We start from the raw sequence: 144179 nt of genomic DNA, 5'->3' as shown, positions 1-144179 counted from the left end.
TATAGTGATCATGAACAGGCACTTTCCCTGCCAAAAGACAATCCCATTTCAAATGAAATGGAAATCAATCACAAAAGACTTAGAATTACCAATACAGTGATATCTGATTAATTTATGTCTAAGATGTTTGTTCTTAAGTAGTTTTTGTTTTCCAAGTGTATTTTATATAGTAAATTCTCCCCAAACTACTTTAGTTATACTAACTCTACAGAAGATGGAATATCTGTTAAATACCATTACACACTGATATTTTTACCAGTGCGGGGAATAGCGGCCAGGGCACTGTGCGTGCTGGACAAGTACACTGAGCGACACCCCAGTCTCTTACACTAATCCTTCCATCCATTTCCTGCCTGGTGGCTCATGGGTATAATCCTACCTACTTAGAAGTAGAGGTCAGACAGAGTAGGTTGAGGATCCAGGTTCAAAACCCAGCCTGAGCAGACAAATCCTTGAGACTCTCATCTCCAATTAACCAGAAAAAAAGCCACAACTAGAGGCATGACTCAAGTGGTAGACCAGCTGTGAGCAAAGGAAGAGTGCAAAACCCCAGTTCAAAACCTAGTACTACTGGCATACATGTATGTGGCGTATCATATGCACACATGTGATACACGTACAAACACACTTAGGGTCACAATAGATGACCTCTGGTCACTTATAATGGAGCTTTTTGACCCACTAACTCCAAAGCAGTCTGAGACAAAGGACACAGGGCAAACCAAAGTAACAGGGACACTCACAAAACAGTAAATGGGAAATAAACTTTACAACTTGGGGAGGGTGGAGTGGGAGAAAAATGAGGGAGGGGAAAACAGTGTTAGACAAGAAATGTACTCATTTCCTTGCATATATAGCTGTAACCCCTCTGTGCATCACCTTGACAATAAAATTAAATTTAAAAATAGATACAAAAGACACTTGCCATCCACATACATTAATAAAAAGGTAGTATGGCAGTATCACAATTAAAACTTTACAAAAATAAAACAAATGTCCATTTGTGTTCAGGTTATTGTGTAACCCCAGGCACAAGATTTGACAATTTTAAGGGCTGGGAGTTTGGCCTAGTGGTAGAGTGCTTTGCCTAGCATGCACGAAGACCCGGGTTTGATTCCTAGGTACCACATACACAGAAAAAAGCCGGAACTGGTGCAGAGGCTCAAGCCTCAAGAAAGTCTAAGGACAGGGCTCAGGCCCTGAGCTCAAGCACAGGACTGGCAAAAAAAAAAAAAAATTTGACAATTTTACTCTAGGCAATAAGATCAGATTAAATGAGAAATTTAAGAAGAATAACATACAGAAATAACTTTTCTTATGAATATTAACACAAGTATACTTTCTTGTGTGCTAGCTCTGGGGGATGAACTCAGGACCTGGACGTTATCTCTGCTTTTTCACTCAAGGCTAGCACTCTGCCTATTGAGCCACAGCTCCAGTTCTGGCATTTTTGGTGGTTAATTGGAGATAGAGTCTCAAAGACTTTCTTGTGCAGGCTGGCTTTGAATTGTAATCCTCAGATCTAAGCCTCCTGATTAGGATTACAGGCAGAGGCCCAACTACAATTATATTTATATATATAAATATAAATATAAAATAAACAATGCATACTGATTTTAGCAATCTATTTGCAAGTATGTTTTCTAGGTTTTCCATCCATTACATGATAACCACATCTAGCATATGAATGCTTTAACTTCCAAATGATCATAATTTTTCCAATCCTATAAAAGTCCACTTTTGACGTTAGCTTTTGCCAAAAATTTAAGTATTTTTTTGCGATTATATACCTTTGTAAAATAAAATGCAAAATAGCACTTTAAAAACTAAAGTCAGCATAGTGGAACATACCTGTAACCCCAGCACTTCAGTGGCTAAAACAGGAGGCTGTGGAGTTCAAGACCAGCCTGAAGTACATGCATAGTGGGATCCTATCTTGCAAAATCCAAAGTCTAGTTCAACGGAAGCACACTTATCTAGAATGTATAAAGCCCTGTGGTCTTTTCTCTTTTTAGTGATGAGAACTAGCTATAAATCAATGCATTCTCAGAAATACTATGTCATTATTAGACTCATCACCCTATATTAATACAATCTCTGAATTTCTATGAAAAGTGTCTAGATCTAGCACATTATAGAAATCCATTGAGGCTTAAAATATTTTAAAATTCTTCAATTTTACATCAATAAATTGCTTTTCAGTAAGTTAAAACCTGCAAAAACATCAGGCCATTAATTAGCCAAGGGGAAGTGAGGCTCTGCTGCTTTGGACAACTGACTCCAAATCCTCTCTCTATACAAGACCTTCAGTTTGTCACCTACTTCCTAGGAAATTGACCAAATCATTCCTTATAAGGCTATGCTCTAATCCAAGGATTTAAAGCCAAAAGTGTCATTATGAAAGTTCACTCATTTATCTTTATCAGAAACTAAGCTATTCTAGCCATGAAGGGTCTGCTGTTAAATATCCAAATGCTCTCAACTATTTATTTATTTTTCATATATTTTTATTGTAATTAATAGAAGGTGCATTACTTCACATACATTGATACCCTTTCTCATGTCATGGTCCCCATTTCCCTCCATATTGTTTCCTCCCCTTCCCTATTCAATTTCAAATAACCAATCAAGCATACATACAATATATCAGATAACAAGGTGAAATACTGTCAAAAGAGATGAGAGATAACACAGTACATTAAGGACAACAATCACTCTATATGGCTTTTGTTTCTCTATCCTGGAGGTCCTTTCATTTAGCATCATACTATCTGGCCTTAGGTAGCTAGATTTTGTTCTATTGTAAATCTCTGCTAGGAGAGCCCAGGGTTTCTACTGATTATGACAAATGAGGGAAACCATTGAGCCTATGTTTCTTTGAGTCTGGCTTACTTCACTTAATATGATTTTTTCTAAGTCTTTCCATTTCTTTACAAATGGGGTGATGTTGTTCTTTCTGACAGCAGCATAGAATTCCATTGTGTATAAATACCACATCTTGTTGATCCACTCATCAACTGGCTCTCAAGTATTTAACTGATGACTTTTTAAGCACTCTTCCCAATTCTGCAACTTCAAATATTTTAGAGGCCTGCCTGCTGAAGACATGATTCAAATGATACAGCATCTACCAACATGAGGCCCTAAGTCCAAACAGCAGTACTGTATCATCAAAATAAAATAAGCATACCTTTAACCTCAGCTATTTAGAAGATGTTTAAGGAAGATGTTTAAGGAATTTGAGGACAGTCTAGATAACATAACAATAATTCCATCACAGAGAAGGAGGGAGGGGGAGAAGAAGAGGGGGAGGGAGAGTGGAAGAGGGATGGAGGAAGGGGAAGGGAGAGAGAGGGAAAGGGGGAGAGGGGGGAGAGGGGGCAGAGAGAGAAAGACTATTGCTTTCCTTTGTCTTTAACTTAAAGCCAAATTTGCTCATGCACCACAGTATATACCATTTATACTAAGGGTCTGTGCAAACAAACCACAATCTACAGGCCAAACCTGTCTCATCACCAGTTGTATAGATTGCCTCAGTGACTATTTGCTTGAGTTTTGATCATTCACCTGTTCATTATAGTATTATGGCTGCTTTTGAGCTGCAATGTCAAACCTGTGCTGTTTCCAGAAACCACCTGTATGAAAGGCTAAAATATGTATTCTTAGCTTTTATAGTTTGATCCATAAAGGAATACAAGAACAGTAATTCCTTGTGGATGTCCTGTGGGACATAGGCATTTTCTTGAGCATTTCTGCCATTTCAAAAGAATTATAAATCTTAGAAATGTATTGTTTGAACATACTTTCATCTTTTTTTAAAAAAAGTTCCTTTCTCAATGATTTAACAGCTTCATCATGACTGTAAACTCAATGCACTACCGTGAAAGAGGTCCTAAAAAAATTGTCTATCTTTTTAAAACACAACTAAAATAAAGACATCAGTGAAATTACTTTGCTTCAGGAACCACAGGAAGTCAAAGCTAGCAGTGGCCACTTAAAGCTAACTAGAGATATGCTCTAATTACTGGCTCTTTCAGGAACTGTGTTACATGCATAATCCCAAGGGCTCTTTCAATTAGAAAAGTTGCAAGCCTTGGGGCTGGGGTATGAATTAGTGGTAGAGCACTTGCCTAGTGTTTCTGAGGTCCTTGATTTGAATCCTATCACTGGAAAGATAGATAAACTTTGGCGTTATAATGACTATCCACTTAGCTAATGACGCTATCATTCTATGAGTCTTTGGCTCAAATTTCAGCATAATCAGGAACAGGTGCACCAAAGGAATTTCCTCCATACATACGAAAAAAATGATTACATAAAAGTAAAATACTCAAAGTGAAAAGGGGCAAAGCAGTATAGTCAGATCTAGTCTACATATAAATCTAAAACATTTTAGAGGACAGAAACTCAGTCTTAAATGTCCAGAAAAATCAACACTCCCTCCTAAAAGGCCATCTGAAATTATTTGGTAAGTGCCTGGAGTAAAAAGTAAAATTTGATCAAACTGGGCAACACAAAGCTAAATTTATTATCTGGTGAAATTTCTGTTAGAGCTCCCAAGACAGCTACCTGGATAGAACCCCAAAAGCTCACCCAGCCTTCCAGTCCGTTAGTCCTTCCGCCAGACACCCTCAATTTGTTACTACTGTCCCTGATCTATAAACACCTTCATTTCCCTGAAGCCTCTGTAGGGCTGGTGCGGAGCCATCTATGTTCCTTCCAAATCATATCACCCAAACAGAGTCGGGTAAAGGATTCTGGATGCTTGGGCTTCAGCAGCCACAAAATAAATAAATAAATACCAACCAACGGAAGCCCAAATAGTTCAAAACGGAATGGATGCGCTTTCCAGAAAGAGAAATTGGCAAAAAAAAATAATAAGTTAATTATTATTAATAATAATGACGATGACCCCAACGCATGAGAAAAAGTGAAACGGCCCCTTTCAAGGCCTTTCCTCCACAGGTGTGTGTGGGAAGCCAGGTGGACGCGGGTTCCGGGGACAGCCGCCGCCGCCGCCGCCGCCACCGCGACCGACGCGCGCCCGGGCAGGGGAGGGCGGGCCGCGGAGGGCGGGGAGGGGAGGGCGGGCAGGGCGGGCCGCGGAGGGCGGGGAGGGGAGGGCGGGCAGGGCCGGCCGCGGAGGCGCGGGCGCCGGCGCTCACTCGGGCGACGGCCACGCCGCGCAGGAGCTCTCGTCTGTGGGGTCTCGGGCGGGAAACGGCGGGACAAATGACGTGAGAACCGAGAAGCTGAGAGAACGAGCGACGCGAGGGAGCGGGGCGGCATGCGAGGGAAACAGCCTGGCCTCTACTTTTTCCCTTTCTTCGTCCTGCAGTCACTCACCAAGAAACTCACACTGAGAAGATGGGGAAAGGAAAAGGACATGGGACGAAGTGTCCAGAAGCCACCGGCGCCGCCTCGGTAGACTGAGCCCAGCAACCCCGGATCTCACCCCGGCCCGCCCCCTAAAACCCCACTCCACGGCTTCTGCGCCTGCGCCGACCTGCGCGCCCACTGCTCCACAGCCGCGCCCCGAGCACGTGACTCTCCCTAGCTCCGCCCCCAAGCCTGGAGGCTCCTCTTTTTCCCAGTCGTCCTCCAGGCTCCGGGAGCCGCCGCGGGGGTCCCACCGCTCGCTCCGCCCCTTCTCGGCATTTGGGGCATGCGCACTGGAGTCATAGTGTGTGACGCCTGCCCGCCAACCCACCGCGCGGCTGATTGTGGTCCGATGGTTTTGTTGTTTTGTTTTTTTTTTTCCGTTCTCCCCAAATGCACAGAAAAAGCAAAATAGGTTCGGGGACATTGTTTCCTTCTCGGTTGTTTTTTTTTTTCCCCACAAAAGCACAAGGGGCAGAAAAGGATATTGCCAAAAGAAAAATAAGAGAGAGAGAGAAACCTGGTTTAGCTCGGCTGGCTCCCCCTGCCCCGTTGCCTAGTAACCGTTTCCATAGCAACCGCGCGGTCAACAAGCCATCCGGGAAGGAATTCGCGGTGTGTTTCCTTCGCTGGCGAGGACTGATCCGCGGGAGAGAGTGGTGGTCGTGGGAGGGGGGGGTGGCAGAGCCAGGTGGGGGGAGCTGGTATCGTCCGAGGAGCCGAGGGCAGCGGGGCTGAGTCCAGTAGCTGACCATGGACCGTCCACGGTGCCCTTCCGAGAGCATTTATAACCTCATCCCCAGCAAGATGGGGGAGCCGCCCCCGCCGCCTAGGTACGTGGGCCCAGCCACGCCGAGACCCGGCTGGGGAACGGGGATCCCGCTCAGCGCAGGAGTCTCAAAAACCGAAGGAAAATACGTTTTTTTTTTTGGTCTCAACCCATGGGCTTGGACAGCTTCTTTAGAGAAGAGATGCGTAAACCTAGGTGATTTAGCCATTCGGGGCGTGGTCCGCGTGAGCTTCTAAGAGGCACCAGTGTGTCTGTGGCCGATTCGTTTTTAAGGGCTCGTTCAGACCCAACGACTGAATGAAAAGGAGACTGGTTGTAATGGAGTTAAAATGTTCACCTAGATTTTATAGGACATTCAGTATTCCCAGAATATTAGGTAACCACAAAGTAAGGTATCTTGTGTAGGGGGTACTTAGAATTATTTAAATCTTACAGGGAAAACAGAATGTAAACGACTAGATAAAAATCTCTTTCCTCCAAGGACTCCAAAGGTTTCTTTTTAACTTTTCCTTATGTAGGTCAAAACTATTTTCAAAGATCACTGGGCTAAAAGGCTCTACACCTAGTTGTTTTGGAGGTCTTGAGTAAATTTTCATTTTGTTTTGGGATATGGAAAAGAAATTTAATGGAACAGATAATGCCTAAGGTTTCTATCAAATCTATGGACCAGTTATTTTTATTAATAGTTAAATGAGTAATAAAAATAACAATGGGAAACTCCTTCCATTTTAAGTCTAAATGACTATCTCATTTTTACCAAAGTAATATCTATGTTATAGTTCCATTAGCTTTTCATTACCTAGTAGATATTGGAATGGGAAATGTAAATAACTGCGACCCAATTGCACAATTATGATTGTTCAAATTCTTTATCGCTAAGTTGTTTGGGCTTGTGGTCCAGAATTCCTGTATACCAGGCAAACAATGTTACACTGGTATTTTCAAGTGCATGCTGAATTTAAAGTTGAGATAATCACATAGGTAAATTAAAAAGCTTTATGTGTACTTTTTTCAAAAAGTATTATAAGAATGATCTTTTCCATTCTGCATGTACAAACCCAGTTCCTACTGTGTGTATAATACTGCATGAGTTGCTTAATATTGCATAAAGTTACACGAGTACTTTGTTTTTATTCTGAATTAAGTAGAAAAGAAAATAGAAAAATGACAGGATATGAGGGGACAGAAAGCTTTACAAAGAAGCTTTTTTGGTCAGAGTGATGTCAGTTTAGCCTAGCAGCACAATAGTGAGAGTTTTCCACAAGATCTGCATGAAAACAGAGAGACCAGGGCTGAGAGAGAGACAGAGATTTAACCAGTTCTCTCTCACCACTGTCTCACCATAGTAACACAAACTTATCCTGATGCAATCTTCTCATTAACAGAATGAATTAATCATAAGCAAGAAACATTTGTTTAAGTTACAAGAACATTTTATATCACCGAACTACAAACTCAGTTTCGAAGAAGTTCACCAGAGCTTTGCAGCACTAGTAAGATCTTGACCACTGACAGTACTGAGATTGATGCTCCATGCCCCAGAGTTTACAGTCTTCTTGTTGAACTGCTGCAATGTAGACATCAAAATGTTGATTAGCCACAAAGAAATATATTATTCAAAATTCTAATGAGGTACTCACATATTAAATGAGAACGTTGCTACCACTGAGCTCATCCACAACACAATTTTTTACTAAATCTATCACCCTTCTGTTGATGGTTGTCATTAGTATCTGCAATCATTTCTTTTTCCTTTATTGTTTAAGACAGTATTGCAAATATAGTTTAATAGCCCATGAAACTATAATCTGCCTTGTTCTAATATTCACCTCAATACTTTTATCTAAGTTGCCTAAGATTTCATTTGCATTTTGTTAGTAATGTCCCAGTGTTGTCCCACATTGAAATTCTTGCATGGATTACAAGGATCTCAGGTTCTAAGGTTGCTCTTTCCTAGCCTCTCATTATATTGCTGTTTCTTCTTTGTTACTTTCAACTCATCATTAATTTATGGAGATAGCTTTGAATTATGAATCGTTTCTACACTCTATTAATCCTTCTTTTCAACTTTGTGTCATTTGCAAATGTAATTTGCATTTATATCTCCATCTATCATTGAACAAGGCAAGTACTTTGCACTTCAGTGGGCTACTAGGCACCTCTCAAGGCTGACAATACGTTTTGTGTCTTTAATTATCCGCATAAATGTATTAATCATCTCATATTTCTCTGCCTCATCTGCAAGGATTTAATAAGAGGCTTTACTAGCATAGGATACAATGGTTTTTTTTCCTAAAATATTGTCTCAATTTGTGAATCTAATCTTATTTTTTTAAATTGATATTCATTTGTTATGATCTGAAACTTCAAATAGGCTATATAGTCATTGCTCTTCCATAAACTTAATTAAGCCCCTTTCTATAACTCTTGTAGGCACTGACATCAGGAATAATAACATAGCATTTCTGAACTTTTGGAAAATGCCTTAAGCTCTATTAGTTTGTTTTAAATGTCTTTCTGTTTTTCATTGTAATTAATTATAGCATGTAGTCAGAATTTTACTTGGGTGTGTGCTTCATGTTCTTTCTAGACAACTTTGCATTTATTTTCTGTCTAAACTATTATTTCTGTAGACTGAATTTTTTTAACATTTCCTTGTGTAAAGTGTGAACTGTGTTGGGCCATCTATGTTAACTCATAAAGTCTTAGATGACCTAGTCATCTGAGGTTCTTGCCTTTTTTACTTTGCTGACTAGTTATGAGCAAGAATTCAGTTACTGAAAGCAGAAACTTCTTGTGTCGGGCGCGGGCTTGGTGGCTCACACCTGTAATCCTAGCTATTCAGGAGGCTGAGATCTGAGGATCAAGGTTCAAAGCCATCCTGGGCACAAAAGGACCTGAGACTCTTATCTCCAATTAACCACTAGAAAAAGGGGAAGTAGGGCTTGGCTGGAGGATAGGTCTGTAGCCTTGAGCTGAAGAGCTCAGGGACAGTGCCCAGGCCCAGTTCAAGCCACATGACCCACAAAAAAAAAAAGAAAGAAAGAAAGAAAGAGAGAGAGAAAGAAAGAGAGAAAGAAAGAGAGAAAGAAAGAAAGAGAGAAAGCAAGCAAGCAAGCAAGCAGAAACTTCTTCATAAACTTCTATTCAGAGAAAATCAAGAATAGTCCCAAATCTGTATTTTATGCTAAAATTATCACTTCTGAAATATATTGTCCCAGAGACAGGTTTTATGACATGTGTTAGAAGCTATGGTTTTTCATTTCTTGTATTACTCTTAGTCAAGTACTCTTTTCATGAGTATCACACACACACACACATTTACACAAACTTTGACTTAGACTGTACAGTTTATACAGAAGACTCAAACTCCTAACATGTAGTTTCACAACTGACCCTGTGTAATTAACTAATAGAACGACTTGAGTCATGCAGAAGATTTGAAGGTCAGGAAAAGATTCATTGGAAAGGATATTTCAAAAAGCCAATTTTCACTTTCAGAGGTATGGACAAAGAAGGGGAAGGTAACTACTGTGTGTCTCTCAGCGAGGAATACTGTATCTGGCTTAATATGTGTTCATTTAAGCAAAGAAGCCTCTCTTTAATTTCAGTAGACAACCCAACATGTAGTAAGAGGGATTACCTCACCAATCTGTCAAATCATATGTATTTTAAAAGGGTGAAAGAAGAACATATGCCAACATTATTCCTTGTACTTCATTGCCAGGAAAATTTGTAGATAAGTGAACATTTTTAGAAGGCTGTTCAATTGCAGAACAAGGTTTTATATCTTAGACAAACAATATGGCATACTGGGATATGTGAGGTTATTTTTAGGAAGCCAGGAAGAATGTCAGTCTATGTGGATATTATATTGATTGTTTGACCATGACTGTAACGTTCAGAAAGTCTGTGACTTCTAGGGTACAAGTAAATTAAACAAAGAGTTTTATGAATATTCAGTAATAATTATAAAAAATTACTAATATTACTCATTTCAACATGTTGGCACATTTACAATGTGCCAAATACACTTTTAGGCTTATTGAAGATGATAGTTATGTCAGAAAGTTATAAAATTCGAGAAAGTTATTTATGAAAGTCATTCCAGAGTAAATTATTTCTAGTGCACATGTATTAATAGGTAGAAAAATCAATAAAACATAGATCCCTAACCAGGTGCCAGTGGCTCATTCCTATAATTCTAGCTACTCAGGAAGCTGAGATTTGAGGATCGTGGTTTGAAGGCAGCACAGGCAGGGAAGTCTGAGAGACTCTTATCTCCAATAAGCTAAAAAAAATAAAAGCCAGAAGTAGCTTAAGTGGGAGAGTGCTAGCTGTGAGCAAAAAAGCTCAGGGACAGCACCCAGGCCCTGAGTTCACATTGCATGACTAGCACAACAAAATATATATGTGTGTGTATGCATGCACGCACGCGCGCGCGAGTGTGTGTGTGTGTGTGTGTATAAAGCCCTTACAAACATTCCTAATCAGTTTGCTCTACTTGCTATTTTAAATTGCTCTATCAAAAAGCAGCAGAATAAAACTTTCAAATGTATTCAGATCATTGACCAAGCTAGACCATGCTTTCTTTGTCCTATGAAACAAATGATAAGATATGTCTATCTATCTATCTATCTATCTATCTATCTATCTATCTATCTATCTATCTATATCTATATCTATGTATGGAGAGAGAGAGAGAGAGAGAGAGAGAGAGAGAGAGAGAGAGAGAGAGAGAGAGAGAGAGAGAGAGAAATAGACTGTATCCTCTAACCACTAGGAAAAAATAAAAACTAGAATCAAGATAGGCACTGGTCACTGGCTGAGAGTTTGGCCTAGTGGTAAGATGTTTGCCTAGCATGTACCAAGACTCAGGTTCAATTCCTAGGTACCACATACATAGACAAAGCCAGAAGTGGTGCTGAGGCTCAAGTGGTAGAGCTCTAACCTTGAGAAAGCCTAAGAACAGTGCTCAGGCCCTGAATCTAAGCCCCAGAAATGGCAAAAAAAAAAAAAAAAAAAAGCGCTGGTGGCTCATACCTGTAATCCTAACTACTTAGGAGACTGAGATTTGGAGATTCCAAATATATGAAAACTAAGGAAACATAACTAAATCTACTCTCTAAGTTAAAGAAGACATAAACATGCAAATATAAAAGGTATTAGGACTGAAGGAAACTGAAACACAGAAGGAGATCAAAATTTGTGGGATGCAGCTAATGCCATGATTAGAGGGAATATTACAGCTTTCAGCACTCATATTTCAAAAGTATAAAGATTTAGAATTAAGTATCTGTGGTTTGACCTTAAGACATTTCTTATAAAAGAAAGCAAATTAAACCCCAACAAAGGAGAACAACTAATAAATATCACTAAGAAAGATATTTGAAATGGAAAATGTGTGATCCATAGAGAAAAATCAATGAAAGCTGTTTTTTTAAATAAAAACCAGAAAAATATATAAACTAGCAACATGGGGGAGACATGGAGGGAAACAGGAAGGGAACACAAATGACTAATATCAGAGATGAGCGAGATCATAACTCATGCTTCTGATGTTCAGAGACAATAAGGAAACACGATGCCCACATTTGCTCTGGCATTTCCTCCATGGCTCATGGCATCCATCTAGAATTTATAAGCCTGACAGGGCTTATATCATTTTGCTTTGTGGTTATTCATTCTTCTCCATATGAATATATATGGATGTGTGTATATCTATTAATGTATTGCATGATATTTAGTTATTTATTTCACTTTGTATATGTATGTATATATCTATATATGACTATTGTTAAACTAAATATTTTACATAGTATTTTATTTTATTTTAAACTGTACATATTTGCACTAGAAATGTAAAGGTGACAACTTTTTAAATTTAATTTCAGGTACAAATCAGTTTTTCAGGAAAATATGAAAGATGACATGAAGAATATTAAAGGTACAATGAAAACTATGGGACCAGCAAAACTTGATGTGCCTTCACCAAGCAATTTCCTAAGGAAACATTCAAGTGACAAACCTCTACCACCTAGTAGGTTGATTGCTGCTGCTGCTGCAATGTTGCTGCTGCTCCTCCTCCTCTTCCTCCTCATCGTCGTCGTCGTCTTTTTCTCCTTCTCCTCTGTCTCCTTTCTTCCACTTCTTCCTTTTCCTACTCCTCCTTCTTTTAATGTCGATTCTGGGGCTTGAACTAGGAGCCTGGGTGCGGTCCCTGGGCTTTTTTGATCAAGGCTAGTGCTCCACCATTTGAGCCACAGCCTCACTTCCCACATTTTGTGGGTAGTTTATTAGAGATTAAAGTCTCAGAGATTTCTCTGCCCTGGCTGGCTTCAAACCTTGATCCTCAGATCTCAGCTTCCTGAGTAGCTAGCACTCAGCTGCTTACCTCATATGAAACTGGCATGACTAGAAGACAATGCAAGTAGAGAAGATAGAAAAAGAGAGGAAATTGATAACCTCTCCTGCTAGACTTTTTGTGGCAGTATTAGGGCTTGAACTTGACCTCATGCTCTGCCTTGGCCTTTCTCTCCACAGCTGGCACTCTGCCCCTTGACATGTACCTCCTTTCTGTCTTTATGTTGATTAGCTGGAGATAAGAGTCTACCCAATTTGTTTAACTGGGCTGGCTTTGCATCAGGATCCTTAGATCTTACCCTCCTGAGTAGCTAGGATTGGAGGCATCAGCCACTTCCATAGAGTCTTCATTTTTAAGTATGACTAAAGTATGATTTATTTACTTGGTGATTTTAAAGAAATTTTCCCTTGAAGAAGGAATTATTGATAGCATTAATAGTATTCAAAAAAGTAAAATACTAAAAAGTGTTTTAGTGTTCTTAGATAAACAACCAGGAGAGGTGAACATTTTATAATTGTATTTTTGTAAGAAACGATTCCCATAATATGCAGTAAAAGTCTATTGAACTAGCACATAGTTTAGGATGTTTGACCCTCTTAGAGTTTTTTTTGCTGTTTTCAGCAAATTAATGTATTCCTGATACTTTTTTATTTCATTTTGATTATATTTTTCTTTTCAAGTTAGTGTTCTAAGATATGATTATAAAAAGCTGAACATATGTAATGAATCCATCTCAATAAATATAGGGATAAGTATAAACTTTTGCCTTAACTATTTACATATATTACTAATACAACACAAATATCTTGATATTACCAGTAGTCCTGAACAGCATTGTTTATTAATGAAAACAATGTTACATTTAACAGAAAAGAAGTTTAATTTTACTGCATCAAGGAAGCCTGCTGTGCCCTTGAGAACTGATCACCCAGTCATGGGAATACAAAGTGGAAAGAACTTTATAAACACAAATGCAGCGGATGTCATAGTGGGCGTGGCTAAAAAGCCTAAACCAATGTATGTGGACCGAAGAACTGGAGACAAGCATGACCTAGAAACCTCAGGCCTACTTCCAAAGTACATCAAAAAAAAGGTAGCCTGCATTCACAAGTGACCTGAGATTCTAGGAGTTTAGATATAGTGTTCTCAGTTACTGTCTATATTATCATAAATATGCTCTCACTGGACAAAGGATCTACTACAGTCTGTGTGTGGCCCAAATCTAATACAATGCAATGCCAATGTGCAATATTGCGGCGTTCAGTAAATGGACATTATCATTGTTTCCCTCAATTTCAATTATTATTACATTTAATAATAATAACCATCCTCCAAGAGGTACTAATTTTTTGGTGAGGCGAAAATGGCACCAGATGGCTGGGATTAACAAAACCCCAAAGCATTGCTTGTCACTAGGCCAAATAGAAGAGAAATATGGCAAGTCATTCATCAGTTCTTAAGACTTCCAGAAGTGATTCTTCCATTCACATGGGCAAATCAAGTCACCTCGCTGCATCTTCTTCAAGGGGAACAAGAAAGCATTGTTCCTTCAAGTGCCCAGAGTATTTGTGAATAATTTCTATGATCAGAAACAACCTCAGAGTCCCAAGTCCCATTTCCTCTTCAAATTGACATGTTTGGTGTCATTTAAGGGTATGTATATATATATATACATATACATATATGTATATATATATATCCTTAAACACATTTATCTTCTTTTGTTTAACAAGACTAATTAAAATCAGAGATATTCAAAAGATCTCAAGGTAAAAGCTGAAACACATAAACTATAGAAAAGTAAAGCTACATCTTAGGAGTAGAGTAGGGGCCTGATTAGGAGCCAAGCACATTGAGACATTCTCGAGAAAACAAATGACCACAGTAATGATTCCATTTTTGAAGACCAAAATCAACTCCTCTTTACTAGAGGTGAGAGAATTCCAGACTTTTATTAATATTCACTGTTTTGAACAAAGTATAGAGGTCTGTAAACTTTTCACCAGTCTTTAGTTGCTATGTACATATATGTAAGAGTATAATCAGAATATTTTTTGTGGAATATCCTTTCAGGACTATGGCATTACACCTGAATATATATCTAAACGAAATGAGGATGTAAAGAAAGCCCAAGAAGAATATGATAATTATATCCAGGAGAACCTTAGGAAGGCAGCTATGAAAAGACTATCAGATGAAGAAAGGGAGGCAGTTCTTCAGGTAAGCACTCGGTGACTTATAGGTAATTCTCTGGAACACCTGCGAAAGAAATTTCTTTCCAATTTACCATCACCTCTGAAAGCCAGTATGTAGACTGAAACCAGCAATCACTTTGAGCTATGGTGAAAGTATGCAGTCAAGCTGACATTTGGGGAAGAACAGAAAAACTAAAAGTAGGAATTTATCAAAGAATATTTTATTTCCAACTTGGTGACTTTCTGCTGTAAAGAAATCTACATTTCAATGTAATAAGTAAACTATTTTTTGTTTTCATGTACCTGAGTTTATTTTTAAAAATAATACTCATAAACTAGATATTTTTCACTAGATGGAGCTCTAGAATAATTGAAGCCAGCTCCAACCTATCTTTTCCTATAATACAACTATCTGAGTTAATAAATAACCAGGTATAAGTTTTTTACATATGTTTTATTTAAGTAAAGGAAATGCAATGACATATTTGCATTTGATTGTTAATGTGAATTTTTTAAATCTGGTGCATTTGACAGGAGCAGACATTAAAAGTAGTAATTTACATATCAGTAATGACCTTTGGTTTGTTACTTCTAATTTGTTTTCTCTTAGTTTTGGGAAGCACATGCCTTTGCGGAGTCAGAATTCATACTTAAGTGATACTGGAGAAATAGAACAAAGTAGGAAAACTTCCCTCAAAAGGAATAGGCTCATCTTTCCTTGTCTTTATGGCAAAACGGATAAACAGCCTTCGCCTCCTCTGACCACTCCAGCATGATTTGATGAAACAACACTAAATCCTCCATTGAATGCTCTGCTAGTCAAGGAGTATAGCTGCCTGGGTCACAAAGCCCTATTATGAACAAGCTTTGAGCCTCCTTCCCTCCCTGGTTAAAAGTTGCATAGCATTCTGTGGCAATATGTCAGCATGCCCTCAGTAAACCAGAGTTGCACTATACTTACAAGGGGTCATCTAATCTAGTGAGTCTGAATATCTCATTTTATAGGTAAGGGTATAAAGCACAGATACACTGTGCTTTCATTCATCCATTTGCAGAACTGCTGCTATTTTCCAGCCGTTGTACTCATGGGGAGCAGGGAATAGTGCAATGTGCAAAACAAATGCAGTCATTATTGTCAGTGTGCTTTATTTACACTTGCCTTTGGTCACTATATTGTCAAGTCAGTGAATAGGGACTAAAATTCACATTACCAATTCGCAGCTAGTGTCTTCCCCACTACCTCATGCCTATGGTCAGAGGAAGAAAGGAAAGGAAGGTGCGTGTATGTCAGGGCTCCAGCAGGAATTAGATGGAGCATTCAACTAGGGTTGTGAAGAGAATTCCTGAAGGAAATGTTTACCAAAGTGTAACAGGGGCAAGGGATCCAATAAGGAACCCTGAGTCACCCTAGGACTACGGACAAAGGAGAGATCCACGCCCACCTTGACCAAGGACAGCAAATACTGTTATCTGAGCCTAATGAGAGCAGGAGCCTTAGAGATGCCATTTATCTGTCCTCATAGCCACAAGTAAATGCATTGAGAAGTAGTACCCAAGTAGTGCTGAGAGAGAGGATGCGGGAACACACCAGCCTTGTCCTCCTGCCCCTCAGAAGCTAGGGGCACGTGACACAGAGGAATAGCCCTCAGTCTCAACACAGAGATGTTTGGAGGTACCATGGGCTGAAAGGTAGCATGAAACTGGAGGCGCTTGTCATGAGAGGCCTACTTCTCCCTACTTGTATTTTTCCCTCAAAACTAACAATATTAATTCATCATTAAAATACACCAGAAAGAGAGAGAGAGAGAGAGAGAGAGAGAATATTAGTTATGTTTAATTTCCTTCCTAAAGTCATTGACTTTGATCCAAACATTACTGTGCACTGTTCTCTAAAAAAGAAATCTAAAGGAAAAGAGTCTAACTGCTGTGACCACAAATATGGAAATATCACCCAAGGAGCTATGAAAAACCTTTGATATTAGAAAGTGTCTAAATATATACATTTCCTCTCTGCTGTAGGCACCACGGTGGAGCTCTGTGGATGCATAGTTCACATTTCCTAATGGAGAAAGAGAATTCTTTTGAGGTCTCTCCTGTGGAACACAGCTCACATGCTATTAAAAGCTATTCTGACTGTCTCCCCCTTTTAAAAACTTCAACCTGGAGATTTTATCCTTCTGTCTTTCCCCCTTTCCAGATCTGTGATTCAATCTCCTTGAACAAGCGCATATTCTATACAGTGCATCCTGTCCTATGATGACTTTTGTATGGGAGGAAATCAACAGAATTTTATTGTCCCCAAGAATTTTCTACAGCTCTGAATTTGTGCCTATTTGAGGGCCTATTGTGGAGGCAATATTGTATAAGACACTTATAATCTTTTATGCCTGAAGTTGTGACCATTGTTTTCAAGGCCTATGTTTCCCTGGAAGTCTTTTAAATTGCACTTCCTCTTGCTTTGGGGTAAATAAAATGTGGACTCACAGTGAATACTAAAAAGTGTGAATTCATAAAATGTTGTTGTATGTATTCAATTAGGAGTTTATGACCATTCTGTGAGTGAAACACGGTGATTAAAAAAATGTGACTAGATGGAATTAACCTTTATAGCTCCTGAGAGATCCCTAATTTTGAGTTTGTTGATTCCTGAGACTATAAACCATTAACTACATTATTGAATTAACATGTGTTACATTTCATGGCAGTGCATTCATTTCTAGAATGCATGAACAGGAAATGCAGATCCCTTGACAGTATAGAGGACAACTGGTTCTCCTAATATATCGAAAGGATACATAAAAGATTTTCTTCTATATATGTATCTTGTGATCTTGTCCAAAGGAGAGAAAGAAAAAGGCACAGGGATGGAATACTCTCTCCTGGGAACATTTTATTTGTCTAATTAGGAAAGAAAGCTTTCCCTTGCAGACTTCTCCTTAGGTCCTAGATAGACAGGGTCAAATGTCTATCTGGCATCAATGCCTGGTTCCTGACTCAATCCCTGGGGTTGGGGTCATGCCATCTCCTTGACAGGAAAGGTTCTCCATGGGAAGTAGGCAATAGCTAGGGCTGGCTGTGGGCACTTTTTGGTGGCACTGCAGCAAGAATAATTGATGTTGGGTTTGAACATATCCCCAGGAAAGGCCAACTCTGCCAATACTTCACACAGAAAATATGCCAATCATCTGCTTGATTGATCTCCCTACAGCTCTCTCCCTATTAAAATGGCTTTTCAATCTTAAAAAAAAAAAGATTTTCTTCTGTAAATCTGAATTTGGGGACTTTTTACAATCCCATTATATCAAACATAAGGAAAAAATCTTTCAATATAAGCCAGCATGAACCCTTCTGATGTGATTTCTCTGTTGGAGAATAGTAAAGAAGCAAATTCTAAAAAAAAAACAGTACAGGGTCCGGGAGTTTGGCCTAGTGGTTAAAGTGCTTGCCTAGCATGCATGAAGACTTGGGTTTGATTCCTCCATACCACATACATAGAAAAAAGCCAGAAATGGTGCTGAGGCTCAAGTGGTAGAGCTCTAGCCTTGAGAAAGTCCAAGGACAGTGCTCAGGCCCTGAGCTCAAGCCTAGGACTGTCAAAAAACAAAAAAACAGTACAACTTTCATAGGAAATAGTTTTCTGTTCAATATGTCTTCTTTTGTGGGAGTATCAATGCTCAAGTTGTTTGATTCTACCAAAGCATTTGTTATGAACTCAGTTCTATAACACTCCTAACTCTCCATATGTATATTAGATGATAAAAACAATTACAGGGACATTAAAAACAGAGTAAATAAACTCCCTGTGGGACCAAGCAGACAATCAAGGACAGGATTTAACCTCTGTACAGTTTTTTCTGTTACTGTAGCCAAGTCATTGATAAACATATATATTATCTTAAAAGCTATCTTCTTTTTTTCATATATTTTTGTTGTAATTAATTAGAAGGGTTACATGATATTTGCCAGATAGATGGTGCATTAATTCCCATACATTGATACCCTTTCACATGTCTTGGTCCCCATTTCCCTCCCCCACACCCCTACCCCTCATCTTGTTTTCCCCCATTCCCTATCCAATTTCAATTAATCAAATATAAATATATCCGATATATCAGGTAACAAAGTGAGATACTGTAACAATATGAGATAACCAAGGGACAACAAAAGAGATGAGAGATAACATAGTACCTTAAGAACAACAATCATTCATTATATGGCTTTTGTTTCTATAACCTAGAGATCCTTTCATTTAGCGTCCTACTATATGGCCTTTTGTATCAAGGTTTTGATCTATTGCAAATCTCTGCTAGGAGAGCCCAAGGTTTCTACTGATTATGACAAATGAGGGAAACCATTGAGCCTAAGTTCCTTTGAGTCTGGCTTACTTCACTTAATATGATCTTTTCTAAGTCTTTCCATTTCCTAACAAATGGGGCAATGTCATTCTTTCTGACAGCAGCATAGAATTCCATTGTGTACAAATACCACATCTTGTTGATCCACTCATCAACTGAGGGACATCTGGGTTGGTTCCATATCTTTGCTATGGTAAATAGTGCTGCAATGAACATCGTTGTGCTAGTGGATTTAGTATGCCCTTGTTTCTGGACAATTGGGTAAACGCCTAATAGTGGAATTGCTGGGTCATAGGGGAGTTCTATGTTTAGTCTTTTGAGGAACTGCCATACTGCTTTCCATAGTGGTTGAATGAGTTTGCACTCCCACCAACAGTATAGTAGTGATCCCTCCTGGCCACATCCCCTCCAGCATCTGTTATTATTCGTTTTCCTGATCCTGGCCATTCTAACTGGAGTGAGGTGGAATCTTAGAGTTGTTTTGATTTGCATTTCTTTTATGGCCAGAGATGTGGAGCATTTCTTCATGTGTCTATAGGCCATTTTTGTTTCTTCTTCAGAGAAGACTCTCTTTAAGTCTTTGGCCAATCTTTTAATGGGATGGTTGTTACTTTAGAGATTAGTTTTGGATTGATTCAATTTTTTGAGCTGTTGATATATTTTAGATATGAGGCCTTTGTCTGTTGTATGGTTGATGAAGATCTTCTCCCACTCTGTAGGCTTCCTAATTAGTTTACTAGCTATGTCCTTTGCCATACAAAAGCTCTGCAGTTTAATGCAGCCCCACTTATCCAGCCTTTCTCTGATTTGTTGTCATTCTTGGTCCTTATTAAGAAAGTTTCGACCTGTGCCAAGGAGGCCTAGTGTATCTCCTATTCCTTCTTGTAAAGTTTTCAGGGTGTTGGCTTTTACCTCCAGGTCTTTGATCCATTTGGAGTTAATTCTAGTACAGGGTGACAAAGAAGGATCCAACTTTAGTTTTCTGCAGGTGCTTAACCAGTTCTGCCAGCAGCACTTATTGAAGAGGCTATCTTTCTTCCATTCTATTTTTTTGGTTCCCTTGTCAAAGATTAGCTGGCCATAGGTCTGTGGGTCAATATCTGGGTCTTCAGTTCTATTCCATTGGTCTTCAGGCCTGTTCTTGTGCCAGTACCAAGCTGGTTTGATAATTTTAGCCCTGTAATAGAGTCTAAAGTTTGGAATTGAAATTCCTCCAGCGCTGTTCTTTCTGCTAAGAAGTGTTTTTGCTATACGGGGTCTTTTATTATTCCATATGAAATTTTGGATTGCCTCTTCTATTTCTTTAAAGAATGACATTGGGATATTGATGGGTATTGCGTTGAATTTGTAGATAGCCCTTGGCAAGATTGTCATTTTCACGATGTTGATTCTTCCAATCCAGGAACATGGGAGGTTTTTCCATTTCCTCAGTTCTGCTTTAATTTCCTTTTTCAAGGTTTTAAAGTTTTCATCAAAAAGGTCCTTTACATTCTTACTTAAGTTAATTCCTAGGTACTTTATTTTCTTTGAGGTTGTTGCAAAAGGAGTTGCTTTCCTGATTGTTTCCTCATTTTTCTCACTGTTGGCGTAGAGGAAGGCAGTTGATTTTTGAGGGTTAATTTTATACCCTGCTACCCTTCCAAAGTTTTGAATCAGCTCAAGGAGCTTGGGAGTAGAGTCTATAGGATTCTTTAAATACAGGATCATGTCATCTGCAAAGAGGGAAAGTTTTACTTCCTCTTTCCCTATTTGGATCCCCTTTATGCTTGCTTCTTGCCTTATTGCACTGGCTAGGAATTCTAATATTATGTTAAGGAGGAGTGGAGAGAGTGGACATCCTTGTCTCGTTCCTGATTTTAGAGGGAATGGCTTTAGCTTTTCGCCATTAAGTATAATACTAGCTGTGGGTTTGTCATACACAGCCTTTATTATATTGAGGAATGTTCCATGGATTCCTAGTTTCTCCAGAGCTTTTAACATAAAGGGGTGTTGGATCTTGTCAAATGCCTCTTCTGCATCTATTGAGACAATCATGTGATTTTAGTCCCTGCTCCTGTTGATGTGTTGAATTATATTAATTGATTTTCGTATGTTGAACCAGCTTTGCCTCCCTATGATGAAACCTGTTTGATCATAGTGTGTAATTTTTTGATGAGTTGTTGTAGACTTAAGAGCTATCTTCTACAGCAGTCTGTATGTACATTTTGTTGGGATTTACCATTTCTTTTGCTGTATGCAATTTATCATATCTTTTATTTCCTTGACCATTCACAGGGGCTGAAAAAGAATTGGGAAGAGGTGCACAGAGAGTTCCAGTCGCTATCAGTGTTCATCGACTCCATACCGAAGAAGACGCGTAAGCAGAAGCTGGAGGAAGAGATGAGACAGCTGGAACATGACATCAGCATCCTGGAGAAGCACAAAATCATATACATTGCCAACAAGTAGCAGGCCATCCTCATTGGAGCAGTGTGATATATGGAAACGCATGCATTATGAAAAAGCAAAAGTTTTTTCAAAAGAGGAAAATACCAGGAAGAGAATAAAAATAGTCCTGATCAAATGCTTAGAGAGCATTTGAATCCTTTGGAGGCTACTTAAAGACAATTAAAAAAATTAACTGAGAAACAATGTATACTGCAGGTGATCAACAAGCACCTAATATAAAGTAAATGCTTCCAGAGAAATACCCTAATATGTAATTCTCAATTATATTGTAGCTAAAATAAAACATTTTGCACCTAAAAGGAATGATTGGTTGATTAACTTTTTCAAGAGAAATTTTACTTTACTCTGTTTACTATATGCTTTTACTTCACTTGTGTGCCCCCCATAAAAAGAAAGCACTGAATATCTACAACTATATTCTAAACAAGTATCAATATGTGTCCTTATTAACATGTACTTGTTTTCCATGACCATTAATTTCTGGGCCCCCAGAAATGAAGTCAACACTCAGGATTCAAGTTTCTACTCCACTGGCTGATACAAAGAGCAAAGCTTTAAAAATTGTAAAATACCCTCACCTGAAAATAGGAGCAGATGCTTTCTGGCCTCTCTGAAGTCCACTAATGAAAATGTTACACTCTCAGGTAGTCTATAACATTTGTAGTTGTTCTCAACTACAAATGGTGTCAGTACCTAACACACATGTGAAGAAAGATGAAACTTTCTTGCAACTCTTGATGAACATCTTTTATTCTTTATTTACCTTAGGCAGAAATAAAGAACAGCATATGATAAATACAAAGGGTGACAGATGATAAATCCTTATTTGTCCAGGATGGTCGGTTACTACTTAGGGTTCACTAACAGCTGTGATAATAAACCCCAAATGTATTATTAAATAGCCATAATAGAAAGTCAGTTCTTGATCATATAACAGTGCTGTGCTGTAAACAAGTCAGTGGAGCAAGAACTCTTTCCATACTGTCTCTCAAGGACCCACACAAGTGAGTAGGTTCTGTCTGAGAGTTGGGAAGTATCTTCTACATTAAGTCCTATAAATACCACAACTTTTATAGTTCATTCAACAAATTAACTTCAAATTGCAGTTGCCCAAATATTTCTGTTCAAGTGGAGGCATTTAGTTTCAAAGAGTCATGAAGAAATTCAGTTCCCTTTTGTCCGATGGTTTTTCCTGGGATAGCCATGTCCTTCTGCCAGTGTTTAAGATAAGAAACTCAAGCCTAATACTTTACTTTGGAAGTGATTGCTATATACGCTCATTTTTAAGTAATTCAAAAATCAGAAGCAAATTAACCCAGCCTTATGGTTGTTATTTGTAGTTATAAGTGGGAGTAGCCTTAAATGTTAAAATGATAACTTGGTGGTTCTAACAGATGGATTTTTCTCTCACATTCTGTAACCATTCACTAAAAAAAATTCAGACCTTTCTATTTGACTCACATATATTGGGCTAGATGGACTTTGTTGCCTTTGTCTTGTACAGTCTTCCTAGGGAAATTTCTGATCCATTGCTTCTGGGAAGAACTGCCTAATAAATCCCAACCTTGAGTATCTTCACTTAAGTATCTCCTCATCCATACTCACATTCCTAGGACATCCTATCAGCCCAAGGTGTTGGCCAGTGACTGATCAGACTTTCTGTCTTGTGATCATTAAGAGAAACAACCAGCCAGGCACCAGTGACTTAGGCCTAAATGTTAAACCCAGGTCCAGCCATAGAATAGCATGCTTAGAAGCCAACTTTGGGCAGAGAAAGCTGTGCAACTTCAATCTCCAGAATAACCAGCAAAAAGTAAGTCTGGAGGCATGGATCAAATGTATCAGCCATGAGCAAACTAGCTGACATGCTCATAATACTGGGCTACTAGAAGACTCTTAGGTCTACACAAATACATAAAACCCCTTTGTTTTCTCTTCCCCTGCCAATCTGCTTGCCAAGAATCAGCTCATCACATTCTTTGATTTTCCAAAATCTCCCTTCTTGTTATAGCATTGATCACTATTATATTGGATATATCCCATGAAACTGCAGCCTTCTGGGAAAAAAAGGATTGCATGCCTTTCCATCTGCACTCCTTAGAGCCTACAAAATAACTTATATAGAGAAAATTCCATAAATTCTTCAAAAAAGTATCAAAATGTATTTCACTGATACACTGGCATTACTCTCATGAGTTAAATCAGATTTTGAGTATAGAGACCTCTCCTAAGTAAATCACCTTGACACCACACCAAACACATGGGTTATGATCAAGTCAAGAAGACACCGTTTCATGTAGTGCTGAGGAATTCAGCAACTGAATTTCAGCAGATTTGTGTCCGCATATTAGCTGAGTCCTTCAGTGTTCTGTGAAAGCCTTCTTAGGCTGAGACTAAATGAAATAATACATGTATAGCTGCATGGTCTATAGCATGTAGAAAAACAACAAACATTCTGCTAAGATTTCTTTCAGTTCTATAGTTCTTTTCTGTCCAGTTCCACATAAGCCAATTAATATACTGCTAATAGAAATTTCCCAAGACAGTAGACATGGAAGAACTGATTGAATTCCTAGCCTGATTAATCGCCTAGATGGCACACATAGATGAGCTCAACCATATTTGGTGATTTCTGTCTTTAATAACTGTTCAAAATTTGGCAGTACTTTTAAAGTTACACATGTTCTGAAAAGAAAGTAACACAGTAGTTATATCAAAGAAGCACCAAATAGTTAGCTCTTTAGTGTTGTCTCCGCTGAAGCCTCTTGAGTGATGGATGTATCAGTGAGTTCATGGACCCGTCATCGATTCTGGGCCTCCTCACTCACTTCTTCTGAGATCCTTCTCAGAGGAAATGCGCATGAATTAAAATGTATTTGAACTTGAGCTGTCACCTGAGGATCAATCTTTAAATTAAAAAGCATCGTTCGCTTAATAAATCCTCCTGATCAATACATTCCTTTCTACTTGTCAAGTTAGAAGACAAATTACAATCAAAAGATCATGTTGATTAGAACACAGTCTAAAACAAAAAGAAATTTGGTTTCTAATAACTCTCTGCTACTATAGCTTACTCCTTGCCATTCAACAAATAGTGATTATGTCTAGTTGCTAGGCACATAGTCAGCAAAACAATAACATTGGAAAGATATAAATAATCACAATGTTATGTGTACGTTTCACCTAAGTGAACTTAGTGTTAGGAAGTGACTATTAAGTGTTTCAGGTCCCCCTTCCACCAATGGAGTTTATTAACACAAAGTGAAGTGTTCCATTGCTTTTAAGCAAGCAAATGAAAACCAGAGGGACTCAGCAGCTGTCTATTTTCCTTTCTATCCTCTGGCTTTTTGGAGGCCAACACAGAGGACAAACCGTAATCTTATGCAATTCCCACCCATGAGCTGTTCTGTTCTGGACTAGGACAAGTTTCTTTTATCTTTATTGGCTTTGAGGAGACAGTCCATTTTTTTTCCTGGATAAGCTTGATGGTTCTACACAGCCAGAAGGCTTGGGATTTTGGCCCAGAGCAGCCTGGAGGCCACATGTGGTTTAATCTGGACAAACGCTTTGAAACAAATTCCCTGGCTTTTCTTCAGAATTATTGACAGGCAGCTGCCACCCACATTGTAAGATGATGTCCAACACTGGCTATAACGCTGGAGCCTTATGGGTAAAGACTGGTATCTTTTAGAATTCAGATCTCACCTTACTGCACCACTAAACTGCTATTGGTCTTTCGAACTGAACCCAAAGTTTTAAAATCTGCTTTGACACACCTTTTAGGAAATTAAAATACAGTAGTAAATCCTGAATGACATGGTTTCTTAAATATATTTTATAATCATAAAAAAGTGCTGAGTTTCTAAGTATTCCAAATTCCTATTTTATTATTAACCAAACAAGTTAATGACAATTGGCCTTTATATTTTCTTTTTTCAAAAGTTGAAAAAAAAAAGGTGGGGGGGAGAAGTTCCCAGAAACTAACATTGTAAGTCAGGTGCATTAACGTCGTCAAAATGATCTTCTTTGCAAAAAGGCAAAGTTATAAATTGCCTGATGTCTACCACCATCTTTTCTTCCTCTTTTCTTTCCTCTCTCTCTCATCTCTCTCTCTCTTTTTCTTCCCTCTATCTACTTTTCTTTCTTGTTCTGCTGAGCACTGGTGGCTTACATCTGTAAGCCTAGCTACTCAGGAGATTGAGATCTGAGGATCACAGTTTAAAGCCAGTCCAGGAAAGACAGTGTGTGAGCTGTTATCTCTACCCACTGAAAAGGCCAGAAATGGAACTATGGTTCAAGTGGTATAATACTACCTTTGAGCACACAAAAAAACCCCTTAGGAGCAGTGTTCAAGTGCCCAAGCTCTGAGTTCAAGCCCCAGGAGTTACACAGACACACAGACAGCATCATACACAGAGTGAAACAAAAAAATCCATACTTTATATATAAGTAGAATTACATTACATAAATTTTCCTCTTCATGTGCACATGGAGGTTCATTTTCTTACAACAGATTTTTTAGTTACTGTTCAATTAGTATTGGATTATTTTTTGCCAGTCCTGGGATTTGAACTCAGGGTCTGAGCACTGTCCTTGGGGCTTTTTCAAGGCTAGCACTCTACCACTTGAGCCACAGGACCCCTTTCAGTTTTTTTCTATGTATGTGGTAACGAGGAATCAAGCCCAGGTCTTCATGCATGATAAACAGGCACTCTACCACTAGGCCAAACTCCCAGTTCCCTGGAGTATATTTAAAATCGGTTCAGATGCATCATACTCGTGTATTGACGTGTTGAATTGAAATCCCTTTGTATAGCTATTTCAAGATAAATAAATTGAAATAAGATAAAAATCAATCAGAATTCAAATCTATCACTTTATTCATTTTTTAAAATACAAAAGAAGTTCTAAAAGTATTCTAGTTACTAAACTAGCACCTTGGGGGACTCTATGGAGTTTGATTTCTTCCAGACCTCTATCCTATGTCCTGTAGCTGCTTTTCTATTCCATATTTTAAGACTATATTTTTATATTCATTTTTAATGTTTGTACATTTTTAGATTCAAAGTATCTCCATAATTCTCTTAATATACTTCTTGGAAAATAAATCCCTCTAACCAACTGCCACAAAGTTTTATTATCCCTTCGGATTTTTTATTTAATGATTACCAAGATTTTTTCTGACTGAAGACAATCCATACATGCAGTCTTTTATGGCATAGAATAAGGCTAAAGTTACCTTGAGATACATTTACATTAACAATGGGCTCATCTGTAGCACTGTTCTACTTGGAATTGTCAGAGTCCACATTTTACCATATTCTCTAATTATCAGGCGTGTCATTGGTACGAGTTGTCACATTTATAGGATTTTATTCCAAGCATCTAATTCTTCTACATTCTGATGGACATTTAATGGCGCCTCCCAGAACAACCACTTCCTTCAACCTATATCAAACTTCACTCTCAGCTTGGTGTATCTGCAAGAACCTTTCAAGAATGAATATTATTTTGCCAGACATTCCAAATGCTGTAATAGCATCACAATTACAAGGTATCCCAACTGAAGACATATTTAAATACAAGAAGCCTGCATCTTAAGAGGAATGGAATATGATCCCAAATCATTTTTTTTTTGCCAGTCCTGGGCTTGAGCTCAGGGCCTGAGCACTGTCATTGGACTTTCTCAAGGCTAGCGCTCTACCACTTGAGCCTTAGCACCATTTCCGGCTTTTTTCTATATATGTGGTACAGAGGAATCGAACCCGGGTCTTCGTGCATGCTAGGCAAGCACTCCCAGCCCTCACTTTATTTTTTTGAGTCTGGCTTACATAAGCTGCTCGTTGTGGAAGCCTTCCATAGTTAAATCCCATTTGGCATTTCATCCTGCTCACAGATCACTAATATGTACCTCTGAAGCAGTGTGCTAAAATTTTCTCTTCTTGTCAGAATAAGTCTTGTGAGAATCGTCTGATATTCCTCAGTAAAGTTGTTTGGGTAGTTTTGTTGTTTTATTTTGTATCTGAGAGCAGCCATGTTGTCTTCCTGGGATGGTAGAGTTGAATGGGAAAGGAGTGAGTATCAGATTGCATTTCTGGTGGTTTGTTTAATAAACAATGCTGGAAGCATTTCCCCTCTCTCCTCCTCATAGAAAGCCTTTCTGTTTAAGATAGTGTCCGGGTATATAATTAGCTAGATTTGATTTCCAACACTCATTGAATTTGTGTAGCTGCGATTTTTGTGTGGAAATTTATTACAGTGATCCTTTGATTTAATGGGGAAAAGTTTCGTTCCTATGGCAACTGTTTTAGAACAGTGCATACTTACTATATTTCTAAAATATGCAGGCCATCCTTACGGGAATACACATCATCTTGAAAGGATTTTCCTTCTTTCAATAAACATTGGGTTCCCCCCACCCTTGTCACCTGATTTCAGAATCAAATAAAACTTTCTTTGTAAGAAATGCTAAGGAAGAGCTGGAGGAAATGAGAAGCATGAGTGGGCAGGCCTTTTGCTGCTGTCATGGGAGAGCAACTACTCAGTCCTCAAGTGGTTTCTGAGAACATATGCCCAGTCCCACCATAGCTGTATTTCTCCCAGACTCTTTGTATTTTCCATGCATCATTATGTTTGCTGTGTTTTGCAGTGTTGCTATGCAAAATGATATAAAAGAGTGGATTTTTTTCCTAAGGCAATCAAGCTGAGCAGATGCAAGTTTAGGATGATGCAAATTTTTCTTAGAACAGTTTTAGAATTCCTTGGGGAATAGAACAAGAACATTCATAATAAGAAAGAATAAAGGTCAGAATGTCATTCCACATGATAAATGTTAGCTCCATGCTAAAATTTGGAACTACTGATAGCACTTCAGTAGTAGTTTTGAAAAGTGCATTTATTTGTATTCTTGCAAACAAAGGGTCCTCTCCAAACATCTTTTCAAACTCATCCATCTCTGTGAATTTTTTTCTTTTAAAAGTATATAGTCTACTATATTGTAAAGCAAAAAACAAATGCTCCAAAATTGCACATTACAGGATTAGAAAAGTTAGAATCATAGCCTCCTTTGTTAGTTTTTATTTCCTTTTTATTTCTGTTTGAAAATGCTAAACACAGAGGGGTTATAGTTACATAAGTCGAATAAAAAGTACATTTTCTTTTGGACAGTGTCGCTCACCCCTTCCCTCACTCTTTCCCAGTTTTCCCCTCCCATCTCCTCCTTCCTCAATTGTATAGTTAATTTTCAACATAGTATCCAACAAGTACCATTGCTGCATTTGTTTACCCTTTGTCCCTCCATTCTGTGCTTCCCCTTACAATTCTAAAAAGACTTTTATATGAATTTCTCTTTTGTGCTTGCTTATGGGAAGAGATGTGTATGTCTCTTGAATTACGAATTCTGTAGTTTCATGACAGATAGGTAGAAGAGGAGTTATGAAACATATTCACTGTATCTTAAGCATGTAACCGTCAACCTCAGTAAACATGACTCAGTCTATAAAATAGTGAGGTGAGTATCTCTAAAGAAGTAGCATGGATTTACTTAAGGATTGGAACATCTGTCTTGCTACTTATGAAGAAACCAAATGCAAGGGTTGGGAAAGGAGAAAAGAGCAAGTGGTCATTTGTTATTGAACTTCTATGCTATCAAAGGCACTGAATGAGAAATGGGAGAGTTGGGGAATTCATAGGTTGCCAAATATCTGTCTGCCTTGGTCACCTGGTTACAGTGCCTGAAATCCCACCATAATGCCTTACCCAGCATGATAGAAAATGACATAACAGCCGTGGGCTTCAACTGAAGGAGTCAAAAGCAAACAAAGGAGTAGGGGCCATGTAGGGAATTGAGCAGAGCTGTGAAGATGATGCCACAATATTGACTGAGGTCGTTGTAGGCTTGGTGCCACGGTGGCTCTTAGATAATAATAAGTATCAAAAGTCAAGTGGCAGTGGTTCACATCAGGAATTCTAGTTACTGGGATCTGAGGATCATGGTTCAAAGCCAAGTTGGGCTGGAAAGTACATGAGATTCTTAATTCCAATTAACTATCAAGCTATGGCTCAAACGATAGAGCGCCAACTTTGAGCAAAAAAGCTAGAAGACAGTGCCAAAGCCCTGAGTTCAAGCCCCAATCTCAGCATCAAAAGGAAAGAAAAGGCAGGCAGGCAGGCAGGCAGGAAGGAAGGAAGGATCATAGAGCACTTTGATTTTTAATGTCTGAGGGGCAACAGTTTCAATGAGGTGGAGGCTGGCTAAGGGCAAAAAGAAGACTTCCTGTTTCCTAAGTTTGTCATGTTGGTTCCAAAAGACATCCGATTTGTGTCTTCTTAGACCTCACAAGCAGGAATCTCACAGAATAGCCAGGTGTATGCCTTGATTGCCTTGTTTTAGACCTGGAAATTGATTAGTATAAGAGAGCAAAGAAAAACTGACGAAAGAATTCCCCCCTCTGAGCCTAAGAAACCCTGCACCCTGTATCAAAAATCTGATTTACAAAGAGGCTTAAAATTTTTACCAGGGAATAACATTTTTCATTCTTCTCAGTGTCCCAGGAAAAGCCAGACCTACCAGAAGCCTCCTCTATGGGAATTTGTCTGAATATTTTTTAAAAATTATAGTTGCTTTATTTTTTTTATGTCTTTAGGCTATAGCCAGTCTTGGGTGTGTTGAGTCATAATTATTTGGACAGCTTATATTATGTATGTGTATGTTGTATGTTGTATAAGCATCTCTATATGTGTGTATGATATACACGTATGATGTGTGTGATACATATCATGTGTATATATGTCACGTCTAACCAAATAAAGGCATAAAAGAGAGTTAGGACCATGATGAGACTGCTAAGAAATCTGGTGTAAAATTTGTTCAAGGCTCTCAATATAGACTTAGGCAAAGAAAGATGCAATGAAAACTCCTGGAGCTTAATGAAAGAAAGACAATGAGTGATCTTTCGTGCCCAGAGTCCATGGTGAGTGCTTAGCTCATCTGGGGAGAGAGTCTCATTTGTAAGAGACAAAGCTTTTCATCATTTCTAGGCACGCCATCTATTAAAGGCGGACCAGGTGGTACCAGCTGCACATGATGAAAGAAATCACACGGTTTCATTATGTAAAGTAATGACAGAAGAATGGGCAGGCAGTCCAGACCAGCTGGATCCATCATACACACACACACACACACACACACACACACACACAAACACACACACACACACACAGCGAGGGGGGGGGAGACTGAGAGAGACGGAGAGACAGGGAGAGGGAGAGAGAGAGAGGAGAGAGAGAGAGAGATCCAGAAGCTTTTGGTTTGTCAAAGCAGAAATTGAAACTGGTATCCATGGGATCTGGAATCTTCTTGGCCTATGATGATAATCACGGAAAACACTGAATCTTAGCATATACTAACAGTTTAACTGATTGTTAAATTAGGTTTAAAATTTTTTTTTTACCAAGGGGTTGGTGGCTCATATCTGTAATCCTAGTTACTCAGGAGGCTGAGATCTGAGGATGACAGTTAAAATCCAGCCTAGGCAGGAGAGTTTGTGAAATTCATATCTCCGATTAACCACAAAAAGCTGAAAATGGAGCTATAGTGAGCTATATCCTTGAGCACAAAAGCTTAGGGACAGTTACCCAGGACTTGAATTCGAACATAACACACACACACACACACACACACACACACACACACACACACACACACACACACAACTTCTCAAAGCCATAAACAACCAACGAAGTGAAAGAAGATATTGTCACATTTTTCATATCTCCAACAGTAATAATAGCAAATACGTACAACAGCACTTGGCTGCATTAGGTGAGAAGTGCAGCTACTCAGCTACAATAATGCTCATATTCCCCATACGAAACCTGTGGCATCAGGATGAATATCATCCTATTTTACTAGCAGGGAAACTGAGGCATGGGGAAGTTAGGAAATTGTTCAAGATTTTACCAGTAGTGATTGGCTATAAAAGTATTGATGGAGGGGGGTGCCAGGAGCGTGAACTAGTGATAGAGTGCTTGCCTAGCATTCACTAAGCCCTGGATTTGATTCCTCAGGACCACATACACAGAAAATTTGGAAGTGGTTCTGTGGCTCAAGAGGTAGAGCGTTGTCCTTGAGAAGGCCCAAGGACAGTGCCCAAGTCCTGAGTTCAAGGCCCAAGACTTGCAAAAAAGATTCCAGGATAACCAGGCTGGCTTAGCTTTACAATATTTGCTCATCATCACATGTACAACTCTTAAAAAAATAAGCTGACTTTAGGATTCTGTGTTAAGCCTCATGAATTTCAAATGATATTACATTGAACAGTGTTAAGTAGGTGATTCAGTTTCCCAACTCACATTCCTCATGAAATTGAAAAAATATTAAATATCTGAAGACTATTAACATGAAGAACTACAAATCCCTAGTTTCAAGCCTAAGATAATTTTTTTTAATGTTTGAGCCCATATTTCTAAAGAGTATAAGACTTGAGGTATGGTTCAAGCTATTGAGTGTCAGCTATGATTTTAAAATCTGTAATTTAAAAAGAGTGTAGGGCTCTGAATTCAAGACCTGGTACCAATATAGGGGTATGGAAAAGAAGCATAAATCCCAAATACTAGCTTTTTTCTTGGATATAAACTGTTTTTAGTTTTATTTCTCTATATTTAAATCATAATATATTTTCTTTATGCATTTGTAGTCTAGCAAGCATGAAAGAAAGAAAATCCCTCTCAACAAACTCTTCTTCTATTATTACATATCTAAGAGGCCTCTTGACCTATTGTCTATAATTCTGATGGCCGTGTATTAAAATGTTTTCCTTCACCACCTAAACATAGGTTAGGAAATGAGGCCAGTTTAAGAACTGTTCATGTAGAAAGTAGTTTTTAACTAGGGATGGTTTTGCTTTCCCCTACCCTTAGGGACTTTCTGAAGACATCATTTTTGATTGCTACAACTGGAAATACTTTGAGCCTCTAATAGTTAAAAGTCAGTGATTTTGCTGTAGTCTATGATGTATAAGACACTTTCACAACTCAGGATCACACAGTTCCAAATGTCCATGTCACTAAAATGGAAAAACCCTGGTCCAAAATCAGGCAAGATGTATGAGTGTTTACATGGCCCACATCCCAAGGCAAAGCTTCTAAGCAATCAGCTTAGAGCAAAACAGCACAGTTGGGGTTGTACATGGCTTTTGACTATAGACAGAGAGGACTTCTACATTCTCCTCTAACCTTTAGACACGCACAAATTGTGCTGTCTAAAGGAGAGTGTTGCTTTGATCTTTGGACATTTTCTTTAGTTCTCTCTGCAAAAAGAGAAAACTGGCTTTGGGGGTTTTAGGTTTTATCTATTATTTTGCATCTTTTTTTTCAAGATTCATTTTTATATTTCAGTTTTCCTTTTTATTTCTTTTACAAGAAGGAAAAGAAGATATAGAAGGAAATTTGGGGGGAAAAACTTGCAAAAAAAGTCTGAAGTTTATAAATATAAGAAAAATCAGTGGAAACTTAGATTTCAGTGTTTCCAAATGAACATGAAAGGGTTTCAGAAATAGCTAAACAGTAACTTCAGAAACAATTATCAATACTTTTCTTTTTCTTTTGAGGAGGGGAGAGGGGAGGGATCTTATACTTGTGCTTGAAGTCAGAATCTGGGCACTTTCCCTTAGATTTTTATCCAAGACTAGCACACTACCACTTGAGTCACAGCTCCACTCCTGGCTTTTTGCTCATTAATTGTCTCATAATATTCTCTTAGATTTGTCTGCCTAGGGTATCTCTGAACTAAGACCATCAGATCTTAGCTTTCTGATTACTTGGGATATAGATATCAACCAGTGGCACCTGGCTTCTTGTTGTTGTCATTGTTTAAATCATTTATTTTATTCTATTTGTGCAGAAGCTTGAGCCCAGGATCTCTGGCATACCAAACATGTACTCTGTACCATAGAGCTGTATCCAAACTAGTTTTAAGATTTAATGGGAAAATGTTGAAAAAGAATGCAGAAAGTTCACAGGTAATGCCAGAAAAAAAACAACAAAATAATACTTATCTAAAAGGTAACAATCAGCTGGAGGTACAGCTCAGTGATGGAGCACTTGTCTCATCAAGGACTTGGGGTGATTCCTTGTACATCCACTATGGGGAGGAGTATGTTGAGTTGGATAGAAAGGTGAAAAGGTAACAGTGCACCTGGTTCAGAGCTGACGTGAACAATCTTTGAGGCAGTCTGTTTGTATCACTTAAGCTTTGGCAAAATCCCCAGACCCACAGAGAAGACTTGAGTCAGCCCTCTCTCATGCCTTTCCTTTCTGGAAAAGGTGACCAGGGTTTCTATTCTGTGGCTGACTGTGCTGAATATGCTGGGAAATCTGAGAAGGAAAAGCCAACGGCCTTCATCTTGGAGGTAGGAAGAAATTATGTCGTGGTTAAACATCTGGACTTGACTATGTAAAGAAAGATTTTTGTTTTCATTTCCTGTTCCTTTGAATCACCTTTGTGTTCAAAGTTTCTCACGTTATATGACTCAAGATTGTTTACTGTTTGTGAATTTGGTATGAACCACAGAGAAACTTAAGGATCTTTTTCAAAGCCAAGAGGCAAAGTAAGATAATGATAAGGCTGATCTGAATTTGGGGTTCAAGAGGATCCCAATCGTTTGATTGAACTAAGAAACAATGGTGTGAAAAAGCAGGAAAGCTACTTCAGCCCAAAGGCTGAATTTAAGGCAAGTTTGTACCAAGCAACCTTTCAATACACAGAACCTTTCCCCAACCCTACCTCTAGAGACACTGTAAAAGATTTTCAACTTAGAATTTTAAATTTGATCAATTTATACATTTTTCTCAGACACAAACTATAAACATGGCAACTAACTGTGGATTTTGAAGCTTGTTTGAAGTCGATCCATTCATTTTGTACTTAGTTTCAGTTGCTATTTGTTACTCCAAACATTATAAGCTTCAATAAAACAATCTTTTTTTTCTTGGACTCAGGGTCTGAGCACTGTCTGGGGGCTTTCTCAAGGTTAGTGGTCTACCACTTGAGCCACAGCACCACTTCCAGCTTCTTCTGTGTATATGGAACCAAGGAATCAAACTCAAGGCTTCGTGTATGCTGGGTAAGCACTCTACCACTAGGCCATTCTCCCAGCCCTAAAGCAATTATTTTAAAAGTAGGCCTTAAATCAGAATCTACCTAATAACTAGAGGTTTTCTTGTAAATTACTCTTGATTTACATATTTGCACACACACAAACTATGCTATAATAATTGTTTTACCAAAGATAAGCTGATAATACAACAAATACACATAACTTCATGGAAAATGTTAACTTATTTATATAAAGAAGCAGCATTTATAGATTTTAAGTTTATTTATCTAAAAAAAAAACTGGAAGTGGCACTGTGGCTCAAGTGAGAAAGCACTAGCATTGAGCTGAAGAGCTCAGGGATAGCACTTAAGCCCTAAGCTCAAGCCCTAAGCTCAAGCCCTAAGCTCAAGCCCCACATCCGACAAAAAGTCGAGGGGGGGAGGTATTTGTCACTAAAAGCAAATAAAGAAATATTTTTTTAAAAAACTATCTGATCTGTTTTATTAATTTAAAAATTCCATCTGACTAGGGTTTTCATTTAATTCCATTGATATTGCCAATTCCATAGGTAATTCTGAGATAGTTCACACTTTGGCATTTAGAATACATTATTTTAAATATGGCTCATGATAACTTTAGGAAGTAAGTAATGGGCATTCTCTTCACTGAATAGATTCAGAAAATAAAGCAAAGAAGTGAAGAGATGGTAGGTGGTAGAGTTTGGTTTTAAAGCTGTCTTTGTGATTTAGAGCCAAAAGCCTGATTCGGAGCCCATAAAATTGTCATTAGTCTGGGTATAGGTTATGGACTTCAATGTTAAAGCCATATTGCCTTAAATTAGTCTACAGAGAATTAATCACAAGTTCAAATTGAGTTTCTTATTAGTTCCCATTACTAAGCTTTTATGTATGTTCACTAATACTTTTCCTTTAAAATTCAAAGTGTTATAACAATAATATATAATTCATTCTTCATTTAAAAATCTATAAGATTTGCTACACTTTTCGTTGAGTTCAACAAAATATAAATTTAGCATGAAGAGCAGTAAAATATGTATAATTTCAAACTTAGAAATTCCATTTCTAGAGGACCTTCTCTACAAAATTAGTTTAAATGCATATAAATGGTTTATTACAAACATTCACTTATATAGATTTATAAAAATCAAAATTTATGAGTAATACCAATGTTCTGGAAATGATTAAACAAATGATCATGTTCCTACTTCAAGTAATGGTTATAGTTTTTTATAACATGGAAAAACACTTGTGTTGCATGTTTATTATATTTGGAGGGTGATGTGGAGATACGTCTAAAACCATTTATTAAGCCTCAAATCTAGTCACAAGTGTGTAGGATAAACTTTCCAAAATAACAAAAGTGAAAGGACATACTTAATGAAAGATTGGTATTTCACATTTTCACATGTAAGCTCAAGGGATTTTTTTTTTTTGTCATTGGGCTTCAACCCCGGGCCTGGGCTCTATCCCCATCATTCTATCACTTTGAGCTACAGCAGTTTTGGGGGTGGTTAATCGGAAAAAATCATAATCCTCAGACCTCAGCCTCCTGAGTAGCTAGGATTACAGGTCTGAACCACCTGCACCTGGTGGGGAATTATTTTCTTCCCAAAGAATAGAGATTATTTGTATTGCTGATCCTGCTCCCTTACTTTTTTTCTTTTATTCCTTGGCAAAAAATATATCACATTTATAATCAGCAAAGACAAGAACACACCAATCTCAAAGATATGCTTAGTTAAGATATTAGGTCAGCCAGGTATTTGTGGCTCATGACTATTCAGCAGGCTGAGATCTGAGGATCACAGTTCAAAGACAGCCCAGATAGGAAAGTCCATGAGACTTTTTTTTTTGGTTGGTCACGGGACTTGAACTCTGGGCCTGGGTGTTGTTCCTGAGCTCTTCAGCTCAAGGCTACCTCCTGACCCCTTGAGCCACAGCAACACTTCTAGTTTTCTGGTGGTTAATTGGTGATAAGAGTATCATGGACTTTAGAGTAGTACCCAGGCTGGCTTTGAACCTTGATCCTCAGATCTCAGCCTCCTGAATAGCTAGAATTACAGGCGTGAGCCAACTAAGTGAGCAACCTTGCCCGGCTCCAGGAGACTTTTATCTCCAATTAACAACCAAAAGCTGGAAATGGCACTGCTGCTCCAAGTGGTAGAACACTAGCCTTGAGCAGAAAAGCTCAGGGACAGTGCCAGGCCCTGAGTTCTAGCTCCAAGACTGGAACATATAAGAGAGGTAAGTTTTAGGAGTGCTTTTTTTGTTTGTTTTTTGTTTTGGATTTTTGTTTTGTTACCAGATTTAGGATATTAATAAGGGAGGGGTAGTTCTGTGTCACTATCTTGAAATAAAGAACGGTGCATATTTCAGAGTTACTTACTACCAAAGACAACAATTAGGCTCTTTTCAGCTCTACAATCAGTGAGTAGCATTGGTCCCATGAAGCAGTGATTGCCAGTTCAAGTAATACTTTAATGGTTTCCCTTAATATGTTAGATGGGTTATCAAACAGTCTATAAAGACCACATAATCCTAGGTTCATGAAGCACTGCATCATGAGTTTGTTTGTTTTGTTTTGTTTTTAACAATTGCTCCATCTAAATCTAGAGTCCGGAAGAACCAAACACAGGATCAAGTGAGCTTGATGGGAGATTGTGGAGACCAGCTATGAGAGAAAGATGGGAGGGCATTGACATCATAGACGACTGGACAGCTAAAGATTGGTCCAAAGGTTAATCTTCCACTTGTTCTTACCCTGGGCTTGAAATAGGTAGGATAGATCACCCGGGCCCTTTCAGATCATTTCACTGTTCTTACAAAAATAGTGAGGACCACATTGTTACGATCCAGAGGAATGGCTCTTTCTTCACTTCAGGAACTGCCTATGGGGTGAGTGTAGAACTTCAGTGTATCTGTACAGGTGGCAAGATTAACAATTCTGATCATTTAATTTTTAAAAAATTCTAAAATTGTATCTACCATGTAGTATTTTAAAATGTTATAACATTTGGGCCGTGAGTTTGGCCTAGTGGTAGAGTGCTTGCCTAGCATGCATGAAGTTTGATTCCTCGGTACCACATACATAGAAAAAGCTGGAAGTGGTGCTGTGGCTTAAGTGGTAGAGCTCTAGGCTTGAGAAAGCCCAAGGACAGTGCTCAGGCCCTGAGTTCAAGCTCCCAGACTGGCAAAAAGAAAAGTTATAACCTTTATTTTTTAATCATTAAATCTCTGATTTTTAACATGACACTCATTTTTCCTAGAGTCAAATGTACATGTAATGTTTCAGCTCTATGTATTTTGTTCATGTTCATATATATATATAATGAAAATTCTACTCCCCCCCTCAAAAAAAAAAAAGAGTCTCACAGACTCACAGAATTTCCTTTGCAGGCTAGCTTTGAACTGTGATCTCAGCTTCCTGAGCGCAAAGATTACAGGTGTGAGCCCAGGGTGCCTGGCTTCATTTTTTATTTTTACAGTTGTAACAGAATGGGTAAAAGAGCAAATCTGTCCATCTGTCAGTTGAGGTTGGAATACCACAAATCCCACAGGTACCAATGAAGGAATAGTGGATTCAGAGAAATACAAAGAATGAGTTAGCTCTTGCAAACCACAGGATTATCACTGTGGTTGCTGCCATGGAAAGGAGTGGACTGCATATAACTGACAGTAGTTTGGAAAGAGTCAAGAGCCTGACATGCCAGTCTTCTTGTGTGTCTTACTAAACCACATGCCAGCTGTGCTTCCTGGTTCATTCACCAGATTATTCTACACATCACTGGACTACCACTGAGTTAGAGAAAGGAAACTATCCCAATGGAGGCTTCTGTTTGTCTTGCTCCATAGAAAGCTGACTTTGTTTATATAATGGGTGGTGAGACAGCTGAAGACAGAATGAAGGTGCAAGGTAGGTGAAAATAAGCTCTTTCTCACCTAAAACAATACAAAGATTCAAGTCACCTCAAAGGATTGCCCAAGCTGTAAAGCCAGGGTTTTTTTCAGAGGCTGCAAAAGACCAACTATATGGCCATTTAATTTACATATCCATTTAAGTTACCTGCTCTATAAGGTGATGGTGATTCATGCCTATAACCCTAGCTACTCAGGAGACTAAGATGTGAAGATCGGGGTTCCAAGCCAGCCTGGACAGGAAGGTCACCAAAAAGCTGGAAGTGGAACTGAGACTCAAATGGTAAAGCACTAACTGGGCAAAATAGTCAGAGACAGAGTCCAGGCTGAGATCAAGCACTAGGTAGGAATAGCACCACACACACACACACACACACACACACACACACACACACACACACACACACACACTTGCTAAAAATGTTTCCATGGTCAAAAAAATTTGAAAGCATTTTTATTTTGTAAGTCTTCTTGGCATAATAAGGATTCTTCAAGTTCTATAATAGTCTGTTAAACTTACCCTTCTTTCATTGCTTCTCAAGCCTAGTTAATCACAACATTTTTTTCAAATGCAAAGACAAATCTGGCAAAATACACTCTGATAAGTGTTGTTTTAGGTAGATCAATGTTCTGTCTCAGTTCCAGTCTCATCTACTCTCAAGCCACCATTCCCCAACCTCTTTCCCGAATTCCTCCACTAGAACTCTAAACAGTCTGTCATCTGGACCTACCTAGCACAGTGAGTAATATGTATCAAACTGGATCTGAAGCCATATCTATACAGAGTAAATGGTTAGTTCCCGTGCTATAAAGTCCTTCATTTTCTTAAGATACCAGTTAAAGTTGTTGTCTACTTAATGAAGCTTCCATGTTTTCTGTGTGGATTGGGAGGTTTTGTTTTCAGTTTGTGTCTTGAAGTTGGAAACTTAGCTGTGGCTGAGGTACCAATTAATTTTGCATAAACTGCCATAGCATCTTGAGATGCTAATCTGTTCATTCCTAACCTCTCAGTGCTAAGCTAGGGTCATGTATGTAACTACTGCTTCCAGCTCTTCAGATTTATTTAGTGTTTAGTCCTTGGTTCCTGCAGCTGTGTCCTTTCAGTGACTGCTTTATGGTAGCCAAGAGAGTTAAGGATGGTTGCCAGGACTCTGGGATCTGGAAGAACACATGAACACATTATTCTTTTTCTCTAAAACTATCCAATTCCTGTTCCGGTCAGATGGGGAGGTAGTGGGAGGATATTATGAAGCTGCCCAACACTTTCTGTTAATGGTATTGTTCACTCTGATATTACAGGCTTCTTTCTATCCATGTGGACCTTCATTGGAAAGTCAATTACTAATGAAAGTGTAATAATGCAAAACCTGATTCTGAGGGCAGCTCCTGGCTTTATTTGTACGAACTACTGGGGATCCATTCTTTTCATTACTCCAAGACTACACATTGGGTCCAGACTGCTTCAAACAAGAGGCCAGGAAAGACAAGTTACTATGTGAATTGAATACTAATGAATCTTTTGCTTGAGGTGGTTTTTGCTACAATTATTTGCAGCTATGGTTCTTCACATAGAGAGAGGAAAATTACTTTAACTGTAGCAAAATTCTTACTTAACCTGAATATTTGGAGAAAAAATACTTTCACCACTTTTATGTTTGTACTTTTAACATTTACAAAGCATTCTGTGCTGCACTACAGAAAAGCAAAATATCATCGTCATTGTTACTGGCCTTTGTCCATGGTGGATTTTATCCAGATTCCAACCAGTAACTCTCTGAATGACAATTAGAGTCACTAAGTTTCAGATGTTTATGTATTTCAACACAATTCCCAGGCTAAAAGTTTTTTTTTAATTTATTTTCATGTTTTAGGATTCAGAAGAAATTAAATGTCCCTCTGTATTTCCATTTCAGTGTCTTGGAATAACTAGCTAGAAACAATGAGGTAGGTAGATTGAACTGCTTCTTTATTAAGATTTATATTGAAAAGGCCAAAGTGTCACCAAAATATCTCTTCCAAAATTCTCCAGCCTGGTGGAGTATTCAGCTCACCCTAAATATTTGTTTCTTCACCATGGTACTGGCCCAAGATAATTTCAGAACTTAAAAATGCAGAAAACTTACAACCAAAAAGTGATAAAGAAGGCTGGGTGGCTGTGGCTCATGCCTGTAATCCTAGCTATTCAGTGGCTCATATTGTAATCCTAGCTATTCAGAAGGCTGAGGATCATGGTTCAAAGTCAGTTGGAACAGGAAAGTCTGTGAGACAATGATCTCTAATTAACCAGCACCAAAAGTAGAGCTGTGGCTAATTTAATACAGCACTATCAAACAAAAAAAAAATCCCAGGTACAATGCCCTGGTCCCAAGTTCAAGTTCAAGGATTGGCACCCCCCCACAAAAAAAAAGTTATAAAGAGAAAATGCCAGACAATGAAGGTATATTCCTTAGTTATTTACTTTTCAAATGTGCTTAGCTTTATTCTTAGAGTTCCTCCAAAGAGTTATTAGAACCTGGGCAGCCTGATTCTTACCTTCTAATATAAAATTTCAGTTTTAATAATTTTCTTAGTTTTGTATTCAATCTTTGATCAGTCTTATTTGTCCCTAGATGGTTAGGTGTCCCTTATTTGCCATCTTATATTAGTTTTAAAAAGCAATTCTCTATTATTGAGATGATTTTTACCAACATTTGGTCATGCGTTTTCCACAGCGTCTCTGATTATTAACCTTATGGTTTTATAGCATTTTTACAAAGGATTTTATTATAGCCTTCCTATGTTAATCTCTTTATCAAATATAAAAGAGAAGAAAAGGTGTGTCTCCTTTACGAGTGAGAAAATTGAAGACTTTTATGTTGTTTTAGCTGGCTTAGATTCATTGCTTAAAGTTATATGGGTTGTTACCAGAAAAATTAGACACCTAATCCAAAGTTAATGCACTGGAGATATATATATATATATATATAGCACATATATTTGAGATTTTAAAAATTCAGGATGTTATTACCTCATGCCTGTAATACTAATATCTCTACTTTGGAGAGAAAGAGACATTGTAGACTGTGATTTGTGGAAAAACACTGATAAGATCCTCCATCTCAACAAAAAAAAAAGTCAAGCATGGTTGTAGACTTCTGTGGTTCCACTTAAGGGGAGGCAAAGGCAGAAAAAAAAGTAGTGGAGGCCAGTTCTGAGCAAAAACATTAGACCATTCTACAAAATAACTAAAGGAAGAAAGGGCTGGGGATGTGGCTCAGTGGTAGTGCTTGCCAAGCAAGTACCAAAGCCCAGAGTTTAAACTGCAGATTCCATAAAAAAAATTGTCTGTAAATCCTCATAAAGCCTAGACAGATGAGTAGTTATTCTTCAATGCAGATCTTTGCAAATACTAATTGTGTACTTCATTGTTGCTGTTCGAAGTGTTGACGTATAATCAGAGAACAAAATATCATATAGGAAATGGTAAATAACATCAATTCAGTTTCCAAAAACTACTTGTGCATCCTTCTTTGTGTTTATAGGATGTCCTGAAAGGCCTACACTGGCCGTTCTTGAAGGTCCTGTCATCTCTCATGCAAGTTACATATTTCATTGTGCACCTATTGGGTTTTTGTTTAAACTAATGGTGTTTTCAAGAGGGGAGGAAAATTTGACTTACTATTTCCCTTGTATCTTCACAGTTGTTTAGTTAAGGCCAGATTTGTTTTATTATTATTATTCCTAAAGTTGCAATACTACAGTTACATTGTGTGTGCAAGGGCTAGGGATTGAACTCAAGGCCTAGAACATGGAAAACATATGTTTATCACTGAGCTATCCCCCACCCCCATCATAAAGTGCCATATCAGGCCCATGTACTCACATAGGGCCTACTAGGGAGGTTTGACATTGAAGCAGTTAGACCTTCAGTGTACCCTAGAATGTAGCTTGTGAACCAGCCACAGCATAACCTCTGGGTCCCCTGAGAAGTGCAAAATCCTAAGTCTCCCACTGACCTTCTGCGCCATAAACTGTGGTGCAAACTGTGTGTGTGTGGAGGGGGGGAGAAGCTGCTCCATACCATCCCATTAATTCTCAAGTGTGACTGTTCCCATTGTAAGAGCACTTTTCATTTTGGAGAAATTTTAATAAAATAGTGTGACTATTTCCTGGGCCTGGTCTTTATGAAATAGGCAAACTATTTTAAAAAATGGCTCAAACATAAGGCCCTCCAACAACGACTGCAAGACAGTTTGTGCATTGGACACATTACTCATTCTTGTACCAGCCAGCAAGGACTGGGGTCCATGTCAGGTATCCTGGTACCCTCTTCTTCCACCTGTCCTGGCGTTTAGAAGAGGCACCAACAGCCAAGGCTGACCTAGGTGCCACATCTGGATAACTTAGTATTTTTTCAAACCTAGGCCAGCATGACTGATTGATCCCTCTGTCCAGGCACAATCAGCAGTCTTCTTGCCGGAGTACCAGAAACTGGACACTTAAAACCGAACTGTGCCACTTGATTTCAGTTGAAAAGTAGAGAATCAACCTTTTTTTTCCCTTTTTCTTTTCTTTTCAGTGCTGGGGGTGGACTCTAGGCAGGTGGTCTGCCATTGAGCTCCTTCCTCAGGCCATGAGTCTTTTAAGAGGCAGCAGGGTCAAGGTGTCCGAGGCCGGGATAATGGGTACAGATGCAGGCAAAGCAGGACACTGTAGGAAAGGACATTGGATTAGGAGTCTGGGACTGGGACTGGAAGCTGGATTTAAACAACAGATGCATTCTAATCGGTGGCGAGCGATTGCTGACCCAATGAACATCTGACCATATGGTGTTGTTTGGTTTGGTTTGGTTTTTTTTTTTTTTCAGAGGCCATGAAGCCCTGTGTCCCCTTCTTTAGATGCAGCAGCAAGGAAAGGCCTAGAGAGCACAAGAGCATCACTTCGGATGTGACCCAAGGTTAAAGCACTCAATCTATCAATCAGTCAAGAAACGCTCTTAACATAGCTTGAGGACGAGGAATAATCGAGCCCATCCAAACTGGCAAGGAGCAGTCAAAGAGATGGCCAGCCTCGCAGCCAGCACGGGGACCAGGGCATCGAGAATGGTGGCTTTCCGTGGGCAGCGCGAGCCTCGGGGCCAACCGCTTTTCCCGGGCGCCAGCCGGGCGCGTGGAGCCGGCGGCGGGGCTCCGGGGTTCGCAGGCGGCCGCCAAGGACGCGCCCCGGGCCTGCGCTCGGGCGGAGCGCGCGGCCCCGCAGCTGCGACGCGCCTGGCCGCCGCCGCGCGCTCGGGCGCCCCCCGGGGCCCTGCGGCCCGCGCGGGGCGGGGGGTGGGGACGAGGGCGGGGGCCGCGGGCTTTCCCGCCCGCTGGCCCGGGGGGCGGGGCGGCCGGGGCGGCGTTCCCACGTCCCATCCCCCGCCCCACCACCGCAGCCCTCCCGCGCGCGACTTTCCTTCCCGCGTTCCCCGGGAGATCCATGGCCCGGAGCAGCGGCGGCGAGGCGCCAGATTACGGGCGAGGCGTCGTGGTAAATGCAAACTGCTGATTTCGGGGCCCAGTCGGGCGCTCCCCTTCCCCACCCCGCTCCTGGGCGCCCTCCTCCTTGATGCCATGCCTGGCCTGCGTGCCTTTCGGGTGAGAGCTGACCAGTTGCTTTGTTCTTGGAGCTGGAAGGGATCGCTGGTATCCGCAAGCCCAGTACACCTCCACCCTACCTCCCCCCGACCCCCGTGCCATCCGACGACTGGCGAGGGTTCCCTGGGTCCCCCCTCCCCACCCGCGGGTCTACGAAGACCCCCCCCCGCGCTGTCCCCCTATTTGTGCTGCTTTCTGAATTCCTTCAGGGCCGGGCTCCAAGTTTTGTTTAACCAAAAAGATCCTGAGAGTTCTTGAGGGCAGCTAGGCCACGAAGCAGTGCCAGTGGAGGGAGCTGGAGCTCGGGAGCTCGGGAGCTCGGGAGCCCAGGCCCAGGGCTCTCTGCCCAAGCCCTGGGACAAGCCAGCCGCCTAGAACTGACCTAAGCCTCCTCTATAAAGGGAGATGATTTGGAGAGGATGTGTGTGAAATATCCACGTGTACCGGGGTGAGTGGGGGTGGGGGAGGGAGAATGGGACACACCCTGAAAAAAAATGCCTCAGGTGGCAGCCATCTCTCAGCGACCTGGATGGACCTAGTCAGACCCTGTGGTAATCCAGATGTGTCAGGCATCTGTCCTGTGAGAAGGTGGAGAGGGCTGGAGGTGGAGCTCACTTGCGGTTCAGATTCTCTTTCCAGAGCTCTATGTGTAATTCACAGATAATCTGTTTATGACTGAATTAGAAGGAGTAGGTTGGAGAAGGAACACCTCCTATTCAAACAGAACTATTCAGGTTGAAATGTGTGACTTGATTCTTAATTCAACATCAGGATCTTTCCTTCTTAAAAGAGCACATTTTGTTTGTTCATTCCACTCACATATGCCCTGCTGGGTTCCTAATGGGTGTATAGCCCCCCTCACAGCAGGGAACAAGTCACAGGCCAGTCTTGGTGAGATCTGTCTTCTAGAGGAGACATGAGAGCCCACCAACACTGGAAATAACCCACATAGGATGGAAATAGTCTTACATTTATGCCATTTTTCTCCAATAAAACTTGTGATTGTTGGAATGACTTCATAAACAGGCAAATCTAGGTTTTGTGAGTATTCAAGGTGCTAATGGAAGGAAATTCATGACTCATAGGAAAGCGAAGGAAAGGAAAGTTGGAGAAGAGAATTCTGGAAATGTACAGAGCCTTGTAGGGAGGGGTGTGAAAAACCAAGGGGAAGTTGTAGCTCCTATAAAAATATGGGTGGGTGGGGAACAGGTAGGAGCCAGCCCTGTGTACTGTGCTGTTTATTAATCCTCATGAATGCTGAGGGACCAAGAAAATGTGTAAATCACACATTTACATGACTATACTAGTCATGTGTGACAAATAGAAAAAGTCTGATTCATTTAAGAGAAGGGTGGAATAGTCAGGTTTTAAATGGCTCTCACCCGCTTTCCATTGAATGGAATAGGTAGGGCTTATTAACAATGAATGGTATCATATCTGTTTGTCAAATGATAGATATAAACCCTAAGTTTAGAAATTTCTCTCCAAGTTGGTTATCATTTGATCACCAGTTGAGAAAATCATCAGCTTCTTGGTTGTTACCCTTTGGTTATTTCTCAAGAAGAGAGACAAGATCATCTTTCCCCTCCTAGATTGTTTTTTTAGAGACAGGTTATTATTTTTGTTTTTCTGTTTGGTTCGATCAAAAGAGCTATAGTTTAGTGCCTGTGCTTGTTTGGAATAAGAAGAAAAAAATGACTGTTGTTTCTGTCATGGTTGTCTCTGCTTAGCCTGTGTCCATCTTCACTCTCATGGGAATGGAGTAGAAGAATTGGATGTGGGGAGAGATCAGGGTGGGGTCTGTTGAAAGCACAACTTCGCTTGGCCACAACGTCTTTTACCTTCTGAGTGCAGAACCTACTTAAGAAGAAGGTATTACGCAGCCTCCTTCATTCCTCACGTAGTAGAACCTAGGGCCCTGCTTCTAAACTGCTTGCTCAGTCATTCTAAATATGTGGTTAAGGAGTCTGGGTTGATGTTCCTGTCTGGGTTTCTTTGAATCAGGACTGAAAGATGGGACTGCCCTTTTCTTTACAGATAGAGGGATGAACATGAGCCTGAAAAACAGTGACATGGGTCTGCAGAGCTGACTGAGTAGGGCCAAGTGAGGCCATGGGTATAAAACTCAAATGCTATATAGTGTTTCCAAAATGTGTTCCTCCCTGAGGGCCAAACTACAAAAAGTAGTCTAAGCAAATGAGTGTGTGTGTGTGTGTGTGTGTGTGTGTGTGTGTGTGTGTGTTACGTTGTGTAATGACTTGGAAAAGAAGGTTCTCCATGAGAACCTTTATTCTCAAATGAGAATAAAAGAACATGAACTGGTTCTGAGATTTGAATGTTGAATAAAGTGACAGTTACTATGCCTCCTCCATGACTTGGTGATGTTTTGCTTCTTTGAACAGAGAAACCATTGAGCTGAATAAACTTAGAGACCATATTATCCACGATACTGAAACTATTTAAAGATTTCTTGTGATGAAAAACACCCCAACAAAACAGAGAAACATTATAATCTAAGGTTCAGAGCAATGGTCATTCCTCTAGGTTTACACTCATTCACAACAGGATTTTCAGGCAACATTACAAAGCATAAAGTATAAAGCAAGAGCTCTTCACCCCTAATTGTCATTTACTCCAATGGTGAAAATACTATTTCAAGTTAATTGGAAATAATGGCCAATTGGGATCACAGAACAGTTACAGATAAATGTATTTTTTCCACTTTTAAAATTACAGCTGGAGACAGAAAGACTGTGGTGAGCTTTGAGATCTTTCTTTAAATAAAGTAGAACTTGATTGATTGATTGCCAGTCCTGGGGTTTGAACTCAGGGCCTGAGCACTATCCTTGGCTTTCTCAAGACTGGAGCTCTACCACTTGAGCCACAGTACCCCACTTCTGGCTTTTTCAATTCCTCTGTATGTAGTATTGAGAAATTGAACCTGGGTCTTTGTACATGCTAGGAAAGCACTCTACCACTAGAGTAGAGTCAAACTCTCCACCCTAGAATATAATTTATATAATCATTTATTTAACTCACATGTGATTGATGTTTAATATATCTTGATGGCTAATACCATTTGTATAGGAGAGGTACTTGTATGAGTCTTATATTTATTATCTATATGATTTAGTCCTCACAGTTCGCCATAGGAGGCAAGCCCTGATTCCATTCTGTTGATGAACAAATTGAGACTGAAAGGTATTAGTAAACATGAGATCCTGTGCCAAAAAAACAAAACAAAACAAACAAACAAAAAAACTGCCTTAAATGTGTCGCATATTTCTGTGGTGCTGTTGACCATTGATGTTGATTTTTGGCCTTCTTTTCTTTTTCATTTTTTTGGGCATCATCTGTTAAGCATTTGCTTTATGCTAATTAATATACTACCTGCCCTTTAAGTAAGGCTCTTATTTGAAGGACAATGAAACCGAGTCTCAGAGAAGGTGATTTCTCTAACTCCTGTCAACAACAATCAGAGCCACACTCTTGGACTTGGAATCTTTGAGACTCAAGGCTAACCAAGGGCAGTGGGAGATTTCCTGGGGAGGAATTAATTCCACTGGTGACACCGGTGGCAGGGCTTTCAGAGGTGAGCAGAGTGTGTGGTCCCGAAAGGGAGCCAGAGAGTGCTTGAGTAATCTCTTTCACTACTCCACCACCACCACACCCTGGGGCCCAGTGCTCATCAGAGCTTTTGGCTAGACTTCCATGTGGCCTGCCAGAGGATCTCCTGGAAGATGGTGGCCTTTTTGGCGCAGCTGTCCCCATAGGCTCTGACAGCCATTGGGGTGTTAGAGGTGGCAGCAAGCCCAGGGAATTCTTAGGGTGAGAGCCAGGGTCACTCTCAAGTTCAGCCGTCAGTTCCTAGCAATAGTTTGCTGGAAGAAGCAGAGAAAACGTAATACTTGTCAAATATGTAGATGGCCTATACTTTGGACTGTTGGTCTCCCAGCAGCTATGAATCCACAGAGTCTTGAACTCTGGTGGGTTTTTTTGGTTGTTGTTTTTTTTGGGGTTTTGTTGTCACGAGAAACAACAAAGCTGAGCCTGGAGTTTTAATAGTTGGTAGTCTGTGAAATAAATTAAACTGTCATTCACTGGATATTTTTGTGGACATGTTCTAGGTCAGTGTTGTAAACACCGGAGATTGAAGAATATAGTCTCTTCCAGAAGGAGCTAATATCCCCGCAAGACAAAAATGGACAAAAAAGAAAGAACACATAGGAGCTAATATCCCAGGGAGACAAAACAGAAAGAACGTGTACATGTGCGTGCACACACACACACACACACACACACACACACACACACTATCCTGGAGATGTATCAGAGAAGTGGACAGTTGGAGTTGAATAGGAAGCTTTGAAACAACTTGAGTGGTACTGGGGTTTGAACTGCAGCTGCTCTACCACTTGAGCCACACCTGCAACCCTAACACTGTCTTTTCTCCAGGTCTAGTAAACCTTTACCTCACAGGGTTCTTCGTAGGTGGAGAGAATATGATTCAATGCAACATTTCGGTCAGACTTAGGCATATTCTCTGTGTCTAATATTAATGTGTTGTTCAAATGACATACTTCAGTTATTAATTACATTTTAAAAACAAATTCCAAGCAGGGCACCTAGTGGCTCATGCCTATAATCCTAGCTACTCAGAAAGCTGCAATCTGAGAAGTGAGGTTTGAAAACAGCCAAAGGAGGAAAGTCCCTGAGATTCTATTTTATTTTTTTTTAATTGTAATTAGTAAAGGAGTTACATGATATTTGCCAGATAGAAGGTGCATTAATTCACATACATTGATACCCTTTCAAATGTCTTAGTACCCATTTCCCTCCCCCCCCACGCCCCCCCGAGATTCTATTTTAAAAAATAAAGTTTTCCAATGAAAAATATCATTCACAGAAATAATTTGATTTACAGATTCTGGACAACTGGCCAGGATATGACTTGAATTTATTCACATACCCACAGCACTATTATGGAGATCTGGACTCTGTGCTCATACCTCATGGCATCATTGTGGACAGGTGAGTGTTATTTCCTGTGTTAGTCTTGGTGCGGAACTGGCTTGATCCTCTCTTGTGGAAATCTCACAGTATACTTGAGAACCCTCTTCTCAACCTCCTTTTAATTGTGGTAGAAAGAACTTTTATAGAATAGCAAATTTAGTCTGCAGTGTCTACGCTTTAAGTGGATTGTATACTGACCATTTGCTCAGCTTACATAAATAAACTATTTGAAAGTAATAGCCTCAAAATAATAATGTCCTATACAAATAAAGATTGGGGCCAGGAAAGCATTGCTTTTCACCTAAAACTTTTGTTCTCATGCTTATCACAGACTCCTAAATTAATGGGGAAGAGGCTAGAGGTGACTTTTATTGTCACAGGACACACCTTGAAAGTTCAGACATTCCTGTAACTTACATTTCTCTTGGATCAAGTAATATGTCTCAGGTTAGCTGCTCTATATAAGATTGTATTTCCTGGCCGGTGGCAATGTTTTGAGAAAAATAACATTTGTAGTTTAAAAGTATTTGCAGAGAACTATTTGTAGCATGCTATTTCTAGTGCTTCCCTGCCTGTTCACTGTCCACAGACATTCTCTGGTTTCTTTCTAGACAACTGGCTTCTCAAAGACATTGTCTATCCTGTTTTAAGCCCCTCCCTCTCATGTCACTTCAATTTACTCCAGGTTTTTAGAAGGCCACAAACATGAGGATTTACAGGTTAATGGCCCTTTAGCAAAACTGCAGTAATGCAAGACTGTTTATACACTCCTGAATTCTGGACAAAGGTTGAATACTGAAGCTTCCACATTTATATGGAAAACAAGTTTCTTGGTGTTTACAACACACTTTCTTCCATCCTAGAGGTTTGTCATTCCCAGAATTTAGCATGAGAAAGACTATGGGGAGTGAGAATCTGGGTTGCTATAGTACTTCTATCTCTATTTTATTTTAATTTATTATAGTCTTTTGAGTTAAAATTAAACTTTATGAACTAAGTCTTCTGAGAAAAGAAAGTTCAAAACACACTGAATACTCATTCTTTCCAGGATATTATCTTTTTCATGAGTCACTGTCAAGAAGCAAAAAGAGTTGTCATTCCTTCCTCCATATTTTTAGATTTTTCCATTGTTTATGACTTGCAAGTTGCTTGTTCGTTCAATTTATAGAATATTATTAAAATAAGTCAAGTCGTTCTTTGGTCTAGCTTTAGGTAGATTTTCCATGAAATGCAAGTCTGACCTTCAGAGGGAAAGAGAAAGTCTATGATTGAGTGAACAGGTGATTCTCAATTTTTTCATTGTTAAACCTAGAAATTAGTGATTAAAAATGGATATTATCCTATTTCAGATACAGAATTTCTGGAAAATAAAAAAGAGGGAGAATATACTGGAGTTGAATAATTAAACCAACATTATTGGTGCAGAGAGAAGTTTTATGTTCACTGCTTCTTTCTCAAGAGAGTTTTCTTAACACCTATTTTGAGAGGCCCTTAGTTTAAATAAATTCTTGCTTCTAACTTGAATATTGTGGTTTCAGTTCATTAACAGGATGACCTAAAATTTAATTGAGTCCAGGGTAGATTGACTACAGGCCTCTTCTCTGTACAGAATTGCCCTGTAAACTTGTTCATAGCACATAATCCTAACGTTTATGTCTGAAAATCTTCCATCAGTGGCTGGGGTGGAGGCTGGGAACACCAATCCTCACTTTTAAAACAAACATTAAGCCATCTCTATAGACTACAAAATTCACCTATTATGGCCAAGTGACTCAGTAATTCTCGTAAGTCTGTATGCTTGGACAAATCATCATTTCCACTCTACAAAAAAAAAAAATATGTTCGTAGTCAACCGTATTCCCACCACCACCACCAGACTGTTGCAAACCTGTCTCTTTTCCTGTGCAATTATTTTTCTGGATGTCTCATTAAAATAAAATCATAGAGTATTCTAGTGAGTGATTCACCAGTTGAATGGACATTTGGATCTCTTATTTTGACTGTTGTGAATAAGGCTTCTGTGAACATATTAGTCTTTATGTGGACATATATTGTGCTGGGATTGGAGCTTGAACTCAGGGCCTGAGACTTTTGGCTCAAGGAGAGCAGACTACCACTTAAAACCACATCTCCACTTTTGGCTTTTTGGTTAATTGTAAATAAGAGTCTCACAGACTTTGTTTCTCCTGCTGGCTTTAAATAGTGATTCTCCGATCTCACCTTACAGGACCTGTAATCCACTGGCATTGGCTTTTTATTTTTCTTGAATGGGTTTCGTGGAGTAAAAATCAGTTTAAGAAATGACAGATTATTTCCTAAGCCATCTACATTCAGCCCTATGATCCATACAGCTTTTTCACATACTTGCCAATATTTTATATCGTGTGTACATTGGGTTATACCCATTTTAGTGGGTATATACTTGTCATTATGGTTTTAATTGGCATTTTCTGAATCAGTGTGCTATTAGCTATTCATATCTTGTTGGAGAAATGTTTATTCAAGTCATTTGTTAATTTTTAATTTGATTGTTTTCTTATTGTAAGTTTTAAAAATATGTATTTGGGCTACAAGTTCCTTTATCATATGTATGATTCACAAATATTTTTTCTCAGTCTGTGACTTGTTTTTTTTCCTTTTTCCTATTGGTATGTGTTGAGAGGAATGTGTTTTCTGTCTTTAGATGAAGTATTTTATGCTTGACAATTACACCCAGTTTTGTTGTTGCTCAGTAAATACTAACCTGTCTGACTGTTGGATCTGACAATGAGTGGTGAAGGAATGTTGAGGTCTTCAAATCATTTGTGAATTTGTCTATTTCTCCTGGCAGGTACAGCAGGCTAAACACATTTTACTGTAAGCACATATACATTATGTTAAATTTCCTTCTTTCCTTCCTTCCCTTTTTCTTTTTTTCATTTCTCTCTTCTGATTTCTTTCTCTTTCCCTGTTCATTTGTTTCTCTTCTTTTCCCTTTTTCCTCTGTTTCTCTGTGTCTGTCTCTGTCTCTCTGTCTCTCTGCCTGCCTGCCTGCCTACCTGCCTCCCTCCCTCCCTCCCTCCCTCCCTCCCTCTCTCCCTCCCTCCCTCCCTCCCTTCCTTCCTTCCTTCCTTCCTTCCTTCCTTCCTTCCTTCCTTCCACTCTCTCTCCCTCCCTCCCTCCCTCCCTCCCTCCCTCCCTCCCTCCTTCCCTCCCTCCCTTCCTCTCTCCCTCCCTCCTCCCTCCTTACCCCCCCTCTCTCTTCCTCCCTCCCTCCCTCCCTCTCTCCTTGTGCCTGGTACTGGGGCTTGAACTATTTTACTCAAGGCCGCTGCTCTGCTTCAGCCTTTTTGCTGGTTAATTAATAGAAGATAAGACTCTCCTGGGCTTTTCTGCCCAGGCTGTCTTCAAATGCAGGTCCTCAGATCTCAGCCTCCTGAGTAGTGATTGTTACAGGTGTGAGTTATCAGTGCCTGGTCCTATGTTACGTTTACTCACGGGGCTGACCTCTTTACTATTGTTCTGCTTCTCTTTATCCCTGAAATTCCCCTTGCTCTAAAGTCTTACTTTTTATTAGCATCAGCATGGCATGGCCTTCTCTGTTCCTTTACTTTTAATTGATCTGTGTCTTTACGTTAAAGTGGGTTTCTTGTAAGTAACATGTAATTGAGCTTGTGACACTCTGCCTTTTAATTGATGTACTGATACCATTTTCATTTGAAATGATTATTGATGTAATCATTTAAAACCTTCATTTTGATAACTGTTTGCTATTCATTGCTATTATTGTCTTTCTTTCTTCTGTTGTTTTCCACTCTGTGAATTTGTTTCCCCACTGCTGCCTAAGTTTTATATTTTTCTATTCTTATGTTTAAGCCCTACTGACTAGGGTTTATTTTCATATTTGAATAGTTTAAGCTTGACTAGAAGACTTTTGAGGCAGTAAAGCTTCCATTCTCTGGTGGATGGATATGTTTGTAGTCTTAAGCATATTCAGATTTCCATGCAGTGTTTTCCAAGTCTTTTCCGGCTTTTATTTTTCCATGGTCTCTTTTTTTCCTCCTCTGTTCATACATGCTGTCTCCAGCTTCCAACGATGTGTGGGTGGCTTGTACATGTTCTAATCTCTGTTTTATACATGTATAGCCTCCGGTCAGCTTGAGATATATGCAGAAATTATTGTGGATCCCTGCTCTATGACTCTCTAACCCCTCAGAGCTTTCTATCAAATCCCAACTGGTTCTCCAGTTCATTGTTAAAATGAGACTGCGCTTTATATTCATGGAGGCAGGTTTCTAAGATGGCCAGATTAGTGTACCAGGTGCCTAGTCAAGTGAGTCCTCCTTGGCAGTACTGTTGAACAACAGAGCTGAGGCATGGTGGGGAAAATGGACAAAAGTGCCATAGACGTGTACAGTTTCCACTCAGTACTCTTTGTGTCTACGATTAAATGCTTCTGTTTGTCGTATGCCTTTGGCTGATTTCTAGAGTGCTGAGATGGATGTTTTGGACAGTTCTGTCCAGTGATTTCTTTTTGCTTTTTTTGTGGAGACGATGTGTTGATTCCCTGTTTCCATCATAAAAGAAACAAATATATCTCTTAAAAGCACATGGCAGATATTCTAATGTATGTATTTTATTATCATATTTTGAGAAATGTTGCCTAAAACTATTATTAACATTCTGTATGTATATGTGTATATGGAGGATCTAGCTCCAATTAACCAGCAAGAAACTGAACTGGAAACACATTTCAAGTGGTAGAGTACCAGCTGGGAGAAAAAATGCGGAATGATAGTGTGAGACTTGAATTTAAGCATGCATGCGCAGGTGTGTGTGTGCACGCACATACACACACACACACTATAGAGTCAATCATGTGTGTTATATATTATGTTATTATCGCAGTACCTAGCTGTGCCTCAGTGAAGTTAAGATGGCATTTGATGATATACTCATTTTATGGCAGAGAAAAAGGAAATAGGAAGTAAAAGTACATCTGTGTTCCCTGGACTTTCTTAATGCTGATCGTGCTCATTTGTGAAACTGGTTAATTGAAGATAAGAGTCTCACAAACTTTTCTGCCTAGACTAGATTTGAATCCCAATCCTTGGATCTCAGCCTTCTGAGTAACTAGGTACCACTGACACCTAGCAACATTTTAATTTTTATGGCATATAGGAACAAACGTGTTAAACATGCTCTGTGTGTCAGCCTTCACAGCGCTTTTCCTGTAACACACCTTGTGTTTTTATTATAGGAACCAAAATACTCAGGAATAGCTGTGTTTCAGCAGGGCGCCAGTAATCCTAGCTACTCAGCTGGCTGAGATTTGAGGATCATGGTTCACAGCCACCCTGGCCATGAAAGTCCATAAGACTCTTATCTCCATTTAATCATCAGAAAACTGCAAGTGGTGCTGTGACTCAAGTGGTAGAGTGTTAGCCTTGGGCTGGAGAGCTCAGGGACAGCACCCAGGCCCAGAGTTCAAGCCCCACAACTGACAAAACAAAAGGGGGGCAGGGGAGAGAAATAGTTGTGTTTTAGTCTAATTCTTACCCCTTACTTCTTTCAGAATCGAGCGGCTGGCCAAGGATATAATGAAGGACATTGGGAACTGTGACATCATGGTCTTGTGCGTGCTTAAAGGGGGCTACAAGTTCTGTGCTGACCTCGTGGAGCACCTCAAGAACATCAGCCGGAATTCCGATCGATTTGTCTCTATGAAGGTCGATTTCATCCGACTAAAAAGTTACAAGGTAAGTTATTTCATGTTCATTTTTAATGCCTGGTATTTAGAATTCACATTGTGCCAGAATATAAGAACGAATAAATGAACATGCAGAGATGAATTTTTAAAAATTGAAGTGAAAGGGGCCAAGAGTATGTCTTAGTGGTAAGAGTGTTTACCTAGCATTCACAAAGACCTGGGTTCTATTCCTCAGTACCACATACATAGGAAAAAAAAAAGTCGAAAGCAGCTCAAATGGTGGACTCTAGCTTTGAGAAAGCCCAAGCACAGTGCTCTGGCCCTGAGCTTAAGCACCAGGACTGACAATCAATCAATAAAGTTCTAATTTATTTAAAGGCCAGTTTGAACTCAGGGCAGGGCACTGTCCCTGAGCATTTTTGCTCAAGGGATCTCCCTTAAGATAAGAATCTCATGGACTTTCCTGGACTTTCCTGGCTGGTTTTGAACTATGATCCTTAGATCCCAGCCTCCTCAGTAGCTAGATTATAGGCATGAACCACTGGCATCTGGCTCCCTCAGCATCTTGAATATCTATAGTCTCCTAGCGACAACCACTCTTGATATTCTTATTAAGTTGTATCTTCCATTTTTGCTTCAACTTCAATAATTACAGAGCTATTAATTGTTTTTAGTTCAAAAGGCCAATTTATTGCTTCCTTGATTTTCTTACTGTTTTCAGTTCCATTAATTTTCTCACTGTTTCCAATTTCATTAACTTATGCTTTTATCTTAATTATTTCCTTCCTTCTTTTTGTTTGAGGTTAATTTGATTTTGTTTCACTGGTTAGAAGTTTAGTTCATAGGTTTCAGACTTGTTTTTAATATAAACATGTAATGATGTAAATTTTCCTTTGGCTATATCCCACATACTTTGATATGTTATTTTTACTTTCGTTAGTTAAATCTATTTTATAATTTTTCTTATGACTTCCTCATTTTCCCATTGGTTCTTTCATGTTGTTTTGTTTTCAAATATTTGGGGGTTTTCCAGAAATTTCTTGTTATTTTTAGTTTAACTCTATTGCAGAAATTATATTTTTGAATATAAAAATGTTTTGACATTATGTCTATAGCCCTGAATAAAGATGGTCTTTCTGAAACTAACAGCATTGTATCCATGCCAAATTAAATCATGGAGCTCCGACTCACTTCCTAATCTGTCCAGTGTGTATTTCTTTCAACAGTCTGTTACTGAGGCTTTCACCTAGAGGCATGCATTCCAGCACAACTGTTGCTCTGAGCCATGCCTCCAGCCCAGCATTTTTAGAGGTTATTTTGGAGTTAGAGTCTTAAGTTCTTATCTTCTGAGGGTGGCTTTGCACTTTGACCCTTTAGATCTCAGCCTCGTCAGTATTTAGGACTACAAACACAAGCCACTGACACTTCTCTAGGCACGTATTTTCACATTGCCATGTTTTCCTTGGGAGAAGGATGTGGGGGGTTCCGAGTAATCCATGTTACAGCTTCTCCACAGTCATTTGGCCCTCACATATTGTACACCTGAGCTTTTGTCTTGTACCTTAGGACTCAGAAGACTCAAAAATGATCATCTTCCCTCTTTCCCTCTCTTCTCATCTTGTCTATCACTAAGGCAACACAAATCATCTGACTACCTCATGTGAAAGACTACCTGTTCCCTGAAGCGAATTTGGTCTCCAAATTAAATATGGTCAGCCTTGTATGGTAATTGTATCTTCATTGTCTGGGGTATGATGTAAACAGCTTTCCACCCACAACACAGACCAATAAAATAATGAATACAAACCTATCAAATAAGGGGAACAGGATTGGCTCATGTTCTGAGGGCACTTGGCACTCCCTCATACTTCCAAACCTATTCACAGGGTGTAGACATCTTGAAAAAACCTCAGAGGACACAGTGGTCATTGAAATATCCTATGTATTCCTTCAGAAGTTCCCAAGAGAGAGGACTGAGTGAGTGTGCACTTGGATGCTGTTGGAAAGCCTGGTGTCATTTTATTCCTTCCTGTCCTATAGCCCCAGTGAAAGCTCAGAAACACAGTGTGTAAGATTGGATGATGGGGTAAAGATTCAATGCTACCTATTGCCTTCCTTCTCCTCTGGAGCCCAAGGAATAAAAGTCCTGTCAGGAATAAAAGGATGATGTGATTCTTTGAAAATTCGTTTGTGAGGATAAAGAGATGAAAGTTTATTTTACTGAAGGACCAAGACTTTCCTGGGCCCAGTCTTTGGCATCTATGTCATTTCTACAATGATTCTCCCAGATCGGTCTCAGTTGCCAGTTGCCCTCCAGTTTATAGGACAGTTCCACAGGGCTCTGGGCTGTTTGGCTTATCTTTTTTATGGTATTGAACTTTCCACACAGTATGAAATGAATTTGCATGAATACTATCCACATAGAAAAAGATTGCCTTAGATAGTACTACTGCAAGGCTTGGCTGGGTCATACAATTATATAAGGTCAGCTACTCCACAGGCCAACGCTAGGAAGATCTCAGGCCCAAGGTAGTGCCAGGCAAAGCCTTGAGGCCCTATCTGAAGAATAACTCAAGCAAAACAGACTGTGGCACAAGCAGGAGATGAGCACATCAACTTCTCTAAAGGGTTGATTACGTTTTAGGTTCATGTATACCATTTGTTATCGACCTTATGTAATAATTTACTTAAACTCTGAAAGTTACCCAAAAGAGAAAATAGCTCATGGATGACACCCTGTATGTACACATGTGCTTGGGCCTCATAGCTTGTCTTTTAATAACATTTGTCAAGGTAGTCAAGGTTTTATTTTGTTTCACAAAGACTCAAATATTGATTGTCTCTCAAAAGTTTACTCACTTTAGGATTTAACTTTTCAGCAATACTAATGCAAACATACATTACATCTCATAAGTTCTTATTTACATGCTACCACTAATTTGTAAAGGATTTACTTTTTTTTCCCCCAACACACATGCCTTTCTAGATCCAGAGTATTTGAATGTGACAGTTTTATGCAGTACTTCAGATAGCTTTAAAAGTCTCCTGTTAGCCTGACGCTGGTAGTTCATGCCTCTAATCCTAGCCAGAAGCAGAGCTTTGGCTCAAGTGGTAGAGCCTTGAGTACAAAATCTAAGTGACAGCGCTCAGACACTGATTTTAAACCCCAGGACCTGCATTGAAAAATAAATAACTAGGGGCTGGTAGAGTCTGTGATCTAGTGGTATAGTGCTTTCCTAGCATACACATAGCCCTGGGTTTGATTCCTTCATACCACACACACAGTAAAAACTGGAAGTGGTGCTGTGGCTCAAGTGATAGAGTGCTAGCCTTGAGAAAGCCCAAGGACAGTGTCCAGGCCCTGAGTTCAAGCCCCAGGACTGGCAATTAATCAATTAATGAATAATTGATTAATTGAAAATAAAGCCTGGGCTAGCTTTGAACCACGATCCTCAGATCTCAGCTCCCACAGTAGTTAGGAATACAAGTGTGAGCCACTTGCTGGATTTATTTCACATGAAATGAAATTTATCATCAAAAGCTTTTTGAATACATCTTAAACTCGTAAGAGGCCTTGGAGGGGCAGAGATGAATAACATGAGCATGAGATGTGTGTGAGTGTACCCTTTCACCTCCCCAGAGCAAAGGGACAAAGGAAGCATGTCAGGCTCTGATTTCAATGCTTGTATAGATGTGGATAATAAAGACTTGGACCCCAATAAAACTATAGAAACTTAATGATATCCTCAAGGATGCCTACAGTGAAAAATCCACCTTTTAGTGATGGGAGACCCTGGGAAAGCTTCCTTATCTTTGTTGACAGAGGCTGGAATACGTTAGAAAATATTTCCTAGGTAATATTTAAAGACAAGTCTGTTTCACGTGTGCCTTTGGAGTTTTCATTTCCATGTGTACAATTGTGTGTAGTTGTGTGCGTGACGGCCTGTGTGGTCCAGGGTGTGCCATTTTGAGACTTGAATATTAAAACTCTTGACCTCAGAATATGGCACTTCCCCCCTCCTCATGTCTCCCTAAGTTTCTGTAGAAACAAGTTTAAAATCTCTCTGCAGACACATTGCAACGTAGGCACAATCCCTATGACTATTCCTCATTTAACCTGAATTTACAAACAAATTTCAAATGAGGCATGGAAGCATTCCACCACTGGCAAGACCAACTGAAGTGAAATCACTGAGACATGTAAATAAATGATATGAACTAGAATATAAAATTATAGCCGACTTTTGAAAGGCAAGAACAGAAATCAGAAGAGTATTGTAGCTAAAGGAAATAATCGTTAATCTAGATTTTCATGCCCAGCTAATCTTTAACTCTCTTGTGAATGTCAGATAAAGATTCTCAAAGGTGTTTTTTAGATGTAGTCTAAAAGAATTTCCCAGTGACAGGCATTGGCTGAAAACATACTCTATAAAGGATGGATTTTCGCAAGCTGGAAATTGAATATAAAAGGATAAATAGAAGCGAAGAAATTAATAAGCAAGGAGTTAAATCAGAAAAGTTGTGATGGATTAAAATAATAATGAAATAATAATGAAATATTGGCTGACAAATTTTCATGGTAGAGCAAACAAAGTGGAATTAAAATACCGGTTCAGACTCCATTGTTTATAGGAGGGGCTGGTCAGAGGGAAAATATTTTCCCATTATCTGTATTATTTAGAAGGAACATTGACATGATATTGATGTACAGACTTAAAGTATGTCTGTTAAAAAGTTAAGGATAGAGCCAGGTATCAGTGGCTGAAGCCTATATCCTAGCCATATAGGAGGCTAAGATTTGAGGATCATGGTTTGAAGCCAGCCTGGGCAGGAAAGTCTGTGAGACTCTTATCTCTAATTAACCACCAGAAAATCCAGAGGTAGAGCTGTGACTCAAATAGCCTTGAGTGAAAAGGCTGAGATGGAACCCAGGCCCTGAGTTCAATCCCCAATACCAGCATACACACACACACACACACACACACACACACACGGAGAATAAAGAAAAAAAAGTGTTCCCCAATGTTTTTCACTACATAGTAGATTTCACTAAATCTAAGACAATATATAGGCTGTAAATTAATTATGGCAGCATGGAAATGGATCCTGATTTGGGAGATATTGAAATGTAAAAAACTGCAAATGGAATTGATAATAATTATTCTTCCCCTCACCCTTTTTAAAGCAATAGCACTGGCAAGTATCTGAACAGCTGAAATATAAGAGAAAATAATCTTGGGCTCTGTATAATGGATCCAATATGCATTCCAATGGTGGCTCTTCTTTAAAGCTTGTTTTGGTTTCTTTTAATCTTCTTTTCTAAAACTATTTTTCACATCCTTAAAAATTTTTGGCAGATTTCAAAGGAAGAGTTGTTTACAAAAGAATAAATCTGGAATTGGTCTGAGTAATTTGAATCAATCCACCTATACCCTTAAAATGAATCAAAAGTTTTTGTGCAAATGGCAACTCCTTTGTACAACTATTTAAAGACGATACATTTTTAAGAGAGGATTTGTGTAAACCAGAGCATGATTTCTGAGTGAATTTTGCTAGGGGCCCTGAGACAGTGTACACTGAAACAAACAATTACCTTTAAATTATATTTGCTTCTGGCTTTCAATGTGTGTAAATGAAGAAACTTGGCAAGAAGCAAATATCTAGCTTAGCCTAAAGAGATCATCTAGCATTGCTCTAGGCAGTTTCTTTTGACATTGCTGTTAAGTAAAAGGTTGTATGTGTGTTAAAGCAAAATCAAAGTCCATTTGTATAATAGGGATAATATCAACATTTTAAGTTTTTGCTCCTTATACACATGCAAATTTATATTCAATTTGGTTTCTATAAATATTTTTTTTTGCCAGTCCTGGGCTTGAGCTCAGGGCCTGAGCACTGTCCTTGGACTTTCTCAAGGCTAGAGCTCTACCACTTGAGCCTCAGCACCACTTCCGGCTTTTTTCTATGTATGTGGTACCGAGGAATCGAACCCGGGTCTTCGTGCATGCTAGGCAAGTACTTTAACCACTAGGCCAAACTCCCGGCCCCTTCTATAAATATTTTTATAGTTGCACATTTTTACATTCAAACTTAGTGTCTATAGAGATACTAAGGAAAGGGTTTGTCTTTCCTTATGAAAAGCAAACATTGACAAGATAACTAAGAGAATACTGTAGAAATAGTTATTATATAGGCATTTACAGTTTTGAAAATTACATTTGGAGATGGAAAGTATATCCCAAATCATTTACACACACACACACACACACACACACACACACACACAACACACACACACACACATACACAGACATGACAACTCTCTTTAGTCTTATATTATGGTCTTTGTGGTAAAATACAGTTTGAACTAATGTCTTTATTCTCTTTTTATATTCCAACATGAGTTGCCATTTAGGTACCAATTCCAACCTGTTTTAAAATGCTTAGCTTTATAAACTTCAAAGGACAATAACTATTTGCCTATTTGTTAAGCTGATATTTATATGAAAGAAAGTTTTGAAAATAGCCCTTATGTTTGTTTTCTGCCTGGTGTTTTCCTCATAGAGAACAGAAATGGAAGTTTAAAAGACATTGACATTGGAGAGAAGCATGACATAAAAACAGGATGCCTGTCTATGAGCAGGCAAACTGCCCTGCAGCCCAACCACTGATATGTGTGACAGACAGGATGGCCTCAGGGAGAGGTCAGGCAGCCTCTTGAGTCAGCGATGCCTGTGCTAAAAATGCTCATCTCACACTGCAGAGGGAAGTGTCCAGGGTATGTGCTTCACAGAAGCCTGGAACTACTGCTTCCTCTCCAGCCTTAGTGAGCCCTGCTAAAGGCCTAGGATGGGCCTCAGTGCCCTTGACCTGTGTGTGTTCTTTGTATTTTGATGAGACAATTAGAAGACAGACATAAGCTTCCTTGTTATTATTCCAGAAAGCATACACTTCCAAAGCATATACAAGGTCCTGGATTTTATCCTCAACAACACACACACACACATTTTAAAGAAACACGTAAGGCATATAAAAATGCATATGTTTTCTCTCTTCCTCATATTAAGATTATTTCTTCACATCAAAAAGATTTTATTTGGCTTTATGGTATTGGGATGTTGGGGATTGAACTTAGGGACCCATGCATAGTAGGCAAGGTTATTGTTTCAAGTCACTGGGGGTTGAACAAACAGCTTTTTCACTAAGCAAATGCTCTACTACCTGAGCCACACCCCTAAGTCCTTTGCCTTTAGTGGGAAAGGAAAGGTAAGGAAAGGAAAGGAAAGGAATGAGGGAGAGAGGAAAGAAGGAAAGAAAAGTGTCAAATAGTAGAAAATACTCTGGAGAAAAATAAAACTGGGTGGAGACAAGGCGGGATGGAGGGAAATGGGGCATAGTCAAGGCAGGTAGCCTCATTACAGGACCATTAAAAGCAGAGCCTTGAAATAGACAAGGGAGCAAACCTTCTGGATGGGAGCTGGTTCTGGGAAGGAGTAGTAAATGTAATGCCTTTAGGTGGGAATGTGCTTGGCGTCCTGGAAACAAAGCAAAAACAGACAGAAAAAAAAATTGGAGAACTTAATTGGAGATGACTCAGAAGTAATGGGAGTTGAAAGTTGAAATATTATCGTCTGGCTGGCCATTGTATCCACTTTGCCTTTTGTTCCAAGTAAGCGGGAAGATTTTGTTGGGCTTTGAGCAGAGTGGCTTCATCTAACTTAATTTATTTTACTAACTTATTTTTTGAAATGTACTCCAGGTTGGCTTAAAACTCAAGATCATCCTGCCTCGCCCTTATGTAAGCAGAGGCTACAGGTATCCACTACTATGACTGGCTGATATATACTTTAAAGAGTAATTGTCTATTTTAATAAGAATAGAACAAAGAGTCAAACATTGGGAAAGATACAGAAAATGGAAGTCTGGGAAAGTGAATCAGGAGTTTGGGTTTGGAACCATCGTTTCTCTTAGACATCCAACTTGAATAGGAAGCAGAACATGACAGTCATAAGTTTTATGGAAGCAGTTAAAGGTGATATTAGTAGGGCTGAGAATATGGCCTAGTGGTAGAGTGCTTGCCTAGCATGCATGAAGCCCTGAGTTCAATTCCTCCATACAACATACACAGAAAAAGCTGGAAGTGATGCTGTGGGTCAAGTGGCAGAGTGCTAGCCTTGAGCAAAGTGCAACAGTGCCCAGGCCCTGTGTTTAAGCCCCAGGACTGGCAAAAAGAAAGAAAGAGAAAGAAAGAAAGAGAGAGAGAAGGACAGAAAGAGAAAGAAAGAGAGAGAGAGAGAGAAAGAAGGGAGGGAGGGAAGAAGGAAGGAAGGAAGGAAGGAAGGAAGGAAGGAAGGAAGGAAGAAGGAAGGAAGGAAGGAAAGAACGATAGATGTTAGTAGTTTAAAAGTGATTGATGTCTACAAGGGCTTCCATCATGTTAAGGAATGGGTCAGCCAGGACCTGAGCCAGGAGCATCTGAATGTTTATACCTGGGAGAGCAGGATGAAAGTAGAGGAGACTGTTCAGGCATCCAGGAGTCTGGGGAGAAGCAGCTGGGGAAATGGTCCTGGGAGCCAGCTGATCCTGCTCAGCTGGTGGACTGAGCATGCAGACTGAAAACTGACCACCAGATCTAGAAAAATGAAACTGGGTGGATTGATATGGACTCAGCAAACCATGATGGATCAGCAAGAGCAGCTGATCTAGACAGCCAGTGTCAGGAATTAGAGCAAAACATTGGAAATGACTCCTTACCTAGAAGATACGTGCAGTTCTAATGGTGCCTGGAGCAATGATGGAAGCCCAGTGTGGGAAAGGGTCATTGAAAGGAAAATAGCACGGTAGGTTTTTTTTTAAATCACTTAAGTAAAGCCCTTTGAAGTTTTTTTTCACTTAGAAACGTATCTCCAAAAGCTAGATGACCCATTTCCCTGTCCAAATGTCAGAAGTCTTTGAAAAAAACAAGTGTGACTTCAGCAGCATGGAAGCCAGAGGCATAAACCTTAAAATCAAGGTGCAACTGGCATAGTTCAATGCTAAATACTCATTTTTGATGCCAAGATACTGAATATTTTTGGATCTTAACATTCCTATTGATAAAATACCACTAATTATGAGAGGGTGTGTGTGTGTGTGTGTGTGTGTGTTGGTACTGGGGTTTAACTCAAGACCTGGAGCTCTTGCTTGGCTTTTTTCCCCCTGGTGCTCTGCCATTTGAACCATGTCTCCAGCCTAGATTTTTTGCTGGTTATTTTGGAGATGAAGTGTCATGAACATTCCTGCCTGAGCTGGCTTCGAATCTTGATCCTCACATCTCAGGTAGACATGAGTAGGATTATAGGCATGAGCCACCATCACCCAACACGAGAGGATTTTCTATGAGCAATGGATGACATGGAAGGGCTCTAGTTCTATATCCTCTAAACATGTGGTCAAGAAGCAGCTCTTCTCCTTCACTACTTTTGTGGTTATTGTTATGATTGTGTTTATCATTTTATACTTAGACCTGAGGTTGAACTACTTGCTTTGGTACAGCAAAGTTGAAGCTTCTGGTGGCATGATTCTGATTGGAGAAGGTATTGGCTGGAGCTGCAGGTTTAACTAAATTATTTTAGATCTTTCTTCTGGCCTGGACCTTGTAAGCGGCAAATCAGACCTTAATGCCATATCTGGTCGATATACTCCAAAATAAATTTCACTGGCTTCTTTTAAACTCTGAAGTGTAAATGAGATTGTAGCATGTGGAAAGTTAAGATAACACTGCATCCCTGGGAAGCTGAGAGCAGAACTCACCTTGCCACCCAAGAATGTTGGCAGGCCAAGAAGAATGTATTGAGCGGCATTCAGTGGCCCCTGGCTCACCTTCAGTCTATGTTTTCATTTTTACTCTTCTGTGTTTTTCCTGTAGAATTCTATGTCTGCATGGGCGTTGGTTCCCACTGGTTCACAAAATAGAACAGAGATAAAAATTTTTTTAAATGTTTGAGACCACATTATGACTTTTTTTTTGTATTTTCACAGTAACTCAGACCAAATTGAAATATTTCTAGTAGAGACAGTTACATTCCATACTATTGAATAAACTATTTAGAAATTTCTCAGATGGGTTCTATAGCCTAGCAAAATGTTTTCTTGTGGTTTTCATTAACTTTATTTTCTTATTTAGATACATGGTTTGAGTCCTGTTCCTATGACTTTTTTTCTTCTGTTTTGAAACTTTATAGCCTTAGAGCACTCCAGCCAAGGAGTGAGGATTTTGGGTTTTAGTTTTTGTATTAAAGTTCATGATCATCCATAGTTTCAACATTAAGAAAAATTCAACAAAATGGACATTTCCCAGAAACCAGGTCATTTCTCCAAAGAAAATACAAAATATGGCTAGTCCCTGGATTTAAAAATCTCCTACCTCTGTTTTAAAATCACCATGGGAATCCTATTTTTTTTCCACATCAGCTTCAAGAAAGATTTTTGAACCCATGCTACTTTGTGTTTCCTGACCTTCAGCATTCTCACATTGAGTCCCAGTTCCTATGTAGTGATAAATACATTTTAAGTCCTGCTCTCAAGGCATTGCCTATTTGACTATTTAATCTGAATGAAAATACATTCTTAACAAGGGCATGTAAACCGCTTAGGCTTTTGACTTGAAAGGGTCATTTTTGGTCAGTCCTGGCAGAAGGAAAATTACTGAGCACACAGATAAGAAGTCTTATGCCTGACTTCATTCTAACCTCTCTTTGTTGTCAGGATCACAGTGGAATTGTACTTAAACAATTCTCCGGGTGTAAAGAATTGTCAGCTTGGACTTAAAATAGGATGTAATGTTTGAGCCACAGTTATGAACATGTCAATGACAGCACTCAACAGAAACTTTCTTATAATTAAAGATGCATAATGAACCATCGCATAATCCTACTAAACATGCAAACAATTATCTAAGAGTCAAGCTAAGCAGAACAGAAAGAACACAAAGATGGCTTGAGTCAAAAAGGGGAGGCAAAATACAAGCTTCTATCTGTTTTAGCAGTTACTCTTCTATTATGTCTGGAAATCTAGAAAGTCCTGGTTAAAGTTAACGTTTTTCTTCATAAGGTGGCTTGGATTTCAGAGGGGTTTTTTGGTTGTTGTTTTTTTTTTTTTTTGTTTTTTGTTGTTGTTTTTTTTTTTGGGGGGGGGTTGCCGTCATGGGGCTAGAACTCTGGGCCTGGGCACTGTCCCTGAGATCTTCAGCTCAAGGCTACCACCCTACCCTAGAGCCACAGTGCCACTTCTGGTTTTCTAGTGATTACATGGAGATAAGAGTCTCGCGGTCTTTAGTGAACCTCGATTCTCAAATCACAGCCTCCTGAGTAGCTAGGATTACAAGCACCACTGGGTCCAGCTCAGGATTAGAGCTTTTTGATGCTACATTTAGCATCCTTTATATTTTATTCAGTGAAATAGTTGCATTATAATGTATTGACAAATATGATTTCAAAGCATTATAAGTGGAATTTTTATAGTCTTTTGTAATCATCAGTAGTTTCTAAAAGGAAGAGTGACATGATCTTATTTAGGACTTCAAAGCATCACTCAGGATTTGTTTACAAAAGAATGAAGGTGAAAGGTGAAATCAGGGAGACCAGGTAAGAGGTTGCTGCAGTATGATTTGGGTGAGAGCTGAAGGGTCAGAGAGCAAGCTGTAGAGGTGCTGAACAGAATCAGAAGGGATCCATTATAAGATGGTGTCTGGAGGACTGGGTAGGACATGAGAGAAAATGATAAATGCCAAGGATAACTTCAAAGTTCAGGGCAGAGGAATACACTGGCAGAAATTCTTGAGAAGAATATATCTGATATAATCATGTATTTAGATGTAAGACATTCTTACAACTCATTAATAAGAACACAAATTAGGGCCGGGAGTTTGGTCTAGTGGTTAAAGTGCTAGCCTAGCATGCATGAAGACCCGGGTTTGATTCCTTGGTACCACATACATAGAAAAAAAGCTGGAAGAGGTGCTGAGGCTCAAGTGTAGAGCTCTAGCCTTGAGAAAGTCTAAGGACAGTGCTTAGGCCCTGAGCCCAAGCCCAAGACTGGCAAAAAAAAAAAAGAACACAAAATATCTAACTTTTTTAAAAGTGTGTTTGAATACATAACTGAATCAAAAATGTATATAAATGACAAGAACAAGGACCCATTCTCAATACCATGGAGAAAAGCAAATGAAAAGTCATAAGCAGACACTATTTCACACCCACTGGGATACCTATAATCAAGATGTCATGTAGTAACAATTGCTGGTATAGAAGTGAAGTTAGAACTTCTTGTACTAATGGTAAGAATGAAAGATGGTCTAGCCACATTAAAAAAAAAACTCACCATCAGTTTCATCCAAAGTAAACTTATACTTATGTAACCTACGATCCAACACCTAAGTATTTATCCAAGTGAAATATAAAGACATTTTTACACCAAGGCTGACACACTGATGTTCATAGGAACTTTATTCATAATAATGTAGACTAGAAGTATTGCAAACATTCACTGACCAGTTAAACAAAGGATAGCACATTCATAAATCAGAACACCGCAGCCATAAAAAAAAAAAAGAGAGAGATGAACTGGGGCCGGGAGTTGAGTGGTAGAGTGCTTGCCTAGCATGCACGAAGACCCAGGTTCGATTCCTCGGTACCACATACATAGAAAAAAGCCAGAATTGGTGCTGAGGCTCAAGTGGTAGAGCTCTAGCCTTGAGAAAGTCCAAGGACAGGGCTCAGGCCCTGAGTTCAAGCCCGGGACTGGCAAAAAAAAAAAAAAAAGAGAGAGAGAGATGAACAAAATGAAGGAATGATACCAGCCAGAAGAAAAGGTGAGTGAATCAAAATCAGATTACTCCCCTCCAGTCATATTCCTCACTGCTTCTACCTCATATTATTCTCAATTTTAGTTGATTTCATAGATAACATTGATGAGTGTTTACTGAGATATACTATGCTTTCATGTACATTGTCTTAATTTTCCAGTAGCCTTTTAAGATGTGACTCATTATCACCATTATACACATTTTTAAGCTGAGTACCTGTGGCTCATGCCTGTAATTCTAGGTACCCCAAGAGGCTGAGGATGAGGATTGGGGTTCAAAACCAGCCCAGGGAGGAAAAGTCTGTGAGACTCTTGCCACCAATTAACTACCAAAAAGCTGGACATGTGGCTGTTGCTTATGTATTAGAACACTAGTCTTGAGCAAAAATGCTCAGCTATAATGCTCAGGCCCTGAATTCAAGCACCCCCCACACACATATGCACACATGCACACACGCACACAGACATACACACCAGCTAGGGAGATCAATTCCCCTCTTAACATCCGAGGTAACTGAAGCTCAGAAGGGTTGGATGCCTTGTTCAAAGTTGATCATCCTGTGATAAGAAATGTTGTGTGGTTAATTAATTGTTAATTAATTGCTGTTACCCCAGCAAGACCTCTTCTGTATCTTTCATAGTAGCTATAATCAGAGTTAGTAGGAAAAGCAACACTGGTCCCCTATTTTCACATCTAATATCAATTACCAGGCCAGAGGGAAAGGAAGACTCAGATCAAATACTGTCCAGTAGATACAGAAAGTTCTAGTGCTCAGACCTCAACTCTAGACACTTTGGTTGTATGATGATACATTTCTTGCCTGAGATTGTGGACAACAGATTGTATAAAGAAATTACTTTGCATAAAAAGATGATCTTGAATTATATCATAGTTCTCCTCTGGGTTCTTTACAAAAGACAGAGGGTAGATTTGATCAAATACAATCCCATAAAAATGTATTGAGGGTCTTCTGTACTACAAGAACGTGGGATAACACTGTATTTGGGGGCTTTTCTGCAAATTTAGCAATACTCAGTGAAACTTTGTTATAAAAGCCTCCATTCAATATTCATTTCAAATGTCTTGGATCATGTCCTAGAAAGCCAGTGTTGCCTTCAAATAAAATTTTCCCACATTTAATGTTCCAAATACTTGATTGCTAGAATACTTTATAAAGAAACTGTACTGAAAATCAAACTGTTAGGACAAAGGTCATGACATTTTGCTGCTCAGCTCCAGAATGAAATAGTCTTTTATTCTCCATTCTCTGTTTATACTGGGTTAGAATACTTTGCTTTGAAATGATTTGGGTTATAGTTCTAAAATTAAAAAAAGGACATAAAGAAATCAAAAGACAACAATCACTCTAAATATTTTTTTAATTGTTAGACATTGCATTTGAAAGAATACAACTTCTTCACTGGTTATTGGTGAAGTCTCCCAAGATATTTAAAACTCAAGTGGAAGGAAATAACTAAAACTGAATCTGTTGAATTTCAATAGAAATGGAACTGGCCTTGAAGTGATTTAAGACTTGTTTTCTTTTATTCTGGAGAAATTTTAATTCATGCAGCTCAGTAGGTCTCACTCTCCATATCCTAAGTGATTTTTCCATTTTTATACTAATCTAGCTATATTACCCATTTTCTGTAATGTGTTAGTATAAAATTTATATTCAGGGGGCCGGGAGTTTGGCCTAGTGGTTAAAGTGCTTGCCTAGCATGCATGAAGACCCGGGTTTGATTCCTCGGTACCACATACATAGAAAAAAGCTGGAAGTGGTGCTGAGGCTCAAGTGGTAGAGCTCTAGCCTGGAGAAAGTCCAAGGACAGTGCTTAGGCCCTGAGCTCAAGCCCAGGATTGGCAAAAAAAAAAATTATATTCAGGGAAACAAAACATAGGCTTCTTTATATTCTAAGTGGATATAATAATTATCTGGCTCAATTTCAAGCATATAAAGATGAACTAGCGGCAAAACCAGGAGAATAGCCAAGACCTTCTGACATCTCCATCTTGACTCATGTGGCCCTAGGCCTTTTAGAGCCAAAGCCTGTGACACTCAGGGCAGCAAGCAGCTCACAGGCTTCAAGCCAGCAATCAGTACACCTGAGGAAAACCTCTTCCACATGGGCTTTTGACTACAGTTGCTCCCACAGAATGAGGTCTTGTAAAAATCACCTTCTTATTTCCTTGATAAATACAGAATGTTCTATTTAATTGGTCCCTTAGGAGAAATGCCAAGGATACACAACTAACAATTAAGAATAGCATTTTTATGTTCCTTCTGTGTGGTCTATGTATCAAGGGAACATATTTTCTTTATTCCATATGGTAAGATTCTTTCATGCATACAAGTCATTTGTTTTAGGTATTAACATATCTTTTTGGTTGTGAGGGTTTTTTTTTTGCCAGTCCTGGGGCTTGAACTCAGGGCCTGGGCTCTCTTCTTGAGCCTGTCTGTGCTCAAACCTAGCGCTATACCACTTGAGCTATAGTGCCACTTCTGGCCTTTTCTGTGTATGTAGTTCTGAGGAATCAAACCAAGGGCTTCATACGTGCTAGGCAAGCACTCTACCACTGAGCCACACTCACAGCCAGCAGGTAACATAATTTGTACCTGAGAAAGTGTGTGTGTGTGTGTGTGTGTGTGTGTGTGTGTGTGTTATGCATATTATGCATGCCTTCAAATGTTAGCACGCTTCAGTAATTCTTAATACTTCTTTGTATCCACAATACATATTCTCCTAATATGACTAGACTTGGTTTTCCTAGGCATTTGAGGCTACTTGGTAGTAATGGTGTAAAAGAAACTGTAATGCCACAGAGAGGAAGCATGTGAACAGATGTGAATCCTGAGCATCACAGAAGAGGTCATATGGTATGGCTGTCCATGTAGCCAGAGGAGATGGAAGTCAGAGCTGAGAAAGTGACCTACAACATCTGTAGATTCAGGAGGTAGTCTAGATCTAGGATGGAGGGAGCACTTCATGCCTAAGATATGACAAGGAAGAGAGATACCTGCTGTGTTTGGGAGAACTGGCTATGACCCTCTGGATTCAGAAGATGAGAAGCTACGGAGGGTTTAAGTATTGTGTTGCAGTATTAAGTATTGTGTGTTAAAGTCATTCTGAGAGTACTTGGATCTTTGGAAATAGGAAAATCTAGGGCCAAAGGTAGCCACTGGTAGTCCATACCTATAATCCTAACTACATGGGAAAGTGAGACCTGGAGGACCAAGATTCAAAGTAATCCCTGGCAAGAAAGTCAGTGAGACATCCATAAGATTCCATTTTCAATTGACCTGTTAGAAAAATGTCAGACTCAAGACGTGGCTCAAATGGTAGAGCACCACCTTGAGCAAAACAGTTAAGCAAGAATAGGATGCCCTAACTTCAAGCTCCAATACTAGTATGCACATGTGCGTGCACACAAACACACACACACATGCACATACATACACATACACACATATGAATTTACTTAGAACATGAACATGATCCAACCTGATTTTTTCCACAACAGTCTCGTTACCTTCTTATTCCCAGCATGGAGAAGAACGTGTGTGACTAACCAACTCCATCTTTTATGATCTTCTGAAGATCAACAGCTATTTATTGACAATAAATGAGTGGTCAACCAAATCAACAATGATATCAGCATGCTTGCTCTTGCCCATAAGGCCTGATTCTTATTAATTTGTCACTATGTCCTGAGAGAACAGAGCTGGGTGATATATGAAGGAAAATGTGAAGTCATCCTCCACTGGAGCCCATAGGAAGACTCTCCTTTCCTTACACAGATAGTCTGCATTGGGTTGGGATTTATGAGATAGAGATTCAGGATAGGGTTTTGATGCGACCTAGCAAATCAAAAGCCTGGACAGTGCTTGCCTGCCTCTCCCACTTGTAAAAGGTAAGAAGTGGACAGTTAGTTGCTGTTCCAGTCCTGCTCCAAGATTCCAGCAACATAGACCTTTTCAGGATGCTCAGCTATAGTTAACGGCACCAGTGGGAACAGATCAAAATGAACGGGGTTGGGGGGGCACAGAACAGTGAACAGCTGGCATCAGTCCACAGCTCTGGGAATTGGCCAATCAGACCAGGCAGGGATTAATGCCTAACTCCAATGTGAATTGTTGCTTTCCAAAAGAGCAATTTAAAGATTAAGGAGGAGAAAATCCTGGGCAATCGTGTCTCTCTGCCATGTAGCTAAACTGGCAGCTTTGATGAGTAATCCATCCATTGCTCTGAGCCATCAGCTTTCTTCTCTCACCAAGTGGGAGTTAGGGAGGGCTGCAACAGAGTTTTGGTTGCCAATAGCAACACCAGCTGTGCAAGGACACAGCCCTCTGTTCTACTCACCACCTCTGTGGATGAATGTGCAAGAGGCACAGAGAAATTCTTGATGAATGTCCCAGGCCTTGGCTCTTGTGCATGGGCATCTCTGTCAAGTGACCTTGTTGAAGACCATCTGAGGAGGTGGGTATATGTTCAGGAAGAGAAATGTCCTGGAAATACAAAGGAGTCCCACATAACAACTAGATAATCTACATGCGGCTGGAACAGTGTTCCAGGGGTGTCTTTTACAACTTGAGAAAAATTACAGAAGAAGCTTTGCTGTTTAGAAAGCGGGGAAAAATGGTTAGTACAGTGAAGTTTCGATGGTGATCATTTTCTCAAAACCATTTTCTATCTGTAACGTCTGTGTTTTGTTGCATGGTTATATATCCATGCCCTCGTGGGTACTCTTATGTAGTGGGAAGGGTGGCAGGAGGGAAGAGGGGGCATTTACTGGGGCTTAGACTCAGGGCCTCATGCCCTTCCTTAGATTTATTTTTGTTCAAGGCTGGCACTGTATCGATAAGATCCATCTCCAAAATAACCAGCAAAAAGTGGGGCTGGAGATGTGGTTCCAGTGACAGAGTTCCAGCCTCACAAGCAAACTGAGCAAGTGTGAGGCCCTGAGTTCAAATCCAAGTACTTCCAACAACCAAACGAACTAAAAACCAAGAGTACTTTAAATGCCAGGTCTGGCCTCTAAAAAGTGGCGTATCACTGTTACCCAACTACTCAGAAGGTAGGGGAAGGAGGATCATGGACTGAGGTTGGACTAGACAAAGTTAGCAAGACTCTATCTGAAAAGTGATTGAAAGCAAAAGGACTAAGGATGTGACACTCAAGTGCTAGAGTGAGCCTGGGGTCCTGAGTTCAATTCCCAGTACCAAAAGAAAATAGAGCACTTTACTGTATCATTTGTTTCTTAAATTTTTATTGTTAAATAGTTGTACTGCTTTGTTGTCATTCAACAAAGCAGTTTATGAATACAATGTCTTGGTCAATGCCATCCATCTCAACAACAGTATCACTTTAACAGCATATCAATCCCACATTATACTTATAATCACTAGACATTTACATTGCTTTAAAGTCTTGCATTGTAGATAGTATTGTGATAAATGTTCTTGCTCATTAAATGTTGGCATGTATCTGATTATTTCATTAGGCTTGCTTCTAAATCAAGTGCACTTACATTCCAATACATGTTCACCAGATTTTCCTGCAAAAGCATTTATATTTTATTTATATTTCCAACAGTGGTTGTAGAAGTGCCTTTTTTAAAGTGATTAGCATCTTCAGATTTCAGTACTCTGCTTCTTGACTAAATTTTATCAGCAAAAAGTACCAACTCATCATTTTATTTTTAGTTTGTACTTCTTGGGGAAAACAGGTCATTCTTACAAAGAAGTCCTGAATTTTCCTCAAGTTGTAGGATGTCATGCTAGTAGGATGTGTCTCCTGGACACATCCATTACCCATTGACTCACTCTCCAAACTGCTAACAGCATTTCCTGCCATCAAAGGCTTCTTATCAAAAAGCTTGGCCTCATTTCGATCCAAAACACCAAAAGCCTTCTTCATTCTGAGGAATGGGGAAAAAAGGTAATCAAATGAAGTTCCTGAGAGATAATCTCAGGAATGATTTGGCTTTGTTTTGTTTGGGTTGCTTAAGTTTCGGCTTAGTAACTGAGGATGGGAAAGACCTATCCCTGACTCTGAGTAGACTTTTTTTTTTGGCCAGTCCTGGGGGCCTGGGCACTGTCCTTGGATAATTTTTGCTCAAGGCTAGCACTGCCACTTGAGCCACAGCACCACTTCTGTGTATGTGGTTCTGGGGAATTGAACCCAGGGCTTCTTGCCTGCTAGGTGAGCACTCTACCACGAGGTCACACTCCCAGCCCCTCGACATTTTTTTCCTTTCAGAGTCACAGGGTCACTCTATCTGAGTGTGTGAGTCTCTGTCTCTGTCTCTCTCTCATGCATACAATAGTTGATCCTTTTATTGCGGGGTTGGCATGACTTTGGATTGCACATAACATTTTCCAGTACTCTTCCCTTGGCCAAGAACAAGACCATGTGACCAGCCAGTACTCCTCAAGACAGTGTGAATGACTGACTGCTTTAACTCTGTGGTGGTTTCCAGGGGGCCCCACTTCTCATCTTTTCTCTCCTTCCATTGGCAACAGACAAAAATGAACCTGGCAGTGTTGCAAATCGGACTTTGAATTCTGGGACTCTCCTGGCTTTGAGCAAAGCAACTGCAGTGCATTTGCTATGGACTTCCAGGCTGCTGCTTTTCCAGAGCAGATGCTCCATCTCTATGGGACGTGTGCACCTTAAGGTCCAGAGGGTTAGTTGCAGTGTCAGTGCAGGAAAAGACTGAAGGGGAACTATTATTTTTTTTAGGTTGTGAAAATATTTTTAGTGGTCTGAAAATAATGCAAAAGAAATTTTAACATAGAAGGATTGTAAGTATTATTGTGGGTCTGGGAATGTGGCTTAGTAGTAGAGTGCTTGCTTAGCATGCATGAAGTCTTGGGTTTTATTCCTCAATACCAAATAAACAGAATAAGTCAGAAGTGGTTCATTGTGGCTCTAGTGCTAGAGTGGTAGTCTTGAGCAAAAGAAGCTCAGGGATAGTGCCCAGGCCCTGAGCCCAAGCTCCAGGAGTAGCCAAAGCAAAACAAAACAAAACAAACAAAAACTCCTAATCCTTCTCAATGTGTATTTGTGTGTGCATAGTAAATTTCTTAACTTTCCCATTCAAACATACTAGATTTCCTCTGTCTTTGTCAGAGAATTTTGGTGGCACATGGGAGACTAGGCAAAGCTTAGAGAAATAGTCTAATAGTGGACAAAAGTGAAAGAAATCTAGGATGGAGAGACTTGGATGAATATTACATATATTTTTTATATAGCACAGTAATATATTTACATGCAATTATATAGTCTTAAACATATTTTATAGTATACATATATTGTATAGTATGTTTATATATTATATATTTATATACCCTCTATGTAATACTTATACACACATACTTTCTTTTGTATATTTTATGTACTTTTTTGTAAGTACTATATGTGATATTTTTCATAACATATATGTGTGTATATATAGATCTTGATATCAATATATACAGCTCAACTCTATCTGTCCTAGATTTTAGATTATCTTGCATTTCTTTTCACTATTATACCATTTTCCTAAACTCCCTGTATACCATCTTCCACATATTCTGACTAAAACATAGAAAACTACTATATTTATTCAAATAAGAAAGTTCCAGAAAAAAAGAAAAAATGGACATCAATCTAGAAACAAAATGACTTACAGGCTACAAGTTGCTAATGTTAAGTGTAGCATGGGTATGAATCCCCCAGGCCTCAGTTTTCACACTTTGAGTGATATAATGTCCAGATACTGGCCTGTATGATATAGATATGTTTCTCTCTTTATTTCTAACCTGTCTAAGGAGCCACATCCCAAGGGCTTTTTTCATGAACGATAGGTATTTTCCCTTCTCTTCCTGAGTTTTAATCTTACCCCCTCTAGCTCTTTACCCCCTCACAGTCTATGATGCAAATCATTGCCATTTCTCAGTACCCACCCTGAGCCAGGATATATTTGAGGGTCAAAGGCGTTAATTTGCTTAAAGCATACAGTCCTCTACTAACATAGCCTAGATTTAAACCCGACTTGTCAAGCTACAAAGCCACACGCTTAACCACTATGCTGTGCTGTCTGTATTCCACCCTCTTACAGCACTGACTTTTTCAAGTGAACTCTTCCATAAACCCTCAAAAGGGAAGCATCCCTGAGCTGGGCTGAGTGGAAACCTGGGCATCAGCCACTTGCCTCATCTACAAACCTAGGGTGGCCCTGAACTAGATGAAATAGAAAAGGAAGCAGCTATTCTTCCCTCACCACACACAATCTGTTTTGCCTCTTGTCCATTTTCCCAGTGATGGTCAGATGGTAAACACCACAAGGACAGAGTCAGAGCAGGACTCACAGCCAAGCAGCAGTTCCACCAGCCCCAGGACCAGCCAGGCTCCCTACGTGAATCCTTCCCGCGAGAATTACAGTAATACCATCAGAGGACCAGCAGCTTTGCCCTTCCTCTCTCTTTCCTGGTATTTCCAGTAGACATGAGGAGGTCCAGTTTTCAGCACTGACCTGCCAGCATGACCAAGTTGATTAGTACTGATTTATGTCATCTCCATGAAGTTAAACGTAATGATCACAAATCTTTGCTTTGGGGCAGGCAGAACCCCATTTGGGTCCTACTAATTACTGAGTGAGTTTAGACCAACTTTCTAATAAAGATTCCATTTTCTCATCCAGAAAATGAGATCAAGCAGGTATAACTCAGCACAGTATGGGTCTCTAGCTCAGCTTGTATTATTGTTGTTGTTATTATTATTACCAATTAATAAAATATATCCTAATTGCAAGAACATGAAAGACGGAGTGTAGTGATTCATTCTTGTAATCTCAGCCATTTAGGAGGTAGAGTTAGGATAATCTCACTTTGAAACCAGCAAAGAGGAAAAAAAAAAAAGTCAGTAAATTTCCATCTCAGTGAGCTTGCCCCTAGCAATCTCAGATACACTGGAGGCTTTGATAGGAGAATCATGATTCAGGCCAACAAGGCAAGGGGAGTAAGATTCTACTAGAAAAATAGCTAAAGCCAAGAGAGCTGAGGTTATGTCTTGAATGGTAGGGCTTGTGCCTAACAAGCCCTGAGTTCAAACACCTATACTGATGAGGGAAAGAGGGAGAGAGAGAGAGAGAGAATCTAAAACCCTTGCTGATATATGTAGTTATTATTAAGAAGTGGGCCTGTGAAAACTTCTTTAATAAAAAATCTGAATACTTTCCTTCTGAATCATGTTTGAATTCCAAGTGAGTTTCCTTCCCAAGTATATAACAGTCTGGAGCATAGTTAATTCATTTAGATTCTGGCCATATACAATCTGTCTTTGCAAAACACATCTGACTGAACAAAAAATGGAAGTAGTAATGTCTCAATGATAGAACCTTAGTTTTGAGGCTGGGAGTTTGGCCTAGTGGTAGAGTGCTTGCCTTGCATGCACGAAGACCCAGGTTCGATTCCTCAGTACCACATACATAGAAAAAAGCTGGAAGTGGTGCTGAAGCTCAAGTGGTAGAGCTCTAGCCTTGAGAAAGACCAAGGACAGTGCTCAGGCCCTGAGCTGAAGCCCAGGACTGGCAAAAAAAAAATAGAACCTTAGTTTTGGCAAAACATACCCTAGCGATGTAAGGTATTTAACAACAGGGAAAAGTAGGTGAAGGGCCTACAGATACAATATTTTTTGCCCTCATTAACCTTTTTCTTATTTAAAGAATTTATTAACATTAATTTTTACATCATATTTCAAATGACGTGTTTAAGAAACACATATTCAAGAAGAGAATCTCTATATACAATCACTGGCATTTAGATTTTAGAACATAATTAAAATTAGGCTAAGGGTTTGTATGTCATAGATACATATTAATCTATGTAATAAAACATGTCTATAGGGTCATAATTATTTTTTAATTCCAAATTATTTAATGTGATTTCTTTTTTCATATATTTTATTGTAATTAATAGAAGGGTTACATTATATTCGCCATATAGAAGGTACATTACTTCACATACATCGATACCCTTTATCGTGTCTTGGTCCCCATTTCCTCCCCCACCCACCCCTTCATCTTGTTTTCCTCCCTTCCCTATCTGACTTCAAATAACCAAATACTCATATATACAATATATCAGATAACCAGGAGAAATAATGTAACAATATGAAATAACCAAGGGACAGCAAAAGAGATGAGAGGGGGTAGAGTTTGGCCTAGTGGTAGAGTGCTTGCCTAGCATGCATGAAGACCCAGGTTCGATTCCTCGGTACCACATGCATAGAAAAAAGCTGGAAGTGGTGCTGAGGCTCAAGTGGTAGAGCTCTAGCCTTGAGAAAGTCCAAGGACAGGGCTCAGGCCCTGAGCTCAAGCCCAGGACTGGCAAGAAAAAAAAAGAGAGAGAGAGAGATGAGAGATAATATAGTACATTAAGGACAATAATCACTCATTATATGGCTTTTGTTCCTATATCCTGGAGGTCCTTTCATCTAGCATCAGTCTTATGAATCTACATTTTGTTCTAATGTAAATCTCTGCTCAGATAGCCCAAGGTTTCTACTGATTATGACAAATGAGGGAAATCATTGAGCCTATTGAACAATATTTTTTGCTAATTATATATTTCTGGGTTGATAGAGTTTTCCTTCTCCTTTAAATATTGGCACATAATCCTCTCATTTGCCTTGCTTTTAGCCAAAGGTTTCAGCCTGATTTTTATGTTAATATCGTTTTCTTCATATTACTCAAACTTGGATCCCATTAAACTTCTTAGAGCTCTACATTTATACTTGTCATCAAACTTGGAAAAACTTCAGTCACTATTTTCTCCTCCCTCTTTTCAGAAAATTTAATTACATGCCTCTTAAACTATATTCTGAAGTTTTTCCATGGCTGATTATCTTTAAGTTTTTTAGCTATGCAATTTTATATGCTTTCAATCTTTCTTTTCCTTCTTTCTTTTCTCTTCCTTCTCCTCTATCTTTCTTTCTTCATCCCTCCCTTCCTCTCTCACCTTTCTTTCTTTCTTTGCTTTTCTTTCTTTTCTTTTCTTTCTAGACAGATCTGACTATGTAGCCCAGGTTGATCCCAACCCATAATTCTCCTGATTCCACTACCCAGTGTTGGGATTACAAACATGTGCTACCCGCCCAACTTTGTATTTTTAAATTTCTGTCATCCAGTTCACAAATCATTTCATCTGCAATGTTTAGTATGCGATCAGCTCTATCTATTTGCACAATTTTTTTTACTGTATAACTAATGACCATAAGTGCATGATCCTAAAACTGGAAACTTTCATTATCTCATAGTTTCCATGGTCAGGAATCTGGCATCATTTGGCTAGAGTCTCTGCGTGGCGTTTCTCAAGGCTAAAACTCAAGATTTTTAATCAACTGTATCCACATATGCTCAGTTAGGGAAAAGGCCCTCTTCCAAGTTCCTTGGGGTTATTGGCAGAATTTATTTTCTTTAGGTTGTATAGCTGAAGTGTCTGCTTGCTTTGGGTTTTTCTTAAGTGTTTTTAAATTTATCTTTAAGTAGTTGTGAAGAGAGGCTTCCATTCAACATGTCAGTTTATGAGCATCTTGATCAGTGTCACACCTTTCATAATTCTCCCCTTTGTTTGCCACTCACTCCCATCTCCTTGGATTTCCTAATTCATTTTCACATACAGACTTGGAGTAGTATATCAGCAGATCTGGATTGCCCACTGTTCCTGTCGGCTGCTCGAACACACAGCATATAATTCTAATAGCCGTTGTAATGTCTTTGTCTTCTAATTCTAACATCTGTGCCACTTCTGAGCTGATTATTCTCCTTTTCTTACCACTTTGTGCATCTGTTAATCCTGCATTGGATGTCAGACATTGTGAATTGTAAAGTCCTGTTTAGTTGTGGCTTTAGAAGACAACATGTAACCAATTTACGATTTTAGTAAATTTTCAAAACATAATAGTGCTCAGTTTATTCATAGCATAGCTGTTGTATAAGAGATCTCCAAAACGTTTTCATTTTGCAAAATTGGAACTCTGTTGAACAGCTCCTTATTTACTCACTGGAAGGAGGGAGGGAGGGAAGGAGGGAGGGAGGGAGGGAGGGGGAGAGAGAGAGAGAGAGAGAGAGAGAGAGAGAGAGAGAGAGAGAGAGAGAGAGAGAGAGAGAGAGAGAGAGAGAGAGAGATTTATATAAATATGCTTGAGCCTTGTTTGGGAAGCAATTTGGTCCTTAATGATCTTACTTTTTTTAATTTATTGTATGTGTTCCAAACAAGCCCTCACTCTAGAGTTAATTGTTTTTCCTAACCAAGGCAAGCTCTTCTACAGTACTGTGCTTAGAGGTGGCCTCCCAGCTATGAGTATTTCCATTCTAGCTGATGGGAAAAGACACTGATTTGTGTCCTGTTCGTATCAAACCCTGGACCCACCAGTCCTCTCAGATGGTCTTTTCCTTTGCCTCTGTCTATCTCCTGGATTCTTATTTTGTTCAGCTCTCTTTTCTCCAGTAGTCTATACCAACAACTGTATCCATCTTCAACTTCCCTGGCTGAAAAAAATAATAATTTCAGATAATCTCAGGGTCATGTCTCTGTCTCTGTTCATTGTTACCTGCCATCTAGTATCTTGATGCTATTGTCTCATACATTTTGCCTTTCTTTTCTCATAGAAGGAAGGTAAAATACATCTCTGTTTCCTCATTTGGGCAAGTAATAGAAGTCACAGGGACTCACCCAAAGCATAACAAAATGTTAAAACTACAAAAGAACCAGACACTGGCGACTCATGCTATAATGCTAACTACTCAGGAGACTGAAACCAGGAGGATTGTAGTTTTAGACCATCCCAGGAAACAAGTTTGCAAGATCCCATCTCAAGTAACTATCATGGTTTATTGAACTAGACTCAGTAATGTTCACCTGTCTATGCAGCTAGAGAGGAAGGCTAAGTAGGGAGTTGTAGTCCAGGCCAACCTGGACAAAAACAATGTGTTATTTGAAAAAGAAATAAAGCTGAGTTGAAAGGACTAAGGGGATGGCTCAAGTGGTAGAATGCTTGCTTACCCAGAATGAGGCCCTGAGTTCAAATCTCAGTCTTATAAATCAGTCTCCAATCAATCAATCAATCAATCAATAAAGGGCCATATACTCATCAGCCAACACTAAGAAGTATTTACAGAAGAAGAGAGAGAGAAGAGTAGGTGAGTAGATGTTTTATTCCGTAGCAAGGCCTGGATGCAAAATGAACAGAGCCCAAGTGACCTGTTTCATAGCTTTTGATATGCACATTGTAGTCCTATGCTTAGATTATCCCTCAGAAATGTTGGCCTTGCACTCATTGTTGGCAAGCTAGGTGAAGAGAGTCTACAGAGATCTCTTACACCGAGCCTTGTCACAAAAGGCCTGGCCTTCTCCCACTCCTCTTTCAGACTTCCGCCACCACATGGGGACAGCCATCTCATTTCCTTTGGTGTCCCGGAGCTTCCTTTTCACTGTGGTTACAAAAACATTTATTAGGGAATAATTTATTCCTCAGGCATATTAATGGAGTCCAGATTTTGGCTTGGATACTATGGATAGACAGATGCACAATATTTGGTGCTACTTTTAGATGAGCAATGCCTGTTTACACAGAATTTTCCCAAGACCACCCAACTCATTTCACATGTAGGCTTTAGCTTTCTAAGCCTGAGCCTCCAGAGGAAAAGAAAAAAATTTAATAACTCAGCACCCCACCCAGTCTTAAAGACATGACTTAATACTGAAGGAATTCACAGGCCTGTACTGCCAATCAACATGTCTATATCCTATAAACCATCTTCTCTTTCTGACAAACGAAAGGAAGCACTAGACCATTCTACTCACTCATCTTTTTACATATCACCCATGTCTCATTAGATACCTGGAGAAGCTTCAGCAAAAGACCATAAATCTGAAAAATAACAAGAGACGATGAGACCCTTGGCATGCGGCCCTTCGCCAATCTTTTACTTTATGTGTATGACATATAAAATGCCTCTCCCTCTAGCTCTGGATTATGCCTAAAGACATTCTCGATGATTTTTTGCACATGACAAATTGTTACTTTTTCCTCCATAACATGTGCATCTGTTGGTAATTTATCTGCTACTTACATTCACTTTGAGGCACAGATAAGACACTGTCTCAGTCTGTTCATGCTGCTAGAACAAAATGCCATGGACTAAATGCTTTATAAACAACAGAAAGTGCTTCTCACAGTTCTGAAAGGATGGAACCCACACATTCCATTCTGGTTCCTAGATAACACCTCCTCCCTACGTCCTCACGTGGTAGAAGAGGCAAAGAAGCTGTCATGGTCATTTTCTTCATAGTACTGGGAATCAAACCCAGGCTTTGCACATTCTGAGCAAGCGCTGTACCCCCGAGCCCCATCCTCAGTTCTGTGACAGCGCCATCGTGACTCAATCATCTCCCCCAGGCTCCACTTCCTAGTACCATCCGTGGTCGATTGCATTTTAGCATGCTAACCTGGCATGTGGCACAAGCATGAAGATAACAGGCAAGTCATCATACATCAAAAAAAAAATGAGTTTGCCAAGGCATCAATGTGGGGTAATTGGTTCAGTCAGTCATTATCACTGAGCATCCTAGTGCTTGAGAAGGTGGAAACTCAGGAATTTTTACTTATGCTCCACTCTAACCATGCTCCTCCTACTCTCAGTCTCTCAAATAACTGACATCGCAAGTGTGGCCCATGGCACCTGATTGGTTTAATTGAGGGATGATTTCGTTGACGTTGTTAAGCCAGGATCTGTTTGGCCCAGGCTAGCCTTAAACTTGTGATCCTCCTGCTTCAGCTTCCTCATTGTCAGGATTACAAGCATGCACCAGCATACCTGGGTTGGTAACTCAGTAGTCTACCGGATTTAAAAAAAAATGGGTTTATTTTTCCATTCATTTCCTAAAGGATTTCTTGGTTGTTTCCACATTTTAGCCGTTGTGAATAAAGCAGCTATCCATATCCTTATTCAGGTTTTATGCAGATATAAGTTTGGGTGCTCATTTAAGTAAGTACAAAGGACAGCAATTAGTGGATCCTGCATCATTGGCTTGGCTTAGGCTTCATAGTGTCTGGCACTTGGTAGCTCAGCTAATAATTCTGACCATCAGGCTTACCCCTGATATTCCAGCCCAAGAGTATATGCACATACACATAACCTAGGCAGAAAATGTTTGAGATTCTGAAATTATATTGTTTCGTCCACGGCAAGTCTCATGGTTCTACCCAGGTCTGCTTGCCTGGAAACTGGTGAGAGGATCTGAACTCATCCCACAGGCTGCCAGCCAGAAGTGAGCCATGCCTCTGCTTGGCAGAGGGAGGCACAAGCCAGAGCCCAGAAATCCTGGGTAGGGATCATGCCTGCCTGAACCTCAGATGGCATCACCCTAATTGAATACCTCAGGGTTTTCAAGTAGCTAGGATCTTGTCCCTCTTTCCTCGCTAGGATGCTTCTGGGCTGATAGGCAGGTGGGAGCGCTGTTATGTGGGGAGCCCAGTTGTTGAGACCCCTGTGCTGAGTGGTTTAAGACAGTCATTTGGAAATAGTCCTTTTTTGGTTCCCCCAACTGAGTGTATTTTTTCCCACCCTACTCCTGCCATGAGTATCTCTGCAAGGTGAGCAGGAGGCCTACTTCATCCACATATCCTCTTGCACAATTTCCAGTAACCCAGGACTTTCAATATAATAACAAAACCATCACCATCATCAGCAACAACAATAATAGTAGTAGTACCTTCCTTAGAAAATGAAATTAAACCCACAAAAAGCCCTCAGCAACCAAAAACCTCCACTAGGTTCTTGTGTTTTGCTATTCATGTATAGTGAGCCTCTAGCCTGGCTCTCTACCTGGTTACTCTACCTATTGCTGCATCAGCATGGGACTCTATTTTGCAGGCATGGCATGTTCAGAAATAGCTTGGGCTGAGAAGTGACACATGGAGCTGGATTTTCTGAACCCAGCATAAAGTCATGTGGGAATAAAGGTAGACAAAAATCTAATGCCAAAACGTGGTGAGCTCCACTCTGGAAGTTTCCAAGCATATCTTCTGTCTCTAGTTCTCTCACTTGGCCCTTCTTCATCTGCATGCTCATTCCCTAGCATCTCAAACACAATGCATGAGAGATGGGGTAAGATTCTACTATTGCTGAACAGGGTTCGTTAGGCTACTTTTTAGCTTTATAAAGGTTATAAATCTTCCCTAGGTAATTTAAGAGGAGAAAAAAGCATGTGCAGAAAGTGATCTTTTAAGATATTTCTTAAAAGATATTATTTATTTATTTATCTATCTATTTATTTATTTATTTATTTATTTTGTTGGTCATGGGTCTTGGACTCTGGGTCTAGGTATTGTCCCTGGGTTCTTCAGCTCAAGGATACTTCCCTACCCCTTGAACCTGTGTCACTTCCTGTTTTTTAGTGGTTAATTGGAGATAAGAGTCTCATGGTCTTTAGTGCAAAGGCTGGCTTTGAACTATGATCCTCAGATCTCAGCCTCCTAAGTAGCTAGGATTATAGACATGAGCCATCTCGCCCAACAAAAGATATTTAAGATATTTCTTAAAAGTAGTCACCATTGGCCTACAGTTTTCCTATTTTATTTCTTTTCCTTTTTCTTTTTCTGGTCTGAGACTGGGACTTGAACTCAGTACCTGAAGCTTTTGCTTACTGGCTAGCATTCTACCAACTGAGCCACATGTCTAACTCATGTCTTTCCATTTTAGAACATAGACTTTACTATAGTCTTGAGATCATTTAGATTTGTCAGAAGGCTTGGCTTATTTGTCACACTCCATGATTTCAAAACATAATTTCAATCAAAACAAGAAGCCCATACCAAGGATGAAAACAGGATATCTGGCTTCAAGGTTTCAAACAAAGTTCATGTAAAGCAAAGTGGCCAACTCTGTTTTTAAATTGAGCTTCCTCTCCCTGAATCCCTAGGGACCTAAATGGAAGTCAAGGCTTCTTCACTTATCCTTTTTCCTTTTTTTCTTGATGACCCTACATTCTTCCTATTAGCTAGTTGCTTCTTCATGTCATTGTGGTCCCTTCTTCTCACCCAGCATCTCTTTATTTCTCCTAAAGAAAAGAGCCTTTCTCTATAGGATTGGCATTAGTCTTAGCTAACCCAGTACCTCTCTTAGAGTCTGAGTGGGGTAAAATACCACTCACAATAGGGCAATAAATCATTGTCACTTAACAGAAAGCTATTTAGCTATTTAAAGAAAAATCACATCATGTTTGCAAAATTAGGCATACCAAAAATCAAGAATAGATGTCTACTTTACAATGAACTAAATTTAAATTGTTCATCCTATTTCCTGGTTAAAATTACTAACTAGTCTTCAAAATATATCCTTTATGTATTATCCAAGGAACTGATGATATTGAAATAATAATAATTTATGCTTTTAGTGCCCAGAATTTACATGGTTATTTTCATGCAAGTTTTTTTTTGAATAGTGAAGATACTGGTAATCAAAATAACAAGACAATAGATAGACATAAGAATAGGAAAATAGAATTGAGTGGGAGCCATCTAGATGTAGCAAGTTCTGTATTTTTCATCTTCCCTTCTCCAAAAGTGCTCAGATTAGCTCCATTTCTGTCACTCCATTTAGCTTTACCGATATTTTCTCATATGTGTCTCATTTCAATTTTATTTCCCCTCTGCCCTACTTTGAGCAATTAGCTTTTTTTTTCAGGAACCTGAGAAAGAAGTTTAAGCAGAAGAAACAAATTACTACTTGAAAGTGCTTCATTTCTAATGCAGATTGGGGGAAATACATATTTTTTAAACCATACTGAGCATGAGTGCTCAGAAGATTCCATATGGCAAGGCAGATACTGAGTGCTGCCAAATGCCAGTCATGGGAGGCACAATTAGGATGGAAATGGGCTACAGTGCTGGAAGTTTCATTCCCTTGGAAATTGCAACATTCACAGTTATTGTCAGTCATGGTTTGTTAGCATTCAGATATGTATGGGGAGTGGTTGGGACACTGGAAGATGGAAGCCGAGAGGATTCCAGAAAAGTTTCCTAGACGAGAAGAACCCTAAACTAAGAAAAAGTAAAAATTCCCCTTATAGAAAAAAAAATGAGGAGATGTGGTATAGACAACCATGAGCCAACACAAGGCATGGTATGTGCCTGGCAGCCCTTGGCCTCGGGCACCCAGATGTTCACCACGAGTGGTGAGATGGCTTACTCAGGGGGAACTCACAAGATTGCTCAGAATGTGTGACTTTTGCCGGGCACGGTGGCTCACGCCCAGAGTTCAAACCCCATGATCGGCAAAAACAAATTTGTGACTATCGACTTTTCCTGTACAGTGATTGATTAGCTTAATTAAGGTTTTTCAGTTTGTTAGGAGTTATAAATATGTTTTGATTTATAGGGTGTCTAAGGTGTCAAGAGTAGGGCCACCCATGAACGTGATTTACCTCAGATTTTCTGCTGCCACCTTTTTTTAAGTTTTTGAGTGCTTTTTAAAAAAAATTGGTGGGGGGTCAGTAGTGGGGGTTTGAACTGTGGGCTTGGGTGCGCTGTCTCTGAGCTCTAAGGCTCTATCATTTGGTGACATAGCACCACTTGCGGTTTTCTGGAGGTTAACTGGAGATAAGAGTCTCACAGGTTTTCATGCCTGGGCTGGCTTTGAACCTGATCCTCAGATCTTAGCCCCCTGAGTAGCTAGGATTACAGGCATGAGCCACTGGCACCTGGCTTTTAAGTTTTTGTTTGTTTTTAATGCAATGCTAGGATCAACCCTCGGCATCTACATGAGCATACACAAAGACTCTACCATTGAGCCGCTGCCACCATCTTGTAGAACCTCTCCAGGTCAACTTCACTTCTACTGGCCATCTATTGATCTGTAGAATAAACAGCCTGGATCCTATACGTACACTTTGCTACTGAGTACAAAAATGGGTGAGAGCATGAGCTCCAGGTGACTTTTGTCTATTGATGAATACAGTGGGACAGAGTGATGAAAATCTCGCCCATCCCATGGCCCTCTTAAAGCATCAGACTCGGCACCATGGAAACTAGAAGAGTCACCAAGAAACGTGTAGGTGAACTTGCTTCAAACCAGACAGTAGCCACTATACATGGCAGAATTGCTTCTTCACCACACGCTTCCTGGGTTACAGTCAACTGCAACACACTTCCAGCCACAGGGCATGCACTGACACGAATCCACAGTGTGCTGAGTGAGTGAGCAAAGGGCTAAGTCACAAAGCCAATGTTAGGAAACGGAGCAGATGTGCCTGTTTCTGAAGACTAGAGGTAGATTGCAAAAAAAAAAACAAAACAGCAACAAAAAACAAGAACAAAAAAAGCTGTCATTTTAGGTACTATTGGTTAGTGCATGCAGGACACTTTTCTAAGTGCTTCATGGGGGAGAAAGAGAGGAAAAAAGAAGAGAAAAAAAGAAAGAAAGGGGGAAAGATCCACTTGTGTCCACATTATTTGGGTACCCAGCCCCTCCTCCACATTCCTGAAAGAATTCATAGTCAGTATATCGTTGAGAGTAGCATGGTAAAGGATCAAGCCTGGTTATAACAGTATGATAAGGTACAAACACTGTACTAACCAAAAGAAATGAACACTTTGGTAGAAATGTTGGTGACAGTGGATGTGCAGATTTATTTAAGCAATAACAAAATCTCTGACACTTAGTACAGGCAGCCTTAGGAGAGATACCCTAGAAGTTACTAGTTTAGGTGGCTTGACCTTTAGTTAGTGCTAGAGCTCAGTGCAGCAGGTGAGGCAGTTCCTTCCATGGAGAATTGAACTATTTAGATAACATCGCAGAAAAACAAACTGAGGAAGAAGGACTGGCATGAATATCCTGTCCCTTTGAGGAACCAAAAGAGGAAAAAGAAAGAAAATAAACAAAAGAGCTACTCTCTAAACCATTTATTTCCGAAGTCTGAGAGACTTGCTCCCAAAGCTGTGTGTTTGAAAGCATCCTCAATCTGGTTTATCGCCGCCTTTTCTACCTATCCTGAGGCCTCCCTTCACTTTGTCCATCTTCCTCCTAATCCTTCCTCCTTGCTATGTTCCAGTCCTCTTTAAGGTCCCTGATAATGTTGTCAGAGGAACAGAGAGGCAAAATATTCATTACAACAAGTTTTATGTTTGCACTGGAGAGAGTGTCTAATTAAAATGTTGCAAAGAACACTAATTGATTTTTCACTAGTCCTGGGGCTTGAACTCAGAGCCTGAACCCTGTTCTTGGGCTTTCTCAAGGCTAGAGCTCTACCACTTGAGCCACAGCACCACTTCCTGCTTTTTCTATGTATGTGGTACTAAGGAATCAAATCTGGGTTTTTGTTCATGCTAAGCAAGCACTCTGCCACTAGACCACACTCCTAGCCCTAACTGATTTCTTTCTTTTCAAACTCAGAACATATCAAGCCAGATAATAAGGATGGGTGAGTTGGTCCCAGCATCTAATTTTTCAAATATGGGACAATATAGGACATGATTCGTGTGTGTGTGTGTGTGTGTGTGTGTGTGTGTGCGTGTGTGCGTGTGTGCGTGTGTGCACGTACGCACTTGTATTAGAGCTTGAACTTGGGGCCTTATGCTTTTTCTCAGCTTTCTTGTTCATGGCTAGCTCTCTACCACTTGAGCCATATAGGCTTTATGCTAACCAACCAGTATTTTGTTGGTTAGTTAGAGACAGAGTCTGCCCGCTGGCTTCAAACTATTATCCTCTAGATTTCAGTTTCCCAAGTAACTAGAGATAAAGGTGTGAGTCATAGGTGATGGCCGGTCTTTAACTGGGTCCTTTAGTCCTTTTAAGCTCACTGGAATGAAATACGGTGTAGAAAGCCCTGAGATAACCACTGGGTCACTTGTACCTACCTCTTGCTCAACCTTAATGGCTCTACTTGCTTCTCTCTGGATTCAAAAGAAGACTGAAGGGGAAGGGCTCTATAACTAAAGAAAAGTGTGAGAATTATCATGTTGTTATTTATTTTCTTTGTGTTGAATTCAGGGCCTTACACTCCTCTCATTGGCATTTTTTCCCCCAAGGCTAACATTCTACCACTTGAGCCATACCTCTACTTCTGATTTTTTTGCTGGCCAAGTGGAGTCTCATGGACTTTTCTGCCCCTATCTGCTTTGAACTATGATCCTTATATCTCAGCTTCCTTAGTAGCTAGGATTACAGATGTGATTCACCAGTGCCTGGTTGAGAGCCAAATACAGTGAAAGCAGCAAGGTTGGTTAAAATCCAAAGGATGGAAAAACTGCATCTCTACATTCTCTCTTCCATCTGAGAAGACAGTGGTAGCCTAGCATGCTTGCCTAGCATACACAAATACCTGGGTTCAATTCCTAGATACCACATACATAGAAAAAGTGGTGCTGTAGCTCAAGTGGTAGGGCTCTAGCCTTGAGAAAGCCCAAGAACATTACTCAGACCCTGAGTTCAAGCCCCAGGACTGGCAAAAAAAAAAAAGGCTTATTGTTCTAGACTCTTTAATTTAAAAAAAAAACTAGAAAATAAGCCTTATTTTTATGGACTTCTTAAACTCTTTATATTAATATCCCGAGGGGGGGAAAAACACTTTACTGGTGTGGGAGTGAGGGGGAAAATAAATTAATCATATGAATTAAGTGGTTTAATTAGCTTCCCATCACAATAATGAATACTTCAGATCATAAACTTACAAGGAGAAAGGCTAATTTTAGTTCCCAGCTTGAGGGGTTTCCATGATTGGTGGCTCCCTTTCTGTGGCCCATGACGGGGTAACATATTATGGCAAGATGCTTGGCAGAGCAAAGCCACTTCTTAACATGGCCAGGAAGCAAAAGCAAAGAAGGGAAAAGGATGAGCTCTCACTTTCCTTTTTAAGAACACGTCTCCAATGACCTAAAGACCTTCCATTGAGACTCAGTTCTTAAAGGTTCCACCACCTCCCAACAGAGGCGAGCTGGAGATCTAACATGTACATCTTAGGAGGACTGAAGATCCAAATCACACCACTGACCATGTGCCATCCTCCACTCTAAATATTCCACGTGGATTGATTTCATTTCGTCGTCAAAACCACCTATCAGACCAGAAAAAAAATGTACAACAGTAACAACATAGTTTTGTTATTTAGTTTTTTTGGTTTCTTTGAGACTGGGTCTTGCTATGTAGCTCTGACCATCTTCATATTCAAAATCCTCTTGTCTCCCACCTTCCCTATGCTGGAATTATAAGCATGCACCACCACATCTAGCTGGCATTTTTTCTTTTCTTTTCTTCTTCTTTTTTTTAAGAAGAGCAGCAATAAAAAAATGACACCTTATCCTACCATGCCAGATAGTAAAACACTTTAAAGGGCTTTGATAATCACAACAATATGGTATGTATGTTGAGGTACACAGGTAAGTCAGTTATTTTTTATTTATAATTACTCAGCAGATAAATTCATTAATTGAACATGTCACATTAATTTATGGTAAATAGACATGTTTTGTTGGAAGGCAATAAAAGCTACCCCTACATATGAAAACGAAGGATATAATAAAAATGACATTTTTAATCTACCAGGGACAAACAATAAATAACTAGACAAATGGTGTTGGAATAATTGGCTATTTAGGAAAATACAAGCTCCAGATGGGATATGGGCAACTGTAATATTAAAAACATGTTTAGAAACTTGGACTAAGTATGACCTTCATAAATACGAGTTGGCCACAAAATCTTGGAGCACATTACTTAGCTTTCTGATATTTTGTAGGGATTTTTGTTTTTAATGAACAGAAGACAAATGGAATGGAGATGAACATTCAGTAGAATTCAGGGATAATAATAATAGAATTATGAAATGTACTCTGATCTGGCAGAATAGAAATCTCCTTGGTTGCAGTCAGCTTTGCGGTTTAGTAGTTGTGTCGGATTCTTCGTAGCCTTGTCTCCTGGAGAACCTGTAATTTTTCTTTTCCTGCTGGCAGTAACCACAGACTTGAGTCTAGTATGAGAGTCCTCTATCTCACCACCTCTGGAAGTGATAAGAACATATTCTCCTTTAGCATTTTTGACAAGTTCTTAAGTACTGCCATGGGTGCTGGTGAACGTGCTAGCTTTTGCCTATACAGAGAGTTAAGAATCAGTGAACTCTGGACAACCTGTGATTTCTCTCCCTTTGAGATCAGAAGATTACCAATTTTTTTTCCCTTAATAATGGGCCACTTTCAGGACGAGCTACATTGTAAAGCCACCAAAGCACTGAAATGCAATGCAACTCTATAAAAAGATGAAATAAGAAACTTCGGTAATAACTGTTGATCATAGAGGATTTGGGAGGCAGGGGAAACATTAAAGAGGGTTGTTCTGAGCAAATATAGTATATGAACATCTGAAATACCATAGCAGCGGGTACTGTTGGCTCACGCCTATAATCTTAGCTATTCAGGGGGCTGAGATCTGAGGATCACAGTTTCAAGTTAGCCTGGGCATGAAATGTTCATGAGACTCTTAACCTCCAATTAACTGCCAGAAAACTGAAGTGTCTCTGGCTCAAGTGGTAGAGCGCTAGCCTCGAGCTCAAGAGCTTGGAGACAATGGTGAGGCCCAGAGTTCAAAGCGCCATGACTGACAACAAGAACAACAACAATTCTTGGAGTAATTCATACAGAAAAAAACAAACAAAAATCCTGAATGCCAGAAAATGAAGTAGGACTGTGATGGAGCAGTGGAAGGGAGGAGGTGTATGAAGAGAGTGAACAGGCATGGATAGGGTTGTGTGGTTTACTTTCACCTATGAAGATAGAACAATGGCTCACTCCTCTATTCAGGAAGCTGAGACCTGGAAGATCTCTCCTCAAAGAAAGCTCAGCAGATAGATCAATGAGAGTCTCGTTTCCAATTAAACAGCAAAGAGCCAGAATTGGAGGTGTGACTCAAATGAGACAGCACCAGCCTTCAACAAAATAACTAGGCAAAAGTGAGAGACGCTGAATTCAAGTCCTAGTACCACCAGTATGTACACGAGAGAAAATAGAATGGTGACTAGAAAGAGAAATGAATACAAAATAAGACAATGAATCCAGTCGAAATTGTTTTTAGAGAGGGGTAATGGGAAAAGGGAAAGCAATAGAGTGGGAGAGATAGATCATGATAATATGTACATGTGTAGAAATGTCACAATGACCCTCTCTACAACTGATGTATACCAATACATTAGCCACAGAAGTAAAAAGGACTTATTGGCATTTCCCTCCTCCTACTCCTTTTGGTCAGGAAAGTAGCGAGACAGTCATTTAAGTGGCTATCCTTTCTAGTCCCAGAGTACTAATTTTCTGACAAGGGAATTAAATATCTTGATCGACATTCTCCGTTGCAAGTGACAGAACCTTATTCAAAGCAACCCAGGGAAATTTCTGAGGGAATTGGCTTGAGTGGTGGCAATAACCCCAGGTGTAAGCTGCTTGGCCTGCATTGGTGAGATCTGGCCTTGCCAAACCCTGTGGAATAGACTCTCCCCCAGATAGACTGAAGAGTTCCTTGCCAGAAGAGAGGACAGTGCTGAGCTGGCAAAAGGACCAGATGTCCACCTCAGTTGCTGAAGACCCTTCTGGTTTCGTTCAGCACATCTTCCCTACCCAGGCTTGTTCCTGAAGTTATCTTTTGCCTCAAGGCATTGCGACATTGCCTAATGCTTTTATATGTGGACATGAAGCAGACAGCCTGGTTCTATTCGATTCAGTTCCTTTAGCATGTGTCTGTCACAAGGCAACAGATTAGTTGCCAGGCCTATTTCCTGTTTTGTCTCCATGGGATTCCATTGTGAGCTTCACTACAAAACCATTTGTTGTGTTTGTTGATGTTTTATTCGAATGGGATAATGTACTGTTTTAACAAACTGTGAAAGTGAATGGCTGATCATAAGTTCTAGGAGTTTGAGTTAACAGGTCTTAGATTAACTTGGGGGAGCCAGGGTTGGGGTGGGTGGGGTGCAGAAATCTCATATTCCTAGAACTGCAGAAATGGCCTGAAGCTTAATCATTCCTGACATTAGGTCTACGTACAATCCTTCTTCATCTACAGCTGGTTAGAATTACCCTTGACCTCAGAGGAGGGGCTGAGTAGAGGAAGCCTCAGACTCCAGGTCTCTACTTTTAGGCCTCTATCTAGGGTTGTGGGCCACACCTAAGGCTCCTCAACTTCTCTACCTGAGAGGTCCAGGAGCAACTGTCTTCTACAGTTCTTTCTGTCTGGGGATAGGCTCAGACTGTGTTTTGCTTCAAAATTAGGTTTGTCTGTCCTCTACCCAGCCTCACACCCCCCTCCACCCTCTTCCCCAGCTAGTTATTTTTGCAGGGCTTTGTCTCAGGCCCTGTGCTGGAGAGCAGCTCTCAGTAACCATAGGCAACCGTGAGCCTGGGCTAACTATTTGTGCTGTATTTATAAAGTGCATTCTAGTCACTACCCCAGTGGGGGGGGGGGGGAGGTTGCTTTAAAGGTTTTCTTGAGCAATAAAATGCTTTCTTTCTTCCTTTCTTTCTTTCTTTCTTTCTTCCTTTCTTTCTTTCTTTTCTTTCTCATTTTTTGCAGAACGATCAATCCATGGGCGAGATGCAGATAATTGAAGGCGAGGATCTTTCAACGCTGGCTGGAAAGGTTTGTTAATATGTCACTCTGCTCTGTAAGCATTGATGTCTGGGGACTTCAGTGACCTTCATTTCAGGTCAGCACTGAAAATGCATCTCAGATGCTCCCTGGGTTTGTTAATTCATGCAAATGGATGTATGCATGCTTCCCGCCCCCCCCCCCAAAAAAAAACCCTTCCTTTTATGACAAGATACAGAGTAAAATCCTCCTTCAGCAGGTTTCCACGAGCTATCTTATTTCAAACAATGCCTGTGGTCTTTCTTGCTCTTCCTTTTCTAATTTTCTCAAGCACCTTTGAAAAAAGCCTGCTTTCTTCTCTATTTGTCTGCTTTTTCTCTCCCTCATCCACAGCTTGGTGCTGTAGTGAGGTATTTAAACAGGTTTGTTAAATGTACAATATCGAGGGAAAGAAGGAAAAAACTTGTGGGGAGCATAATTTTTATTTTTGTTAGCCACCTTCTCCTCCATTTTCCTATTAAAAGCAGGGTAAGTGATGATTAGATTATGAGGAAAATATACCTCCAGTTTTAATTTGGCATTCCAAACTTCCCTGTGTCTAATTACAAAGCAAAAAAGACTATTTGGATTCTGACAGAAATCCTAAATTGGCAAGAGGGACTATTGTAGACAGCAGATGATCTTTGCAGAATGTGATTGAAATGCAAATTTGCTATGAATAAAAGCAACTAGCCAGGCAGAATCTGTTTCTGTTCACCTGTACTGACCTGGCTGGTATTCAGTATTCCCAAACAGCTTCAGCTCTCTAAGTAAAAGGGATCACTATCACGTAAGTGTAATCTCCCACACTTGCGGTTATTATTGTTATGAAATCCCTGGGTAAGGAAAGAAGAACAACAGCCACATTTAGCGATACTATATGTTAATAGTAGAAACACTACCGAGCCCCAAGGACTGGTGACTAAACAGATTCCAAGTGATAAATCACCATCGAGGTATAAATATTATTCCATAGCAATTGGAATTAACTTGTTAGGTAATGAATGCATCTCTAAGGCTGTTCAATGATTCTATGTCAGTTCATAAAAGATCTTAGAAAGTCAAAGTACTCACAGCAAGTATGACTCAAGAAAAAGCCATAACTTTTAACAACCCTGAATCATTCTTTAAATGATAAGTCATTTTAGCACTTTTTGGTATGATATTATCTTACAGCCTTATTACATGAGGAATATATGGCTGCCTTGTGATTTGGCCTATAAGGTCTGCCAAAATGACAAGACTTAAGAACCAAAAAAAAAAAAAAAACCACAAAAACAAAATGAACACCAAAAAAATGCATGTAGAATTTGGGGGTCTGTGTACAAATAAAATCTTGTATAATAAAATCATCTTCCATTTGGTTTGGAAATGATCTCCCTTGGAGAAAATCAGTGCTGCTCCTTTGCTTTTAAGGACAGAGGAGCTGAAAGGAAGGGGAATTTCTTATGAGGGATGGAGTGAACAAGAGCGACTGTTCACACCGTGTCCTCCTTTAGTAACTGCCAGGAAGTAGAAGTCATATAAATGGAGAAAAGAAGGGGGGATGAATGCAGTCATCATCTTCAATATTTTCCCACATGTGAAAATGGAACCAGGTAAATAGAGGGGAGGAGGAGATTGGGAGAGATAGGAAGAGAATGTTTAGGGGTGATGTTGATTATGATTGCATTGTACTCACAAGCTGACATGTACAGTTCTGCAACTACTGAAGGATATTACTATTAATAATAGTAAAACTACTACTACTACTAATAATAATAATAGTAAGTTGAATTAAAAGAAAAAAGTCATAAAAATATAAGAAGGAACGGTGGAAGCCACCTGGAAGAGCACACAGCAAGCAGAGGCTGCTCCCACTTCTTCTTGACATGACAAATGATTTTTTCCAGGCTACCAGGTGCTACTTAGCTGTATCTTTACACTCTGTGTGTGTGCACAGATGCATTTCTATATACATTCAATCATGAGCCAAGTAGAACCCCTTGGGCTTAGAACATCCTGGGTAAATATTTCTGAGATAAATCAACACTAATTAGCCAGCTTCTCAACTACTGAAACCAACGTGAGCCTAAAGGCTGTGCAATTCCGGGGCCTAATTCCCATTAGAAGGAAAGGATAGACTTTGTCTACCCCACACATGGCTTTCAAATAGATCTAAAAACTGTCCACTGCTCTCATTTCACTGGCTATCACCCAAGCCTTAACCCTTGCTATGCAAAATGTGGTCTAAGTTTCAGATCAGCAAACCTGTTCTATAAAGGTATAGAGTGAGGTCAGTAGTCTCAGCTGCAATTCAACTCTGCCATTATAACAGGACAGCCAGTACAGATAATATGGCTTGTTTCAATAAAACTTTATTTACAAAACCAGCACCAGGGCCAGATTTGGCCCATAGTCATATCACTGGGCAACTGAAAACCTTTCAGTGGCCTCCTCTTTATGATTAGGAGACTCAACAAATGCAAAACAAACCATATAAGACATCTTAGCTCTACGAGATGGGTCCATTTTTAGTAATATATGTCATGCATACTTATTATAAAGATCTAATGTGATAGTTAAGAAATACTTACTCTCTTTATTTCTTGTTTTCCTGAAATTCAACTGTAACTGGGTTTTCTGTACATTGACCAGGCAACCCTTCTCTCAGTGCTCTAGGAATATAATTTTAATTCCTTATCCAGACTTTTTGTTCTGGCCCTGCTCCCCTTCCCCTCCATCCCCCACCATGCTATCCTATATTTTTCCATATATTTTTATTGTAATTAATAGAAAGGTTACATTATATTCATCAGACTGAGGGTGCATTACTTCACATACATTGATACCCTTTCTCATGTCTTGGACCCCATTTCCTTCCCCCCACCCCTGCCCCTCATCTTGTTTTCCCCCTTTCCCTATCTGATTTCAATTAACCAAATACAAATATGTCAGATAACAAGGTGAAATACTGTAACAATATGAGATAACCAAGCATGCTGTCCTATATTTCTGAGCCCTCCTCACAGCCCTCTACCGCACTGCCTTAGTCCTTCCTGCCAAGCTGTGGCTCCTCCCCAGAATCTATTTTCCTCCCATTCTTTAGGCCTCAGCCTAACTGTATCCTATACACGGGAGGCCTTCCTTTCCTCTCTGCTCCAAATGAGCTCTGTTCTTCACTCCTACCCAGTCACCCTCAATACATGTACACACCCACACACACACACACACACACACACACACACACACACACACACCCCTTTTTCCTCTCTCAATCCTCTCTGCAATTTGTCCTCTTTAGTTTGGGATCTCTTTTTATTGTAATATATAGAGGGGTTACAGTTACACTCACCAGGTAGTAGGTGCTTTACTTCTCACACATTGATACCCCTTCTCATGTTTTTGTCCCCATCTCCCTCCCTGCACCCCCTCCCAATCATCGTTTCCCCTCTTCCCTTTCCTATTTCAAATTAGTTTGGGACATTTTTAATGTACCTATCTTCCTACCCAAAAGTCAGGGTAAAGTGGGAACAAACCATGCCTGACTTTTTCACCATCTTGCCCACCCATCACCGGCTAGAATAAATGAATAGTAAGTGCACGGTCTTTTATGTAGAAACCAGAGAGTCATCTTTGATTGAGGTTGGCAAAGGGAAGCCCTGGCAGAGAGATGTGGCAAGTTTAAGCAAACTGGTATGTTTTCTGGTGGCAGTGGTGGGATCCAATTGGGGTTTTTTGTTGTTTTTCCATATAGGGGGATTAAACGTAGGCCCACACACTTGTTAGACAAGAGCTCTGCTATTTAATCCACACACCCAGACCTGTTGATATTTTTTGCTTGTTTGTTTTTGAGACCAAAGTTACCTGAGCTGGCCTCAAACGAAGTGTTCTGGCAGAGGTGACCAACTCCATAAAGCTTTGACTCAGGACAGTGAACTTGACAGGAAGGTAGAAGGGTCTGCAAGGAGAAGAGAAAGCAGCCAGGAGGAGATGTTGGAGGAGCTGACATGAGCACTTGTCCCACATGAACAAAGTCCAGGTGAAAGAAAAAACCTATGTCAAAACCTGAAGGCAATCCAGGGGGACGCTCACATATGCTTATATACCCCAATAGATACACAGAAGGCAGAGATGGGAGGATGATGATTCCAAACAAAAAAATCTTCTCAGGATCCTATCTCAGAACACAAGCTGAGTGAGATGACTCACACCTGTAATCTCAGCTACTTAGGAGTTAGAACTAGGAAGCTCATGGTCCAAGACAGCCCTGGGCAAATGTCAGAGACCCTCTTTGAGCATACCCATACTTAGTTCAAACTCCACAATACCACCAAGAAAGAAAAGCGGGGGAGGGGGGGGACTGGCTAGAATGGCTTTTAATTCATTTATTTGTTGATGAAAGAACTTTATAAGACACAAGGAAATATGTCACCTGGACAATTTTGCTGTACTGTTAGAGGTAGCACACATTAAAATAATGAGAAGGATTTGCGTACCCAATGCTATGGACATGGTATTGGAAATATAAACATAACTACATAGACATAAAAACCTATGACTCTATAGACATGTTTTATTTCATAAATTAATATGTATCGATGATATACAAACCCTTAGCCTAATTTTGATTATGTTCTAAAAACTAAGTGCCAGTGATTGTATAGATTCCCTTCTTGAATACTTGTTTGTTAAACATGTCATTTGAAATATGATGTAAAAATCAATGTTAATAAATCTTTAATAAAAAAAATAATAACGAGAAGGAAGCTCTGAGCAGTCCACCCCCAATCCCAAGAACCTTTCATTTGCTTGCTTTATTTTTTTTTTCTTTTGCTTTCAAGGGAGGCAGGCTGAGTCATGGTTCTAAATAGGTCATTGCTGCTGAATAAAAAGTAGCTCTCCTGATTCAGTGAAATGGCCTTTTCGGCTCAGCACCTTAAAAGCATTTCCCTTGGTGTGTTACAGCTGCCTTCATGAAGCGCTCTCCAGCACATTCTTTTAAAGTTGATTTAATCCCAGCACTTCATAAACTGTGGGTAGCCATTAAAACAAGAAGATGTTATTCACATTCAAGAGAACTCTCTGAAAGAGTGGAATAAAACCAAACACATAGAAACAGGCCCTGATCTGGCAAGCTGAAGGCATGGGAGCGGGGTTCTCGCAGGATTACAGGAAGCATGCTCTCTCCCCCTCCTCGGAGTTTCTCATTAAATGCCAGAACGAAGCATCAGGCCTTGCCAAGATCTCCCCCTTGGCTGCCTGTGCTGTTCAATCATTCTTTTTTTTTTTTTTATTGCAGCTCACTAGTCTGAGAACAATAATGGCAATGGCCACTGACTGATAATTCTGGCAGTCCTGTGAATTATCACATAAAATGGAGTGCTGAAGGACATTCCTTTCTCCATGGGGTTTGTAGTCACATTTCTGCGCATGCTCACCCACCATCAGCAGGCCTCTCTTCTGGGTTGTCCCTCCAAAGAGTGACTGAAGCCACAAGAGGACTTTGCTGAGTATTTGACTTGCTCTTTTCTTTTATTGTTGATATTGAGAGCCTTGCTGTGATAATCAGGCTGGCCTCGAACTCTCAGTTTTCCTGCCTCAGCTTCCCAAGTACTGGTGTGCACTATCCACACACAACCACTATGTGTTTTACAAGTAGAACTTGAACATAATTTAACAGTAGGAATAACCCACTGCCTCATTTCTGTTTGTGTAACTCTTTCCTTCTCTTCTTCCTTCCTTCTGTCTTGCCTTCCTCAGTGAGATTGCCTGTGACCAAAACCAAAGAAACCTTCTAGAGAATCACCATGCATCTCTCTGCCTTCAGTCCCCAGGCAGCAGACTTTACTGGCTTTCTGGGAGGAAATGAGCTAGGTGTGACGAGATGACTAAGACAGTACCTGGCAAACATCTCAGATTCGTCGATCACAGTTATCAGATTGGAAGTGTTTTGGAGGCACAGTGTGTTCCGAAAAAATTTCCAAGGTTGCCCACTGCAAAAGAAAAAGAAAAAAAAATTAAGAAGGAAAAGGGGGATCGGGACTTTGGCCTAGTGGAAGAGTGTTTGCCTAGCATGCACAAAGACCTGGGTTCAATTCTTGGTTACCACATACATAGAAAAAAGCCAGAAGTGGTGCTGTGGCTCAAATAATACAGTTCTAGCCTCAAGAAAGCCCAAGGACAGTGCTCAGGTCCTGGGTTCAAATCCTGGGACTGGCAAGAAAAAAAAAAGGAAAAGAGGGGGGGACTGGGCCGGGAGTTTGGCCTAGTGGTTAAAGTGCTTGCCTAGCATGCATGAAGACCCAGGTTCGATTCCTTGGTACCACATACATAGAAAAAAGCCAGAAGTGGTGCTGAGGCTCAAGTGGTAGAGTTCTAGCCTTGAGAAAGTCCAAGGACAGTGCTCAGGCCCTGAGCTCAAGCCCAGGACTGGCAAAAAAAAAAAAAAAAAAAAGAGGGGGGGACTTTAGAAGATTGCTTATTGCAGTAATAGGCATTAATTATAGTTTGGCTAAGGAGAAATTATAAATCCTGAAGAAAAAGTGGAGATTATCTCCAGTCCCAGAAAACAAAACAAAACAAAATATAGTGTGCTAGAGCAGGTGAAAGAAACGAAATCAGAATTGCTCATTCATTCCACAGGCATTTCATCAGTCAGTCTCTGCATAGCGTACTCATTCCAGAACAATGAATTACTATTAGTCCCTTAGCTCTTCGAGCTAACCATGGTATATTAGAACATAAAGGAAGCCATGTATAGCTATAATCACACCTGCTGCTTTAGAGGCAGAAACAGGAGGATCACAAGTTTGAAGCCAGCCTGGGGAGTTAGGGGAAACTCTTATCTCAGCAATAAAAATACAAACAAAAGAGCTGGGGAGAGAAGGAGAATGAGCAGGGCTAATTTCTGTGGCCTTTGGTTCTTTTTTTTTTTTGTCACCTAGTCTTTTTAAAATAAAACAAAGGCAAAAAAAGATCATTCAAGGAAATTTTACCAGCAAGGTTTCTTAGAATATCTAAATGTGAGCATAGATTTTAAAAACTGATTACATACATTATATTATATAAAATGTAATATTATTTGCAATGAGATAATTTAGATGTTTAGGTAGACTTTAATAGCAATAACAAATAATCAATTAATTGACAATTGGAGTTGCCACCTGAATTGGTTTCATTCAGTAATTCGTTACTTAAATTTTTATAAAAGTATAATGTGACCCTTGGTTCTATCCCCAGTCCCAGAAAAAAAATTTAAGCATAAAGATATACATGTCCTTAGACACTAATAAAAATGGTTCCAAACTAGGGCCTCCAATCCAGTATTTTGGTGGCTATTTTGGATTTATTGTCTCAGGTGTTTTTGTGGGGGCTAGCTTTTGAACCTTGATCTTCTGGATGACAGCCACCTGAGTAGCTAGGATTATAAACATGAGCCATTAGCACTTGGCTTGATCTAATGTTTTTAAAGTATTATAAAACTCAAGAGATAAACAACAAAACTTCATTGCTTGAAAGGAAGAATACTCTCACCACTTAGCTCATTCACATATTTTATCTTGGTGGGAGAAGTGGAGCTTTGGCTCAAGTGCTAGAATACTGGTCTCGAGTAAAGAGGCTACGGAATGCATCCAGGCCCCGAGTTCGAGACTCAGTACCAGCACAGACAAACATACACAATAACAACAACAATAATAATAAATAGATAAAGGAAACATGATCATAATAATTAAGGGAGAAGTAGGGGAATTTTTGTGAGCCTATAGTAAGAGCCCTAAACATGTCTTCAAAAATAAGGACTACACCCCTCTCTTTCTATAGTTCACCCCTTTCCTTTGGGTTGAAAATCCAAGGGTAAATAGCAAATCCCTAAGGATTTGGTTTACCACATGGGCCTGCCTGTTGCAATGAGTCTATGAGGTCTATCTTCAGAATACTTCCCCTGTTAATGCAGTTTATGTTGGCTTCTTGTCCTGTTGAACTCTGAGCTCAATATCTTAAAGAAACCCTGAGTGACAGGGCATATGCTACCGGAATATACATACTAAAATTACACTACCCAGGGGCTAGGAAGTGAATCTCTACTGAAGGTACTAGGAAAATAAATCTCAAATAGCTAGATTTATTTTCAGTCATCTGCCATTAATGGCCAGAGAAGGACCAGCTGGTAAATAGTGAAATTCTAACTGTAAAGTAACCATGTGTTTCTATTGTGAACCAGATTTTCATATATTCTAAAACAGTGGTTTTGTTTATTTCAGAATGTCCTTATTGTTGAGGTAAGCTGCCTTTTCCTTTTCCATATTTGCAAGTTGAAAGCACTTACTGGTGAGTTTTAACAGCACAATTTGCTATCAGATTAGCCAAGGACTGTCTGAGTCCTCACTGTCCCAATTAATCTATTTGTATTAATTAGAATCAAGTAGACTAACTGCAAGCGGTTTAGGATCATAATGATAACAATTTATACTGTTTTCTATCGAGTTTTACATATGTGCATGAATGGTTCTTACACCAATTTGTAAATCCGATGGAGAGAAAAGAAACCCAGCTCTTTGAACCAGTAAATAAATCTACTGTTAAGCTTATTTACCAGTAAAATTAAGATTTATAGATCCTTTTATCTTTCATTTTGTCTTTTTTCTAAGGACCTCTAATACTTTTAGTCAAGTCTGAAATATTTTTAGTATGGTCTAGAGGAAATCTATGGTTTAAAAAAATGGTTTTTGTCTTTTGGGGCTGTTTTTATTGTTATTGTTGTTAAAAAGAAAAGGGAAGAGAAAAAGGGAAGACAGCAATGAACTATTCCCGGGAATGGCCTCATGCACAGGCTCATGTCTGTCTTACCAGCAGCAAAAAAATTCGTGCGGCTGGGTGGAGATAGTCTTTTCATGCTTTTGTCACACAATTACTGTTTTATACCTCTACACCCATGAAGATGGCCAAATGAATTGCCCAACCCTGGCTAAATTCAGACCTGTTGTGTTCCGCATCAGCCACTGACAGCTGATTTCTGTCTCAAGGACAATAAATTGCAGAGACCCACTCTGCCTTAATTGTGAAGGAACAGCTCATCGGCCCAGACGAGCTGGGCCCAGGGCAGCCTCCGACCCTCAGAACTCATGGCTGTCACCAGCTGCTGCTCAGAGACGTCTCACTTCCCAGCCACAGAATCCCCCTTTGAGAGGGGGAGGCCAAGAGGGAGGGGCTTATCCTTTCAGGGTATTCAGATGTAAGACCCATGCCATGAAAATTCATGTGCCTCCTATTGTGTTGTGTAACCTTGCGGCCAAATTTAGACCCCAAATTTGCATGCACCGAGCCCCCCATGTACTCAGCCTGAAGGAGCCCCACAGGCTCTCCAAAGCCTGAATTTAGCTGTTCCCCAGCACAACTCAGGGATGTGAGAAATATCAAACTGCTTTATGTCTCCCCAAACTCAATTTCCAGAAAGAAGCCCCTAAGCACACAGAAGTAAATGTACTCCCTTACTTTGTCTCCAACTGGCTGGCGTTTGTAATTATCGTGCACCATTTATAAAGATTATCTCTCTGGATGGGGGCAAATGCTGTTCCACTGCACAAATACATTTTGTTGAACGTGTTTGTCCTTCTGTGAAGGATGTCGTTGGGACCGGGAGGACTATGAGAGCACTGCTTGGCAGCATAAGGAAATACCAGCCTAACATGATTAAGGTAGCCAGGTGAGTGGGAACTGCCACAACCCTAGCGATTGCCATTTTTCCAACCACCCAAGAGAGACTCAAACACTGGATGCTCTTTCCAAGGGTTGAGTGTTACACACTCCTCACGAAGCCTTCCCTGGGGTGTTAGGCTTTGAGCACACGGAAACATAGCCTGAAAGAGGAAGGGGAAAGGAGTTGCTGAGTTTTCTGAGCCCCTCTTGACTTTGACTGTGCTCCCCTGTGAGCTGCTTACAGGACCAGCTTGAATGAGCCCTGTGCAGTTGCTCAGCTCCTTTCATCTTTATCCACAACTGTGGATGGAAGGTGGAAGAGCACCAAGGGCCAGAATTACAGAAGGCTGGTGTGATGCGGCCATGCCAAAGGGGGGCAAATCGGTCCGTTTGGTTCATTTGATTTACAATTTACAGAGACTTTATTGGGATAACAGAAGCATTTCTTTTTCTTTTGAATTACAGTTTGTTGGTGAAGAGAACACCCCGAAGAGATGGCTTTAGACCCGACTGTAAGTATTTTTTTGGTTTGGATTTTTATGTGTGTGGGTGTGTGCTCTTGTTCAATTTTAGGCTAAAGAATTATTAGTTGCCCATTTGATGGCTATGCGTATGACATAGATGCTGTGGAGGGCTAACAGTTCCACAAATGTCTCCTCTTGGCTACCTTGCCTAGAACATTCAAACCCTTTAAAATTCAAGGTCTTACATTTTCTAATTTGCCTTTTCCATGGGAACTCTGTCCTGTGCTTGGGATTTTTTTTTAATTGTTAGATTTTAAGCAACACTGTAATTTCAGTGACTTGCATGATTTTGATTTCCTGGTAAAGAAAAACAACTTTGAGAGACCAATTCAGACATGAAGCATTCCTGCCCACCGAAGGCAACATCTCCACAAAGTTTTAGGAATGATTGCCAAACAATGCACAATGGTGACCTTTAGCAAATCCCACAGAAGGGGGTGGGGAATCTGAGATGTCTCCCCATCCCCGCCAAACAAAAGTTCAGAAACACAGAGAATATGCCAAGCCGGGATCTGTAGATAGCATCTTCACACTTGACTTCAGACACGTGTGCTGAGAGTTATCATCATCTGGGGCATTCTTCCTCTCTTTAACAGCACTAGGTCTACTGCCAGAAAGGATAAGCAAACCACTGGATTCTTTATTATTCTAACACTAGAGGCGATTTTTTTTTCACCTGCATAAAACGCACTTCAGCTCAATTTTTATAACTTACATTTGCTCCAAAGCCCCTGGGAAAATTTGGCCACAATTCTCATTAGCAAGCTGAACAAACATTAGAGACAGAGGCATGCACTGTATGGATGGGTCCTGTGCCAGTGACTCATTGTTCTCAGCACAAGTCCTGTGCTGGGTTCACCAACTCTGGTCCCTTTTACTCTGAGCAGATAGACCCAATAACATGTTCCTGTTGATTTCTGGATGTCAGTAAGGTTACATGATGTAACTACACAGAAATTTTCTAAGGAAATCATACAAGATAGTCACTGCATAGATAAGACTTTTAACTGAGTTTGAAGAACCTCACTTCAAACATATCCAGTTAATATTAAACTTCTTGTGTACCTATAACATAAACATAAATAAAATAACAGCAGTTTCTGGGGCTTGGAGTCTAGCTCAGTCTGAAGCCTTTGTCTGGCATGTGCAAAGACCTGACTTCAAGTACCAGCAGTACACAAATAGTCAGCTAACACGCATAAAGGATCATAGATGCTAGACAGTGTTCAAGAAATTCTACAAGGGACAATAACTGTACAGGCAGCTATTATACCCACTTTACAGATGAAACAAGAAATGAAAAAGCAAGGGTAAGATTAACATAGCCATAGTATAAAACCAGTTTCCATCTGATTATTGAATCTAAGTCTAGACAGAGGGTGCATTTAGGTACCAGCCAGCAATGGGTATCTGGGTTCTGACTGTCCAACTGAGCCATCATCCCTTGTTTATTCCATGACATCACAGGTTTGGCTGTCTAAGCTGGCTTTCGGCTTTAATTTTCCCAGTCATAGTTACCACACCTATTGTAGAGGCATTACATTGCTGACTATAAAGTTAGTATTACAGTTACAGTCAGGATTTCCTGGGATTTGCTCAAGCTCTTTCAGCCAGCTCAGAATCTCTGTTTCTTTCTCACTGAATTTCTGAGGCTTTGCACTTTCTGTTCCTTTTTCAACATGGACTCTGCATTACATATTCCTGCTCAATGTAACTTTCATGTTTATCTTTTTAGTATTACTGATTCTCTTGGAGTTTAGGGGTTGTCTAGAGTCAAGTTTTTACTGTGTAGTCCAGATTGGCCTGAAACTTTGTAGTCCTCTTCCCTCCAGCTTCCGAGTGCTAGATGAAGGGCAACAAGCATTTGTCACCATGCTCAGCTCTACTGATTATTTTTCTCAAAAAACAAACAAAAAAAACCCACCTCAGCAGCTTGACAGACTGTAACAGCTTTCTTGATCCATGAGGCCATAATCAAGTCTCCTAGAAACCACACTTCTCATACCTGACACGTTTTGTAAGTAGGAACCAGTTGGCCTCTCTGTAAGAAAGAACCTTTAGTCACAAGAAATGATGGGATGTGGTAACCAAACAGATAACTGCCAATCCTTTAAGCCCACCAGCTCTTCCAAAGATCATTTTCATCAAAGTAAAACAAGTGCAACTCCTTTGTACTACTCTGTAACAAACTCACAAGACTCTCAAGATACTGAAAACAAGTGAAAATCAATTGACCCAAGAGACATTTACTTTATCTCAAAGGCCTTCAAAAGAGGAGAATGAATAACTGTTGTTTCAGGATTCTCTCCAATACAATTCATCTTCCATTCAGTCAAATCCATTTGTTGTATATATGTGCCAGAGCTTCAACTCAGGGTCTGGACACTTGCCCTTAGCTTTTTTGTTCAAGGGCTGGCACTCTACCATTTGAGCCAAAGCTCTTCTTTCAGCTTTCTGGTGGAGAAAAAAAAAAATCTTCCTTGCCAGGGCTGGCTTAAAACCACAATCCTCAGATCTCAGCCTCCTGGGTAGCTAGGTTTTACAAGAGTGAGCCACCAGAGGCAGTGCAAAGTCTCCTTTTGATGAACCCAAGTTCTTTCTTTGTATTGTGTTTAAATCCTCTTCCTCTCATTCTAGTCCCCATTAAAGATAAAGAGTTAATTAGTAACCTCCTCTGCTTAGACTCAAGGGCCAGCATTAAAATAACCCTTCACACTCTCTTCAGCAAGCAGAACAACCCCAGTTCTCCTCATCTTGTCTTCCAAGTTTTGCTTTCTAACCCTTCAGCCAAGGAGGAGATCCTGAGGGAGACTTGTTTTCCAATGACTATGGCTTGCACGCCCAGTCATATAACTGCGGTACCTCAGTGCCTTCTGTTTGAATGGCCCTTTGTGCTTTCCAGAGCATTTTCTTTGGCATTATGTCATTACAGGCACTTGCTTTGGAACAATGGGCCACATGACTAACCCATACTTCCTCCTTGTTGTCTCCTGAGCCCTTCCTCCTCTCTATTCCCTGACAGTCCAGTCACTCTTCATGTGTGTTTGCTTGATTGCTTGTCTCCCAGGAAATCCTTCTCATCCAGGTCCCTGGTAGACTTACCACTTTCTCATCTGTATCTACCCTAAATCTTAAGTGCTCAGTTTAAGTGGCCACAATAAAGTGACAATATATGTTTGTGCTTTTAATATGTTCCCTCTCTCTGTCTTTTTTTTTTTTTTGCTAAGATGTTGGATTTGAGATTCCCAACGTGTTTGTGGTGGGATATGCCTTAGATTACAATGAATACTTCAGAGACCTCAATGTAAGTTTTGCATGCAAAACCCTAACTAACTCTCTTTACAATCAGGGCTTAAGAGTGACATCAGCCTAACAAGTGAGTGAAATAATAACAGTGATGACTGCTATTTACCGGGTATCTTCTGTGGGAGACATATATTGAGCACTTTGCATCCACACGGCCCAATTCGACCCACCACCCTGCATGGCAGATGTTAGGAGGACAGAACAATGATGATTATATTTGGTAAAAAGAATTAGGAAGCAAAAGGCACAACCACAGCTGCACACTGATTTTTTTCTCTACAGTCATCCACTGAGCCCAGCCAATTTTGATAAATAACCAATGGTCTATAAATTGTCTCGTGTCAGGGCTTGAAATTAAACAGATTCTGATGACAGTGGTATGCAGTTTATGAATGATTCTCCCTTTAAGAAAATGGTCTTGATACACAGAGGGTCTCAATATTCTAGTGTGGGCTCCCAGCTGTGTGAACCTCATCACTGGATGGTCTAGAGGTAAGCCTCTTATCCAACGTGCTCCAGTGTCTTACTCTTGGAAATTAGGAATCTATATAAAAGGTTGGAGAGTAAAAGGGCTGTCAGTACCGAGTTGCTGTGGTAACTGTACCCCACAGCATGGTGAAGTCTCTGGGTCCCTTTCTTTCCCCTTCCATTCCAACCTTCCGTTGTTTCTTTACTCAGCAACTCCTCAGATTGCATGAGCTACCAATCAGTCTCCCCTTACACCTACCCCGTTTCTTTCGTTTGCCATAAAAACATTCCTAATACATTTCTTGTGACCCAAATAAGGTAGAGTAAAAGTCCATCCTGTGCTTGTCACTGTTACTTCTCCACTTGCTCAGCAGTTGTCATTACTAGATGCCTAGCTTTATCAGGAGTAAATATACTTAGTCCTCAGCATTTCTAGTTATGGGAGACTTGAGTACTGGGTACAGAATAGGGCTCAAGACTAAAACCACATCCTCTTATACACCATTTGTCTGGGTGTCTAGATTTTATACGCACACGCACGCGTGTGAAGAGACAAGAACCAAGTCCATGATGACCTTCTGCTATTACTGCATACCATTTTCTGTGCTTCTCATTGTGTTCAAGAATTGGTGCATTTCAGTCCTTTATTGTTGCAGCACATCTGTGTGATTAATGAACATGGGAAAGCAAAATATCGAGTGTAAAGAAGCAAATTCCAACCAACGATATCCCAGACACCTTCAGTCTTCCCCTTCCACTCTGGAAGCCAGCGTGTAATGTCTGTCTCCCCAGACACCTGCCCAGCAGACCCCAAAAGTAAAGAGAAAATGAAGTGTTTAAGCTTTCTGAGATTGTAATATAAAAAAGTACCAAAGGTTTGTAAGGAAAAGAAAGCAATACTTATATTTGACATGTTCCAAATTAAACATTCCACCTGTGACTCAGTGTACCTGCCTACCTCCTGACTCTCAAGCTATACGTTCCTTTAATTCCATGGAATCATTACCTCTGATGATTCGTGCTAAGAACACCCCACCTACTTATTCAAATATTTTCCCTGGAACGTGTGTGTGTGTTTGTGTGTGTGTGTGTGTGTGTGTGTGTGTGTGTGTGTGTGTGTGTGTGTGTGTGTGCTGGTCCTGAGGCTTGAACTCGGGGCCTAGGCACTGTCCCTGAGCTTTTTTGCTCAAGGCTAATGCTCTATCACTTGAGCCACAGCTTTATTTCCAGCTTTTTGGATAGTTAATTGTAGATAAGAGTCTCATGGACTTTCCAGCCCTGGCTGGCTTCAAACTGTGACTCTCAGATCTCAGTCTTCCAAGGAGCTAGGATTATAGGCAAGAGCTACCTAACTTTTAAAATATTCTATTTTTTAAATATTGTTTGAGTATTAAGGAAAAAAAATCTTGCAAACCTCTTAACTTGAGAGCCTATACAGTAAGGAATGAAATTAGGTGCTGATGGTAAACAAGAATAAAGAAAAGAAGGGGGAAAATTAATATAAATTTCTGTTGGTGCATTTCTGACAGGACATTATTATCTGCTTTGACAGAGCTTTCCAGAAACGCGGGGTTCAGTGAATGTTAATGATGTTCTGCAATGAGTCTTTGCTTAGTCCTCTCAGTCTGAGCTTCCGGCTTATGTTGACAGTAAGTCATGTATGCATGGATGTACTCAACTGTGTTTAATACTCTGAATTTTAATGAGAAAAAATACAATGGCAGCGAGGCCCTGTTCGAAGGCATCACCCTTTCATTCATGTGGGACCCAAGCACATGGCAGAATTGAGTGAGAGAGGGGTTCTCAGTGCCCAAAACCAAGCAAAGACAAACTTAAGACTCGTTAAGTGCTGTCCTATGTACGAGCACTGAACTAGAATTACTTATTCAGATGATCTTATAAGACTTAGCACAATGCAAATTGCTATAAGAAGCAAGCATAGATTCATAATTTTTACTGAATCACACCTTTGTTTCTATTATCACTGTTATATGAGACACTTTCTAATATATGGAAATTTAATTGAAAAGCAACTTGAGTGTCATTAGAGCTCTTTTTTTCTTCTCTCACTTTCTCAAAGGAACAAATTCAAAATAAATAATGAGGCAGCCTTTGTTTGATTTTTAATCATATGTGGTATGTTGTAATTATGTTCTAGCTTCCTTTAAGCCAATAAAAGATTAAGAAAACCCGTTATGCTTCATAACTGTTTACTGTTTTACTTCCACTTTTATATTTTTTATATAGCTTTAGCCATTGAAGTGTGTATCTACCACTACCTTAAACTTACTATAATACATACCTGAGCTATAATTTTATTTTTGTAAACCTGGATTTAATGCAAAATATGCACTTGTAGAAGTAAACACTGAGCTGTCTAGACCTCCCTCTCCTGTTCTCCTCCTTCCTGCAAGCTTGTATTGTGAGAACCAGAAATAGGAATCTTACTTGCAAAAAAAAAAAGCTTTTCTTGATATCTTTGTCCCAGCCTAGCAGAAAACAAACCACACCCAGATATCCCAAGAGAGAAATCACAAAGGGAATACTTTCTAGCTTTGTTCTGTGGAAGAATTGGTACCCAAGTAACTGATTAATAACATGTACAACTGGCTTTCTTAAAATATGAAAATTAATGTTCAAACCAGACTTTCCACTAGGTCACCCTTCTGTCAGATGACCTAAAAAATCTTGGCATGCATTTGGTTTTAAATGCAAAACATCTATAAATTATATGGCATGAAAATAGTCTCTTAAAAATCATGAATTTTCGTAAGTATCAGTATAGAAAGGATATTGACCCAATTCATGAGACTGTTTTAGAACTTACATATTTAAGCCTAAAACAAAACTACTAAATATTAAAATGTTCAATAATGTTTTAACAGTGATATCCAAGAATTCCATCTTAGGAAAAATAGCATTTCTTTTTTCTCTTTTAAAACGCAACTATTTAATACCATTACATTTATTCTCCCAGATCAAAAATGTAAAAGCTCATTTCTTCATAATAAATCTACTTACTGAATGCTCTAAATTTGATTCATAGGGCATGTGTGATTTATAGAGTGTGTGTGAGTGTGAGTGTGTGTGTGTGTGTGTGTGTGTGTGTGTGTGTGTGTGTTTAACTGGGAAACTTGAATTCAGTTATAAATCAATGTAATTTATAAATCATTAGAATTCTCAAAATGAATTGGGAACCCTCATTATTAACTGACTCTGACAGAAATGTACCCCAGAATGAACTGTGTACCTATGAATGGTCAACTCTCTTACCTGCCTTGTATAATCTCCGGCTGTCCCTGACTAGAACATGGTAAGTTGTGCTTCAGGTCTCCTGCACCGGTGAACGGCCTGTCAGAGCACAGCCACGTTCTTGCTAGGCATAGTGTGGGATGAGTACATCTTCCTGATGGAGAGAGAAGTTGTCACACTTGTAGAGCAATATGGAACTAGTTCGTCCCTTTTGTAAGAAGGACCTCATGCTAAGAAATTGAAATCCTATCCTACATTCTCTTCCTGATTGTCTGGCTAATTTGGGCAAGTATAGCATTAAAGAGGTTTGTTTACTTTGAGGCTATGAAGTTCCTTTGAATCCCAGGATGACCCATGAGGACAGTTGGACTGGCTAGTTCCAGAAAGGGAGTAAGGGGATAATGGAAGGGGTCCCATACTGTGATTCAGAAGATTCACAGAGATAGGAAGACAGTATTCACCAAGAGGGCTATGAAAGCTCAAGTGCTGGCAGGCTTTGGCTGCACAATAGTCCCAATGGGTCATTCTCCACAACTCATTAGGGAACATGGTAAGGCATAGGAGAAGGGAGGAGCGGATCTGCAGCTGTGTGTTAAGACCCCAGACACCCGATGTTGGGGGCAAACTCAAGGCTTCCCAAGACACCACTTTCCATAAGCTTCATGCGCCAGACATCCCCAAGCACCACACAGCTCCATTGGAGAGGAATGTCGATGGATACCTGGGACACAAATCAGAGCAACTTACAAACACAACTTAGGGTGTAAGGATGGCAGCTTGATTTGTGAGTACAGACTCTCGCTGACGACTTCACCAGCCCTGAGGAAAGGTGCTTTCTTATCAAAAGGAAAAGATGTGGCTTTTTGTTAGTTGATTGTTTGGTTGTCAATGTTTCTTTCCGTTTCCTAGCTGAGAGTGGTAGTTTTCTTGTTGTTGGGGTTTTTTTTTTTCCTGCCAGAATAGATGTTTCCCGAAAAATAGAAAGGAAATCCAAATGGAACAAATTAGCTGAACAAGTGTCATTGTAACCTCATTTATAACCAGAGTCTGATCAGTGCAGAGGGGTGACTCACACGTGACTAAAGAAGGTAAGCAACCACTCACTGGAAACGCCTGGCCATGAAGAGGGTAGGAACCTTTGCAGCCAGGTGCCTGTGGTTCATGCCTGTAATCCCAGCTAATCACGAGGCAAAATCTGAGTCTCAGTTCAAAACCATCCATGATAGGAAAGTCCACGGCACTCATATCTACTTAGCCACCCAAAAGCTGGAGCTGTGGTTCAAGGGTAGAATGCTAGCCCATGAAACTCTTACCTCCAATTAGCAATCAAAAATCCAGAAATGGAATTGTGGCTCAAGTGGTAGAGCACCAGCCTTTGGCCAAAAACAACAACAATTAAAGGACAGCACCCAGGCCTGAGTTCAAGCCCAGCATAACAACAACAACTCACATTCCCCACCCCCCCCCTCTCTCTCTCTCACACACACACACACACACAAATGAAAATGTCAGTATTTTATCCACCCCCTCTTTTTTCTGTTTTTACTTGTTTTTTTCATATATTTTTATTGTAATTAATAGAAGGGTTACATTATATTCACCAGATAGAAGTGCATTAATTCACATACATTGATGTCTTGGTCTCCATTTCCCTCCCCCCCACCCCCACCCCTCATCTTGTTTTCCCCCCTTCCCTATCCAATTTCAAATAACCAAATACAAATATATCCAATATTTCAGATTACAAAGTGAGATACTGTAACAATATGAGATAACCAAGGGACAGCAAAAGAGCTGAGAGATAACATAGTACATGAAGGACAACAATCACTCATTATATGGCTTTTGTTTCTATATCCTAGAGGTCCTTTCATTTAGCATCATACTGTATGGCCTTATGTATCAAGGTTTTGCTCTATTGCAAATCTCTGCTAGGAGAGCCCAAGGTTTCTACTGATTATGACAAATGAGGGAAACCATTGAGCCTAAGTTCCTTTGAGTCTGGCTTACTTCACTTCATATGATTTTTTCTAAGTCTTTCCATTTCCTAACAAATGGGGCGATGTCGTATTTTCTGACAGCAGCGTAGAATTCCATTGTGTATAAATACCACATCTTGTTGATCCACTCATCAACTGAGGGACATCTGGTTGGTTCCATATCTTTGCTATGGTAAATAGTGCTGCAATGAACATCGTTGTGCTAGTGGATTTACTATGTCCTTGTTTCTGGACAATTGCCACCCCCTCTTTTATAAATCACATGTATCCATTTTGAGATAGGAACAACATTGGGTCACTTGTATCCCTGCTGGAAAGAGTAGGAACTATGTAGGTTCATCTTTGTCCCCAGGGCCTTAAATAATGTTGGAGATACAGAGGCATGTAATAAATGCTTGTTGATGGAATAACAAAGCTAGTTTGCTCCATTGCCCTAAGAATGGATTTGAGTTTCTAGAAAATCAGCACTAGCTGTGTGAACAAGAAATTTTGATAAGGAGAGAGCAGAAAATTGCTTTGAAAAGTTGAAATTAGGTCTGTAAACAAAGAATAGTCTTAGGAGAGACTTAAGGTATCACTACTAATTTGCACTGTGACAGGGTGAAGGCTCAACCTCTATTCTTGTGAATCAATGCTACAGGCTCCTGATTCTACCAGGAAGAAAGAGATGCCATAATTTGGATTTTAGATATATAGATAGATATAAACCATACATGCATACATACATACATACATACATACATACATACATACATACATACAGCTATAGATATATCACATTCTCAAATTTCTGTCTGATCAAACACTATGACATTAAGAATCAACATTTAAAAGTAAGATGCAGGACCAGGAGTATAGCTCAGTGGTGGAGTGCTTGCCTTGTATGTACTAGGCCCTGAGTGTGTGATCCCTACCACTGAAAAAGAAAGTTAAGTGTCTCTAAAATATGCTCATGGTTCAAAGGAGTAGGAAGGGGGCCATAGAATGAAATAGCCTACCTCCAAAACCCCTTGCTTTACATAAAGCTCTCGAGCTTTTTCTGAATGGGAGATGTGGTGACTCAATGCCTGCAACCTTAGGTGCTCAAAAGCCTGAGTTGGGAAGACTGCAATTTGAGACCAACCTGGACAATATATTCAGAAGACTCCAGCTCAGCCAATAAAAAGATGGACTCCTACTACATGGAAATACACAGAAGGATTACAGTCCAGGCTAGACCAAGCATAAATATGGGTCTCTAATTGAAAACTAACAAAATCAGAAAGGGCTGGAGTCATGGCTCAAGAAGTAGAGCACCTGCCTAGCAAGTACAAGACCTTGAACTCAAACAAGTCACTGTGTGTGGTACTGTGTGTATATGCACTGCTTCCTCACATAGCATCTTGTATCATTCATGTTTTATGGCTTAAGTAGTATTAGGGATACTTGAATTCTGTTTGGAATGGAATCCAAGGTTCCTCATTCTGGAACACTGGAACACATTGCATAAGGTACTTTAATTAACAAAGCCACTAAACTTTTCTCTTATGTAGTTGCACCCTATGACTCATAATCCTTTTCTTTTTAAGTTTAGCACAACATCTGGCAGCTTATATAAGGAGAGAGGATAGTCTTCACAATCAAGGATTTTTCTGGACAGCATGTTTCTGTCATTGGCAAGCCTCCATTTTTCTCAGTGTTGTTCTCTTCATGGAATTGAATAGGGGTGGTAAATTTTCTTTCCCCCTCAAATTAACACAAGCAAGAACTTGGTCAGAAAGTGTACCATGAACTTCAGCAAAGCTTGATTTATAAATCCTCCAATTAATCTCTCCAATAATCTATTCCAATTTGGCCCCACCTTTGAAAACTACAAATAACAGGGAATGAATGAAGAGAAAACCATCTGTGTTTCATGCTCCCACATCGAGTGAGATTTATTTTAGATAACAACCTTTGTTATCTCTCTGATAGCCACTAGAAGTTAAGGGTCCAATTGTGCAAACCATCTCTAAATATTTCTTTTTCCTGCCCACATGTTCTTGCTATAGTCTAGTCTCAGATCATTCCCAGAAATGAGAGTAGGGATAGCAATATGTTATCGGCAAAGGAATTGTTTATGCTTAGGAATCTCAAAATTGTTCCTACCACTCTTACTTCAGGCAGGAAAAAAATAACACTAACCCAATCTCATTCCCACAACTTTACTGAGAGTAGGAGAACACAAAGAGTTTATATATATATATATATATATATATATATTAATCAAACTAGATTGACAATGAAATCATAATTGGCTCCAGATACTTAAAAGCATCAAATGACATGTTTATTTGCTTGTTTATTTATTTATTTACTTTTGTTAGCTAGTTCTTTTGTGCCAGTCCTAAACTCAGAGCCTCACACGCTAACTTGCATTTTTCACTAAAAATTAGTGCTCTACCACTTGAGCCACAATGCCACTTCCCTAGTATGCATGAAACTCTGGGTTTGCTTCCTCAGTAACACATAAGTAGAAAAAGCCAGAAGGATCTCTGTGGCTCATGTGGTAGCATGCTAGCCTTGAGCAAAAGAAGCTCAGGGACAGTGCCCACGCCCTGTGTTCAAGCCCTAGGACTGGCAAAAAAAAAGAAGAAGAAGAAGAAAGAAAGATTAAAAAAAAGAAACTGGCAGTAAAGGACAGTTATCAATTAATCAGTAAATATAGATTTTAAGTAAAGTTATCAATAAATACCACTTTGTACTTACCTTTACATGGAACCATTTCAGCCTTCTGGTAAGTAAATACATGGTTGCATAACTATTGAGTTGTTATTAAGGCTTTAATAAGTAATATTTCTACCTCTTTTAATCTTTATGTTATTGAAGCCTAAATATACTGATGAAAACAATTTTGATTTAAAATAATTGTGTGGGAAGAGAGAGAGAGAGAGAGAGAGAGAGAGAGAGAGAGAGAGAGAGAGAGAGAGAGAGAGAGAATGAGCCTGAGCACTGTTTTCTTTTCTTTTTTTTTTTTTTGCCAGTCCTAGGCTTGGGCTCAGGGCCTGAGCACTGTCCTTGGACTTCTCAAGGCTAGCACTCTACCACTTGAGCCTCAGCACCACTTCCGGCTTTTTTCTACGTATGTGGTGTGGTACCAAGGAATCGAACCTGGGTCTTCGTGCATACTAGGCAAGCACTCTACCTCTAGGCCAAACTCCCAGCCCTGAGCACTGTTTTCTTTCATATTGTTTTAACGTTTTGGCTGAAGGCTAGTGTTCTATTGTTTTGTCACAGCTCCACTTCCACCTTTTTGTTGGTTAATTGGGCAAAAAAGTCTTCCTCCCCACGCTGGTTTTCCACTGCAATCATCAGATCTTAGCTTCCTGAATAGGGAGGATGACCGGTATGAGCCACCAGAGCCTAGCTTTTGGCTAGTTTCATTTCTGAAGGAAGCTAATAAATACACTTGAGATGCTTCCAAAACCTCAAGATTTTGGCCTAGTTCCAAATGACTGTGATTCTATAATAAGTCCTGAATATCCACTCCCCCATAACCACACCATAGTGAGGCTTTAAATACCCTTATCCTTCTCTAGGCAACAGTATTCCCAGCTTAAGAAATTGCTATTTTCAAACTAGATACCATGACTCATTACCAAATCCCAGCTACTTAGGAGACTGAGAGTGGAATGATCATGGTTTGAGGTCAGCCAGGTCCAAAAAAAAAAAGGAGGAAAAAGCCGAAGTGTGCAGGTATTCCCAGCTACAACAGGAAGTGTTGAAGATTGCAGTCCAGGCCAATACAGTCAAAACGTAAGACCCTATTTGAAAAGCAACTAAAGCAAAAAGGGCTGAAGCCTGGCTCAAGTAGAAGAATACCTGTCTGGCAAGTGCCAGATCCTGAGTTCAAACCTTAATATTGCCCCCAAAAGAAAAAGAAATTACCATTTCATTGTACCTACTAGGCAAACACACCACCTAACTTCAATACCCAGCATGATTTTTTTTTGCCAGTCCTGGGATTTGAACTCAGGGCCTGGGCACTGTCCTTAAACACTTTTTGCTCAAGGCTAGCACTCTGCTACTTGAGCCACAGCTCCACTTCCAGTTTTTTCTGTGTATGTGGTACCAAGGAATTGAACCCTGGACTTAGTGCATGCATGCTAAGTGAACAGTCTACCACTAGGCTATGCTCCAGCACCCCAGAATTATTTTTTAAGGGAAAAAAAGTTGTTTCAAGCTACAGCACAGAGGATCAACTCTAAAAATATTATACTAAGTAAACAATGCCAGCTACAAAATAACAAATATTGCATGAATCTATGAAACACAATACCTAAATTTCTTTTTTCTTTTTTTAACTGTTCCTCTTTTTTCATATATTTTTTATTGTAATTAATAGAAGAGTTACATTATATTCGCCAGATAGAAGTGCATTAATTCCCATACATTGATACCCTTTCTCATATCTTGGTCCCCATTTCCCTCCCCCCCACCCTCACCCCTCATCTTGTTTTCCCCCCTTCCCTATCCAATTTCAAATAACCAAATACAAATATATCCAATACATCAGATTACAAAGTGAGATACTGTAACAATATGAGATAACCAAGGGACAGCAAAAGAGATGAGAGATAACATAGTACATGAAGGACAACAATCACTCATTATATGGCTTTTGTTTCTATATCCTAGAGGTCCTTTCATTTAGCATCATACTGTATGGCCTTATGTATCAAGGTTTTGCTCTATTGCAAATCTCTGCTAGGAGAGCCCAAGGTTTCTACTGATTATGACAAATGAGGGAAACCATTGAGCCTAAGTTCCTTTGAGTCTGGCTTACTTCACTTCATATGATTTTTTCTAAGTCTTTCCATTTCCTAACAAATGGGGCGATGTCGTATTTTCTGACAGCAGCATAGAATTCCATTGTGTATAAATACCACATCTTGTTGATCCACTCATCAACTGAGGGACATCTGAGTTGGTTCCATATCTTTGCTATGGTAAATAGTGCTGCAATGAACATCATTGTGCTAGTGGATTTAGTATGTCCTTATTTCTGGACAATTGGGTAAATGCCTAATAGTGGAATTGCTGGGTCATAGGGGAGTTCTATGTTTAGTCTTTCGAGGAACTGCCATACTGCTTTCCATAGTGGTTGAATGAGTTTGCACTCCCACCAACAGTGTAGTAGTGATCCCTCCTGGCCACATCCCCTCCAGCATCTGTTGTTATTAGTTTTCTTGATCCTGGCCATTCTAACTGGAGTGAGGTGGAATCTTAGAGTTGTTTTGATTTGCATTTCTTTTATGGCCAGAGATGTGGAGCATTTCTTCATGTGTCTATAGGCCATTTTTGTTTCTTCTTCAGAGAAGACTCTCTTTAAGTCTTTGGCCCATCTTTTAATGGGATGGTTGTTACTTTGGAGATTAGTTTTGGAGTGATTCAATTTTTTGAGTTGTTGATATATTTTAGATATGAGGCCTTTGTCCGTTGTTTGGTTGGTGAAGATCTTCTCCTACTCTGTAGGCTTCCTGATTAGTTTACTAGCTATGTCCTTTGCCATACAAAAGCTCTGCAGTTTAATGCAGCCCCACTTATCCAGCCTTTCTCTGATTTGTTGTGATTCTTGGTCCTTATTAAGAAAGTGTCAACCCATGCCAAGGAGGCCTAGTGTATCTCCTATTCCTTCCTGTAAAGTTTTCAGTGTGTCAGCTTTTACCTCCAGGTCTTTGATCAATTTGGAGTTAATTCTAGTGCAGGGTGACAAAGAAGGATCCAACTTTAGTTTTCTGCAGGTGCTTAACCAGTTCTGCCAGCACAACTTGTTGAAGAGGCTGTCTTTCTTCCATTCTATTATTTTGGTTCCCTTGTCAAAGATTAGGTGGCCATAGATCTGTGGTTCAATATCTGGGTCCTCAGTTCTATTCCATTGGTCTTCAGGCCTATTCTTGTGCCAGTACCAATCTGTTTTGATCATTATAGCTCTATAATAGAGTCTAAAGTTTGACAATACATAAATTTCTGTCGCGTATAAGTAGATTCATAGTCAGGGGGCCTGAGAGAGGACAGGAAATTAAGAACTGTTGTTACGGACCGGGAGTTTGGCCTAGTGGTTAAAGTGCTTGCCTAGCATGTATGAAGACCCGGGTTCAATTCCTTGGTACCACATACATAGAAAAAAGCCGGAAGTGGTGCTGAGGCTCAAGTGGTAGAGCTCTAGCCTTGAGAAAGTCCAAGGACAGTGCTCAGGCCCTGAGCTCAAGCCCAGGACTGGCAAAAAAAGAAAAGAAAAAAAAAGAACTGTCGTTAATGATTCTACAGCTTTTGGTTTCACCAGATGGAAAAGTCCTGGAGAATGCTATATCCATGCAATTCACACTGTTAAAAGCTACTTTTTCCACTGATGAAGATAATACATTTTTTAAATGTTTGTTATCACAATTAGAAGTAATAAACCAATACTTCCTCAGAATCATTTTTAGTTCTCAAAGTTTATTTTACTTTAAACTTTGCCATTGTCATGAGGAAAAAATGGAAACCTCGTTTTGGCTCCATGCCCTAACAACAACCCATGCATATTTTTTTCTTTACGTTTCAGCCATATCAAATAATTTACTCTCTCAAAATTTGATCTGACATTACAGATGTCCAGATTCCAGACAGGAAGTGAGCTTAGATGAACACTAGAAGAAATTAAGCCTGTGCGTCCTTCAAAGCTGTTGAAAACTATGACTAGCTCATGTCATCCCCTAGATGAGTATAGAGGCCCATCAAGTGGAGAGGGAGGTGGGTTTTTAAATGAAGAGAAGGATTGTGAGAATGTAGGGATGGGTATATGTATATATACATGTGTCCGTGCATGCGTACGCATGTAGCTGAGTCCAAGTGACTAAAATATCCAACATATCTGTTGCACACTCCTGACTGCAGCACTCAAGAGCCTGGCATTTAGCTCATTTCCTAACCTGAGACTGATGCACACAGATTTCAGAAGCTGCAGAAATCCCTTTCTGCACTAGAGACTGGGAGGTAGAGACAGGAGGACTGAAAATGACATGCATGGCAGATTTTCTCCCCTCCCTCCCTTTGGGAATCTTCCTTGGCTCTCTTTCCTAAGTCCTTCTCTTCCTCTCCTCTTATTTTTCCTTACTCTCCTCCTCTTTGTCCTCTTCTTCCTTCTCTTCCTTTTTTCTTCTTTTTCTTTTCCCCTTTCCTTCCTCCTTTTTCCTTTCCCCTTCCTCCTCTACTCTTTTTCCTCTTCTTTTTATTCTTTCTCCTTCTCCTCTTCCTTCTCCTCCTCCTTTTTTTCTTTTTTCTTTTTTTTTTTTTTTGGCATTGGAGTTAGAGCCCAAGGTGGATTTCCATGTAAAATGTGTGCTAACACTGACCTATACTTCCAATTCTAAAGTGTCATTGGTCCAAGGAAGGAAAGTATGGCATTTTTCCCTCACGTAAGTATTTCACTATGTATTGCTTCATAATTTCTTGTGGGGGAGGAGCTAAAGGAGTTGTGTATAACTATGAAACTTCTGTCTGTGCCATTTCCAGTTCATTCATTCACCTGGAAATTATGCATTATTTGACAGATATGAATCATTAGTCTTTGCCAATCATGTCTTTTTATAATGGTCCTTTTATATTCTAGATATATTAAAAAAAAAAAAGTTCAGCTGGGTGTGGTGGCTCACTCCTGTAACCCTAGCCATTCAGGAGGCTGAGATTTGAGGATCACAGTTCAAAGCCAGCACGGGTAGAAAAGTCCCAGCGAAACTCTTATCTCCAATTAACTATTCAAAAACCAAAAGTGGCACTGTGCCTCAAAGTGGTAACCTTGAACAAAATAGCTCAGGGACAGAGCCCAGGCCTTGAGTTCAAGCACTACAATCGACAAAATAAACTAAAAATTATATCAACTTTTGTCTCATTCATGGAAATAAACTAACATGCATGCAAGTACAAGATTTTCAAAAATACATATGGCGGTCTATACAAGTTTGCTCACAAGGAATCTGCAATGATCTTGGAAACACAAGTGTGACCAGTTCTGGTTTGAGGTGCTCATAGGTAGCACCACAAGACAGGCCACTGCAGAGCAATGTATGGGGCCCCCTGACTAGCCAGCTAGGTGCTGGCTTGGGGACTGAATGAGGCCAAGGTTGCTTAGCTGGCTTCATTCTCCTTTGCTGTAGCCCATGAAGACTCCTATCTACTCACTGGACTTCCAGACCAATGTTTAGCCAACAGCCAGAAGCTTCATGGTGTCTTGGTATTCCCTGCCGTGGCTGCTTTGGGGCCCTCCCCTGTCTTCCTAATCCACTGCTATTCAAGCCCAAGCTTGCCACCTGTGAGTAATAAAGGTAGGTCATCTCTTCAGCTCCAAGGCCACAGCCCATGTGTCTCGCCAGATCTGGCTCATCCCTTCCCAAACCAAGGCATCATTTCCCAATCCCAGCAACCTCGGAGCCATCCTGATGATGCATTGACTTTCCCAATTATATCTTTTAAAAAATGAACAGACTAAAATAGTCTCCTTCATATTCCTTTGAAACAAATGGTAGTAATGTTACTAGATACCACTTTGTGATTTCATCCAGCCTCACACTGTCTGTGTTATTAATGCAGCATTTGCCTTTCTGGAACTCCCAGTTAACGTGAAGGAGCTGAACTAATCCCTTTCCTGCCTCTCCTAGCAGATGGTAGAGTAGGAGGCAGGAGGTGGAGGACACAGACTTTCAGAATAGGGAGGCCTGTGTTTAAGTTCAAGTATACCAGTGAATAACAAGTGGCTTACATTCTCTCAAGTTCAATTAAATGGAGATAATACCCGCAACCTTCGTGTTGCTATGAAGACTAATACATGATGTATTTTAGCATGTAACATATATTTGTCAAACGTGAAATAACAAATATAAGAATCTTGCCACTTAATGCTAATCTGACACTTTGTAAGTGACTAGGCAAGTGTACAGTAGTATGTAAATATCTAATATTGCCATTTTCTTGTTATCTATGAGCATTTTCCTTATCACAGTCCTTGCATTTCACTGTTCATTTTAAATAATTGCAGAATATTTCTATTGTCAAGGCTGAAAGTTTGGGTCTGAAAAGTCCAAAGACCCATGTGTAAAAGATCTGGTCTCTAGCTCAGTGCTAAAGGAAGGTTGTGGAAGCCTTAAAGACAGGGCTTAGCCAGGTGCCAGTGGCTCACTCCTATAATCCTGGAAACTCAGGAGACTGGGATCACAGTTCGAAGCTAACCAGGGCAAGAAAGTTTGTGGCATTCTTATTTCCAATGAACCCCCCCCCCCCACCAAAAAAAAGCAGCCAGAAGAGGAGGTGTGGCTGAAGTGGTAGACTTGAACAAAAAAGCTCAGGGACAGGCCCCAAGTTCAAGCTAAGGATCAGAGGGAAAAAAATAGAAGTAGGACCAAACTAAACATAAACCAATTTATGATTCAGCAATGCCACTCTTGGTCTATCCAGAATATTACAAGTCAGAATTCAGGAAAAACAAAACAACAACAACAACAAAACAACAAAACATTTGTACATTTGTGCTCATTGCTATATTACCCAGAAACAGCCCAGATACCCTTCAGTACATGAATGAATGGATCAAGAAAAAGGAGTATATATAATGGAATTTTACTCATCTATCAGGAAGAATATTACATGATTTGCAGGAAAATAGATGAACCTTCAAGTCATTCTACACAGGCAAGAGGGGGGAAAAAAGAGAATTTTAATCTCCTCATAACTTTGTATTATAAGGCAAACAAGTATGACCCAAATAAAAGGTTCTGCCTCTCTTTTCCAGTTAGAAACAAGAAATTGAAATTCTGGAGCCAATACTCCAATGTACCAGTTCTTGGTTCTGAAACACTGAGTTAATTCTAGGATCTAGAGGACTCTCAGGCTCTGCTCTATTAGTCTGAAAATCCAGGAAAGACAAAGAAACCTCCTCACTCTGTAGTGACACATAATTAACTAATTAGAGAAAAGTTAGCTGTGAATGATAGCACACTTCAAGACACTTATAATTAACATAGGATTTTAAGAGAGAGAGAATAAAAATACTGACTGAAGTGGCTCATGCCTATAATCCCAACTACTTAGGAGATGCAGATAGGAGGATTACAGTCCAAGGCCTCTCGCCCAGACAAGAAGACTTGTGGGTTGCTGCGGTCATAGTTCTCACTTGCTGCTTTGTCATTTGGTACAAATATATCCTCACTGAATGATTTTTACTGTCTCCTGGTTCATATCCTTTGCACCTCTCTCTCTCTCTCTCCCACTCTCCCCCAACCCCTCCTGGGATTACCAGCATCTCAAAAGGGCTAGCCCTAAAGTCACTTTTTTCTGTTTTGTGTTTTGTTAGTGGTAGTATTGGTACTGGAAACTGAACTCAGGCCCTTATACTTTCTTTTCTTTTGGGGGAAAGTCAGTCATGGAGCTTGAATTCTGGGCCTAGGCATTGTCCCTGAGCTCTTCAGTTCAAGGCTAGATTCTACCACTCGAGCCACAGCACCACTTCCAGTTTTCTGGTGGCTAATTGTCTTAAAAGTCTTACAGACTTTTCGTGCCCAAGTTGGCCATGATCCTCAGATCTCAGCCTCCTGAGTAGTTAGAATTACAGGCATGAGCCACCAGATCTTGGTTGAAAGCCAGCCCAAGCACTAAAGACTATGAGACTCTTTTTTTAAATATATTTTTATTGTAATTAATAGAAGGGTTACATTATATTCGCCAGATAGAAGGAGCACTACATCAAAGACTCTTATCTCTAATTAACCACTAGAAAACAGGATGGGGTGCTGTGACTCAAAGGGTAGGGCAGTAGCCTTGAGCTGAAGAGCTCAGGGACAGCTCCCAATGTACTGTGCATATAAATACTGTTTCTCCAGCGTGCTTTCTCCTTTCTGGATGCCATCCAAAGATGATCTGGCCTCAGTGACAGAACCCATGATGGCCTGGACACTAGAAGATTCCCTGGTATGTTTGTCAATGCCTAGAAGCCACTGCCTTGCTGCTGGAATTGCAACTCCAAACATCCCCGCCTCACTCACACTCAGCAGTCATAGTGAGTCCCTTGCAGGAACCAGCCGTCAGACACTGCTTTGCTCTTCCTCTAGCTTTTTTATTCCTCTAATCAGTCTCGCCATTTACTTTCCATGCCTCAAGCCTTCTAATGACCCCATGGGAGATCTATCCATCCCATCTCATGACAAATGTGGGGTGAGCCAGCAGAACACCACTCAGCATTGTTTCTCCATTGCAGATCCTGGGAGTGTATCTGCCAAGGCTCACAAGGAGTAAACTAGAGCAAAGAGACCTCCATTCCTCACCTAGGGTTGTCTCAGCAATTAGAACTATGCCAGCTACAAACCCAGTAGTGGATAGTCTATAACTATCAAATTAGTACCATTATATCAGGAGCCTCTCAAACAATTCCCAGTATGGTTGTTTTGTTGTTCTTTTTTGCTTGTTTGTTTTTTATCTAGGAGAAGGCGGAAGTTCAGGCAGGGTAGGGAGGTCAGCTCACACGAGAGCCAGCAGCTTACTGCAGAGCACAGAGCTCTTGGGTACTTCTTCATGCAAGCATTTTTAGCAGTGATGGTAAATCATGAGCAGCATTTAGTGTCAGGAAGACTTGAAATTGAAATAGCCTCTGTCTCCACAGTATTTTTACCACACTGCTTTATCTGAGCATAAGAAAACATATAGGTTTAATTATATCTTGCTTTGCAGTGTCAAAGTCAAAAAAGAGACAATCACTCGCCATCTCTCTTCTTTCTAATTGGTGTGTGTGTGTGTGTGTGTGTGTGTGTGTGTGTGTGTGTGTGTGTGTGTGTGTGTGTGTACTGGGACTTGAATTCAGGGTCTGGGCATTGTCCCTTAATTTTTACGCTCAAAGCTGGCACTCTGGCTTTTGAGTAGGTTAATTGGAGAAAAGAATCCCACAAGCTGGCTTCAAACTGTGATCCTCAGATGTCAGCCTCCTGAACAGCTAAAATTACAGGTATGAGCCCGACACCTGACTGTGCCTCTGAATCATTGTCATCAGTGGAGGTTTCTCGGTCAGGTGGAGCTGCTGGCCCTCAGCCTTATGTCGCCCAATGTGGTTCCAGGAAATGAAGGCATTGTGTAAAAGGCTATTTGTTGTCCCATTGTTTCCCAAGGCTTGGGCCTGAGTAGGACCACTTGTATTCCAGGACACACAGCAGCCTTTGTGTACCCTGAAGCATCCTCCGTGCAGCTGTGAACAGTTGTGCCTGAGCCAGGTTCTCGGCTGTGGAATTCACTCAGAAAAGAATTGGGAACAACATACCATGGTAGGGCCATGAACTATTTTTTTTTCTTTTTCTGAGAATGTTCTGTGCTTTCCAACATTCCTCTTCCCACTTGGCTAAGAAAAACAAGCAAATAGAGTCCCCCTCCTTTGATGTATGGACCCCTGGGATAGAAAGAGGTGAGACTTTGGGGTAACAATTTTCAATCTCTACCAGAACTCTCCATTCACAGCTTTCTAACCTGGGCAAGTAATAGTGCTACCCACATAGCTACATGTGGCCTTGGCCTAGGGCAGCAGAGACTAAAATATAAAGCCCTATGTGTGCCAGCATCTCTGGTCCAAGTGGTGTTGGTGCTGTGAGCAGCCTCGAGGGGGTGTCACATCAGTATGCCTTCCTTTCAGTGTCACTCCATGGAATTGTGTTGTCCTTTTGGATTGTAGTTGGCTCTTCACCAGAAAACTCTCTATAAGTGATCAGAACATGAAATACAAAACTCCCAGGCCTAAAACAGGCAGTGAATTCACCCACCCATCTTTGTTTCAGGAACTCAGCAACTGTAGCTATCATCTCTGGATTGCAAATGACCCCTTGCCTTGAACTGGCTGTTATAGAAACACAAGGCATTCCTCTAAGGCAGTGTTTGCAGTTTGAGTTGGTTAATGGTAGGGTTAATGGTTTAATTTTTGTTCCAGTTTCAATATAGTGTCCCTACTAAAGGTTCAGGGATTCAGGGTTGGTCCCCAGCTGTTGGTGTTATTGAGTGGTGATTCAATTTGAGCGTGCTAACTTCCTCCATGGGTTTATGGGGATGAGGCCTAGTTGGAGGAAGTAGACCACTGGGGCTTGGGCTTTGAAGGGTGTATCTTGTCCCTGGTTCATCCTCTCTATCTATCGCCTACACACCCTTAGATAAACTACTCTATCCCTCTCCAAGCTTCTCACCATGATGTTTAGCCTCACCAAGCACAAGCCCAAACATAACAAAGCCAAGTGACTCTAGAGGAGGGAAAGAACCTGTGAGCTAAAATACATCCTCCCCCTTTCAAGTTGTTTTCTCATGTATTTTGTCACCACAGTGAAAAGCAACAGTTGTGAGGTGAAGCAAGTACTATGGATTTTCCTAGGACTACAGTGTTGATAGGCACAATTGTTTTGCATAACAAGCTATAGCCATCAAGGTGCCAGGGGGTCACTCCTATAAGCCATTCGGGTGATTGAGATCTGAGAATTGTGGCTCAAAGCCAGCCTATGCAGAAAAGTCCATGAAACTCTGATCTCAAATTAACTCCTCAAAAAGGCAGAAGTGGTGCTGTGGCTCAAGTGGTAGAGAGCTAGCCTTGAGCAAAAAAAAAAGCCTAGGGACAGTGCCCAGGCCCTGAGCTCAAGCCCCCAAAACAGAGAAGAAGAAAGAGGAGGAGGAGGAGGAGGAGGCGGAGAAGGAGGAGAAGGGGAAAAAAGACCATAGCCAGACATTTGTCATAGAGCATGTAAAGATGTATGTGTGTGGTGTGTGTGTACACATGTGCATATCAAGTTGTACGTACAGACTAACAGGGTAAATCTAACATACTTTCAACATCTGCCAACTAATATGGAATAGGTATCATTTACAACATCACTTCAAGTTTAACTATACAGACCCAAGTGTTCCTGGAAGTTTCCAGTTTTCACTACTAAATGTGATTCTGGCACTCATTACTACAGTGATGGAGGAAATGAACTTATTTCCCTCTCCAGTTTGTCGTTAGCCTTCTAGGACTTATGCTCATCAACTTTTATGGGCGCTTTGTCGTTAAAGGCCTTTATCCTTTAATTTTTCTGTTGCTGGCACAGGGGCAGCCTTCTGCTGGTTTTCATTGCTCTAGCAAGAGAATGTTATCTTGAACCACTGATCTTGAAGAGGTAGAATTTCTGCAGTCATTTCATTAAAGAAAGTCCTTACCTTCTCTCCATTTCAGCTCTTCAATTCTTGCTTCCTTGCAACTCTGGTCATAGAAAAATGTGTCACTGTGAACCACTTTTTCCCTGGACAGTTATTCTTTCTCCAATTAGGAAAGGGTTCTTTTGATAATCAAGTTTCCATTGCTAGTCTCAACTCTTCCCTTCCAACTGATATTTGAAGCTTGGAGTGGCAATAAAAATAACTACACATAGAAGGCTAATTGTGTTTCTTTCCCACCCAGACTCCTTGCCAACTAATCTTGGGTTTTGCCACTCTTTTTTTGAACATTAAAAAACAGAACAGAAGAAGAGGAGGAGGTAGCATCAGAGAACCAGTTCAGACTGAGCTTTAAAATAGAAGTGTTAAGGTGATTCCCTGAAGAAGAGGCTTCTTCTTCCAGGAGTTGGTCATCTGGAATTGTTTGGCTTCCCAGGTGTCTAGATGGCACTAACCATGTTCAAGGATTAATTTACCTTATACTTACTGCCTTTCAGGGTTCCAATGGAAAACATACTTAACATTACAAAAAATATTTACATTTACTCTAAATTAGAAATATTTTAACATTTTGTTCAGAACTCTTGTTGACCCAGCCACAAAAGGAATTTGAAAAAGAATACATTTTCTCATCTGTGTTAAGGATAGCACTGAAAAATTTCCAAATTAAGTTTAAACTGTGACCAAGGATGTGTTAATATTTGGAACTAAATCTGCATCTCCCTAAAGGTTTGTTTGTTGGTTGATTGGTTCCAGTACTGGGGTTTGAACTTAGGGTCCTGTGCCTTTCCTTAGCTTTTTTGCTTAAGGGTGACACTCTACCAATTGAACCATGACTCCATCTCTATCTTTTTGGTGGTTCATTGAATTTAAGAGACTCCCAGATTTGTCTATGTGGGCTTTGAACTATAATCTTCAGGTCATCCCAGACTCCTGAATAACTGGTATTACAGGTGAGAGCTAATGAAAATATCTCAATAATTTAACACCTGTTAAATTGTTTTCATCCACAAAAAGGTATCTGTGAAAATTGTTGTTTAATATTTTGAAATATCTTTTCTTTTTCACCTTGAATTTGTACCATTTCACTTTTTCACATAGATTTAGCCTAATAAAATGCATTTTTATTCTCAAGAACGCTTTATTAGTCACACATCTGTGCAAAAAAATAGGCCTTCAAACTGTGCTTATGACTGCAGTTTGAAGAAGGCTTGGAGGTAGGTTAGTTTGAGAACACTATAATTCCGCTGGGAAATTACTCAACAGCTTGGTTGAACAATATGCTTGATGCTATAGAAGCACCTATATTATAGGTGTTTCTACTAGTTTACCCCAGAAACAAGCACCCTGAGTTCAAGCCCCAGGGCTGGAAAAAAAAAAAAAAGCCTGGAATACACTTTCAAGAGTCCCAGAGGGGGGCCGGGAGTTTGGCCTAGTGGTTAAAGTGCTTGCCTAGCATGCATGAAGACCCGGGTTCGATTTCTTGGTACCACATACATAGAAAAAAGCCGGAAGTGGTGCTGAGGCTCAAGTGGTAGAGCTCTAGCCTTGAGAAAGTCCAAGGACAGTGCTCAGGCCCTGAGCTCAAGCCCAGGACTGGCAAAAAAAAAAAAAAAAAGAGTCCCAGAGGTACTGCAATAGAATAAATGAGCCAGATTTAAGAAAGCATTGATTTCCCCATGTATTTGTCTTTATTTATTTCTAAGACATTTTCTAAGACATAAAGTAAGACTTTTTAGTATGGGAGAGGTGCCCAAACAAATTAAGGAGAAATAGTGTTACTGTGGATCAAATCAGGATACAGGTTATAAATGGTAAAGGAAAGCAAAAGTGAGTGGCAAGGCCAACTACCAGTGCTTAGGCAAAGTGGAAGAAGGGAAAAAGAGACATTTGCTTCACAATGAGCCTTCAGTTATAAGAACCTAACCCTTGAGTCAAGGGCACTTTTGTTGCTACTTTTGGTTGTATTTTCAGAGGGTTTGAGTTATATGAATGAGAAGTAATATAGATGTGCCAAGTATTTTACTAAGGCCTGGAACAGGAATCTTCCATTTTCTCTGAGCCAAAGGGGGATCAAGCAGGAAGAGGAAGAAAATGTGCTTCTGAGAAGACTTTGTGCTAAAAAATTGAGGCCCTATTTCTAGCAACTTGGAATCGTTAAAATCAGTACCCAAGCTAGGCACTGGTGGTTCACGCCTGTAATCCTAGCTACACAGGAGACTGAGATTCTTGGATTGCAGTTCAAAGCTTGTCTGGGCAGAAAAATCCATGCCACTCTTGTCTCCAATTAACCACCAGAAAACTGAATGTGGAGCTGTGGCTCAAAGTGGTAGAACACTAGCCTGGACCAAAAGAGATCAAGGACGATGCCCAGGCCCTGAGTTCAAGCCCCATGACTGCTCCCCTACCCCCGCCATATCAGTACCCGATTTAGCCTGGCACAGAAAATACTCTATAAATACCATGTTAATAATTAGGACACATCTAGGACTCTCCTATCAAAGGATCACTATAACTCAAAAGCTATGTATATCTGGTCATATAGGATGAAACTAAACAAAATGCACTCAAGGACGTGGAAACAAGAGGTTTATCTTTGTGATTGTTATTCTTAAGGTACTATGTGTAGTTATTTCTTTTTTCCCCTTATGGTTAATCTCATGTGGTTACTGTATCTGACTTTGTTACCTGGTATATATGTTTATTTGTTTATTTGAAATAGGGAAGGGAAAGGGGGAAAGCAAGATGATTGGGAAGGGGTAGGCTGAGGGAAGGGGGGACAAAAGCATGGGAAAGGGTATCCATATTCAAGAAGTAATGCACCCACTAACTAACAACTGGAACTGGAACTCCTCCATACATTACCTAGACAATAAAAAAGAACTTGTATTCACTGTCATGACCCTTGTATTTGTTGATGCTGTTGTTTCTTTTTTCCTGAGAAAGCTGAAAAAAAATAATTCTGTAGTGAAAAACCATTGAAATACGAAAGCACTTCAGCTCCTAAAGACAAGAGAGCTGAACACACGTTCCCAGAATTCCCTAGTCTTACATGGTTAGGTATCATCCCAAAACTGAGTCAGCTTGGCAAGAAGTGCAGACACATCCACCAAACCTTAAACTGCTTTGCACAGTGGGGGGAGATAAAGGGCCCTCAAAGCCAAGTGAATTTTAACAAGACAAATTCTTCAAAGCTAAGACACATTTCAACACATCTCCAGATTTTATGCACAGATCATTACTTTGTTTACTTCTATATTACTCATCTAGATGTTTGATTTCTTTCACAGTATTATACACTATTTTCTTTTTCCTTGCTGGTCTCCTCAGCCAGGATCTGGCTTTACGTACCGGGATCTGGCCTAGGCTAATAAATGCTGTTAAATTGATTAGCTGTACGTGATTCAATTGCTGTGCAAAGCAAGTCATTTTCAGAGATAATTTAGGATAACCCTGAAAAATGTAGCCTCCTCAGTTCCTCCCAAAGTGCATGTCCTGTAGTAGAATTTCTCCTTAGGGCCATGTGCATTCTACTGATGTCTGAACAACTTCCCATCTTGTTACAATCAGCAAAGAGATGGATTTATGAGTTGATGATTGTGTATAATGGGAACAATAGAAAAGAATTAAAGAAAAAGACTTCTAAGATATGCCAAACCATTGTTACCTGTGCTGATGATATCCATTTCTGGCCACCACAATACTGGTCCATTCATTTTACAGATGAAGAAAGCAAGTTCAGAAAAGGGTGAGAAATTTAATCAGGGATCCAACTGGAAATGCATCCCTTTTTCAAGCATAGCAGCGACTGCATGTCTGCTAGTGTTTGCTGACATCTGGTTCCAGTGTGCAGGGCCTACCCCAGACCCAGTGTCCTCGTGCCTTCCCTCAGGGTTCCATGCCGCAGACCAATTTACCATCCAAATTGAAGGCTGTTTCCTTCTGAGCATATTGCATCCATTCTTAGAAAAGGTACCTGGATAGTACTCCACATAGAAAAGGGACTTTCTGAAGGGAAAGAAGGAGGAAACGGAGGGATATAGTGAATATACATGACGTTTCTCCTTTCCTTGCTTTATTTGCATGTAGTATGCAAGCATGCAGTAAAAGATGATTCCTTTGAGAAAGAACAATCAATGCATCACCTGAGACATAACGAAGCTTGTGGTGACCACCATTTCTTCTCTTCTTCCCTTTGCTAAAGTTGTCAGAGAGGGAAGGAGAGAGGGAGGGAGAGACAGACAGACAGACAGACAGACAGAGAGCGCAAAGACTCAGAAGAGGAAATAACACTTGGTTATGCTTTCACATCAGTTGTACAGCCTGGCCTTTCAAAAACTATAGTTATCAAAACATTATGATATTATAATACTACAGTGCTTTAAATAGGCATCTACAGAGCACCATGGAGAGAGCCCACGGACTAAGTGAAGAGACTCCTGCAGTGAATCTGTATATTTGATGCAGAGTTTCTCTTTTTTCACATGTAACCAGCCATGATAATTACAGCTCTCACTCCTGCACCCACACTCACAGTAATAAAAAATGATTTTTCAATCAGAGACTCTAGATTTGAAAGGGCATGTCATGTTCCTATCACAGAAAAAAATCACTGGATAATCTCACAACATAAACATGAAAAAGTAGATCTTAAAATAAGTTAGAGGAGAGGAAAACACTTTACATAAAAAGAATCAACAATCAAAATGGTATTAATTTTTATAACAATAGTAGAACATATAGGTCAATAGACCATTCCTGATGTTCAAAAAATAACAAAGGGAACTTTTTTTAGGCTTAGATTTTTCTATCTAGTTAGAGGATTACCCAAATGTAAAGAAAGTTAAATATATATATACTAGTTCTCTAAATCCTTCAGTGTTTTATCTTTCATGCATTCCTTTTTTAGAAAGTAATATTGAAAAACAAACAAAAAAGGAAAGTAATATTGGGGGCGGGAAACAAGAAACAGAAATCATTCATCTTTGTAACAGGCTCTTTTCTAAGGACTGTGGTTTTTTCTGTTTGCTTTTCCTTTTGCATTTATGAAGTTATAGTATTTAGAATTGGAAGGGACAGGAGATTGGATTAAGACAGTTAACTGAGCGCAGATGCCTAAAGATGACAGAAAAGAGATACATGTTTTGAATAATAAACCCATAATATAACTAGAAAACAGGAAGAGGTATTCTTGGTGAAACAGGGAGAAAAAAAAAGAAAAGAAATTCTTCATTAGAAGAAGCAAACTAGATTGGGTCAACAGCACAAGCTCTCTTTCCAAAAACTCAAAGGGATATCTATGAAAGGAAGAATTCCACAATGCTCTGAGCTTCCAGCCCTAAGCTGGGAGATGGCATTTATGAGCCAGAATGCAGCCCCAAGACAAACCTGGGGCTGTACAGATTCCAAGCTGTGTCTGGAGCATCAAATAAGACCAGCTGTGTTCCCTGCTTGCCAAAGAGAGGTGCCTGCTCTCAAAGAGAGGCATTGAATGTGAGTTTCGGAAAGATGCCTTAGAAATATGAAGAAGCAATAGAGAACCTCCGTACACAGAAAACTATGTGCACAGTCTACTGACGTTTAGTAGCTCTCACCCCAGCCTTGAGAATGCTAGGAAGCTGAGAAAGCAATTATAGTCAGGCTACCAGCAGACTCCTGCAAGAATAAGGAGCTCATAGCCAAGAATAGCTAATCATTTGAAGAAAGACTCCTATCTTGATGGTACCAAACTCAATAGCAGGTTTTTTTTGTTCTGAGGACTCTAGATTATTATCCTAGAGAGAGACACGGATATTATATCCTTGAAACTGAACAGGGTGTTTTTCCCCCTAAGAATTAGAAAATATGATGGTCAGAGCAAGAATAGGTGATGTAGACTATTTCCCTTTGCACCAAATTCCTGACTGCCTGCGTAGATAAGGAGCTATCTTGTAGTCTAGTCCATTTCTGGGGAAGTCAATTTTGAAAATTTAATAGCTTTTTCATATTGAATCTTGTCTTCTTGCTCTGAAACCCCTTGGTCCTAGATGAACTCGGGAACTAAGCAAAACTTTCTCTTCTACAAAGAAGCTTTTCAAATATTTGCAAACCCTTGGGATTTCTTGGTCTTTTAGTCTTCTTGTCTCCAAGCTAAGCATACCATTCCTCCAACTGCTTCTCCATGAGCTCTTGTTACACTATTCCCAATATTGAAGAGACTACTTCTAGGAGGCTGGAGTTGCACTAGTTCAGATGTTTGGTCTGATTTTTCCATACTGGTATTATTCCTTCCTCAGGTTACTCAACTACTATGAACAGCATCTAAACTGACATAAGTGCATTGCTTTCCTTGAAGAACTCCAGGAAATGAGTAAGCCTGTCTGCTTCTCTAATGTTAAATAGGAGGTTCATCTACTTAGTAAATATTTATTCACTACAAACTATGCTCCAGAGACTTTTCCAGGTACTAGGGGAAGGGGGAAGGGGGAAGCAGGACGGTCAAGAAGTCTGAAGTAGGCTTCCCTGAGGAAGTTTATAGCTTAGGGAACTTAAGATGCATAAATTGCCTCCAGTGGTTCTGCGTGGTACTTCCTGACAGTGGAATAGGGTAGTAAAGCTTTGGGGTCAATAGATAGCATGTAATCTAAAGGCAGAAGTACTTCCTATAATGCCTCAGAAGTCTGGGGACCAAATTTTGTACTGTCGTCTTCCTCCTCCTCCACCTCCTCTTCCTCCACCTCCTCTTCCTCCTCCTCCTCTTCCTCCTCCTCCTCCTCCTCCTCCTCCTTCTTCTTCTTCTTCTTCTTCTTCTTCTTCTTCTTCTTCTTCTTCTTCTTTTTCTCCTCCTCCTCCTCCTCCTCCTCCTCCTCCTCCTTCTTCTTCTTCTTCTTCTTCTTCTTCTTCTTCTTCTGCTTCTGCTTCTGCTTCTTCTTCTTCTCCTTCTTCTTCTTCTGTTCCTACTCTTCTTCTCCTTCTCCCTCTGAAACCCTCTGGTAGCCATTGCACCATCTTTGCAACAGCCTTCTCTGCTACTCCTCCTTCTTTTTTCTTCATCTCAGATGGAAGAAGAGCCCAGAAGTCTGGCAGACTCATTTCTTTGTATAAGTCCCCCTGGAAATTGAATGGATGTTTATACATCCATGTTCGTAGAAGTTCTGTTCACCATTGCCAAGAGGTGGAAACAACCCAAGTGTCCATTGATAAATGAATGAACAAACAAAATGTGGTCATGTATACAATGGAATATTGTTCTGTCTTAGAAAGGGAGGGAATCGGGCCACACACTACAACAGGAATGAATCTTGAAGACATTATGCTGAACAAGTCACAACAGACCAGTATAGCATGATTCCACTTCCACATTGCTTTCAGAGACAAAAAGTAGAATGGCAGATGATTGCTTGGGATGAGGGGGTGGCGGGGGGAAGTGGGGATTAGTGTTCACTGAGTTCAGAGTTTCATTTGAGGAGGTTGAAAATTTTCTATGCATGAGTGGTGACTATAGTGAATGGACTTAATGCCATAGAACTGTAAATGTAAAAGCTAGAAAATGATAAGCTTTCTGTCCTGCATATCTATGAGAATAAGAATAAAGAATCATCCCATTCTTGAACTTTAGATGTCACAGAATTCAATTCCTCACCACCTTTACTTTCTCTGACCCACAGCCTCCCCCTTTCTTTCCAGTTCTGTGTTGAATTAAAACCATTCTTGACACAAGACTTTTTCGTGGCTGCTAGGACAAAGAGCTGGTCCATACCAACAAACAAGTAGGAGAAGTCCTTCAGAGTAAGGCTCACGGTCCCCTGAGCTACTTGTCTTCCCATGGACCTTTGGGGAACAGAGGTCTCCCAAAGCTCTTGTTTGGCTGCCATCAAACTGGACTTGATATGAAAAACCTTCATCCCCAGCTCTTCCATGTTCACATACTGAAGACTGAAGGAATCTTCCTCCTGAGTTTTTCCATGCTCAGGAGATAATCTTACACTCTGGGTGGGCAGTAGCAGCCATTGGTGTTAGAGTTTTCAAATTACTGAGCCAAAGACTTAAATAGCCTGAAGTAACCATTTCATGCAGTCCATTTTATTAATTTATTCTGGCAAGGGCTGTTTCATTTCAATTATTCATGAGGCTTTACGGTCCACTAGAGACTATCCACAACCCATTCAATAAGAGGTAAAGCTTGTAGCAACCCAAGAACTTGACCTACTTCTAAACAGTTAAATCCTTTATACAAGGAAAGTGAGAATTGTGCCAGAATTGGGGCTTGAACTTGTACTTTCAAGGGACTTTTTAATTCACAACTGGAACTCCACCACTTGAGCCACACCTCCAGTTCTGGTATTTTGCTGATTGCCTAGAGATAGATTTTGTATTGGGGCTGGCTCTGATAGAAACTTCAGATCTCAGCCTCTCTTGAGTAGCTAGGATTATAGGAAGGAGCCACCAGTGATTAATTTGAAAATAACTTTTTTTTTCAATGTGTATATACCAAGCCTGGGTATATTCACTGTTCCTGAGCTTTTGTGCTACCACTTGAATCACAGCTCCACTGCTGGCTTTTAGGGACTTCCCTGCCTGACCTGGATTCAGACTGAAATACCCAGACTTCAGCCTCTTGAGTAGCTAGGATTGCAGGTGTTTGCCACCAGTGTCTGGTTGGAAGGTAAATTTTTTGAAGAGAGAAGCAATACTCATTCAGTAAATACTTATTGATAGAATATCCACCTGTTATTTAATAATAATAAGGCTATAATAATAAATAGTTCTATGATTGCTGAAATAAAATCTGACTAGTTACAAGTTCTCAAATATTTTGTATAAAGACTAGAACACTTGTCTTTTTCTTAATTGTATTTACTTAGAACCATTCAGAATGGAGCAGCGCGCGCCAGTCCCGCGGATCTGTCTCTTGCTTCAACAGTGTTTGGACGGAACAGACCCGGGGGCTCCTCTTTCCTGCCAGCGACTACCTTCAGGTCTCCTCTCCACTCACCACCTCCGACCCTTATCTTCTCGCCCGCCTCCTGCCTTGGGTTCTGCCCGCTCAGATCCCCATCTCTGTGACTTCTTGGAGAACCACTTCCTGGATGAAGAGGTGAAGCTTATCAAGAAGATGGGCGACCATCTAACTAACCTCCCAGGCTGGCTGCTCCTCAGGCTGGGCTGGGCGAGTATTTCTTCGAACGTCTCACCCTCAAGCACGACTAAAAGATCCCAGAGTCCAGCAGCCTTTGAGGGCCATTTCTGCATCGCCTGACATCAGGGTTTTCACCTGAGCTTCTCCCTCTAGCCACTGGGCAACTTCCTAACTAAACACCCTGTAGCCCTTTCCAAGCCATGGATCAAATGAAATAAAGCTTTTTGCAGCAAAAAAAAAAAAAAAAGAATCATTCAGAATGTCAACAAAGTAGCTGATTTTTTTTTTTTGCAATTACAGAGTGGTATTTGGTTAACAGAACAATTATTTTGTATAAGCTGCATCAGACAACTGAAGATGTAAGACTACCATCTCTGTAACTAATTTGTGCTGTGCACCAACAAGAACTTGCTTTAAATTTCCATGCCAATTTACAACCCCCATACTGTACCAGGCAATGTTAGTGGTTTTTGAAAAGACCACCAGGACAGGGTGATCTAAAGACACATTCGGTAGTGTAGAACACCAGAATCTTAAAACAATTTCCTCTTGGGAATTCACAAGGCACCTACTGGCATGATTTACATTATGGCCTAAATTATGTCTCCCCCGCTGCCCCAAAATCATATGTTGAAAGTATTAAGCACCTCTCCTCCAGTACTTAAGAATGTGACTATGTTTGGAGATGGGTTATTTAAAGCAGATATTAAGTGTTTTAGTCTATTGGGAGTGCTATAACAAAGTGCAATAGCCTGGGTAGCTTATAAACAAGAAAATTTTATTTCTCATAGTTATGGTGATTGGAAAGTCTCAGAACAAGATGCCAGTAGAGTCAGAATCTCAGGAAGACACACGGGATCATCTGTGGTTCCTTCTTTCTATGCCTTTATACAACATAAGTATTTGTATAAGGGCTTTAATGACTGCCTTCATGATGCCATTACTCCTGTATTAGTCTATTGTAATGAAATCACCAAAGTTGTATAATCTTATAAAGAAATAAGGGTTTTTTCAGCTCCTCATTCTGGAGGTTTCAAGGCATGCTGAGTAGGCTCTGGTGAGAACCTCAAGGCAGATGAAACCACAATGGTGACAGCACACAGAATGGGGAGATGTCGCCTGGCCAAATAGGAAGCTAAGGAAGGAGAAAGAGGGATTTTCTTTTCTTTTCTTATTTTAAAGAACTCTCTCATGAGAAGCAACTTGAGGACGTGTCAGAACTACTATAATCCTTCCTAAGGCACTGCCGGCAATGACCTAAGCTCCTCCCCTAACCGGACTTCAAGGCTCACTTCCTCACATCGCCACCCTAAAGATCAAGACTCTACTACATGAACCTTTGGGGAATACACTCTAATCATATCCAGACCATGGTGCCTCCTAGAAATACCATACGCATATCCCATCACATCCTAGCCTCTTTCCTTACAGTGAATACTCATTTGGGGGGTAATAGTTCAAGACAGAAAAAAATTATCCAAGATGCTGAGTCTGGAGTGCTTGGATTCAGGAGAGAATGGAAGCAATCCACAGCTCAGAAGTGTACTTCTGAGCAACACAGCAACACAGTGTACTTTAGGGAAGAAAACAAATATGGTGCAGAGGGGGTGGGGTGTGCCATGCCACAGCTCAGCAAGCTGTTTGACCTACTAAAAAGGCATATTTGTTATTCCTCACATTTCCTTCCTGTATGGGAAGGCTCCCAGGAGCGGACATTGCTACATTCATGCCAACAGCCAGCATCTATTTACCACTGCACTTCACTCAAAGTATACAGTCACTAAATAAGGACCTCACCTAGCTTCTGTATGTATGTTACATAATCAGGGAAGGTCTCACACTCTAACCCTCAAAGAAAGATGTCATCTCCAGCAGTTAGTAAATAGAGCTCATTAGTGCCACAGTGTTGCTCTCCTATAAGCTGGCCTTGGCTCTCTCCCTGCCCCATACCCCTGACTCACTGAAGCCAGAGCCATGAGGCATGGACCAGGCCAAGATTCCTTTTTGCCTCTTCAGGGAGCATTACAGCCTCAAGGTTGAATGAATTCCTTGGCTTAAACATCTTTCTGGTCCTATGGGCTCTAACTGTTGGTCAAATTCCTTGCCAGGGCTGTCGATAGTTTTCCAAGAATTAACCCTAATTTCCTATGCCCTGTGCCTGTGTGTCTCCTAACTCTGCTCCATTTCTGGTTTGCCTATGTTTATTCTACCTGATTTATTGTTTCTGCTGTGGCCCTAGATAACATTATCCGATTCTTACATGCTCACCTGAACCAGCCACAAAAGTTGTCTGAATCAGGGATTATGGGCCTGTCAGTTGTCACTTGGCCTAATACCAACCTCTCTACACCCACTAAAAAGTCTCCAGCTAAACCAACTCTTTGCACAATTCACCTTTTTACTAGCTAGGATCTAATTAACATGTGCATACTTCTCCCTTCTTCTTATCTTGTAGATGGAATCTGTGCTCTACTCAATGGCCAAATGACTTTAATATTTACTAAAAGCTGGGTAAAAGATATGTGCTGGGGCTCAGAGTTCTGAGCTCAAGTAAGCCTCCTGTCTCAGCCTCCTGAGCAACTGGAAATACAAATATGCACTATTGCTCTCCCAACATCCACTCAATCATGTTATTTGGCTCCTAAAGTGTATACTCATATTAGCTGGGGTCATCTTAAACCCCATTTCCTTCTTCTTACTCTGCTTTATCACATACATGCTGCAGAACTTACAATTCTGAGATGTCTTTGATGGTGTTCTCGTTTATTTCAGTACTTTCTTTTTTCACTTCATTTTTTTAATTTGTCTTTAAGTAGTCACATAAAAGGAGTTCAAAAATGCAGGCACTATGTTGAAAATGAACTATATAACTCGTGGGTAGGAGTAAGAGGGGAAACCTGGGAGAGAGTAAAGAATGAGGTGACATTGTTCAAAAAGTAATGTCCTCATTATCTGACTTAGGTAACTGTAATCCCTCTGTATATCCCCTTTATGATAACAATTTCTAAACATTTAGAAAACAATTTCAAACAAATCCGTTTATAAGGGCGATGCATCTTAATGTCATCTCCTATATTTCTTATCCCACTCTTTCTGTCTGTTCAAAGCCAGAGAGTCTTGTGTGTTCAGAGCAGCTGCCGCCCCGGGCTGTGTGAGAAGGGCACAGATTCTTCCCTCCTGTGCCCTGCCCTAAAGAATACTAATCTTGTTGATAAATTGAGGGAGAGATGGGGACACAGCCTCAGAGACAATGCCAGACCCGAACTCTGCTAACACATCTGCAAAAACATCAGTCCCTTCAATAGAAAACATTCCTTTTCTCTTCCAAATTTTTACTTCCTTTGGCTTCATCTTCTCTTTGGCTATTCCAATTGCATCCTTTTCAGGACCCATACAAGGCAGATAAAAATAAGAAACAAACAAACAAGAACCCAGAATCAAAGTCTCTGCTGTTTTGTTCAGTTCAGATTAGCTGAAAAACCAAAACAAAAGCACCTGCCTTTCTGGTTTTGTTCCTCACCCGGCCCTGCCCCCCCCAACATGAAATACACCATTTTCCCAAGACATTCTTGTATTATGTCATCATTCACCAATCAGAGAGTCCAGTGGGGTGATATTTAATTCATGTCTGTCAATCACAACACAAAGAAAAGGCCTTCAGATGGCCATAAGAGAATCCCTTGCTGCCTAAACAGAGTTTGCCTGGATCTCTGGTCCCCAATTGTCTCTTCATCTCTAGAAAGCCCTTCCTTGTACCATTTCTAAGTAACTGACTTTCCAAGCAGCAAAGCAGAGGATGACACAAGCCGAGTCTCTCTGCAGCATATTCAGGACAGAAGATTAGGGCTTTTCTGTTTGAGCTCCTCACTCACAGATCAGTGTGTCCTTGGCATCAGATTTCTGCATCAAATCCAAATATTTGAATTTTCGAGTCAACTGCTTTGAGCTGGCCCTCCCTCTTTGTAGTTGTGTATGAGTTCCATGATTTTTAAACGCACAGATCAGCAAAAACGATGTTGTTGAGATAAGAATCTGGGATATAAAAATTTAAAAAGCTGTGCTTTCACGCCTGGCATGGATGTTTGGAAGCTGAAGGGATATGAATAATAAATAAATGAAATTAACCACTTCCGTGGCAATTGTCAGTAACACAAACACAGGATTCTACGGCAGCAGCTGGACAACAAAGAAACAGTTCCTCACAGTCAAAATTAGATCACCATGGATTTTTTTTCTCCCATAAACAGTCACCAGAAAGTACAGCCTGTGTTTTCTTCTGCCTCTCCTTTTCTAGTACTAGAATACACTAAAATGCTGTGTGTGGTGTCCCTAAACCACTCTACATCCTGAGAATTCTTTACATTTACTTCACTCTATTTTATCTGCTCGCTGCTCCCTCCTCTCTCTCTCTCTCTCTCTCTCTCTCTCTCTCTCTCTCTCTCTCTCTCTCTCTCTCTCTCTCTCTCTCTCTTTCTCTCTCTCTCTCCCCCCCCCTGTGCCAATATGAGACTTGAACTTGGGGCACTATGTTCACATATGCGCTCTATCTCTTGAGCCAGCCATCAGTCATCAGTCTAACATTTTGCTGGGTAATTGGAGACAAGAGTTTCATAGATTGCTTTGTCAGGGCTGGCTTTGAACCACAAGTATCAGCTTCCTGAATAGCTAGGATTACTGGTATTCAGTTGCCCATGCCCTGCTTATTTCACTCCATTGTAGTGCAGGTAAGGAATGCTTGCTAACCCTATTTGTGACTAGCAAGACAAACCAGGAGGAAAGGTAGTAAAGACATTACTGAGGCGTGGGAGTGGAGGAAGAGAAGCCAAAACAAGTGGGTTTGGCCATAGGAAAACCAGATTTGAATCTCGGCCCTTTCGATTTTCCAGCCCTCTTACTCGGCAAGAGCTTGACTTTCTTGATCTGCAATTTCCTGTCCTGTGAAGTGGGTGTATATTTGTCACCAGTATTCTCGCTATTATTGCATCAGTTTACACAGGTGAGAGTGCCTAGCCCTCCGTGAACTAGGAGCTTTCTTGGCCAGGTTTATTGTCTAGGTATGGTAGTTCACATATCTAACCCCACCTACTCAGGAGATAGAGATGGAAGAATCACAGTTTGAGGCCAACCTGGGTTTTGGAAAAAAGTTAGCAAGACTCCATGTCAAGAAGAAGAAAGAGGACTGGGAATGTGGCCTAGAGGTAGAGTGCTTGCCTAGCATCAACAAAATGCTGGGTTTGATTCCTCAGTACCACATAAACAGTAAAAGCCAGAAGTAGCACTGTGGCTCAAATGGTAGGGCACTAGCCTTTAGCACCAAAGAAGCTCAAAGGATAGCATCCAGGCCCTGAGTTCAAGCCCAGGACTGGCAAAAGAAGGTAATGGTGGAAGAGGAGAAGGAGGAGGAGGAAAAGGAGGAGGAGGAAAAGGAGGAGGAGGAAAAGGAGGAGGAGGAGAAGGAGAAGGAGGAGGAGGAGGAGGAGGAGGAGGAGGAGGAGGAGGAGGAGGAGGAGGAGTTGGAGGAGGGAAGGGAGAAGATGAGAGGGAGAAGAGTAGGAGGACACGACAGGACAGGAAAAGAAATGACAGGCTGGGTGTAGTGATTCATACCTGCATTCTTAGCTGTATAGAAGGAAGTATGAGACCCTATCTGAAACATAACCAAAATGCGAAAAGGGCTAGGAAATGGCTCAAGTAGTAGAATGCCTGTCCAACATGCATAAGGCCCTGCATTCAAACAAGAAGGGAGGGAGGAAAGGAGGAGGGGAAGGAAGGAAGGGAGGGAGGGAGGGAGGGAGGGAAGGAGGGAGGGAGGGAGGGAGGGAGGGAAGGGAAAAAAGAAGAGGAAAGAAGAGAGAGAGAAAAGAAGAGAAAAGCTGTCATTTCTGTTGTATAGGAGAGATTGTTATCAGAGCCTGAAGGTCTGACGGTGACCAGGACATCCTGGACCCCAGGCCAGCTGAGTTTACAGTCACAGCTGAGAGTCTTACTCCCTTGTTCTTAAGCCAATGCTTTTGGACTTCAGCAATCACACAGCCCTTCCAGAAGTTTCTCTTTCCTTTTATTCACTGCTCCTCTTAAGAGAAACTTGGAGCAGAAGAAATGTCAGGAGTAACCCTATTATGCTCAGTCCTCACCCTTTATTACTCGAACCTATGGCTGTAGTGTGCTTATTTAAGCCATTAAGATATTTATGTGACCACCAGGTGACCACAAGCTTGGCAAATGACACATTTTCTCTCCCAGACTCCTAATGACAGATCCAGGTGAACCAGTCCAGTAGAGCATAGAGCTCAGCTTACAGTTGGTCCCTCTGTCTCTGCTAAGGCTTTTCTAGTAGGTGTTTGTATGTGGTGGGGGCAGCGTGGAAAAGTCTGGTACATGGCTAGTCATTACCAAGGACACATCTTGGCATAGAGGCCCTGATTCACTCCTGGTGAGGACAGAGCAGTTTGGAACACACAGATGTGGAAAGGAAAGGACATTCTGTTTCAGTGGATCTTATTTTTCTTACAGATTCCCGTCTGGCTGCCTTCAGCTTGTGGGCGGTGTCCTGAAATTCCACAGGTGACAGAACTGAGGCTCTGGGCTCCGTCTTCTAGGACCCTTGTTATCTCCACAGTGAGTTTTGGACTTTAACAGTTTTTGAGAGAAGAAAAAGAAAGAAAGAAAGAAAGAAAGAAAGAAAGAAAGAAAGAAAGAAAGAAAGAAAGAAAGAAAGAAAGACAGACAAGGGACAGTGGCTCTTTGTGTCTTTCAAAGGCAGCTTGTTTCTCTGGGCTGGCATGGCCTGCCAACAACATGCTGCCTTTCATGTGAGATTGTTTGACTGCCTGACACACCAACAGCACGGTGCCAGCCTTGGCACAGGGAGAGATGTGGTGTCCCTTGGATTGTGACCTTCTGGGGGTGACTGTCAACAATCCATCATCTCCTCTGTCTCCATGATGCAAATTTAGGGGAGCTCTTCCTGTCACATTCTTGTTTAGGGCCAACCCGCCTCTTAGCCAATGGTGGCCTTGACCTTAGAGGAATCCATTTCTAAGGACTTCTGTCACATTCCTCTGTGCAGATTCATGATCTCAAGTTGAGCACCAGTGACATTTTAATCTTTCGAGATAACATCCTTGTGGTGCCACCCAGCTGATCCTACATTAATAGACACTTGAGGACCAACTGTGCGCCTGCTCTGTTTGGTGCTAAGAACTGAGCAGGTGATCACCACGGGCTGCAATCTCGAACACAGTGATGCAGGGGACCACGGAGACCAAGGAAGGACTCTTGCACCCTGACCAGGGGAAGTGAGAGGACTTAGGTCTTATGACATAAGTGGAGATGATTGCCAGATGAATAGAAAAGCAAGGACAGTGAATGATGAGGAAGGGTTTGGGAAAATAATGAGAAAATCCTGTCCATCCACAGAACTGAAAACAATCAAGACTGACTGGAATGTTGGCTCTGTTTCGAGGAGGAAGGGTGAGACAGTGATTTCAAGTAGAGAGGGGATTTGAGAAGAAGCCTTGCATAACATTGGGAACTGGAAGACTCATTGAGGGCTGGTGCAATGAGTAAGAGCAAATAGAGAAGCAGAGTCAGGGAAGCAATGTTACATGGAAAGTAACACATCCAAGAAATAGTGCTGCCATACAAACACAAATTTCAGAAGGTATGAGCCTTCTAAGTAGTTGGGATTATGGTTTAAGCCACCATATCCCAACCCCTAATTCTTCACTTTTTCAAAAACCACATCCTATTGTTCAACAATCAGACAATTATTCTCCAAAATCAGAATATTACAGAACTACTGTGAGTCTCCTGGCTGCCAATTTTGATTCAAGTAGCTCAATTCCACTACTGTAGCATGAATTGTGTACTATGGTATGTATGAAATGAATTTAAGGACAAGTATCCCATAGCTTAAAAAAGAAGACATTAACAACTCAGATCTCAGAGGCTGAGATCTAAGGATTGTAGTTTGAAGCCAGCCTGGGCAAGAAAGTTTGTGAGATTTTACTTGTAATTTGCCACCCAAAATCTGAAAGTGAAGCTATAGCTCAAGTGGTAGAGCATTAGCAAAAAAGCTCAGGGACAGCACCAGGCCCTGAGTTAAATGCCTAGGATCTGCACAAAAAAATTAAAATAATAACAATAAGAGATTGAAATCTACTAAGATCATGTCTCAATATAGCTGATCAGAAAATGTCTTTGATCTCTTAAGTATGCATACAAAAAATAGATCATCCAACTGATAAAGCTTTGCCTCTAA

The 144179-nt window shown here is 40.2% G+C and overlaps 2 protein-coding genes across 4 annotated transcripts; both read left to right on the top strand.

Moving 5' to 3' along the window:
• The first annotated feature begins 6060 nt into the window (after positions 1 to 6060).
• On the top strand, positions 6061 to 21830 carry Enkur (enkurin, TRPC channel interacting protein). 2 transcript variants are annotated; one of them, XM_090319027.1, is made up of 5 exons: positions 6061 to 6212; positions 12064 to 12209; positions 13403 to 13626; positions 14607 to 14753; positions 21358 to 21830. In XM_090319027.1, exons 1-5 carry the CDS (start codon positions 6133 to 6135, stop codon positions 21529 to 21531), a joined length of 771 nt encoding a protein of 256 aa, XP_090175153.1. In that variant the 5' UTR covers positions 6061 to 6132; the 3' UTR covers positions 21532 to 21830. The 2 variants fall into 2 exon arrangements, with proteins under 2 accessions (XP_090175153.1, XP_090175154.1); XM_090319028.1 differs by lacking the exon at positions 6061 to 6212 and adding an exon at positions 7782 to 7801.
• Positions 21831 to 43947: 22117 nt separating this feature from the next.
• Prtfdc1 (phosphoribosyl transferase domain containing 1) lies at positions 43948 to 109546 on the top strand. Of its 2 annotated transcripts, none has more exons than XM_090319026.1 (9): positions 43948 to 44071; positions 49103 to 49209; positions 54746 to 54929; positions 93318 to 93383; positions 101615 to 101632; positions 102974 to 103056; positions 103515 to 103561; positions 106801 to 106877; positions 108004 to 109537. In XM_090319026.1, the coding sequence occupies exons 1-9, from the start codon at positions 44021 to 44023 to the stop codon at positions 108049 to 108051; spliced, it is 681 nt and encodes a 226-aa protein (XP_090175152.1). In that variant the 5' UTR covers positions 43948 to 44020; the 3' UTR covers positions 108052 to 109537. The 2 variants fall into 2 exon arrangements, with proteins under 2 accessions (XP_090175152.1, XP_090175151.1); XM_090319025.1 differs by lacking the exon at positions 43948 to 44071 and adding an exon at positions 44140 to 44226 and having other exon boundaries at positions 108004 to 109546.
• The last annotated feature ends 34633 nt before the right edge of the window (positions 109547 to 144179 follow it).

The sequence above is a fragment of the Megascapheus bottae genome, chromosome 26 (assembly GCF_031878675.1).
Source record: "Megascapheus bottae isolate mThoBot1 chromosome 26, mThoBot2.hap1, whole genome shotgun sequence".
Taxonomy (NCBI): domain Eukaryota; kingdom Metazoa; phylum Chordata; class Mammalia; order Rodentia; family Geomyidae; genus Megascapheus; species Megascapheus bottae.
This window is presented reverse-complemented; position numbering and strand designations above follow the sequence as displayed.

What these genes read in the sequence shown, in the direction of transcription:
- Enkur (XM_090319027.1), top strand. Translation starts at nt 6,133, where the DNA reads ATGGACCGTCCACGGTGCCCTTCCGAGAGCATTTATAACCTCATCCCC. An exon ending in GAGCCGCCCCCGCCGCCTAG is followed by an intron (nt 6,213 to 12,063) that starts GTACGTGGGCCC and finishes ATTTAATTTCAG; the next exon opens with GTACAAATCAGTTTTTCAGG. An exon ending in CAAAGTACATCAAAAAAAAG is followed by an intron (nt 13,627 to 14,606) that starts GTAGCCTGCATT and finishes ATATCCTTTCAG; the next exon opens with GACTATGGCATTACACCTGA.
- Prtfdc1 (XM_090319025.1), top strand. Translation starts at nt 44,155, where the DNA reads ATGCCTGGCCTGCGTGCCTTTCGGGTGAGAGCTGACCAGTTGCTTTGT. An exon ending in TCCGACTAAAAAGTTACAAG is followed by an intron (nt 54,930 to 93,317) that starts GTAAGTTATTTC and finishes CATTTTTTGCAG; the next exon opens with AACGATCAATCCATGGGCGA. An exon ending in AGATGGCTTTAGACCCGACT is followed by an intron (nt 103,562 to 106,800) that starts GTAAGTATTTTT and finishes TTTTTTGCTAAG; the next exon opens with ATGTTGGATTTGAGATTCCC.